Here is a 112,497-nt window from a genome sequence, read left to right on the forward strand (position 1 = left end):
TCTCGTTCTCCTCCTTTTTTTTTGCTCGCTTTCAGCTTCCATTGTGTTTCTACTGGACAAACGCAGCTATTATGTATAGGCAATGGTTTTTCATATCCTCCTATAAAAAGAGCGATTGAAAAAGCGGAACGAATGAAAAGAATGACGAAGATGAAAGAGAAAAAAGTTGCATATTGTATTGTAGTGGCGACGAAAATGTCGTCGTCGTCGTCGTCATCGTCATCGGCTACGACTCCGTCGACCGCCGACGACATTTCCGTGTACGATCGACCGAAGAAGTGAAAACTAATGAAGCATTAGTCATATTTTGTAGTTCCCATAAGCGGATTTGTAGGGAATTCGGGGATTTACATAGATCCATCATCCCGCGCGTAGTCACCTCGTGTGACGAGAAAATTCCCTCTCATCAAGCTAGCTGTCGTCCTATTTATGACTCTAATTTTCCATCGGTTTTTTTCTCCGCACTACGCATACTACCGCAACTCAATCGAAGCACTTCCGTAGCTGTTTTTAGCTCAGGCCAAAAGCTGCTCAGCCCTCATTATTCGTCACAAGGCTAAAATGAGGTACTGACTGTGTAGTAATTGTACCTGTATGAAAAAGTTCGAAGTCTCTTATGTGTTTTTTTCCCTGGGGGTTTCCTTGAATCTTAGAATTTTGACTCAAAAATAGGTTAGGACATAGACAAGAATTCGTAATCATTCTTTTTTTCACTACTAAAATTATTATTATTAAAATTCTAAGATTCAAAGAAAACTCTAGGAAAAAGAGACATAAGAGACTTCGAACTTTTCCATAAAGGTACAGTTTCTACTCAGTCAGCATCTCGTTTCCGTTAGACTTCGCTCATACTCTTCTTTTGTTTGCGCGCAGTTTCTTCTTTGTTTTTTCCCTTTTCTTTTGTTTCTTTTCCTTCACCTCTTCTTTATTTTCCTTCTTTCTTCTTCTTCCTTTATCTCACTCCGCTTGAATCAACAGAAAGAGTAATATTTTCCCATCAAACTTGATCTCACCACCTGCACATATTCTTTCTTTCGAGATATTGATCCACACCGATATGTCCCATAGACCTTAATGTTACTTTTCTGGAAGTATTACCTTAGTAACGAAGGTGTGGAAAATGTCATCGCAGGATTTCATCCTGAAATGTTCCTGAAATCCTGAAATGCAGGGGAGCATTTATTTTCATTTATTATCTATTTATCTATTTATTTCCTCACATTTTATTCCCGAGCAGCAAATAAAAGAAATGTTAAATAATGAGCGATTACAACCATTCTTGTCTTCTTAATTACTCTTTCATCTTCTAAAATTCGTATCTTTATTTAAAGAACCATTTTTAAGGCAGTTACTCAATATTGTACCTTCTTATTTCTATTTTTTTAAAAAATATTTTATGGGATGTCCAAGGAAAATAACGAGTTGATGAAGATTAGTCTTGAAATATGCATACCGACAGCCAAGGCAACTTTAATTTTTCCACTTTCACATTTATCGGCAACAAATGTTATTTGTTCGTTTTTTTTCTGTCTGAATTTTTCTTTTTTTCTTTTTTTCTTGAGGAAAGATCACAACTCCAGAGATTTGTCCTTTCGCGAATCTTCACCGCAGTTTTCGCATATCGAATTTAATTGACTGTTTTTTTTTCAAGCGGGCATAAATCTGGCACCTTTTTTGCAATCTTCAGCGCATTTCTACTATAGTATTCCTCATTTATATGGATTTTTTCTCTTTTTTTTTTGTGGTATATTTCTTTAAGAAGAGCAAAATAGACAGATTTAAAGTCTAAATCAATGAGTAGCTCCCGAAATCCCATTATTTTTTGTATTATTCCGGTTATTTTTCCATTCATAGTTGCGTCTCGGCGATAAACTTAATTAACTCAATTCTATCGTGAATAAACAGCCTTAGGTTTTCGAAGAAATAAAATATTACTCATAGAAAAACTTGATGAAGCTTGGATATGTGAATAGCCGCTAATACGAGAAATTAGCGAAAGAATCACGGCAAATTCAAAATACCTAAGATTTCGTAGGGGAGCATTTATTTCCATTTATTATCTATTTATCTATTTATTTCCTTTATCTTTTAAGGATTGGTGATCTATTCATATTCGTTACGGCTAAATTCGGGCTCTATATTTATATATCCGAATTAGTTCCGGATGTTTTCGTGGGAGTGATTGCGCACATGAATTCTAATCCGATTTCAATTCATCAGTAATTTTTATCGTCGTTTAAACAGCTTTAGTAGCTATATACAGGTGTTCCTGAGTAACTACGTGGGTTGCTGGTTCCATCCGCTCAAAAATAATGCTATAAATAATTATTTAATAATTTGCACAGTAATGTACTGTAACCATTTGCAATAATATACATACATGATGCAATAATATTGATATGCATTGCATTGCATTTAAAGTCCGAGCTAAATAAACGGAACAAAAACGATCGATGCCAGGTTTTCGTGTCGAGACCGGTCCCTTAAACTACAACGTGAATGTGGCCAGAGAATACCATTTTTCTCAAGTTATACTATTACTTACCATTACTATTACTTATCAAGAACGTTTTTGGTAAAATTTTTGTCAACGATATGCTAAAAAAAGTAATTCCTAGTGAAAAATATCCGAGCCGACGGTTCTCTGGAACACCTCCTCATTTATTTCTAGGAAATGAGTTTCGAACAACGTTTCCGAGCTTATTTCCTTTAGAGTTTCACGCATTGAGAGGAAAAAACATGGGTTCAGTCTGAAATTGCCTGGAATTTTTGGATGTAGTTTTTTTTCCTCCTGAAATTTTCTTTTTCAATCAAGAAAAAGGATTTTTTTTCCAACATTCGCACGTTCTTTCCATCCTATTTCACGATTTGACTGTGGGCGGAATTTTTGACTCAAAAAGGAAGCCAGTCCGCCGAAAAAAACTCATGTGGAATGTTTGAGTCCGCTCAGGGTTTCTTGATACGAAATGCGAAAAAAAAACCTGCAAAGGATTCGATGTCATCCTGCATCGAATCAGATTTCAATTCTAGCTATTTCTTTGCTTTTTCGCTGCGGAAAATTCTACATACTGAACGGGATAGTTTAATTCGAAAATGTTTATTTATTTTGAAATTTTTAAAAAGTCTTCATGATACGAATAGCTGTAGCACTTGAAATTTTTTTATTTATGCAAAAATCTGAGAGGTCCCGTTGTGATTATGCCCCTTCCATTCATATTGACTTTTTTTTCGTTGCTACCCGAAGTATTTCTGTTGAAAAATTAATTCCCGGTTTCCTAAGACTTTTTTTTGAGATTTCTCTCCTAATATTGAGTTTCACGTCTTTTTTTCTCTATCCAGAACCGGCGCGCTTTTCTTCGTATCAAATCCTCTGAGATTGAACTCCTAAGGGTATAATTTCTTTCTTCTTTTTTTCCCCTTAGAAATCTCCGGAATGATTTAATTTTTTTTTGGCCCAAGTTTTTTTTGTTGCGCTTTCATAGGTGGAAAATATTTTTTCTTTGTTTTCTCTGCTCCATCAACTGTATGCGTTCCTGGAATAGACCTTGGAATTTTTAACGTTTCATTCTAAAGAAGCTGTCTGGAAGGAATTTCGAAAAGGAAGAAAAAAAACCTCATCTTGCACTTTCTCTTTTCAAAAGCAGAAAATGACAAGCTTTCCTCAGGCGTTGGAAAAAAATTTCACAAAGCATCGATTTGGAATCCAAAGTTTTCGCCAAGTAAAATTATAGTAATGCTGCCAGCCACGCCTACTTTTCAGCATCTCTAGGAACAGCGACTGAAACCGGTTACATTCGAGAACGAGTGAAATCTACTGTGATCCGTTTATGAATTATAATCATTTCATGGATTCATCAAGAAAATTATTGTGTTTAGGGAAAATGTTGTAAATAACCTCCACTTCCTCCTTTCCTCTTCCGTCATCAGTGCTTGAAAAAAAAAACAAATAGAATGGAATGAGTTATTTTTGTACGATAGATTCTCATTTTTCAAATGAGTGGACAATTTGAGGGGAAAAAACATCCACCTTGGGAATTCATTGCCTGAAACCGTCTACTAATTGACTTTGCAGATGTTTTCCAATTAATTCGCATAGTGGTGAATGAAATTAGGGGATTATTTTCAGAAAAATTCTGAAAATGAAAAAGAAATGAGGAAAATTCATTGATATTTCCCTTAAAAAACACCAGAAGACACTTTTCACCTATGTCTCGTTCATGAAGGGAATTTTTTCCAGGATAATTTTCTATTACTGCGCATATCGTGGTCATTCAGAATCCATTTTTTTACACAAATCTTCTGCTTCAAAAGCAATTCGTTTTAGGCTTAAGATCTAATTTTCGTGATGATTGAAGACGAAAAAAAAGGAACTTGCACTTTTCAGCATTTCACACCATCGGTGCTTCAATTTCAATTCGTACGTACTAATTTCTTCCACCCTAGCTAACTTGTATTTTTATCCGATATTCATTGAATCGTACTTAATTTTCTGGCACACATTCGCCCTCTTTGGCGCTGTCATTCCTCTATTGTTAGCATTCGTTTCCGCCTCTAAATTTCCATATTTTACATAACAATTTCCCATGAGAAATAAGCAAATTCCATTAAATATTTGTTGAAATTACCCGCACGTTGTTTTTAGGAGTATTAAGTATAATTAGAGGATATATTCGAAATCATGTCACGATACGAATTCAACGTGGTGAATACCAATTTTATGGAAAAATCCATGAAAACAAAATACGTCATTTTCGTCAAACGGGACTTCCTTCCACCTTTGTTTGTGCTGAGAAAGTTCTAAGTTCTTATGGACATTATTTACCAATGGGAAAATCCTCTCAGAAATCAATCCTGAAAAGAAAATGGAACCTCAAAATAGGCAATTTATAATGACATTATTTCATTATTATTATTATAACTGTTATTTTTATTATTGTTGTTATTATTATTATTGTTATTATTATTATTATTTCCGATGATATTATTTCATTATTATTATTATAACTGTTATTATTATTATTATTGTTACTACTATTATTATTTCCGATTATGCCTACTTCAAAATATAGATACGTACATAAATACACACAAAAATACAAAATTCATACAAAGTTTTATTTTATTTAATTTTTACTGACTTTTTATTTTTTTATTTTTTATTTTATTTTTTATCGAACACCACATGAGAAATACTGCCTGAATTTTCGGGCAGGACATCATATTGCAGCTAGGTCCCAATACGAAACAAAATGGTGCTTTACGTCAGGTTTCGGCTTGAAATTTTTTCGAAGAATAGGACTTCAGTGAGGAGAAGGAGGGAAATCCTAATCACATAATCGTCCCTTTCTATCCTTTTTTTAAGAAAACAAAACATTCCTCGAAAAAATTTTCACAGCGGCAACTCATCTATTATTGGAAATTGATGTCGTTCTTCTGCGGATTTTCTTCGATTAAAAATCAGTGAATTTTGTGTTTTTGATTGGATTTTCGATGAATAGTACATGTCTGTGGGATGGGACTAGCGATGAACTCCGCCCCTGCGTAGGAAGACTGCCATTGGTTGCATTACGCTACGATCGATATCGTAGGAAGTTTGCGAGGAGCTGATGAAAATCGATCGATTCATACGCAGCCGCTCACGTCATACTGCACCACAAATAAAATCGGATTAGGTGCTAGATTGTGTTTAAAGCACATGTACACTTTCAATGGGACCCACAATTTGGCAAAAGTGCGTATTATTTGTTTGAAAAAAACAATGATTGAACCTTAACCCTAGTTGTTAATTTAAATCTATTGAAATTCATTTGAAGTCGGGTTTATCAATCTTCTTAACAATTATTTGAAGCAGCAACGCTTGTTTGGAAGGTAAGCAGGTAGTGCAGGTGAAATATCCATGAGAAACAATATTCGGAAAATTTAAAAGGAATTTTCTAGAAATTTTATGCGCTTAATGTCCTTTATCTCCTTTTCTTCTTAAAATACACTTTTTTCGTCCATTTCTTCTTGCAGTAAATAGCCTTACTGTTTATGGGATGACATTATATGCAATATTTTATCCATAACAACCCTATCAAGCATTAAATGGCTAATTTTTCTCCTAAAAGAAAACGAATAACCATCGGAAATCGTTAAAAGCAGAGTTAGTGCTATGTGCACACATCCGGGAGAAGCGATCACATCCAATTTCAGCGCTCGATCACCCCCACCTCCGCTCCCCCTCCGTAAAAGTATACGTAAATTTCATGGAACTCACTTGCACCTACAGAGGTTTTCTTCTTTTTTTTCTCACTAGAACGTTAGAGAAATGATAAACAAAACCAACGTCTCAACAGGAAATACGCTCTCCCTTATTTTACGCAAAACATCTTTTTTTTAGAAGAAAATAAATATTGCAACCTACTTCGAAATTTCTTAGGTGTTCTTGTTTTAGGGTCAGTATTTCTAAATTCACTTTATCATAATCAAGTGTAATTTTTTTATTTCATTAGTATAGTCATTTTGTTTATTTTTTATTATTTTTATTCAATATAATTTTTAATTTCGCAACGATTTTAACATACAGATTTTTACCTGGTTATTTCGTCGCCTTTTACCAAGTGTTCGTGAAATGTTTATCTGCGTTTTCGTTTACTTTCTGTTTACTATTCTGGGTACTTCTAAACAATAATTGACGGTATTGAGTGCTTAAGGGATACGCTAATGGGGCGTGTGTAGCGCAGTGAGCAAGAGATTCCGCTGTGATTCCGCACGATTGATCGATATGGTTCGGCACCGCTCTAGTGCCAACCAAGTCTTTCATCGGATAAATTGGTCCCAGACTTGTCTGGAAGGATAAAAGCACTGGCTTGATACACCGGCTATCCCTGGAAGTGATCCCACTGGCCAACATCCGTTCTAAAACCTCAAACAATTTTAAATTGAAGTGAAGGCGTTGACGCATCCGAAGCGGACTGATTAACGCTAGACACTTTATTCTTTTATCCTCTATCGACTGCTCCTTTTAGGTTTAAATGTTTTTGAAGTCACCGGATGAGAATTCAATTTTTTTTGTTCTCACAAACAATTTTTCGAAGAATAAGACTAACAACTATTCTTACAACAAAAATATACTTTCAACTCTACTTTTTGACCCTCAAGCTTGACTCGGATTGGGTACCGAAGAAAAGCTTAAAAGGATGAAGGATAAAGTGTCTGTCGTTGATCAATCCGCTTAGGATGCACCATCTCGTTCACTTCAATTTTCAAATCAATGTTCTTATCCTCCCAGACAAGTCTGGTACTGATTCGTTTACTCCGGAGGGATGAACGGCTTCGTAAGCTCTGGGACGGATCCGAACCTCTGATCGACGCAGATGCAGGCAGCGGAACTTCTTAACGGCTGCGCTATACCCGCCCTAGGAAAGGCTTAAGCTAGGATTATAGGCTTTGGCAGTATTTAGTTCACTTTCGGGGATTTACTTGTCACTCGTTAGACACTTATTTTTTTTCCCGAAAAATCGTCATCTCTCGTTTTTTTTCAATTGCTCATATATTGCCTTTATTGATTTAAATTTTGAGAAGCAAATTACTCTTCTGAAATATACATCCTAAATTTTTTTCTCACAATTCCTTACCGCCCGTCAAATGCGGGCTTCTCTGCAATAGAAGCCGTAAAGGATTTGTTTATCGTTTGACTTAAGTGTTTTCAAGGTAGTATGCTTGAGATTGAATTTCTCAGAGGCCAGGAAATTAGCAGTGGGATAATGGGATTCATTAATGTGCAGAGGTGTGAGTACTTATGCTCACTCGGATCACTGCAACAGACACGGCTCAACTGCAGCAGGACAGGGGACGGAGGCGAACTGCTATGAGTGACTTTTTTATGGCTCCTTTACTTATGGGTTCCGTCGGAAAAAATCAAATTTCTCAATGTTTCTCAATAGTTCTCAATAGTTTTCTGATTTCTCCTTTGATGAGGTTGAGTATTTTTGTTTCCCGTAGAATAGAACTTTTCGTGAAAAGCAGCAGACTTCTTGTTTCCATTCGGTGTTCAGTTTTTTCTCCACTCCTACTCTCTTTTCTTTCTTTGAATTGTCCCTTTTTTCCCTTCTTCCTTTTTTTACTGCCTCTTTTTTCCTGTGATTTTTCTTCAAATGGTGATGATTTACAAAGTCCGTAAATAACTTTGCTAGAAAATCAAATAAAAAGATGAAGGATGAAGTTACTGGTGTTAACCATTTCACTACCATTTTCTGCATTCCAGTTTATTGACCTTGAGAAGATGAAAAGTTTGGTTTGCACTAGGGCAGTTTCGAACCACCGACTGTGTGGCTACGCCGGACCTCTAACCGATTGCGCCACACCCTTCCTGAAAAAGAAATATAAAAATTAAATATGAATATATATATAAATTAAATAAATAAATAAATAAGTAAATAAATGCGCAATCTTCTTGGGAATTTAAAATTGAAATAGTATACGATTTTAAAATCCGCTTAATATGAGATCCTTCCCTACTCTCAATGAAACCCTATAATTCAACGTAGTATAGTACTAAGCAAACATAGCATAGACGACAGATTCCTTAAGGGCGATAGGATTCCACGGCGTCCGTGCATTTGTGTTTGTTCCTGTACTTCTTCTTCTTCTTCCTCCATATATCCGTCCGCTTTTTCGATGCGACGACATTCACTAAAATCCCTATTTTAAATAGACTAGACTACCCATGTTTCACATATGAAGTTCTCCATTTTCGTTCGTTGAGAAACACCCACGTCACAATGTTTAATATTAAATGCGATTGAAGAATGGCGATTCATTGTGGTGTGACACGATCGAAAATATTCCATGCAAATTTGATTCCTATTGTTGAGTGACGGTTCGCCGTTGTTGTCAATTTTGTTGAATTTGAAATGATAGAATAAACGAATGGACTTATTTTAAATTGAAAACAAATGCATAAATAACATGATGTATCTGTAGCGAGTTCTCAAATATGTATATGTAGACGGAAAAGAGAACGACCATTTTTAGATTTTTCTTCCAGAAAAAACATAGTTTTTAGGATTTGCGTGGTTTTCACAGAGAGTGGTTAAGTCGTTAACCAGGAGAAAAATATATCATAGGTTAATAATAAGTTCAGAAACGTGGAATAAAAATTTTACTTCCGGATATATCCAGAAAATTTGAAATATATGTATATAATATGCATATAAAATGTCAATATAATATGCGAAACATAAATATATAATACGCTTGTATTCAGTGTGTATATAAAATATAAATGTAATGTATAAAATATAAATATATAATTTGCTTTTTTTCCAGCGTTTTTAGCCCGTCCAGCCGACAAGAAACCTGTGAACTCCTTCTCCTGTGAATTTTCAGGCCTGAAATTCTCGATCATTACCTCAATTTCATTTCTTATTATCTGATTTCATTTTATTTTTTTTTTTTTGCTACTAAAAAAAATTTTTCCTCATCAATCAGGCCGGAATTAACTAAGATAAATGTTGAAAAGAAACGCTCGAACTTCCAGTTTGATTCGATTTGGCGAACAGACATGACATATCCGTTGTGATCTGCCGAGTTGGCCTAGGAGATTATCTTGGAGAAACATCCAATCCATAGCTGGAAATTTATCAGGAAAACATGTGTAGACCACCTTCACTTGCTCAAACAAAGTCTTCTTTTCAAATTTTACGTATCATTCTCAAAAATCGTTTTTCTAGCTTTGTCTTTCTTTCAATTCATCTCATTCATTCCCTTATTCTTTATTCATTCACTAACTTGCTCACTTATCAGCTCACTTTTGCTCATTCATTCCTTAGTTTCAAACTAACTTCGTTTCCTTTCATCCAAACCTTCAAATATTAACTGGGCGCTGCTTTCTTTTCTTTTCTTTTTTTCTTCTATCTTCGCAAAAGCGGAATTTTGCCTCCCAAATGGGAAGATTTTTATGCTTCCAAACATTTAATTTCCTTGTAATATTGCTTTTGAAATCCATGTTCATGATTGAAAGCCAAAAATTCCATGATAAATCAAAAACAGAAACAAGGTAAAGGATAGGGGATGGTGAATAAAAGGACGGTTCCCATGTCCCATAAAAGTATATTTAGGACTTCGAACTTGATTTTCACTCTTTATTCTTAGGTGACCGAGTGATCGACTCTTCCCTGCAGGGTCTTAGAAGGAAACTTGCAGAAGATTGACTGAGATAAAAAAGCTGAAAATAAAGAACATTAAGCAAAAAACTGAGTATTTGCAAGATGTCCAATTTTAACACCTTAACCCACCAACCACCTATCCTAACGGTGAAAAAATTACTGTTCATTTAAAATAACTCGAGTCTACCTTTACAGTTTCTGAACTCCTTTAGATATTGCTACTGTGACTTGAATTCTGAAAGCTGTCCCTAGTATCGTTAATTGAAGGCATAAGCAAATTATTCCGGAACGCATACTTCTCAAAATAAATCTTATTTTGAAGGAACGTATCAATAACTGCTTTTACCAACTGCATAATAGGCAGCCCACTCGTGGTACGTGTTTTATTTACTGCAATCCTACGTTTCAAGTCTTCGCATGTACTGCTCGGTCTGCTTTTTTGGTGTCGTTAACTAATGCACTTTAGAATACTTATATTGACATGTTAGTACTGCTGCTTACATCTAATTACTTTATATGTACAATAATGGGCGGATGTAGGGCAGTCGGTTAGTGGTTCCGCTGCCTGCACGATCGATCGGAGGTTCGAGTCCGCTCTTGTGATCACCAAGCCATTCATCCCTCCAGGACCGATAAATGTGTACCAAACTTGTCTGTGAGGATGGAAACACTGACTTGACACATTGTTTAGCCCCGCAAGTGATTGTGTAGGCCAGATACACGTTCAAAAGTGAACCTCAAAAGGATTTTGAATTGAGGTGAACGTGGTGGCGCGAGCGGAAGCGTAGCGGAAGAAGCAGATTGATTAATGCCGGCCGTCTTATTCTTTATCCTTCACTTTATGTAAAATGACCTGTCTTATAGTGAAGATTTATTCTAGTCCAAGGTTTTTTTTTTAACGAAATTTATGTGTTATGTTAAAAATTGCGCAGCTCTTCACATGTGCCATTCCACATCCGCTCACGAGGGAGCAGCGGTCACATCAGTGGCTGGGCTTCGCTTGCTCGAATCCGTAGAGACTGCGCTCGGCTAAGCTGCCGTTTTGGTCTAGTCTTCTGTACTCACACAGATGTGTGGGCAATTGGGTTGGTTCAGTCTGACAAGGTTCCTTCTTGCAGGCCTCAATGCCACCTCTGCTTCCTGCTCTCCTTCCGTGAGTGTCGAGCCTTTCGGGTTCTGTATATTATGACTTATGCCATGACACATACAGGGTTTATACAAAGGTATCATTACAATATAACAGGGCTAAACAGAGACACGGAGCTAATAACTACGCACAAATAAATGGTAAATAACTGGACACATTGAATGACTAACAAATGGCATAAATATGTGTAAATGCTTAACGTGGAAAATTGCTACAAACGGTTTAGTAAATAGCTATGAAGGCGGAAGTGATAGATCAACGTGGTGCTGTCTCGAGATCCCGCTCATAATCTGGTTCAAATCAATTTAGTGGCAGAAATACTACTGTTGCCGATTCGCAGGGCGCCCCGATACCAATACTAGCCACAATTCTTTATATATCGTGGGAAACACAGCAAGAGGAGACGCGCAGCGGGACCACCTTGAACCGAGACAGACGGCAGGGGCAGTGCGGAAGCCTAGCGATATTCTTCAACTCTTGTCTTCCCATGCTTAGGGGCCTTCCACAGCGGTAAATGGTTTTGGATTCTTAGCTTTCTCTCGAATATACATCGTAGTCAGAAAATTGTACGCACAAACTCTGCACTAGAAATGGTAGCAGTGCACAGTCAGACAGACAACTGTGTCATTATTTGAATATTTTCGCTAATATCCTGATGGCATTGCAGAGAAACCATAGGTCAGTTTGGGCCAGCATGCATTCCGCAAAACCTCGAACATGTCAGTCTGCTTGGGATGCACCTACACTATCAACTTCAAGTAATCTCAAGCAAATTGGCATGTCAGATACCTTTTTTCTCAAAAGCAGCGTTTCACGGAACTGATGTTTTTGAGAAACCTGTTGGGAAATATTGAGTTTAGGGTGTCAGGAGTATGGGTGTGGAACTGGTCAATCCCTCCTAATCATTAGACGGCGTGGGAACTGAGTTTGTTTCTCCGAGGTACGTTAAGACGCGCCCCTTTGTACATGCTTCGCTTCCCTCAGTAGCTTATTCATTGGAATAATTGGCTGGTGAGGAGAGTCCAGTGATTCTCGACCGCTCGCTCGTGAATGCAGCGTGTGCACGACGGTGGTAAGTTCTCACGTGTCTCGTAGGGAAAATTACCGTTTCTCACGCCGTTTTTCAAGGCGGTCAAAGCAAATTAGCAGAGATTTCACTTTTACTCATAGTCTTGATTCCTATATTTTCCCGTTCACCTCATGTTTCCGGACCGTATTCGGTTTCTGTATGATATGCAGATAGCTGGAATCCGTAACGATCTGCATCGTTACTGCAGTTTCCTCGTTCTTTTTCACAAAACAAAGAACTTCTAAGACATAAGTAGTACCACTACGGGATTTTACATAAATGCGCAAGTCCAGCACACTATCTGTAATTTTTGTTCACTTTTCAAGAATTTCTTGGGTCAAAAAAAGACTATGCACAGACGCACGAATAGATTTCTCTTCTAACATTTTATATTCAATTTTTTTCCTCTTAAATGTTGTGGTATTTACATTATTTAGGCTCATTTCTGTTGATGAGACGATATTTAGAGAACAGTTAGTACCTATTTGCCGTGTCCTTCAATGTTCTCATTGTCTGATGAGGAGACCTTCCTGTGTCTATTCAGCTGCGTACACTTTACGTCGTCACAACATTCAACAAATCTATTCAACGATCGTCTATCGTTCATTATCTATTATTCTCTTTTCCTACTATGTTATTTCCTCTCTGCAAACGCGCTACGGATGGTGAATATGATCGGATTTTTGTTCGATGTTCGTGTAATTCCCCCAACACGTGTAATCTGTATTAATGTCAACGCTTAATCCGATATAACATAAGAGAAGTGCTGTATCAATACGTGGAAGCCAATTAATGAGAGTGTCGAAAGTTCAGCCATGGATTAACGGCTTAGAACTTCACAACTCTTGTCACTTTGGCCGGTGATCCGCTTACGTTTTTTTTTTTCTCGAATGTTGCCGATCTACACTCATTCGGCCAGGGTACCTACCTGCAATTGTTTTTCTGTGTTCCGTGACGTGAGGTAGCTGTTGACGATCGGTTGGTAAATAGCTGCACATTCTGTGCACAACGACAGCCTTCTGATTCAACATCCATTCTGGTTCCCATATCCCATTATAGTTTTCATGGCTTTAAATAGTTTTATGATAGCTTATTCGCTTAATATTCTCCTCAGTTCGTATAACAAAAAAAAAACGAGACGGTTTCTAATTTTAGCAAAATTTTCCTTAATTTCATAAGAGCACAACAAGAAACGCTTTTCTTCTTCTCATGATAACAACAATAGTGTAGACGTTTCTGCGACGTAACAACCCAGTTTAGACGTTTCTGCCTTTTGTTGTGTGTTAAGAACTTCGGCGAGGACTGGTCCTCACTTCTATTTTCTTCGCAACAGTGTAAGCAATTACTTGTGTTAGTCCTTTTTTCAAATCCTAGAAACCTCATTAGGATCACATTTACCTCAGGTTTTCTTCTGTGTTGAATTCATTTTTTAAATAAATAAATAAATGGGCTGAATACCACTGGGACTAGTTCTCACGTGAGCCAATAAATTGCAAAAAAAGAGTGCACGAGAATTTTTGACACTGTCAACTTACGGATAAAAAAGTCAAAACCTTTAAAACCTTAGTGAGTTTTGATCTACAAAGATTATTTACTTGTGGTCTCGTTATTACCATTTTTGGTGTGGCTACACGAGGACACGGCTACGAAGGTAGGTGCAGCTATACGAGGTCCCTTTTAATTTTTGCAAGGACCATTCTTATGAGATAATGGCTTCCAGATGGGACCTTAAAGTGAACACATTAAAATTGTTCGATTTTTCGGTCGTAAAAATCATCATCAACAAGTTGAATTCGTGCTAAAATTTGAGCGTAACCGAATTCCCATGCAATATCAGCATAGTTCGAATCTTTTTTCTTTATTCAAAAATTCGAACATCCATCGAACCCTGAAGCCATATGACTTTTGTAGAATATCTAAACGTGAACGATCAGATAAAAATGAAAATTTGATGCCATAAATTACTTTCTACGATTGCGCATCTACGCAGCTTTTAATAAATCCATGTAAATGTAATTGAATATTCATGTAAATGCACTTGTTCAATGCACATTTAATGTACTTTTTTTTGGAAAAAAACATTCACTCACATTTCTGATGATTTTCCCAGTAAGATTATCATAATTCCTTCATTTATAGAATTTTAATTTCATTTTGAATGAATTAGTTTAAAAAAAAGATGATTTAATTCTAACTTTTGCTATTGCCATTCTCTGAATGATGCCTCAATGATGAATGAAAGAAATCAATGATAGACATATTTTGAATTATGTTCTTCCTTTTTTTCTTTTATATAAACAAAAAGAGCGGGTGTAGCGCAGTCAGTGGTTCCGCTGTGTCTGCAAGATCGTACAATGGTTCGATACCGCGCTAGTGCCAACCAGGCCTTTCAACCCTCCGGAGTGGGGCAAATTGGTACCAGGCTTGTCTGGGTGGATAAGAACTGTGACTTGATCCTCCTCTTCTCTTCCCTTACCCTCCCCTCCACTCCCCGCAGACCATTCTATCGGCTAGACAAGCGTTCGCAAACCTCAAATGATCTGTTTTACTGAGCGATCGATTTTTACCGTTTTTTTTTCCTGCGTCTAAGAGTCAGTTTCCAGATTTATTTACCGAAGAACCAATAATTCGGTTTCTGCAAGGGTTACTGTCGCTTGCTGGCACCCACAGAACACCAATTCAGCGCAATGGGACCCAACTCACCCGATTTTTGCTGGTTCTTGGTACCCGAAGCATGTCTATTCAGAGCCTTCGGGCCCGTTTCAGGTGATCTTGCTGCTTTCTGGTGCCAACATCACACCAATCCATGATGAATACGGTTCAAATCGTTCCTATAATAGAGTTCTAAGAGTTCAGATTCAAAAATTTCCTGACATATGTTCGATTTTCCTTTAAAAAAACTGATCTGGTGCTGTAGATTTATTTGAGCATGCGCTTCAGTAAAAAATTCTTATATTGTGAGCCGCGTTTGGTTCCAGCTACCTTCCGGAGCATCGGATATTTACTTAATTGGATGGGAAATATTATAATGTAATATTAGGAAGAAGCCAAAATAATGTAAAATTTAACATAATCAATATATTTTTTTTTGTTTTCGAATGCGTTATCTAAAGAATCTCCGAATCCTTGAGAGTTTAGTAAGGAATTTCTCTTTCGTTGAAACCTCCGATGCGATTTAATGCCAGAATTAATTTTTTTTTTGAAAAGATGATGATGATGATTTTGAAGGATTAAAACCACGGAGTACAATCGCATTATTTCGAAGATTGAAGTGGTTTTTTTTTGTAAATGTTCATATTTTTGACGGAAATATTGTCATTTCCTTCAATTCCTTGAAAAACCAGAATTAAATAGATTTTTTCCGTTATTTCTACGGTAGTGTTATGAATAAACAAATTTGATTTCGTGAGCGATACTTGTACCAAAGTTGTATCTTGTGACGAAGAAACTTCGGTGTTGAAGAAAATTGAGAAGCGAACATTGTAGGAAAAAAGCGCGGTATCCTTCCTGAAGGACTCGACTTTAACAAGAGATCCGTTGAATGATTCACTTAAAAGCAGCATACCACAATCTGGTATGGTACAGATTTTAGGTGGGTAGTTCTTACGCGGGGTCGTAGATTATAGAGAAGAGGATGATTCTATTTATTTCTTCCTAATCACTGTGAAAACGGCCCGGAAGGGGGGCTTTGAGCGTTCCGGGGCGCTGATGTTTACGAAGAGTTGTATTGGAGCGCGCCAGCCTCAAGCACGCGCCGCATCTTCCGGGCCGGTTTTCACGGCGGTAAGGAAGAAATGGACGGAATCACCATCCTCTCTACAATCTACGACCCCGCATAAGAACTCTCCACCTGAAATTCGTACCACTCCAGATTCCTGGTATGCTGCCTTTAAGTCGTGTCCGAAAAGTGCTGCAACATAAAGAGGAACCATCCACTTGCAGAAAATAAACACAATGGAAGTACGTAATAATACGCAGCGGTTGCATTCATCAAGACAACCATGTAGAGAAAAATATCACTAGTGATAACCTTATTTCTGCGCTGAACGTTTCGACAACTTTCGTCTTTATCAAAGGACTGAAAACAGTTCTAGGTCTTTGATGTCATGCGTATCCCATCGAACTTCTCCTCTCTGCCCCTGCCAAGCCTCGATATCGTTCTAAGCACATTACGCAAGAATTCCAAAAGGAAAACATACTGACCAATCTCACCGACTAGCGAGGATGGTGAACCACCGCGTTCTTACAGATTGTTACCCAAGGCAAATGAGATCTACACACTGTGTTGAGTACTGTTGTCTGGATAGTGTTAGAAAACTCCACCTTGGACAATTTTATTACTTACAGAGTGTTACGAATGGCATAAAGTAATTGGTAGTAGATAAGCACCCATTTTTGCTATTCATAGATGGTTTTTTGGCGGGAATTCAGAATGCTTATAATGCCTCCCTGGTAGATATTTCTTTCTCAGAAAGTAACATTGAACACTTTTTTTAATGGAAATGAATTTGAAATAAAGTGTACGATATTAGCCCACGAGAAGGAAATATCTGCTAGAAAGGCATTGGAAACGTTCTGGATTTCCGCCAGGAATCCATCTTTGGATAATGGAACTGAGTGCCTATCAGTTACCAAAGATTTTATGCCATCCGTATCACTCCGTGAGCTGTAAGATTGTCCCATATGCAGTTCTCTAGCACTATCCAGTCATCAGCACTTAAGGATACTGCACAGTGTGTAGATCTCATCCGCCTTAGGTGACAATCTTTAAGAACGCGGTGGTTCACCAGCCCCGCTAGTCAGTGAGACTTGTTTTCCTTTTTAAGGTCTTGCGTGGCGTACTTGGAACAATATTGAACCTTAGTAGGAGAGAGGAGGAGTTTGATGGGATATGCATAATAGCAAAAGCCTCCAGTCATTTTCAGACCTTTGAGGAGATAGCTCTCGGAAGTTAGAGATTGCCTTCCTGGAGATTGCGGGGCCATCGACACGAATACTGTTATGGAAAAAGATGCAAAAATGAGCGAACAAATGGATATCAGCTGTAGGTAAAAGGACGCTATAAGGCGTCTGGCGTTATTCAGTCCGCTGGGGTTGCTCCACCACGTTCAGTTCAGAACCCTTCGAGGTTTATGCGACGTGTATCTAGTTTATAAAATGACTTGCGGGGCTAGCCGTCCTGTCAGATCACAGTTTTTATCCTCCTAGACACGTCTGGGAACAATTTATCGACCCAAGAAGGATAAAAGTGGTGGTTGGCATTGGTGCGGTTTGAACCATCAATCGACCGTGTGGTCACAACGTAACCCCTTACCAATTGCGCCACACCCGCCCCAGTCGCGGATGGTTGATGGAAACTAACCATTACACAACTCTCATTTCTGCAGCGGCAATCTGATACTTTTTCAAAGCTCTGCTGTTGTCCCAAGGGGAACGGTAAACAAGAAATTTATCTCTTTTACGTGCACCCAGGCTCTTCTGTAAGTGATGCACTAAAAGGATGGTCCTCGTCACACAGAGCTCTGCTCTGGGTCCGTCGAAAACGCAATGAAAATTTGTTCCTGAATTTCTCAACACACTGTTTCGATCATTATGACGCTTTTTTTTAAAGAAAAATATTGTTGTTGTTCACGTGAATTTAAAGTGATTCGAACATAACGATATAAACGCCCGATCCTACTGTACATATTTTTCATGTTTTGGACCGTTTCAACCTTTTTTCCTCGATTTTTCTTTCTTAATCGTCCCAAATTAACTGCAAAAGTGCGCATTCGTGTTAATAACATTCTATCTGTCATTAATCTATGATTAAGTGGGCTGTTCTTGCAAGCGATCACTAGTGAAGTGCGACGTAAAAAAAACAAAACAGCTGAGCCGCAGCTGAATGGGCGGAGCGATTGCGCAATTTGCGGCCGACTAATCTAGACACAAACTGGGACCTCTGCAAAAATTTAGCATTCATGTGGAATTAATCCTCTACTAAATCTAAATCTAACCTAAATAATTCTGCAGAATTCACTAATCTCTATCGATGATTTGTGCTTTGCCTCTAATCCGGGCACAAATCCCATCGCCAATCAGGAGAAGACAAAAAACAAACGAGAAGTGTTACCTTCTTTAACCGTTAATGCATTGGCCGATAAATCGTACAACCTTTGGACGTGAATGCCTGTGAAATTTACGGAAAATCTATGGGAAATCTCATAAATTCAGCTATTTAGAAACGTTTCAACTTGTAATCTCAAGCGCACAAGTTATACAACTATAAATATGGCGATTTTATGGGATATATATTCTTCGCTTCTCATATTAATATTTTATTGTTGAGCTTAACATCACCAGCAAATCGCTGCGATTATAGAATTTTCTCGAGAATCATGACATCAGAGTAGCGATTTTGACGATTTTAACTAACCAATTTTATCCGTGTTTTTCCCATTCGTTTTTTTTCCGTAATATGAAAAGCTCCTGCGATCAAAAACAACAACAAACAACAAACAACAACAAACCTTCTTTCATTTAACTCCGAATATGCCATTCCAATTTAGTGATCACAGTGTTCGGTTCAATTAGATTTCCACATAAATCAGGATTAGGAATCGGATAAATACCGTATTCTAGGGGATTCCAAGGATTACCTGCAACATTTGTACTGCTTCAGTCATTTTCAACAACGCTGAACGCTACGGGTACGGTATTCCTGGCCAGGTACGCATTATGTTGCACTTGTTCCAAAATTTTTAAGCTTTCTTAGCATTTTCACATGTAAATCCATAGAATCCGTTCGAATTTTCAATTGGATTCAGGCGCAATAATAAAAAAAGACATTTATGTGTGAAGCGAATATTACTTTCGTTATAAAATCGCTGCGTTTATGATCGTATAATTTTCGGATTTGAACGGGTTTTTTTTGCTTGGCATAAAATCATCATATACTGATTGTTTCTTGGATTAAATTCACGGTTTCGTTCGCGGTTTCTCGTAGCTTCAAAGTGAAAATTTTCCAGTGGAATATTTTATTTCGTAGATTTCAATGATATTTTTGTTTTTTTTTCTCTAATTTGTAGCTTACGATCTCTATGTACAGTACGAATATCAGAAATATAATGTGGTTATTGAAATTTTCGTACATAATCAGCAGCTAACATAGCAATGAACGTCAGATTCTTTCGAAAAAAATCGAATAAGGAGGATCGAATTTGATCAGTGACTCTCTGCAGCCGTGCATATTTCGAATAGAACTACAAAAATATGCGTTTTTTTTCATTCCAGCAGCTGAATATCTATGATGTCATCAATGCATGCTCCATTCAGAATTTCGTCTGTTAGGGAGGTTGATAAGCAGAGTTTTTGTTTCTGGTACAGCAGTTCATTCCGTAGAATTTTCTAATTTTTTGATTTTTCTTACGATTCTTTAATCCGATAGATGATAGATGATGATAGATGCGATCTTACCGCAGAAAAAAAAAACTTCCCTGATGTCCTCCTCGTCATTTCCTCTTTTCTATTCATCCGCTGGCGCTCCTCGCCGTACTTCCCGTACGCCTAATAGTAACTACTAGATAAGTATGTCAATATTTTCTGCTCATTTCTTTGTCTGCTGTTCATTTCTGCGTTTATCGAGTGCTCATTTAAAATTGTATTGCTTTTCGTAAAGCTCATTACACATCCTTATTTTCGATCTCCATATAATAATGGCAATAATCCGAAGCTAAGCGCCTTCACATTGCCGCATTTACGTGGCTACTGCCACACATAAACACCGGCTGAGCCGTCCCTATCCGCTCACAAATCCACCACTCATCGGTTATTGCTTGATTGAAATGTCTCCTACCATTAATTTATTCTGCTATCTCATCCCGCACGTTCTCCTGGTTTCTCCTGTTCGAAAAAATCCAATGGAGAATCGAATTTGATCAGTGTTTCTCACTTCACTCACACTTCATTTCAAAAAAAAAGTTAAAATTAAGTTAAATTATCAAAGGTCCGCGTCTGCTTCCCGGATCATCACTAAAAGAGAAAAGACAATTTTACTCTGAATTTTAATGCATATTAATAATTTTATATTTGATTTATTATTACTATTGATAATTGCATTAAATAATCGATAATTTGGATTAATTCCTCTTCGCTACACAAACAATTTAAAGGGTGACTTCTATAAACGAAATGTCAGATAAAATAAAGTTTTCGCTTTTTATTTTCAATTTTCTGTTTTGAATTTTCATTAACAGTGAGTAAATGATAGAAAAAAGTCTTTCTGAGACGATGAATGGGTGATTTTTCAAAGGGATGTGAAAACTTGTGACTATCAAAAAGGAGGCGGGGTTAAGATCTTATGATTGGCTCCATTTAAACAGTCCCAGCCAATCAGCAGCAAATCAGCAACTCTTTCTGCTTTCTCGGCGGCTCAAAATTCTCTTATGTTTATTATATATAAAATTTACTTAAATCATGTATATATTTATATATTTATACTATACTTACCTTATATTTACGTTTGTGATAAACTAATTAATGATAAATTTGGTGGGTCAATACTACTTATTATAGGGAGGAGTTTATATCAGCCAATCATGAGCGTGTTTACCCACCCCCTCCATCTTTCAAAATTCTTCATGCACACAGCACCAAATAACCGAGTTAGCAGGTTAATTCTAGCGTTCTAGCGTTCTCTCAGCTCTTCACATATCCCGTGTTTAAATAGCATAGGGAATATTTTTATGTTCAGGGATCATAACGGGGGGAATTTTTCATGTATATTTATTCAAATGCACCGAAAATGCACTCCGTTCCGAGCAGAAAAAGTGAAATAGCTTTTTTTTTTCTTTCATATTCCATGTGTTCATAAAAAAAAACCCAGATGCAAACATAACCATTTCCACTCAGCTGTGTTCTCATTACAAATCATTCCGATCCGATTTCCACAATTCAACCTCATTGGATCCGTGTTTTCTGCGAATTTTCGTCGTGCAGTTGAAAAATCTAATTATATTGGTATTTCATTAGTGTATTAATGCAGCAATTTAGCGCTAATTAAATCCCTATCAATCCTAATTATAAGATTTTTTGTATGATTAATTTTCATGATTGAAATCAAAAATCCCACCATGAATGATCAACACGAGAAAATGGATAAATGATCGAGGATAGTGATTAGAGGGACGGGTCCCTCTAATCATTTTTCATTTTTCGCAACGTGATTTATTATGAGGTGGAAATATCTCGTCACATAATAGCTATGTATTTACTTTTTTGTAAAAGTTATTTTTTGTTATTTTGTTATTTTCGTTACTTTACACTTGTTATTATAATATATATATTAGTATTTATTTTTTTTTTTGTAAAAGCCACGTGGATACGCTGAAAACTCTAAAAATGTATACTGTATGTGTAAATTTTTAGAGTTTTCTGTTTTTTTGTACTCTTTCCAATGTATTTCTCTTTTATGATCCGTTACAATAGTATCAGAACACAATTGTACACTATAAAAAAGTGAAATATTTCTATCTCTATTACGAAATACGGTGGGAAAAAAAACTGTGAATTTCGGTTGAGATCGAAATGAGGAATACAAATATTGCGGCTTTGAACGGATTAAAAAAATTCTAATTTGAAATTTTAGTTCTTGGGGATCCTAACTTCTTGAAATAAAATTTCAAAGCAGTAATAACCTGAGAAAACTGATGAAGTGCTGACGAAAACCGTGAGAAAATTAAACATCTCCGCTCAGGACGATGTCCCCTTAGATCAAAAGCAAAAGAATAATTATTATTGCAATCTTTAAGTGATATGTAATTTATTTGATGTTTTGGGAGGATTTTTTTCTCAATATATTCAGAAATCAGGAAAATCTACTAGAATTTTCCATAGCTCAGCATAGGAAATTTAAAAAAAGGCAGAAAAAGAAAAAAGAAATCACTAAACATAATTTTTGAACATCCTTCAGTCTAAATGAAAGAAATTCAAAATTCCCACCATTCTTCGCATCGAAAAATCTTGTCGATTTTGATGTTCTTTATGATTTCTATAACTATAAATATATATCTTTTATTTTTTTTATCTATGATTTTGTTGTGGTCCGCACATATCCTGCCTTCTCTCGAAAATATTCGTCACAAATATTAAAATACAACGAATTTCGACCTCACCCTTGTACACCACAAATCGTAGAAAAAAAACAAATTCGTAACACTATGCGCGATGAATTCTCGCATAATGTTACGAATATGTTCTTTTTTTCCCCCTTTCGTGGATTTCTCAACAAGAATTTCTCAACACCAATATACGTAGTTTTTTGTGATTAATTTTCTCGGTTGGAAATTGTCATCAGCAACATCTTGCTGTAACTTATTGCACTTTTTTCACACCGTATATCCAGGATTTATTGGCGATGCTAAGGTGGCTGCGTTTCGGGATCTCGTTGTTATTTTGGCCCGAGCGGCCACGAGCCGTAGCCATGTAGCATGGCATTGTGTGTGCGCGTGTGTGTGTGGATTTCCTCTCCGGAACAATAACCAATGTTATAAGTATTGAAATACACGAATAGTCTCGAACCGATATGATGAATTTAATATAAAATTCGTATTCAACGTGACCATCTATTATTCAACGTTGCACTTTATCAATCAAAGCCTCTATTATATTATTATTATTATTGTTATTAATATTAATAAGTTGACAGTGCCGATTTCGATGAATTAAGGAGAAGGAACGGGAATGAAAACAACTTTACGATTAATTTATTTAGAATTAGCGTGTTCCCGATGTTTAATAGAATTTATTTCGCTAAATTCTCCTGCTATAAAAGGACAAGGAAAAGTATGCAAAAAAGGATAATTTTCCCACCACATGTATGCATTTAATTTATTATTAAATATTTTCAAATATTATTTATTTCATTTTAATGCATGTTCGCGACATTTCCGTGCAACGCTCAAAAACCTCCAGGATACAAATGTTACACGGAAACACTAACAATGTATTATTAGAGTATTTTTTTTTGTTGTAACTGCATCCGCACCGGATCCGCTTTAAAATCCCTGATTATCTCCTTTTATATTTTTGTACTTCTTCTTGAAATTTTCAAACCACACACTATGATTGGTTGTTTCAGCGACATTGCCCCGCCCATCACAGAAGAAAAGAAAAACTCGTCCACCCGCGTGTCGTCCCATCAACTGCTACTTCGAAACCAAAAATTCGTCGATTGGATAATTTATGGGCGGAGCGGTAGAATTCGCAATAAACCAGCCGGTCAGTTTGTCCTCTACCATCCAGGCGCGTCCATCACCTCATTCCGTCTATCTACGAACGTTCTCCTCACAAATGTGGTCCACCCGGGGTCAAAGATACATTATTGATTTATTTGCCACTTTAAAGCTAATGATACCAGGCTGTTCACTGCAAATTGGAGGATTTAACGTCCAAGAAGCGGCCTACTCAGGGTACAGGTCCCATGCATACTCGATTTAGTCTCATAACATATTTTTTTCAAAATAAAATAGTACAGGAAAATTGACAATAATATAATACTAACCAGTAATTCACTGATTAATTTTATGTTATTGTTAATTTTACTTAATTTCACCTAATCGGCGGGCTAGTATTATCCCCTGATACGCCTTCCTCGGATCTGCGCCGACGCCTATTGTACTTTGACTATAGCTCTGCACAAGCTTCTTAATCCAGAGCAAGAGCTGCGCCAGAATCCACCTTCATTCCTCATTCCTCCATATTCTGGGGCAAGAACTACCTATCAAGACCGAGCGAGCCCGGCTCCGTCACACTGAAAATTTTCGGCAGTTCAAAGGCAGCGCACCGCGAATCTGAGGTGGTGCGGATTTCAGGTGGAGTATCCGTATACGGGGTCGTAGATGATGGAGACGGGGGTGAATCCGCTCATCTCTCGCTGCATCAATGCAAACAGCCGCCTGCAGAATTTTGTTTTGTGTGATGCCATCTATTGCAACGCTCCACACCTTGCGCCGCCTACGCCCTGCGATTCGTCGAAAATCAATTCGGACTTCGTTGGATCATTCCGCTTCGAACGCGTCAACACTTTTCACAGCAGCTCGGAATCGTGGATACGAGCGCATGTTTAACCTAGACAATGAATTGCCCTTCAAACGTTCTCGAAAATCAACATATTTCTGTTTTTGTTTTCTATTGCTGTGCCAACGGTTGCCGTTTGTCTAACGCACTAAGATATAACCTTTATTAACCTGACCTTTCAGTTTTTTCGCTGTCTTTAGAGTCCTAAATAAAGGTTGAAGGTTGGAAATAAGGCCGAAAAGTCAGGATAATGAAGGTTCTGCCTAGAAACCAGGCACACCTACAGAAAACAAATCATTTCAGTGCATTTACTCTCGCAAACAAGTCCTGGACCAATTCAGCGATTCTCGGACTTGTGAAACCTTTGGTTAGCTCTAAGGAGGTTTCGAACCATCAATTGTGTAGCTACACTAGTGCTTCGATGGGTTTTTTTTTTTTTTTTGAGATTTCTGGTACTGAGAAATTTGGATCAATTGCGATTTCACGCGCTAACGTCAAATTGTCCATTGCAATGGAGATTTTTAGCAGACTTTCTGAGCTCATGAAATGAATCCCTGCAACTCCGGGAGGAAGCTGACTGTTGGTTTCCGATCCTGATATGGTAGGTAGGAACCTAAAATGGTGTTGATTCCCAGACTCTTCTCTTTTTTGAGTCCGTCGCTACATTTTTCACTTCTACATCATTTCTATCTGAAGATATTTCATCGTTACGAGATGGAGCTTCCGAATCGTTTGGAAGATCATTCGATTTGTTTTCATTCTGGTCCATTTTTGCACAACGATTGAACCTCAAACCTGGGAAATGAGGCCAAATTAAACCCTAAGTTAAACCTGTGTAGGTTACAGTCCAGGCCTCTTATCGACTGCGCTACAGAAGCCCTCTATGGAGGCAAAGAAATGATACGGCAATTTGAGCAGAACAAATTTGTTAGAAATCATTGAAAGGGAATAAATAAGCTATTAATACATATACTTTATAGTTTCAATATGTTTCCAAAAATTTGCAGAAATAATTTTTTCAAATAAAATTATGTTTTTTTTTTCCTCGCAATTCCTAGTAAAATTCTGCTCTATTAATATGAGTATGCTGAACAAATGCTACACTAAAAAAAATATCTTTAGTTTTTTCACCCTCTTTCTGCCTTGTTTACTTGCGTTAGGAAAATCTCTAACGATTTCGAAAAGCGGCTAATACTGATTATCCTGAGGCTAAGCCCCTTCCCGTTGACGTACTATGCTAAAACATTGTTTATTCGCCTTTGGATAAGTCGATCTACGGGATTTTCAGGATTTTCCATGGAAAACACGATGTTTTCATTCCTTGATGCATCACATTGCAACATTGTATGCGTATCGTATTTATATTGAAGGACTCTGTCTTTCTATCTTCTCATTATTCACAAATTTCCTATATTTACATATGTACACATATGGAATCGTTCGTATAGATGAAAATTCGTGAAGCCGGCGTCGGCGTACGTACGCACATACGTGTGTGTGTGGACGTTCTCGCTTGTGTGATGTGAGAAAACCTTGTTTGACGACGTCCATTACTTTCGAATTCTATTTTTATATCAGCGCGTGTAACGACGGGAGGGGGACCGTCCAGCAGGACGACGACGATGACGATGAAAGGAGCCACCAGCCATCACCACACCACACTACACACACACACACACTCACCGTACTCTCGCCTGACTCATCCTGAATTGTGTGTTCTCCTATTCAGATGTTAGTAACGCGGTGTTTCAGTTCCGACAACAATATCACGGATTTCTGCGCCCCTCCTCCCTAGAAAAACAAGAAAAGAAAATTTTTCACCATCTGATTTTACCTATTACCTTAACTTCTTATTCAATCCGCCATCTTTCACCCGGCCATATCAGCAAGCATCATTTGAAGCAGATGAATACCGTCGTTGATTGGAAATTCATATCCACGCTTTTTATTTGATGTTGAATCAGACACTAATTGCAAATATATAATTGCTGTATATTCAAAGTCAATTATAAAATATTTATTCAGATCTACTGTGTTCAGTCTGTATTGTATGAAGAGAAATGTGCATTTATCTGTGTCTGTGTGTCAGTTTTCATCATCTATTCACCTGCTGTCGTTGTTCAACACAGCAAACACCTGCCTCCGCGTTCATTTTGTCATCGCCGCCGTCGTCGTCGTCGTCGACGACGACGTTCGTCTACGTTCGTTGCAATTTGAACGTTAATGAGCAGCTACACGGTGAATAGCAGAACTTCGAAAGCGATCACTAAGCACTGGTGGAGTCGCCGTCGGATCCCGGATCCGTTCACTGTCACAGCCTGCCTTTCCTCCGCCGCCACCTACTTCCGTCCGTTTCCTAAAAATTTTCTCTATTCCTAGATGTTTCAACCGTTACACGGCATATTCATATGCTCATACTTTTCCCCTCGTCTATTCATCCTTCCCGAAGCTTTATCACCGCTTATCTCTCTTCCTTTCCTCCTTGTTCATTCTAATTTCACATCTTTTTCCTCCGTAAAGAAATTCTGCTACAACTCTAACTTACACAAACTCATGATTTCATCAATTTTCGTGAAATATTGCGGGAATTCCATGGAATCAAATTTTCACCACCTTCTGCATCATTTTTCCTCTCTAATTTTTGTCACATATATGAGATTCATTTAATTTTTTCAGAAAATTTCAGGAATTTCGGAGTCTAGGCACTCCGAAGGATGTTCTAGAGAAGACCAATCATGGATTTCTGTTTGGTGGACACACTCATCCACTTTTCTTCGGTCTCAGCGGTAAGACATTCCAACTAACGACAGAAGTAACGGGAATCTTCTTCCGAAAGATGAGAAATTACTTTTTTTCTCATTTTCCATATCTCTTTGTCCAGGAGAAGACGTTCGGATTTTACCACTTTTTTACCACGCAGCAAAAAGGAACCGTTGCACTCTTTATCTCCGCGACATTATGTTTTTCACATGTTTCATTTTTCAGTGCGGATTAATTCCAAAGAAACATAATTTTACGTAATATTTCAAATAATGTCGGATGCTATAAACGACATATCCGCTATATCGTATTTTTTTGCATTGCTATTACCCTTCTGCAGAAGTAAATATGCGTAGTCCGCAATTGCAGACGCGGCGATTACCGTTGCAACCAGAGATAAAAGGTTATTTTCATCGGAGAGGAGCTCGCGAAGAGATATCTATACTCTACGCGTGCGGAAAAGGACGAAACATAAACGAAGGGGCGGGGCTCGTGGGCGGAGCGTGTGAGACAATAACCAGTAGGAAGCGCCGCTGGAGACCTGACCTACATGAAATACACCAAAGTACCAGAATTTGAGTAGATATTGGAGGGAATTGTAATCTTTTAGATAATACTACATAAATTATTCAATTTGTATCAAAAGTGCGCAGTAATAAAAATGTATTAGAACGAATACGAATATTTCTAGCATATTTTTTTAATATTTTTAGAATAATTTTAGAATTTTAGAATCATAAGATAAGGTCATAATTTACCAGTTTTTTTAATGCTCGACCTTACACCATAACCATTTAAAACGCTGGTCTTGTAGACTCCTTCACTCCATAGAAAGGAGTTTGTTGTTTGTCGGATTCGATTTCACCGGAGAGGAGGAAACTATCAAATTTCCTTGTAGAGGACGTATTTTCAGCGTCAAGATGACCGAGTAATATAGCTATACCATGGAAACAAACAATTTACATTCAAGTTGACAATTTCTTAACAGCTTTAACAATTTTACCATTCAATTTTAAAATGTGCAGCTATTTTTGCAACAAAAAACGAGGTAGGAGAAGTCGCTATCGATCTCTGGAACTTTTTCCGTAAATATAAGTTGCCTGAAGAAAAACTAACCTTCTTCGGTTATTTTGATATCAACCACACGTAAATTCCTATCGGTTTCCGCTCATTTTAGGAGAATTAGTGAATCCGGGAGCAGCGATGGGATCAGTCAGCGTTTTTAAGAAATCGTCTTCCAAAACTTTTTGTAAACAAAGCTCTAAACATTCAGTAAAAACAAATTTTAGTATGTAGTACTTGTTGAGATCACCTTTCATAAGAACAGTACAAAACTGAATACGAATAATATTTTCTAAAGACAATTTTTGTTTGCCCAAAAAAATGGTGGCTCCCTTCTTGGGTTCGCTCCAATACCATCTGACCCCTGAATGAAGAGCTGCGCTCCTTTCTGGATTAAAGGCAGCATACCATGAAATTGGCGATACTGGGATCTCTCAAGACGAAACGATTGGGTTAGAGGTGTAGGCCACGGATATAAGAGCGGTCATACTTGATTCTCCCTGATTGTCCTAAAAATCAGGCTCCGTAGACTGCCCTGGCAATAAAATTCCATAAATAAAATTTGAAAAATTAAAAAAAAATTAAAAAAATTAAAGTCTCCATGTGCGACTTTCGATAAACCTCGGCATGTTAGTGCTTCAATAATTGTTTTCTTTAATAGAGCCGTACACGAGGTTGTTATAGTCCTTTATTCGTGGCTAACGTTTCGGATGCCACTGCGTCTGTCAGTGAATGAGGGAAAGAGTGGAATATGGGACGTCACTAGGTGCCTTGTAGGAAAATTCTATCGCAAAGGGCACTTAAAGCGTCATTTTTCAGGATATTTAGAGGAAAGAGCGTGATTAGAGCGTGATCACTCTCATATTCATGATCGTGACTCTCCTACCTTTCACGTTTCGTGGAGAAACCCCAACATCGTCAATTTCTTGGCATTCTGCCTTTATATTAGTTAGACGGTCTTAGCTACGACTGCCCTTTAGAGAATTCAAAATTCAGGCAAAAAGAAGGATCTATTAAAGGACTGTTTTTATCTCCAGACTTATCTCCAGACTAAAAAAAACAACCTGTTGGGCTTAAACAATATAAATATAATTTGATGCACTTTAAATGTACTTTCAATACTTTCAAACTGCGGAATTTCATTTTCAGTTCTATTCATGTACTTTTTGTATATTTAAAGAAATTAAAAAGGAAAAAAATTAATTACTAAATGTAATAAATTTTTAGTCGTCCCATGGGGAGGTTTTCGTTTCCGTTGGTGGCGGGAATTCACAGTTGTTGTTGCCTACCTCGCCGACTATTCTTTATTGCACCATTTCGCTGAAACGTTATGACAGTCATAAATTTCGCAATGAGTCCTTTTTTTCCAATTTCGCTACTTTCTGTGGAAAAAAATATGATTAAATAAGCAACATAGAATCGCATCCAGATGATAAGAGTAGTCCAAATAAAAATAACCTTAATGCGGATACTTTTGACAAGGAAAGCAAAATAAGGTTAGGTACCGGTCACCGGTCGTGTGCTGTAACGAGAATCGTTGGACCAGAGACGATGAGCGACTGGGTCCCACGCGATATTTGGCGCGTCACAGGAAATCGCGATTGTCAGACTTTTTCACAAAGTTCTACAAAGAAAAATTTTGATGATCTTCGTGCTCGACGCGAAAGGAGAAACCTCTGGGAGACTATCCAAGGTGAACTTTGACGTGATTGTTCCTATAATCGAGTGAAAACCACCTAACGTCTGGTTCCCTTACGTTACGCAGTTGGCGGCAGCGGTGCTCGAAGTGACGGAAGTGAGGCTAGCGATTACGATCCGCTGATTTTGGTGGTGGTGGTGGTGGTGGTGACAGCGCTTGTACTGTACAGGTACGAGAGGGTCCCATATCGATCACACCGCTGACGCAATAGCATCCGGCTTCAGGTTTCCCGACAATAAATGACAGAATATATATGCAAAGATTTAAATACTGTACTGATTACGGAGATAGAAGGTAAACGGCTGAAAGAACTAGATGAGGATAAATTATCACGGATTAGAAAAGGTTTTCTATATTTCCAGTATTTCGAACTTTAATTTTTATTTTCACTAGCTTTCATTTCTTTTTTTTTTCATTTCATTATTCATTGAATTTCTCCCTATTTCTTATAATCTCCTTAAAGTAGTCATTAACCACCCCCATTATTTTGACTGATTACCTTTATATAATTTAATCCTATCGCATTTTTTCGCATTGTCAACGGCGGGATCCGCCCCCACATCCTAAGCGGATTCATTAACGCTAGACTCATTTTCACTCTTACCTCTTAATGTACGTTTTCGATGACGTTCATTCAAACTCGCCTTACATCACTCTTTTTCACTTCGACTTTAAGGTAAGCGAAATCCGGCCGTTCTTTCGTTCAAAATATCTTCCTAATTTTAAGGAAATTTCCATACAATCATCGTTATTTAGTAATTTTGGCTTATTATCGATTTGTTGCTTTCTATGAAATTAAAAACTGAAAAATTAATTAATTAAAATCAAAAAATAAAATTGTGTAGAAGTAAAGTATTGAAACAAAGTGAAAGAAACACAAAAACAAAAGAAGCAAATAGCGAACATCATCTTCAATACGCACTGGTGTGCAAAATCCATGGATGGGATAAATGAAGTAAAATAACATTTTATTAACGACTTGGTGGAAATGAATGGAAAGGAAAAATATTTTGTCAGGGGTCTTCTAGTCGTGTCCAGAAATCTTCGACGTCACATGACGTGAAGTCAGTGTGACTGTAACGAGACTGTAGGCTATAGTGCCCTACCATAAAAATTCCCTACCAACGTTATGGTCAGCATGAGACCACGTTACAGAACGTATTTTGTGTCCTTGATGATCGCAAACCCGATTAGGAACCATATCCCAGCTTTTGTAATGTCGAGGGGACCATCACGAACAGCGATGACTTCAGCGGAATTACTGTATCTAAATAATGTAGTTATTTTCATCCTACTTGTTGTAAATAGCACTTTTGTTCTTCAATCGCTTTTACAAAAGTATTTAAAAGCATCACACCACGAATCTGAGGTGATATGGATTTCAGGTGGAGTATACGGGATCGTAGGTTATGGAGAGAGGGGTGATTCTGTCCATTTCTTTCTAGTTGCCGTAAAAAACGGCCCGGAAGATACGACTTCGAGCGTTCCGGCGCGCTATTTTCTACAAAGAGTTCGATTGGAGCGCGCCAGCCTTGCACGGCGCAGCATCTTCTTGGCCGTTTTTTACGGCAATTGAGAAGAAATGGACGGAATCACTCACCTCTCCATAATATACTACGCCGTATGCGAATAATCCACCTGAAATTCGTACCACCTCAGATTCGTGAGCTGATGCCTTCAAGTTTTACACACCAATGTAATCAGCTGTAATAGAGTAAATTTACAAGTCCTAAAATCCATTTTCTTTGAATCTTGGCATTCTACAGTAAATTTGCCTACCTTATAAATAAGTAAATTTACATCTTATAACATAGTAACATTTCTATGATGCACCAATGGGTCAAACATTTATGGATGATGTCGCATGATTGATGATCGGTGAGTCACCGTTTTTTTTTTTACTTGAACGTGATTGTTATTCTAAAAATATGTGCAGCGTATCGTCAATTTCTTTCGCTAATCTCCTAACAAAAGACGTTATTATACACTGACACAAATGACAGCTAAATACATTCATTACCGCTAATCGCTTTGCTGTGTACAATTTATTTTATTTCTTTTTTTTTCTAGTTAATAAAACATGTATTAACCGCTTATTCTTTCCTATAATAGAGAATGAAATTCAATAAAAGCAATGAAGTGAGCGGGTTTTTTTTTTCTTCTTCGCTTAACGATGTTCAAATTAAACTAATATATATTTGATTACTACGGAACGGACTTTGTTAGCAATCATTCAAGCATTAATGCGATGATTTTTAGTGGATCACTCATGTGCACATTTCATATTAATGCAAATATTATTTCCTTCTCCATTGCGCCTGCTGTCTCTCATAAAAGTAAAAAAAAAGTTGTGTATTTTTAGTTAGGTGTTTTCAGTTTTCTTATTTAAATTTTTTTTTAAATCAATTTATTTATCTAAAGAATTTTTATCTAAATTATCTTTTCGATAGGAGAAAGAAGAGGAGTCTCAGAGTATAACACCACAAAAATTATATGTATACATACGGAAGCTTAATTACATTGATTAATTAAAAACTTTGATTAAAAATTACATGAATTTTTAATGTATGCATTTTTAATGTTTATATTTATGTATTATATTATTTATATTATTTATAATACATATTATATCATTTACATTATATCACTTGTATTATACTACTTATATTTATATTATATTATTTATATTTGTTGTGTATCATCAATATTATATTATTTTATGTTGTACTTTTTGTGTTCTATTGAAGTACCTCGGCCTAGTTTTTGATCTCGCAAGTCTTACGCTCGTGTGAATGTTGCTTCGACTAACGTGCTAATTTGTTATAATATTTCTGCTCGCGTGAAGAAAAAAGAAAAACATTTGAGCATTGAAATTTTCCAGAAATTTGCCTTTCGCAAAAAAAAAATGAGGAACATTGGAAGTCAACCTTTAAAATGTCCTTATTTGTAAGTATATAACCTCAAGTATATTTTAGTTATTAACAAACTAATCTCCCTTCAAATAAGGACTTCGTTTTGTTTTTTTAAATGGAACTTTCGCCCCAGAAATTCCCTTATGGATTTTATTTCATGGAACTTTATCGAACCTAATTAGATATTTCAACGACAGAAAAAAAATAATGCGCTAACTAATATTTCTGCTGGAAAACGTAACAGTATAGTAGACAGACGTAAAGAAACACGTAGTTTTTTTTTTTTGCTTTCTATTTAGAAATACGAGGTTTTAAGATAATCTAATATTACCGTGGTGCAATATTTCCGTGCAATATGATTTATTCATAAAACGAACTTAATTATTAAAAAAAGTAGTGCCAATAGCGCCTTGATTTTCCTTCTTATTTGCGTAGTTCCCTCCAGAATATTGGAATTTTCCATTGCTTTAATCATAATCGTGACAGGATTCCTATCAAAATCCTTTTCAGACATCTTTTGTATTGTCCAGAGGATGAAGATGAGGAAATTATCAAGAATTCCAGGGCCAACCATCGTTTTCCAGAAACCGGAAGTAACGACTTTGGCATCTCTCCAGAGAAAGATAGGGCTACGGTTGTACAGTATGAGTATGAACGCGTTCACTGTCAATTTGCCTTAATCGTCGCGAAAAACCGCATGGGACCGCACGGTGCCGAATTTCCCTACGAGACACCTTATAACGCTCCACCACCTATACGTGCCGCGTCTACGAGCGAGCGCAGAAAGATCGATGCGGTTTAGGTAGTCAATTCAAGTAAAACGAATTAACAGACTGGTGAGGAAATGGACGATTGCGCAGGGATGACGCGTTGCTAGGTGCCTCGTAGCAAAATTCGTGCAGGAGCGCTGTTTCCCACGCTGTTTTTCACGACGATTAGGGCGAATCGATCGTGAACACGGCGCATACTCGTGATCTACACCTCTAATCCTATCGTTCTGCAGAAGGATCCTAACCTAATCGTTAATTTCGTTATGTACTGCCTTATGAAGTACTGCACAACTTAGGAAACGGGTCCTAAGGTAAAAACTTTCTCAGAAAAGTTGGGAAATCTAGGAATCTTTTGTTTTTTTTCACTCTTCAACGTAGATCCTGAGGAAAGGTAGTAACGAAACAAAAGGTGGTAACAAATTAAAGTCTATGGTATCCACTGTTTAGAACACGTGCGAAATTCATTTTCGTGTGGTTTGTTTTCTTTTTTTTTCTGTTTTTTCTTCTTTTTTTTTGTTGCCTTTTTCGTCCTATACATATTTTTAGTGTCCCTAGGCGTCCTCTCGTTTCTTTTTCAGCTCATCATGTTCTATTCGACACAAAACACAGACATTGAATCGTTCGCGGATGATTCGATGAAAACTGTGGGGACCGACCGGCTGGCACGATGCCAACTACACCATACGTGGTCGGTGTACGTTTCATGTGTGCTGTGCGGCCGATCCAGAAAGAGACGGAGAGAGAGAACGAGCACATATCAGTCGTTGATAGCTGTAATGACCGGTGTTTATCAGCGAAGTAATGCTGCGCCCGAAAAACAGTGTCATCAGCCGGTTATCGCCGTGATGTTGCAGAGCAGATACGGTCGGTCGTTGCGTTGTGTTTCTCGTACGTAGATAAAAGCGAATAGAATCCAAATCAGTTTCTATGGGGATTTCCTGGATTTCTCCATCCACAACGACTTCTAATCGAAGGACTGGCTGACTGACTAACTGACTGCCCTCCTCGGAGAGAACGAAGCGGGGCAATTGCAGGGGCTTCGCGCTTGACAACGAGTGCTCCGCCTTCGCCGCATTGTTGCCTACCTAACGTTTAACTGCGACTGCTTGTGTTTTTCCAATCCTGGAAATTCTGCACTTACCCATCAAGAAATCTTTTCTTTTTTCTCGTTTTTTTTTTTCAATCAACTAAATATTGGTTTTTTCTTCCTCATCTATCTATCATCTGTAAATATCACTATAAATACTTCGTCCTGCGACCGATTAGAACCGCCGCCGCGCCGATAACGACGTCAGACAGCGCAGGTGATAAGATAACACTCAACTATTTCTCATTATCTGTTTCCTTCCGAGGTGCTGAGGTCGTCAATCGAATGAACTTCTCCAACCCGTATGAATATACACACAACCATGCTATTTTCCTCCTCCTCCTCCTCATTCGATTTAATGGAATAATGAGATCCGCCATATTGTTTTTCATCCTGAATCTAACACTCCACACGGCCGCCACCGTCATCCGCTTTTCGCCGCATATAATTGCACTTCATCATAATTCATTTCCCACCACGTCCATCGTCTGTGTACAATCAAATATCGCCTACGGGGGAAAAAGCTATGGTCAACTACTCGTAACGTTGAGCCCGTTCTATTCAATTGACATTCTGATGATTGTCGTCGTCCTCGTCATCTCCGTACCTCTATTCAGCCGAACAATAGACGTTTAATACGTTTGTTTGCATTCATATGTGTCTTTCACACGAGGAGACCAGCTTTACCTTTTTTTTGCCGATGGTGGTGTTGACGAACTGGAAGTGGAAGATCCAGAAATGGTGATGAACAATTCCTAGAATGGAAATTTACTTTGGGCTTTTTTCTTCTTCTTGACAGATGAACAACTTTCTTCGACTTTTTTTCAGCGCAAACAATGTTTCTAAAGATTTTCTAACAACTTCAACAATTTCTGGATATTTTATTAAATATTGATTTAATATTACAAATAATACTACTTTTTTAATTAAATTAAACAAATTACAGTTTAAATATTACACAGTCATTTTATTATACTATTATTATATTATATTGTTATTTTATTATATTAGAGTATTACCACATTATCATGCTACTATATTATTATGCTATTATATTATAATATTATTAGTTGTTATATATTATTGTTATACTATTATTATACATCACAAGTATATTAATGAGTCTTTTCAACTTAATTTCCTCACTCTAAACATAATTGTTCTCTTTGTATATGTTATTTTTTTCAAAAGGAAAAGTTCTTTCTGGTTTTTTTACTCCAATTTTCTTCTCAATTAAAAATCCCCTCATCCTCACACTATGTGCATAGGGAATTAGATCTGGAGGGGCATCGCTTTTTCCTCGGACTGTTTCTTCTTCTCCTGAATTTTTCCAGCTTTCAATGCTAACATTCCCACTTAACCACGTATAGTCGTCGATAAATAATTCATAACGAGTTCAAATTAGTCGCGCACACTAAGATATTTATTCGTTGTCCTTTTAGTGTTGCCTATTACATCGTCAATTTTTAAATATTGCACGGGGGGAAATGTTTAATTGTCACGAAAATGTGCAATTACAGTCGAAATTGCGCTCGCTCGTTTAGCCTTCAGGAACATGGCGCAGCAGCATAGCGTTAGCATTTATTATAAGATCATTTACGAATGTCGGTAGCACACATACACACCACAACATCCATGGTATCGCCAGGAATCTCCAGCCAGGAAATGTCCGTATAAATCTTGCGCTTAAGAATAGATGACAGGTTTCCCGGATGGCAGCACGAGGGTATTCTTCACGGTCTTCAACAATTTCACCTTTCTCACATTCGGATTTGAATCCTGAAATAAGACCGATCAATCGATTGATTGGCTGACTAACTCAGAGTTGTGCTTTTATAAATAAGAGTGCATTTGCACAGAGAACAACTGAAATTTCGTAAGTGGTGTCTGGCGGTTTTTTTTCTCTTTCGCTCCGTCGTTTTCCGTTCTGATTCATAGTAATGCGGCCTGTTTTTACTTCTCATCACACAGTTACATTTATAGGACGAAGAGTCGTTTCGTCGTTTCCGTTTTTTTTTTCTTCTCGGGGATCAGCGCTTATCCTCCATATTCATGGATGACCAATCAGCTTTGGGTCAAAGTCAATCCACAAAAAAAAAATCTTTCCCCAAATTTTGAATGCTTCATTGTTCCTTTGAAATATTATAGCTTTTTATATTGTTATTCCTTACATTTACCTTTTTCTATTGTTATTTACTATGTTTATTATTGCTTGATTAGATGTTTTTGTTACTTTTCAACTTGATAAGCACCTACTTTTTAAAGGAGTTTTTGCATCGTATCGTTTTTTCATTCTCCAATCTTCTTATCTGAACTTTTTTCCCGATTGAAAACTTTACCGTACGTGAGCTGCTCGAAGATTTTATCAAAGTCCTTGACATTTAGACGAAATTCAACAGCGGAGTGCATAAAGTCCACTACGAAGCTACATAGCACACAAAACCTCGAAATCTGCTACGTCCCAGAATCTCCTGACATCCGGAGATGGGGACGAGTTTTCGTCCGAAATTTCGACGAAAATTCTTACTGTGTTGAATAACACATATGACTCATGACATCTTTTTTTTTCTTGTTTGATAAACTGAAGGTGTGGGTGGAGGGCTGAGAATAGGTATTATTTCAGATTCTACATTTTAGAAAAAACAGCCATTCTGATATATTTCAAATCAATAATCCTTTGAAATTCAAACCTAAATCAGAATGTTTTTTTTCCAAATCATCAACCTGCTTCCGTGAAACTTCCGAGAACTGCAAACAGGAAAAATCTTTGCTCCAAAATTTCTAAATTTCTCTAAGAAGTTCAAAAACTAGAAATATTTATCAGATTTTTAATCAATCATTTTTTCAAATTCTTGGCGAGAATTGCCTTGTTCACAAAGTTGAAGCCGATATTTTAAGAAAAAAAAATTGGTCCGTGGAATTAAACGGAACTTTTCTCTTGAAATCCGATTTTCTTTTCGTTGACCTCCTCAATTGAGGACTTTTTATGTAGGAAACGATTTTTCGTGTACTCATAAGAGTTATCATAAGAGTTATTCATGGAAATTTCTAGCTGATAACGTTTTTTGCCAGAAATTTCTATAAATTATACTCCCTCAAGAAATCTATAAACGTTTAATAAGCTCATTTCTTCAAATACTTTTATCTTTTAGATAGATTTTCTACTTTGTCAACAAAATTAATCGAGATAATGGGATTTTCCAATTTTTTGCATAAACTCGTTACACGTTACAAAAACTTTCACCATAAATGGAACAATTAGACCGATATCACTGAGAACATCTTAAAGGCATCACCCCACGAATCTGAGCTGGTGCAGATTTCAGGTGGAGTATTCGTATACAGAATGGGAGACTACGGAGAGGGGAGTGATCCCGTCCACTTCTTCCTAATTGCCGTAAAAAACGGCCCGGAATATACGGCTTCATTCGTTTTGGCGCACCATTTTGTACAAGCGGTTCGATTGGAGCGCGCCAGTCTTGTGCGGCGCCGCATCTTCCGGTCCGTTTTTTACGGCAATCAGCAAGAAATGGACGAAATCACCTCCCTCTCCGTAGTCTCTCATCCCGTATACGAATACTCCACCTGAAATGTGCACCACCTCAGATTCGTGGGGTGATGCCTTTAAATTATATTCCATCATGGATCAGGCTAATGGGAAAATGCTGGGAAACGCCAAATTATGCGTTATAAACATAGAAAATTAGTTGTACTGAGAAAATTGTAACAAAAAACAGAAAAAAAAACGAAACTCTACTCCCGTCCTTGCTAATCACTAACATGATCAAAAAATTTCCGTCCGCAATTACAGACATTAGGACAAAAAAAGCAAAAAAAAACTAATGTTAATTGTTAGGGAATTGGATGTTTCATAACTCGTCTACCGTAGGAATCTCTTCAATTTTTTTTTCTCATACAAACAAATGAAATCGGTTCCGAATAGTGTGCCCATTAGGAATCGAAAGCTGACAAATCATTTCCGCTGTGGGAAATTATTTCTATTAGGTTTAGTTATTATTTTTCCCATCATATTTCCATGTAATTAGGTGAAATTCAAAATAATAAGAAAATATCCGGAAAACATTGAAATGAAAAGTCCCCAAGTACTTTTTTTTCAAGATTAAAAATGAAAAATCAGGACTTTCATCTGTGATTAAAAGAAAAAAAGACAGGAAGATGAAGTCTGATTCTATATTAATCACTGCCATTATTGGAATTATAGCCTTGTGTCGCAATTACGGACTGAGACATGCATAGGGCACTAACTACAAAATATTATTGTTATTATTTTTATTTTATTATGATTGTCATTATTATTATTGTTGTTAAAGTTGTTTTTATTATTATCGTTACTATTATCACATATTTGTAAAACAAACAGGAAGCGGCAGTTATCTCTGCCTCGGTGAGCCCCGTTCCCGCTCGAATGTGGCGAAGCAGCGAGCGGAAGGAGCGAATGTTAGACGAAAACTGGGAATTACTGCGGATGCGTCGCGGTTGCCACCGTAAACATAAGTACAGTACAGCCATCTCATGCATTGTAAATACTTATTATCCACGAAATATTTATATCATTGGAAGTGCTTATACAAAATTAATGTTCGTAGCATGGTAACTAGTCATTTTGCTGTTAAATTATTTTACATTAAGAATTCCTATAAAATTATTACTTTTTTTGCTAATTCTCCCCGATACACTCAACAAGTTTCATTTTTGTCAACGAAATGTGCTGTAGCAAAGGTAAACGCTTAATTTCAATTTAATTTTAATTTTTTAGTTCTTACTGCAGAATTTTGCCGCTAAGAACGCAAGTTACACAAGCCATTTCAATGCTTTGATAGCCACATTTTTCAAGAAGAATTTTTTTTTTAAATTTTTCATTGCTTCACTCAAAGAATCCTTCTAAAGATCTCTGCGGTTTGACTTTCTTCCTAAGGTGGACATTCTTTCCAGGGTGATGATTTATCCGGACTCATGCGATTAATAGCGTATGATACGTTAAATGCGTCATATTTCTCCTAGGCGGATCCGTATGCAGAAATGTTAAGGACATCTACTGTACACTAAAGTCTTTTTCTAATGCCTATTTTTATTTTAATTAGAAAAAACTCCAATTGTCGTTAACAACCTCATATTTGACGCCAACAATCAACAATTTTTTTGTAGTAGTTATTCCTGGTATCCGACAATTTCCTGAAATATCCGTTAATTGAACCAAAAAAAAAGACACGGGAAAGAATTAAACGGCAGAATTCAGGAATATTCTTTTGAGCATGATGCTTAGTTATGCGAATCTCAGATGCGCAGGGAGAAGGAACATTGAAAAGGAATTCTCTCACATTCGCCGATTATTCTGACCCACTATTATCTTTTATTATTGATTATTTTGAATCAATACACATAGTACAATGTGTACAATACAAAGTACTCTCTTACTACATATATGATTGAAAAAATATGATCATCATCTGAAATTACTGTATGTACGATAATGCCAGGTAAAGAAGCCACAGTACTTTCAACTTGAAAAGGAAATAACGAAAATGCATAACAACACATTTTTTTGTGATTTTAACGAGTAACTCCTAAAAAGTTTTATAAAAGAGTTACTTTCTGAAATTTCTTCTTTTATAACATTCTTCTCAAATGTATTTCAATTGATTATTTGTTATCTCTATTACCTCAATTATTTGTATCTTTGTATTTCAGTTTGTGTTCTATTTTCCCACACACACAAGGAACTCTTCTGCTAGAACTAATCGTTTTCTGTCCTTCTGGATTCATTACTTGCCTCTATTCATAAGTGATACAAAAAAGTGTACACTAAGAGGAGGAAGAGCAGCAAAAATGGGTCAAAAAGAAAGGATATTTTCTGGTAAATATTTCGAAAAATTTGTTCCATGGCTACGGAACTGTGGTTTTTTAAACCAGATTAGCTAGATTTGCTGTTGAGTAGACGATCTCGCAACTTTTCCCACCATTTGGGATTTCACTTTTTCTCTTGAAAGCTATGGTTGGTCAAAAAAAATTCAACCAATCAGTGTTAGCGGAAAAAATGTCGATCGATAACAATATTTAGGGTTTTGGTTACCCACTCTTTTGATTCGTAACAGCTCATCGTTAGTGTGGTTACATTTTTTCTTTGAAATGTACCGAAAACACTACTAGTAAAATATACTTAAATCGTTGAGGTTTTTCAAACCCGATTACCTCAAACGATTACGAATTTCAGTAAAACGCGTTGGCGCATCCCGAGTGGATTGATACGGCAATGACTTTATCCTTTATCCTTCTGCACTTAAATAAAGATACAAGACCATTGGACTTTAGTGGGGGTTTTTTTCCACCTTCATCCACGCCAACTGTTTTTCGACGCACATACGAGCAGAGCTCATAGTGCGGCTCATTTCACAACTGCACACATTCCCAGAGAGAAGAACGTGCGTCGTCGGAACGTTCTCACGTTGCGAATATTTTCGAGTTCATCGTGTGAGCAGCTCACATTCGTTTCACGTATTCTTGATGTCGGTGCTGGCTTTGTGCTGGGAATACGTGAGTAACGAATACTCACACACGACCACCACCATCAGTAACGCTAGTGATACAACGTGTGTGTGTGTTTTTTTTTCCTCGACGTGAACCACCCAGCTACAGTCAGTCAGAATAATCGGGACTCGATTAATCATTAACCGATGAGTAAACTTTCGCGACCAAATGACTCTACGATGTTGAGGTTTTTTTTCTCTTGGAATTCGGATATTCTCTCAAATTTTCAAACTTAACTTACTCCTACATCCTTAAATGTTTGAGGACTGCGCGACTCAACGGTGAGCAGCTCTTTTCTTTTTTTTTTTCTTTACTGGTGTGAGAAAATCCTCAAGGAAAATGAAAATCTGCCCACTTTCAACTTTCAGCGGTTATTTTTCATGATTTCCTGGATTTTTTTCTATAAGTTTTTTGTACGTAATGGGTTCATTGCTATTTATTATTATTATTATTATTATTACTTCCTTGTTCAAAGTTACCTCATAAAAATTTATTGGCGCCAGATACGCTGAAAAAAAGGACGTTGCCATCGCGGGTAATGAAAAAATCTTACGCCGAAATCATTCACCAGTGATTTGATTCTGAAAACAGATTTCTGGTTTTACGATGGATTTCCTGAATTTGAAAAAAGGATCAAGAAAGAAAAGAAAAACCGTTTGATATTCGTTCTTCTGCCTTATTCCAGGAATTAATCTTCTCAAACCCACACCCCTATTTTAGTAAGGATTTATCGATTTTTTCCCTTAGCGATATATGTAGGATGGATGGCTAGTTTGGTCAATTTCAGATGTATCTCCGTAGCATCTTTTCGTGAGGTTCTGGATCAGTTACAAATAGGAATCGACAAACGTAGCTACATTGATTATATTTATCGGTGACGATCCTGCTTGACAAAGGATTCCGCAATTGCACACGTTAGTATTAACAGAATGACAATAAAAAAACTCTTGAATCTACTGGTATGCTGATTTCACAGAAAAAAATCTCTTTTTTCCTGAATTTAGGAACAGATCGATTGCGATTCACTGCTCTTTCATATCGTTTACATAGCTACATGTGAAGCATAGGTATTGATTGTTGCGGCTAGACAGTACGTAAATATATTATACTTTGCTGAATGCACTTTACGGCACGCTGCTCAGAGAACAGTGAAAATTTGTTTTCTAATCACATTTTCTAAAATTCGGCCTTTGCATGTGTCCATATAGCTGTGATCCTGGACACATTTATGAATAGGTGCGAGTTTTCTCAGCTGTCACTAAAATCACCTTTTCGTAGTCGTTGTTGATTCATTTCTATTTAAATAAACTTTGAGAGAATGAAAAGATGATCGATAGAGCAAGAATAAAAAAAGCTCGTCCATTACACAAACATGTCGTACGGAATATAAATTAGGCGTAGTTGCCGACGAATTTGATGAATATGCAAAGTGTAGGGACATTCTGCGTCTCTGCCATTTCTCTGCATCTCTGTCTCTCTTGCCGATTTTATAATATATTCATATATGAATTTAGTTAGTTGCTTATTATTGTTATTGCTTATAGCGTGTAAAATAGCCTGTTGGCGTTTAGTCACATCCAACAAATCGATCAATAACTTCGCTTCAACAACCAAGTTATTGAGTGCTTAACGTTTGGATTCGCTAGTAGCCGAACACCTCTCTGATTATTTGTGATCAATTATTTACTGACGATGTGCTTACGGACACCGGAACGGACGTTTACTGGCGATCTTGGCACAGTTTTGAGTCAAGGGCAAGGGCGACGAAAAGTTGACCGAGCAAGTTCGTGAGTTTTGGCGGACGCGTCGCGGTCGGCCACATCAACACACGTCCGGTACGAATATTTTTGCCACGTCTGTACACTTGCGCGCTAGTAGTTCTGCTATTACCAAAAAAAACTTAACAACACATATTCATTACGATAGGAGGCTGTTTATCCATATTTTCGATCCGGTTTCCGAATTCCAAAAGTTATCGCTAGAGTGATCGTGTGAAACTCGTACAACATTTAGTCGTCACGATCCTATCCCCACAGTTCGTCCAGCAGTCAGTCCTATCGCGTCGCGTTGTGTCGCCGCGACGATCGCATACGTCGCTAAGTCGCGGTCCTTTCTCTTAACCTTTCATATATGGAACGGGATCACGCGAAGGAGTATGAAAACACCTTACTGCTGTGTTTTTTACACTATGACCTGATCATTGATGCGATGTGTGGACGAGTTCCCCCGTATGTTTCATCAATTCCAGGAATTCACTGATAGATGTTGACTTCGGAAAGAATTCTGGTAGTGGTTGGGCGTGGCTTTAAAGTACAACACTCGTACAGCCATAACGATCGCTGTTATTCATACAAATGTTTTTTCTCTTCTCTCGCAGCGCACAAATTTTCACACATAATTAATTTTTGATGACGTCATCGCTCTCAGTTGTTGAGAGCTGACATTCTTGTAATATCTGTGAAACGGTGATTTGTTATTCTATCCACGTTTTCTTTCCCCCTTTTTCCTTCCTTTTTTCTTCTTCCTTTTTTTTTTGCTTTTTTTTTTCCGAATCCGATCAATCTCCTCACTATATTGCCATTCAAATCTTGTGCTTTAAATTATTTTATTTCCATGAATTTCAATGTCTCTTCGGAATTGGACAAATAACTCTTATTTCGTCGATGTTTTCGCGCAATTTCGTGACGTTTATACTCTCGCCGTTCGCTCGCTCGCTTTTTTCACCTCGTCATCTAGCACACACACACACACACACATATGTTAAATAATGTGAATTTTCAGATTGATTTCTTACATATGGCCACACATCTTCTCGGCCAACCACAACAGCTCACACCGCAGCAGATCATGTAAGCCGTAGTTCCTCAACGTATATACGTTTAAATTTCGTTTATATTTCGCTTTCAGGATTTTTTTCTCTCTCTTGCACTGCAAAATATCACTTTTTTTCGTTATTACTAATTCTTTTCTAATTAATGGCTCTGTAGCATAACATATGCATCACAAAAGCATTGACATATATTAAAAATTACAATAACCAATTTTTCCAGCTACTTTTTAGCTACTTTTTATAAAATAAATAATAATAAATATAATAGCAAATAATAATATTAAAAAAATTAATAATAAAAACAACAAAATAAATAGTAATCAATAATAATAATTAAACGAAAATTTAATAATAATAATGATTTAATAATAAAAATACGACAATTTAATCTTTCATTAAGTCATCCGGATTTTTTACCTTTGGTTTTCAGCTGGACATTAGAAGTGTACTAAATTTCTCAAAATTTCTCTTAAAATTTCTGTTCTATTGACTGAATTTCTCCCAAAAACACCGTAAAATGAATAATTTTCCATGTAGAGGTTTTTTCTTCTCAATTAGATGGGCAAACTAAATTATTCTGGTGGATAGATGTGGATTTTGCTCGGTTTATTAAGGATAAAGTGTCTGGCGTCACTTCAATTTTCGCCTAAAATCCTATAGATCGTAACCATTGTATTATTACACTATTTAGTTGTAAAATGGACTATTTTGTCTCTTCTCGTGAAATCAAAAATTTCAGGAACGTTTTTCTATTTTCAATCGAGGAACAAAGGATAAAGTCAGTTTATTAGATCTCGATTATTTTTGTTTCTGACCTGGAACCATTTGCCATTGATTTCAGTAACATATAGCATAATTCCTATTCCATTTTCGTAAAAATATTACAAAGTTGATCTTGTTTTAAACGAAGGTTGAAACGCTGGTTCCGGCCCTAAGGAATCAAAAATTAGAAATACATGACAAATCAAAATCTCTCATATCTAATAATATGCCTATATTATAACATGTTAATATTGAATAAAATGGAAATATGAATCAAAAGACATTATTTGGACTGATCAAAAGACATTAGTTGGTTTGAACCAAAAAAATGTAAAAGAAAACAACTAGTAAATGTTATATAAATTATGTAAATTAAATAAAAGTAAAATGAACAGTACAGCTCGAGAATGCTAATTTCCCATACCATAAACTCATGTTTAGAATAGTATTTCCTTTTTATTACTTTAGAGCCTAAATTAAAGACTTAAGCAAATAAAATCAGAAAATATCCTCATTATTTCGAGGGTCTGAGAATTGATCGTGTGGAAAGTTTCGTGAACATAGAGAATTCGCCATTATCCATGATTAAGTGGTTTTTGTATCGGAAACACAAAGTCCGAGTTTTCAGAGAATGACAAATCGTTGGATATTTTCATTTTGTGTTTTTTTTTCATTCTTTCGCTACACACAGGAAAATTTGATAGTCTATGAGAATTTCAACAATTAGTTTAATTCGGACTTCTACTTTACGGAATAATTCCATTAATCAAATTTCTCAATTTATTCAATGAAACACATCGTAATGCGATTGACATTTTTAATGGAAAAATATCTCTTCCGCCTGGGAAAAAGAACAAGGAAATATCACTTTTAGGGCTGAATAATTTCCGCATTCTTCTCACATCACAAAATGAATGTTACGATTTGATTTTTCTCTGTGATTCAGGGGAAATTTCCAGAATCACATTATTTTTCGATCCGTCTCTTTTCACTGTAACGTAACAACGGTGCGATCTCCTTTTGTGGTCTCGTAACATCGTAACATTCGTATATTCAAATACTGTAGCGCGTTTTTATTTTAGCTGTGAATACTGATGGACTCTTTAAAAGTGCTTTTGAAGAATTAAATCTGACACTCCGTTCACAACGATGTAAATCAAATGTTTTATTCCTTAAACAAGCGTTCGACGATCGTCTTCAAATTGTCGCAGTCGAACGCTACAGCATAATTCTCATTGTAACGACGGTGCCGTCGTCTCGTCGTCGTCCTCGTCGTCGCCCTGAATCCCACTGATTTTCGGAAATCATCACATTTACGTCTAGGATTCCCGAGAATAAAAAAGTGGTGCACTTTGTAAGATGTTAACAATTTCTACCACCACATGTAGATTTTTTTTCACAACGATCAACGATTCCATCCTCATCATTAACGCCACCACCTACACCATCGATCCTCATTATCGTTCTTCTTATTACGGTTATTGCTCATATATGTATGTAGAAATGCGTCAAAAATATCCGCAATTACGTGCGCAATGTTTTGTCTTCGTGAGGGCCCGGCGGACGTGTTCCAGCGATTCGTTTTGATTACATACTTTTCAACGAAGTACATTTCAACAAATCATCATCATCTAACCAGAAAGAAGTAACTATTAACTACCACGATTTTCTCGATTATCTCAAAATTACAGTGATTACCTTGAAAAGAAGGAATATCACCATTTTCCGCTGAAAAAGAAGACATATCACCATTTTCCACTGGCAAAAAAACAATCCCGTTAAGTAGACCTGGTATCTCATTAGACAAAAATAAAAAAATAATAAATATATTAATGAGATAAAATATTAAAATATAAATAAAACTGATGAAAATTCTAATAAATCGCTATATAGCCAAAAAAAGAAAATCGGCTAGCCTTGTATAGGTTGTCCAAAAATTTACGGAAGAAATTTGAATAAGATAGAGAGCACAGTTTTTTTTTCATTTTTATTTTTTATAGTTGAAACATGAACGGCAAAGGATAGGCTTATGTGTGGAAAAGCATCCACAACAATCAATAAATAAAAATAATAAATAATAAAACTGCCAATAGAATAAAATACTAAAACATAATCAAAAAAATGGTAAAAATTAATGGTAAATGTCACTTGTTTGGTGCGGATTTTTGCCTGGAAACGTCATTGGACAATATTTTTCTTCTCTTTCTATGAAATTTTTTGAGGAATATTTTTTGACGCGACCACCTTGTTTATACTTCGCTTTTTCCACTTTTTTTTTAAATAAGGCTAATCAGTCAGTTACTGTAACCGGATATCGCGACACGATAATCGTGTCCTTAGTGCCTAAATTCGATGAAATCGATGTAGAAGACATGTGATCTTAACAAAATCCTGCGAAATGTGTGTATTACCCGTCAAAACAATCAAATTACTGCATGAGAGATTTCCTGGCGATCCATGTACTTTCTTGTTTCGGTAATCGACAAAAATGTGCGTATTTGCCAACAAGGCGGCAGAGGTCATCTCACCGATGTCCTTCTTCATACATAACCTCATCCTATGTACTTTATGTTTCAATAAAAAAGTACAATTAAGAGAAAGGAATCTATGTTTTCTATTTAATTTAAATTTTACGTAAATTTTGTGACACTTCAATCAAAACTCGCCGATTTTCTTTTCTTTGTTGCATAGCGAGTCATTAAAACTTTAATGATCATTTTTTATCTTACCGTATATTTTTTTATTTTACCCTATATAAGTACTGTATAAGTACTGTGTAGTACAGAACAATTAGTGCATTTGTGAATAGTTAATTAACATTATTTCATCATTAGTAAGAATAAAACTATGAAAACGACAGCAAAGTGCACAGGGAAATCTGTGAAACTCCGGTTTCCTACTGTATCTGGTCCTCTTTAAGATTGTTATAAGCTTTAAATTTAGACTGTTATAACTTTCCTCTCCCAGAAAAGAGGGGGGGGGAGGGCAGAACTTGCTGCGCAACCGCGGGCGCGTCGCGTACCCCCTCATAAAAAAATCAAAACTAAAATTGAGAATGACTTCTAAAAGATAAATTTTAAGTTCTGATTTGTGACCTTTAATTGATTTGTTTTTACTAAAAAAAATTGTAAACTAAATTAACTAAATTAGTAATATATAAATAACGATAAAGTGCAATAATTTCAATTGTTCGACAGAGCACGAGTTCTTGCCACGTGACTATGAATTGGCATTAAATTTAAATTATTATCAATTGTTTGTAGAAATAAAAAGCGGTAATTCTGTCGATTCTTTTTTTGTTTTCATTTAAGGTCAACACTAACAATTATTTGCTTTCAATTGTGATTATTTGTAGGCTATAATTTCTTCACACATATACAATTATTTTAAATTCACATTGTCATTAATTCTTGGTCGGCATTAATTCTTGGTCGGTTTATAGATGTAATGTTTCATGCAATTATGCAAAAAAAAAACCTCAATTATATATTTTTTTAAAGCGTTGAAGTGTAGTTCGTCTAGCCTTTAATCAACAAAAACTAAGGTTGTACTTAAGCTTTCTTTTTTCCTAATAAGACCGACAGTTTTTTGCGTCACATATAATTCCATATATTTATGAGTAGTTTAATTATTGTGATTATAACGCGCTTATTATAGTTTTTAGATCGTCAGAGGTGTAATTAGATTTTTTTTTGTTCATTTCCCTTTAAAGAAATAAACAACCACTTTGAACAGTTATCATTTCGGATATACTTTACGGATAAGGTACAGTTTCAAATTAGAAAAAAATAAAAGTAAAAATAGAAAATAATTGTTCCATTCCTAGAGAATTGTAGATCTTCTGTAATTTATTGAAATTTTTGAAATTTATCCATGGCGAGAAATGGTCCCCAAGAAAATGGTCACACTTACCGATCAAATATAGCAGCATTATTATGTTACCATGATTTTTTGCTCTTTAAAAATTCATATTTGCATCTCTGTTCTTTCCAAGAATTGCGAATTTTCCGATTACTCCCACAAAAGACAGTAAAATATTTGAAATTCGTTCCGTAACTTTCAAAATGAATCCACCAAATGATCATGGCCACATGACTACTTTGTTTTAATAAAAACCGTTATTAAATTTAATTTCTCCTCTTTTTTTCGCTTCAACTGTTGATTTTCGATCATTACGCCCTCGATATATTTGAAAATGAATCATAAACTTATTTTCATTCCTAGCATACCATGCCGTTCGCGCGAACGAATATCACTTAATCATTTCTTATTGGAGTTCGGTCCTTCCTCAGGACTTTTCGATTCCACACTTCTTCGCACTCGCATGTTACATCGTCCACTGCCTGTAGCTGGAAGGAAATTCACATTTTCCTCTCCGGTCGTTTACGGATGCATTTTTATTTAAAAACTTGAATATTATATGTTAGTCACCGAATTGTTCTTTTCCTCCATGGATTTTTTTTATCTTTCAGTGATCAAATCCATCTTAGTGGAAGTAAAAACTAGGTATATACAAAATTTTCCCTTTTGAAAATTCTCTGTCGATTCTTTTTTTGTTTTCATTTAAGGTCAACACTAACAATTATTTGCTTTCAATTGTGATTATTTGTAGGCTATAATTTCTTCACACATATACAATTATTCATAGATTGTAGTTATTATTTTGTGTAATTCAATATTACCAAGCAATAATTATTGCTTAGGAAGAGGATGAAAATTAACGCTTTGCATAATTTTAATTGTGTATGCGTAAGAAAAAATTCATGCACTTGTCATGAAATAACTAGAATGTTCTCTATAAGAACAGATATAGAACGCAAAAATTTTCCAATCTTTTATCATACATTCTGTTTTACGTAGAGAAAAAAAAAGAAACCTAAGCCGTGTAAAGGAAAAGTAGGGAAAGTTTTCTTTTGGGGAATTTTCAATCTGCTAATCATTATTTTTTCCAGTGCTCACGAAGATTTCATGAAATTGTTCGATCGTGGTGCTCTATCAGTAGACGCGGATAAAGACTCATTAAAACGACCTCTACCAGCAGCTTTCACACAATTCGTGAGTTCTTTTCCCGAATTTTCCATGGTAATGAATACTTACGAGCAGCATTAGCGCGGCAGGATCCGAAAGTCTATGGAACGGGCTTAAGCAACGCATCTGCTGCGAATTGAGCGTTCTCATTCTACGAGCGGCCAAAAAAACCACCGAGACTGCACAAAGCGTTAGCGAAGGTATCGGAGACGCAAAGCATCAGTGCGCGCCTGCGTCGCGTCACGCCGGTTGAACACATATGTCGACGACTGAGGTCACAGGAAGTATAGGCGAGGATTTTTGAGGAGTTAATGGAAATGGGATATCAAATATAGGACTTTTTCATGTACCCCTGTTCTGCCATTATTTCAATGAGTTACTCAGAAAAAAATTTGATTCGTTAATAAGGTTGAAGGTAAGGTTAGATTAATTTTAAATTAAAACGTTCACTAATTATTTAGAATCGATTTACATCACCTTTAAAGCACAAACACCTTAGATCCCTAACAGATTTTATAAAATGACTGTAATTTGTCACTGAAACGCAAATGATGGGCAGAAACTTGGATTACTGTAATTTGAGGTGGTTTAGACGCCCGAAGATCACTGGATACTGCAGAAAAGAACTTTTGCGTTATTTCTTAAGTTCTGATATAGATCTATGATGAATTTCGCCACTATTTTGTGCATTTTCATATAAATGATCGGAACCTATAAACATGTTATCAGTGTGCTACAGTTCTAAACAAATAACGTAGGCCTTATCTGCTTTTGGTCTAATCTAACGCTCTTAAATGTTATCGTTATCAGTAATAGCACTAAATAGTCGTCTTCCGTCATGTTTACATTGCTCGTATCACATTGAATGTTTTCATAATGGGACCCGACAAAGTTATCAGGGAAAAATTAGCGACTTTATTTTTAGCCTCAATTAGTTCGTTGCCTTTGCGAACAGTGCACGAAATTCCGCTCTGAAAACGAACTACAAGAGTACGTTTCTCGTCTACGCCCTAAAAAGTGACGCTCTCTTCGTTCACGCAGGTGGCTACCCGTTGAAAGACACCGAAAGTTGCTGGGAACTCGTATTTGAGGTCCCTCATCGGTTCGCTGCCATGACACCTGACGTACTCGTCCGTTCTGGGTTAAGCTTGTCACCCAAACCCTGGTAACCGTTGATCTGCAGTAGTCTTCTTGGGTTTGGGAAGAGGAGGAGGAAAAAAGGAAAAGAAAAGCATAAGGAATATTTACCTTCTGTAACAGGAGAATCATCCACCACACAGTTTTCTGTGTGGGCCCAATCTTGCTATTTAAAACTCAGGCGAAGCTCTAGTGAGCTATGTTCTTTCTTGTTTCTGTTTTATGACACACCTATAGGTGTTTTCAAATAAATAAACAAATAGATAACTAAGTAAATACTAGCTGCTAATCTATTTCATATAAGCGAAAGAAACCATCGAGAACTGGCGAGCGAAAAAAAAATGCGGCGATAATATTTTTCGATCTGAGGCAATTTTTTGTGATATTCCTCTCTACGCCAAAATTTTACGAATATTCACAAAACGATAAGATATTATAGGTGTTTTTTTTTGCTGAAGTAAACATTCATAACCAATTTTCTCACTACGGCTGAGATTTTTTTCTGAAGGATTCACAATTTACTGAGGAAGTGTGCCCCTTAGCCTATATTAGCTGCTATGCTCGATTTTGCACTGAACACTTTGCTCTCCTTGATCTACTCCTAAGATTTATTGAGTTTGAAGAAACGCACATGTTCTAAGCTCGCAATTTATTACTTTTTCAAGGATTTCATCTCCTGATCGGTTTTTGTTTTTGACAGAGAATGAAACGTCTAATGACTATCAATCCGCTTAGGATACGCCTACGTGTTCGATTTCATTTAGAAAGTGTTAAATTTTCCGTAGGAAAAAAGAAAAGGAAACAAAAAATAGGAAAAAGAAAAAAGACGAAGGAAAAAAGGGTTTTACGACCCACACAATAGTTCAGGGGTCAATGTAATTTTAATTTTTAATTTTTTTTTAATTTTTTTTAATTTTAGTTTAATTTCCTCGGCGTTTTTATGCTTCATAAAAAATCTGGCTCGAATTCATCGAGGCCGAATGAATGAAGTGCTCGGTTGGCTCCGAGAAGGCTTTGAACCGTTGACCGTAAGAGGCATAACCTCTTTCCACCTGCGCTATTCTTTATCCTTTAATCTTTGAATATTTTTGGATCCTGAAAAGCAACACTTTAATGTTGACGAATCGTTGTGCCTTACTGTGCAAATTTTCGACGAACACAATGGATTTGAAAGATTTGGATTTCCCCGGATTGAAAAAAGTTTGGAATGTGACGGCAGAATCCTACGGAATCCCTAACATCATACATTTTGTAACTAAAACATAGAAGAAAGCATTGCTGAACCAATATCGTGGAGGATGGGACCCTGACCTTGCAGCTATGAGACCTGCACCTTTTCGTATACATAGCCACCGTCTCTCAGGATACTAGTAAACAAATTTTCCCATGCACAAATTTGCATATCGAGAATATTTCCTGCGCCCCGCCCATTTTTATTTTAATGTGGTCATGGATGGGCCGCATGTAGATCTAATAGCGAAAAATGTGTTGTTTTTAATTTTAAATATTGCTGAATTAATTTAATTAGGACTACTTTTTATTTTTTTTCTCAACAATTTTACTATTGCTTACTACTTTCCTGACGTAAAATTGAAAACACATTTTTATTTCGAGACGTGGATAAATTTGAATCTCTGGGGAAATTTTCGTACAAAGGTTTCCAAATTACATTTATTGCATTAATTAATTACATTACTTACATCACTATTTGTACAATTAATTCTATTCTTTCGATTACGACTTTTCTATATGGGAATCGATTATGTTTTCAGTTTTTCTTGTTTCCTTTCCGCACTTTTCCTGATCATTTCCTGCTAGAGATCCAGAGTTTTGGTAAATTCACTCTTCGATCTTTTCCACATTTTTTTTTCGAAATAGCATTCACATGACTTCTTTTGCTCACAGATTTCTTAGACATCTGAAACATTTAGTGTGAACGTTGATAAAAGGAACTGAATGGAAAAAATCATATGATAATCGCTTGGGTTATCATTGTTTTGGGTCTTCTTTGTGGGGTACAGGGGAAAAAAAGGCCTTTACTTCTTTTTACAAATTCCTGTCATTTCGATAAGATGATTGTTACAGTTTATTCGAATAGCACATCTAAAAATTATACAGTCGTCTTTCATGCGCTCCTCTTATCTCATTCCTTTGGGTTGTTTTCTAGAGATAATCGCTTTTTTTTCCTGCTTCGCATTATCGCACGAAAGGTCATGACGAAAGGCAGATAGTGCAATCGGAGGGGAAAAAAAGCGACATCTTAGGATTTTTTCCTAAGATGTCACTTTTTTTCCAATCACCATAAAGCAGGAAAACAGACTACTTATCAGGTGCTTAACGAATCTCTAATTCTGAAAATCAATTAGGATGGAGATTTTTCTTTGCCGTTGCCGGGGAGAGAAAAAAAAAGGAATCTCTCCAGAGAATAACATTTTGCAGCAAGCTGCAGCAGCTTTACTGCACTCTTATAATAGTAGAGAATGAGGAATTTTCATTTTCATTTGAAATTTCAATTTATTATAATTTCTCTATTTCTATTCTTTATCCATTGTAGTCAATGTTTTCTGTGATGTTTTTTTTTTATTAAACATTTTAAACATTCAGTCATACTCATAAAAGAATTATTTCCCTTTTTTTCGCCTGTAATTTCCATGAAACACGTGTCTTCTGGCTATTGAAACAATAAAAACACAATTTCAGGAGAATTTTAGAGGAGCTTTCATGAAATAGTTACCATTAGGACCTGCATAATTGAAAAATACCATTAATAACACAGTTTCGAGGGCTTTTTAACAATTTAAGGGCAAAAATTTGAATTGATGTTGTTCAGACATGAAATGACAGTCATAAAAACGTTGAGTGAGCGGCCATGATGCAAGAAATAGGGGGCGTGGTTTACTTGAAACCTGTTTCTATGTGGACTTGTTGTTGTTCTTTTTATTCTCTCAGTTTTCCTTCATTTTTCATATTTTCTCATTAGTTACATCCTTCCGTTAACTACCTTCTTTCCTCATTTTTATACAAACTTATCAGAAAACTCTCTCCTGCTCTATTTCTTGGAAGGAAAAAAAAATTTTGAATTGAACCTGTGAGGCACATTTTTTGAATGTGTTTTCTCTTCTTCACAAGAATCAAAGAAGTTGAGATCATTATTTAAAAAAGGAAAAAGAAAAAGGAAACGAAAGAAGAAAGAAAATTTTTAGAATAGATTAAATGGGGGACATGTTTTGTTTTAAAAATTCACATGTCCTCAGAGATTTTTTTAGCAGCTCCCCAAGCGACTTCTGTCCTGAAAAATACTTTCTTTAGGATTATTTCACAAATCCGTGGCCATATTCATCGGCTGAAATAAGGCTGACAACGATTTCTGCCAATTTGATCCCATTTGATCTCTCATGCATCCCACTCCTTGAATTTTTTTTCTTTCTGTAATTAACTTTAAACCTTAAGTCGATTGAAAAGGAATTTCTTAGAAATGCGGTCACCTTTTCTCCTGTTTTGATAATTTCATCCAGGATAATCATTCTATAATTAATTTCTCTTTCGAAGAGAAAAAAAGGAAAAAGAAAAATTTTTGGATCGAAAATGTGAGGGACATTTTTTGAATGTTTTTCTCCGTTACGTTACGCTATGCATCCTGCTGGAAAATAGCAAATTTTTCTTATCTGCTAATTTTATTATTTTGTTTTTTTATTAACTCATAGAGTTTTCATTTGTAAAGCTGTAACTTACATATGTATGTTGTTATTAATTTGTGACAGAAGTTCTGGAAACACCTGCCATTTCACGAAATTCTAGTTGCGTTTATATAACTTGCTGATGAAAATTTTTTTTGTTCAATTTTTCACCGGGGAACAACTAAATATCTAAGCAGGGTGGTGATTAATTTCCTGGAAGTATTCGTCCTCAAAGAGTTTTTTCCCCCTTCGCTTCATCATCTTTTTTTATAGGTGGAACTTCTAATGAAATGATTAACGGGAGTGCACCGTTTTCAACATTCAAATAATCCAGAGCTGTATTTCGGCCTCACATGGAATTGAAAACATCATTAGTATGAATAGCTGTCAGGCAATATTAGCGCTCGTTTCGAAATCTATCGATTGATCAGGCTATTATGAACAGATTTTGTGTAGTTTTCTCAATGCAACCTCTCTTTCAAACGAATTCATCGTTATTTTTGTTGTTTATCCACATCGAGCAGCGGTTACTGACCCTGATCCTGATTGTTACGGACAAAATCCACAAAATTCGAAACATGTTTTTTTTTTCGAACGACTGTAATTCGTTCAACAATTTGCGTTCCTAATTGACGTGGATTTGATGACATGATACTTTCGATAATCCTTACAGTAATGCTCACATCTTTTTTTCTGTGGCTAAAAAATTTATGTGGAGCAAAAATCCGAATTTGTGGACCGGGGCACCGTGTCTCAGGCACATACAATCAGCCTTATTGCTTGAGATCTCATCTTACTTTCCATTTTTTTCCGTCGAATTACGGTAATTTTAATTGAATTCCATATAACTATTCGCACATCGCAATCCTTTTGTACTTTTGTCGATGAAAGATTAATTTGAATCAAAATCGAACACAAATCTCTCTAATCCGCCATATCTCATCATTGTACATGGATTTTCTGGCTTTCGATCGCTTCATTTTCAGAACTATAATACAAATTTTCAAAATTTCAATAGGAAATTGTGAAACTTTATTTCTTTAGTGAAAAACAACACTTACACCTTCTTAATCCTTAACTTTTTAATCCTTGTGTTGATAGGATCTAAGGTTAAGGAATCTGTCGCCATCTTTGTGGAATATTAGTCCGAATATATTCACCCGTCTGACCGTTACGTGTCTGCCGCAAAACAAACTTCTCTTCTATTTGACAGAAAAACAAACAAACAAACAAAAGCAAACAAACAAAAGCAGACACACGTGACAGAATATGCCCGTTATTATATAGAGAAATGATTAACGGAATGCTCGACTTATGACGCATCACGTAGTGATGAGATCATTTATGGATTTATCGATTTTTGCAGAGAACTACCCAAGGTCATTGATTAACGTTTCGGCATATCGCCTCGTTTCTTTAGATGGTAAAATGATTCCATGTTACGTGTCGTATGTTTACACGAGTGACCGCGACGCGTTTGCCGTAAATCGCACTCGTCCTCTTTTTAACGGACCCGGTTGAACATTCGATCTCCATTTTATTTTTTAAGAGTCATTTTTGCATTTGAAACAAATACAAATTTTTAAAAAATAAAAATAAAGTGTAAGTGCTTTCAGAAAAAAAAACCCGCTGTTTGAGAATAGGTTTTTAAGCACAATTTTGTGATTTTCTGCTGGAAATTTACGTAGATTTATCATCTCTGCCCCTCTTATTTAGTTTACAGATTCTTTTTTTTTTGCCATGAATTATCCTGAAAATAAGAACGATATAAAAAATTGAAAATAAGCTTGATTTTATCAATTACGTCATTACTTGTGATCTTCGCAAGCCTCATAAAATCTCCCAGTGTTTCCACAGTGTCGGCACATCTCCAAAGACTTATTTATTGATTTATTTATTTGAAACCACCCATAAAACGAAAAAAAAAAACAGGAAGGAACAGTGCTCACTAAAGTTTATTGTTCGTAATTTAATTTTTCCCCATAATTTTCTAGTTTTCATAGAGCGAGGTCAGCCCTTTTTAGCACTTTGTTTTGTAGGTGGCAGGCCATCCTCTCTCTGAAAAAGGTGAAGAATCCCCGTGTGAGAACATTCATCCAGGCCGGAATTAGTGGATGCTGCTCCTTTTTTTCACTAATGTTTCACAGCGCATTTTTTCTGATACTTTGAAGGCAAAAAAAACAACGAAAAATCAAAATCCTTATGGAAATTTCAGGACCCAGCCAGCAAACGTCCGCTGCCGATCATACCTCAACAAATGCAGAACAATATGCTCACACATCAACAATTAATGCAGCAAGCGGCTATTCAAGGTAAGTAACTGGGACGGAAAGGAATATTCCTTCCGGATACACAAACGATCCACAAAATATTCTCATTTATTTGCAGCAGCGATGCAAGCACGTACAATGCCATCCACAGCGCAAAACTCCTACCTCTCCGCGCCTCCGCATTTACGAACTCTTGACGGAACCACCCAACAACAGTTACGTACGCTAGACGCAGCGCAACAGTTACGACCTCTCGATACGACCGCCGCCGCGCAACAAATGCGACAGATGGAGAATCAAGCGGCGGCAGCGGCCGCTGCACAACAATATCGAGCGCATGATCCAGCCGTAGCGCAACAACTGCAAAGGCAATTACCGCCACATATGCTACAAAATCAGGTGCAACCATTGCGTTCGATGCTTTTTTTCTGGATGTCCGAGGATGTCATGGAGACGTTTTAGGCTGCTCTACAGATGCGAAATCAACAGATGACCGTACAAGAATACCATAATCTATTACGACTTGCACAACCGACTGCAATTCCACAACGACGGCAGACCATTCCAGGAAGCGCCATTAGTCCACAGGTACGGCGGAATCGCTTGATCGTGTCCGTTGTCCTTAATCCATTGGTGACAACGCATTTTTTTGCGTATTTACCGCGTCTGAGAAGACAAATGGCTCTTAGGAGCTATATTTGTATTGTATTCGATGATGTGAAACCCGTTAAAGCCGTTACTCCACGGATCTGGCGTGATATGGATTTTCGTTGCGGTATACCTAAATCGGGTCGTAAATTATAAATACAGGAATGGCTCCGCCCATCTCTCTCTGCATCGCCCCACGAATGTAAACAAACGGCCTTTGGGATGCGGTTCCTTACGACGTCCTCTATTGCGAAGCGCCACCTTTGCGCCACGCCCCCGTCTGCAATTCGTCGAAAATAGATTCGGACGCCACCATACGCAGTTCGTTTCATTCGACGAATTGCAGCCGGGGGCGGAGCGCTTGGTTGTCGTGTTGCAATAGAGGATCTCGTGAGCAACAGCATTCCGACGCCGTCTATTTACAGTGATTCAAGGGGAGATGAGCGGAATCACCCCTGTATTCATAATCTGCGACTTGACGTAGGAATACGGCAACGAAAATCCATACCATACCAGATTTGAGGGGTGATGCCTTTAAGTACAAAAACGCTTTAAAAATTACACAAATATCAGAAATAACAGTTGAAAAGTGTGCTGCTTACCTGTGGGCCGTATTGTCCCATGCGACCAACAAAAAAAAAGCGCGGCTCACCGTTGACTCCGTGATATCGTCAAATGGTTAAAATGTATTTGAGCTTTTCTTCTCCAGTAAAATATCCTTTTTCCAATTCGATAAACTGGTGAATTCCTTTAGTTCCAGATGACCTCCTCAGTGCCTCGTCTTCAACGTCCAGCGGCGACGATGGCTCCGTCTTTGCCGTCACCGCTACAATTCTCGCATCAAATGGCTCAGCCTCTTTCCTCGCTAGCACCGCCGATGTCACTCGCCGCCCCGATTCCATTGGCACAATCGAACCTACTGGCACAACAATTAATGTCAAACGCTATGCGTGCCACCGCTCCCACTATGGTCCCACCAAATATCAGCGTGACCGCGGTCAGTCAACCGCAAAACGCATCAGCGGCGATGAACGCCCAAGCGCCGCCCACCTCCACAAATCTGTCATCATCCACTGGAGGCATGGATGATGCCGAATTCCTTGCATTCCTCGAAAATGTACGTCAAATTGAAGCGCATCTTACGCGTACGTTGGCTGAAAGCATACAGCGCTCAACGTCGACTGCGCAACAACAAACCCAATAAGTAGGGGGCGAGGGGGGAGTGGGGACGTGATGGTCCCAATCCTACGTTCCCCCTTCCATCTCGTTCTCAATGAACCACACTGTACACGAACCAATCGATAATTGCTGTCGACGCTTTGATCTCTGCTGTGATCTCAGCCAAACGGTTACATATCTTTTTGGTTATTTAGCTTTTTGTTGTTTCGGATAACCTTCATCTTTTTTTTGTTTTCTAAGTGAGTTTTTTTTTCTCTTCTTCTTCTTCCTTCTGGATGGATTTATTTGTTTACTACTTTAAATCCCGCGTTCCCACCCGTCTACACCCACATCGTTCGCCTCGTCCCTTCGTTTTTTGACCTCTGTGAGTGACTTTCCGGTTGACACGTGATTTCTTTTTTTATATATATTTTTTGGACCCATGCCCTTTGGATGAATTGACTATGTATATACATTTAAGCGTTTTCTTTATATGATAATTTTCGTTGTTTTGACATCATGAAGGGTTTATAAATAATATTTTGTTGTTGTTTTTTCTAAGAAATTGAAAGGCCCGATACCTATGAAGCTAGCGCTATCTAAGTTTGTTTTAGGTTTCAGTGGTCCTCGCTAGCAAGCGCGAAAAAACAGGACTACTTGCCAGTGCTCGACCCCTGGCAACCAACATCTCAATGATGCCGTCCATTTCTTCCTAACTGCCGTTAAAAAACGGCGTTAGGAAGAAATGGACGTTTTTTTCGTTTTTTTCGTTTTTTCGTTTTTTTTTGCGGCGATTGGGAAGAAATAAGCGAGATCACACTCGTTTCTGCAATCTACGGCCCCATTTAGTCTTTGACCATTAGAAATCCATACCACCCCAGTTTCGTGGAGTGATGCGTTTAAGAAAACCTCATCAACTAGGTGTAAACAGTGTCAGTGATGAGCAGAAAATCACTTTAAACGTCCCACATCTCACTGAGACCACTACGGGACCATCGCCTCTTAGATCTGAACCGTTGAACAGCCCAGCAGTATCTCTAGTATCACTCACGCTGTCATCAGACTCATTCGTGGCTCCATTTCCATTTGATTTAGATATTTTCGTTCACCACCCCTGAAAAAGGAGAACTCCAAAAAAGAATGGAAGAAAAGAAAAGAAACTACATCAGCTTTGAAGAGTCCAAACATCGTCACCTCGTCAGGAGTAAATATTTAAATAAAACCAAAATTGCCTCTGATTCACAAGATCTAATGAAAAAACTGAAAAAGAGGATTTGCGCAGAAATCGCTGAAGAGAAGAAAAAATGAAAAGAAAAGAAAGAGGTGCATGATCCAGGCGAAACCCTCTCCTTTGTTCCACAACACCAACACCAACAGTTGTCTGGTTTCTTTTTTTTTTTGATCTGCAAACTCACATATTTGTAAAATTTGAGATTCTCTCAGCAGCATGTCTCTATATAACCCAGGAAAATAATAAATGAATAAAAATAACCATGGAGAAATTCACCCCGAAATTACTCCGCTTAAATTAAATTATTTTTTATTAAAAGTCATTTCTTCAAAAGTCAATCCTCAACGTTTCTCATAAGAGGCAAAGCGAAAAAATTTAATTTAGGGATCATGAATCACTAGAAAGGAACGGAGATGATGTAGAGTTTCCACTGTTCCACAAACTCATCTAGAATGCGCAGACCTCAGTGGGAGATTCTCCCATGATGAGGAGAAGAAAGGATTCTCAAGCGCAGGGTCAGAGGTTAAAAAGAAACTTACATGACATTGTACTAAAAGCGGGAATTAAACGTTTATTATTTCTCCGAAAATCAATAATATCCAATAAAAATAGTTTGACATTCTTAAAATCAAATGAATAAAAAAATAGCGAAGTGAAAATATCTCAGCACTAAAACACTTTAATTACTCCTAGATATTGGAATAGATGTTGTTTGAGAATCAATGGTGTCTAGATCAGGAAGACGATATCCGAGCAGTTTATAGTCGTAGTAGAACAAGCGTACAATCAATTCCATCAGGTAGGGACTGTTTCTGAGACGTTCTTCGAGAAACGCTCGTGACGACGAGGTTACGGTACTGTGTATGGTTCGGCCGGCTTTCAACGACTCGGCAATGTAGTTGATCGACGCTTCCGTTACCTTAACGAGCCGGATGAGGTTCGACGAAGTCGTAAATTATTATCAACCACTTTACATTCTACGAATTTATTGATTTCTCGGCGAAAAACCCTAATATTTACAAATTTCTTGCGAACATTCACATTTTCCAAATAACATAAATAAATAGGATAATCAAATATGATAAAATAAGAGAATAAGTAAAAATGTTACGAGAATCGCATTTTAAGAAACCTACGTTTTGCATTCGAAGCACTCTACTCAAATCCGTCAGCAATGTTTCGCTTGGATCACTTGAATATCGAATAAATTCGTAGTTCTTATAGTAATCCTGCATATTACACCGCCTAAATAATTATGTGAAAAAGGAATAAAGGAGGAAGGCCTCAGAAGAAATAAGAAAATAAACGAAAGAACTCAGCTACGGTAGGCCAAAGAAATTAAAATTCCCAGAACATTAATTTAAAGAAGAAAATCTGAGCGATATTCAAATCAAACAATAATTTTTCTCTGCTCACGCAGTTCCGAAATGGTTCAGAAAAACTTCCTATACTGTGTATCCTATGTTTTTTTTACTTATCTTGAAGGCATCACCCAAAAAATCTAACGTGGTATGGATTTTGGAGGGCCAGAGACTATACAGAGGCGTAGATTGCAAAAACAGGTGGGATATCGCTCATCTCTCTCTGTATCACTGTAAACAGACGGCTTCGGATTTTCAGTTCTCTATAGCAACACGCCACCCTTGTGCCCCGCCCTCCGCTGCGATTCGTCAAAAATTCATTCAGACGCCCCGATGAGCAATTCATTTCATTTCACGAATCACAGGCGGGGGCGGGGCGCGAGCGTGTCGCTTTGCAATAGAGGACGCCGCAGGGAACTGCATTCCGAAGCCGTCTGTTTACAGTGAGGTGCGGGGAGACATGAGCGAGATCCCAAGCGCTCTTGCAATCTACGCCTCCGTATAGTATTTGGCCCTCGGAAATCCATACCACGTCAGATTCGTGGAGTGATGCCTTTAAAAAAGAGGGAAGATTTTTACAGTGGAAAACACTCCCTGCTGAAAAAAGAAGAAACGTACCAGTTTTGAGGAAAAATATGGATATCTTCAATTGTTAAGTATGGTTTTCTCGTATTCAACCTCTCCGCAAGCGCGTATTCGCCTGCCCTAAATTATTTAAGTGATAACTGCCGTCTTTTTTGCTCATGGAAAGAAACGAGAAATGTTCCCGAAGAGAGTTTTCTGATATGATGACTCGCCGGCGATATTCAGCTTCTAAGAAACATGTCATGTTGTTTCCACAACCAAAACATTCGTCGCCAAGTCTAAAGACAAACATAACTCAGATCGGATAACTGATAACTCACTGCGGTTTGGGACCAAACAACAAAATTCCATGACTTACCGTAAACATCTGTCAATATAACCAGAGAGAAATCGATCAACCGGATCACGTGTGACCATTGTGAACTTCCAGTCGGATGCATTTGAAATATTCAAAATTTGTAACATACCATCAACAGTTTTATAAGTGTTCTCTCCTTGACACAACCTAAAATAAAACAGGAATGTATAGAGGGAGAACAAGACACTAATATCAATAAAATTAAAGGCATCACCTCACGAATCTGAGGTGGTGCAGATTTCAGGTGGAGTATTCGTATACAGGATGGGAGACTACGGAGAGGGGGGTGATTCCGTCCATTTCTTCCTAATTGCCGTAAAAAACGGCTCGGAAGATACGGCTTCAGGCGTTCTGGCGCACTATTTTCTACAACGAGTTCGATTGGAGCGCGCCAGCCTTGTGCACACGCCGCATCTTCCAGGCCGTTTTTTACGCCAGTTATCAAGAAATGAACGGAATCACTCATCTCTTCATAGTCTCCCATCCCGTATACGAATACTCCACCTGAAATCAGCACCAGATCCACCTCAGATTCGTGGAGTGATGCCTTTAAGAAAATAAACTAGAAAAAATAGGAATTCCCAAAGTTTTTAGGTGTATCTGGCAATTTTTTCCTTCTACACAAAACAAAACCGAAAAACTTACACAATATCGGACAATTCCCTGAGAATATTCCTGCCGCCACTAATAAATTCCTTCTCTTTGTACAGGTAGCAAAATATTCCTGACATTACTGTGGACATACTTTTCTGGTTGATGCAGGACATGAGGCGATAATTTGGAGCGGTCTAAAAAGGTCCTACTCATTAAAAAGGCAAAAAGGAAAGTAGAGAAGAGTGTACTTTTGAATAAGACGGAGCTCCGGAACTCAGGAAATAGTCAGAACGAAAAAATCGCGCAAAAATTATGGGATTATGTTGCGTATTAATATAGATATAGAGCCTGATTGCACGAAAATAATAAAACTAAAGCAAAGTAAAGCACCAAAATAATAAAGCAGTATTTCAACAAAAAATAAATAAAGATTCGTTAAAATAATAGAACACCACCATTTTTTGCTAATTATTCTCCTTTGTTAGAGGAGAATAACTAGCAAAATTAGGTTTTGTTTTTTACGGTTGTACTTAGAAAAGAAGGAGATCTCGTTGCTATATTTACCATGTTTCGTTTATTTTTTTTTCATTTTTCATTTTTTTTTCGTTTTTACAAACAGATATTAATTAATTCCATTTCTTGTGATTTCCCGAATCCTAAAATCGTTCTGATCGCCACCATGCGCTTATTCCGTAACTCAGTAGCTCCCTCTGTGTAACACCTCCCCTCTCCGTCTTCCGCGTTCCCCCACCTCTTCGTCAGCGATACTCAAATGCTTCTTTTTTTTTACACTTTTGTTAAATGTTGTGATTGAAGTGAAGAATTCAAAAATCACACCCACCACAATAAGAGGACGAATCCTGGCAAAAGCCTGTACACATTCGGCTTCGGTATTGGATTCACACATTTGTTCAGCCGTGCGTCCAGCGAATTGTCGTGAAGGGAGCTGCTGAAAAGTTTCGCAAATATCCTGACACTACTAAAAATTTTGAAATGAAGTCATGGTAGGTTTCTTGAGTGCATTTTCTGTCCTCATAACTGAAATGACGTTTGGAGAATGATTAGAGTGTGTGAAATTGTAATGAGAAGGAGGAAAAAATTCTTCAAAGATGTTAGATGATGATGAAGATGATCCTAAGGTTTACTGTAACCAATCGCTTTACAATCTCTGATGTCAAAAAAATATAAAAAAATATTCTCAATTAAAAAAAAACCAATTTTTTAATCAAACAAACAACTAAACAAATACTTTGTCCTCGAAGAAATAACACTCTGTTTTTTTTATGTTTTCTGAAAGTAAAATAACATTGAAACGGAAGACAGATAATAATGTTATTATTAAAAAAAACAAGAACAAAATAAAAGAATGAAAAGAAATGGGGAGACGACAGTAAAAAAAGGAAAATAAAGATTGAAAGCTTATCTTACATGAGAGTTGTTAGCTTTAACACTGTTCAAATGATCGAATGTATTTCCAAGTTGAATGCTCAGCTCTTGTTTCATGTAGTTCTCTTTGACTTTCTCGATCTCCTCACCTAATGATGGCTAAAATATGACTCTTTGCATTTGATTATTACATAATTAATGACGATTTTTAAAGTTTAAACTTACGCACAGGAAAAAAAGAGTTTAGCGTAATGTAACATGTCGTATGATAGAGCATTTCTTTCTCTACAACACATCGTTTTTGGTTTTTTATTCTGATTTGATTTTTGGTGATTTTTAAATCTATGTCAGCATTCTCAAGTAGATATTGGAATAGATGTTGTTTGACAAGGATCTAAGCATTTTTCTCAGGGCGATGTCCAATTCTTACGATAAAAAACGAGCTGCGCTGGATTTTTTCCTTTATTTTCTTCTCTCCAGAAAGGAATCGAGAAATAGTGATGGAGGAACAAGGTGTAACAAAACGGGTGTAGTGATTTCTTGGAACTTGAATATTGTGAACGTACTAAACACCAGAGCAGGTTCTGATTTCGACACTTTTTCTGTTTGTTTTTCTGGTAAAAACAAACAACAAAAAACAATCACATCGAAAGAACAATTCTTGCTAAGATGAGCACAACAATTTTAACTTAGTGATGTTTACGATTGAACATAATGGATAATTACCTCAGTTAAATCGTAAACTCACATAAACTGTCTCATTTTTTTCTCTATGAACAATTTAATGACATTTTTGTTAAAAAAAATAATTTACCGTAGAAGTAAATAAGTTCACGTCTTCTTCATCGTATCCGTTACTGTACATCCATGAGACAATCAACCAGGAGGCAACAAGCGCTAGCAGGCAAACAAATCTAAATATGTCCAATACGCCTGGATTAGAGCTATAATAGTAAAAAAAATAATTTTTTACCGTACCTCCTCATATTCGGCACCTATGGAATAGTGAACGTTTCAAAAACTGCATAAATTACCGTGGTTAACCTCCTTTTCTTGGCGTGAACAATGAGATTCGCGCATGGATATCGCACGGATAGAGGAAAAAAATCGAAAACCCATCCAGACCGTAAATGTTCATAGTTTTTTTTTGTGTTAAAAACTCGTTGAAATCCTGACAATAAGTTTGTCTACGATATTTTAAGAGAATACTAGGAAAATAGAACGGAAAGAAATAGGTTAAAGTAGAATTGAAATTGTAAGTTCTTTTCAGGGTACAAGATAAATTTGCTGGTTAGTACCATGGTATTAAGCAGTGTTAGGTCTACGGTGAGCCGCGGAAGACGGATACTCCAAACGCAAGGAAACGGTTTTATGCGTAATGCATAACATTCAACAATTCTGGCTATGAGATCTCCATAAGTTAGCCATAAATTCAAAAATGTCCACTTCTACAGACTTCATCGCGAAAATAAGTGATGTGAACTCCGAAGTAGAGGTTGCTGTTGGGGTTTCACCCTACGAGCCCGAAATCACAACACGAAGAACACTAGAAGCGTTTTGGATAGCTGTCAAAAGTCAAAAAAAGAACAGAAAACGATGAGTGCAATCACAAACGAACTAAGTTACTAGTCGCAGATCAAGACCTCTGCGGGGTTTTGATCTACGGGGCTGGGTCCCCTTCAAAAAAACTTTTTGACTCACAGTTGTGGTACGAGGTGATCTGCTACGCTACCATCTCATCATCTGAGGTAACCACTAGCGTAGAGCTTGTTCATTAATTTTACGAACTCTCTAGATGGCTCCTGTAAGATGATGAGGTATTTGAGAGGAGAAGTCACCTAGCTTTGAGTTTCCAGATTCCAACGAAGGCAATAAGGCGGAAAAGTCAGCTGTTATTGAAGATCAATACCAAACTTGGCTACGGTTCGAGACAAATCAATAAAAGCTATATAACAGTTGAGTTTCTGGACAAATGATCGAATGACAAACAAAAACCTTTCTGATTATTGGATTTGAAATTAGATTGCTGAGTTTGGAAAAGATCCAAAAAAAAGATTGTCAACACGTCAAAAAAGTGGTTCTATTCTCCAAAAGCGCCTTGTTCTCGGCGTCCCCTTCTTGACTATTTTTTCAGCTCTTTCTTCTTTTAGACAAGAGACAAAAAAAAAACTTTGAGAGTTAAGCCTGACAATTATAAACAGCGATTTTTACATTACAAAGGAAACCACGTTGTACCCATTATGCAAAATTAAGGATAAATTGCGGGATTTTGACTAACTCCTTTAGGATGCACCAAGTTCAATTCAGAATCTGATTTTGAGATTTATGAGCGAATTTTCGGCCCATAGAATGACTTGTGGTGGCCAGCCGTTGGTATTTTCCACATATTACACATTTATTCCGCATAGAGTGCTGAGCGACTCTCTGACAACGCTACAATGGGTTATTAACGTAAGAAAACCAGATAATCGTACGGTTTCAACGGGTTTTTCGCCTTATCTACTCCTTCTAACCGTGCGCCATTATCCATGCACGAATCTCGTAGTCCTCGAAAAAAAGATCGATCACGATAATCTATGCAGTGCTTGGCTATTCCATGAATCTTTAATACGGACTAAAGTAAAGCTCTAATTCACGATAATTTTGACTAATTATTGATTTTGTCTATATTTTGACACTAATGTATGCAGGAACGTTTCTGAATTCTACGAATGCTTAAAACCTAGTGACGCCCTGTGTAAGTCCTTTACATATGTTATTCTGATACTATTAGTCTTGTGGATTCTCGTAAATTCCCTCCATTTAGGTATTTTTACCTCCTCGTTAAGTTATGTACCATGTACCAGAATTCGTCGTTTTTAATTCTGATCAACCAGTAGCATCCACAAATAGCAGAGGATCAATCGCTTAATTAATTCAACAAAAAAACTAAACTATTAGATCAACCTACATTTTCTTAAGTTTGACTTTTAGTTTAGAATTTTTTAATTTTTTAAACTACGCATTTGAATTCTTAGTTTTATCAATGTTTTTGAAGCACATATTTCTGGATGGATTTTCTCATCTCTGTATTTTTGTCGCTGGATTTTTTCATGGTCACTGTTTTGTTGCACACCTTTTTCAGGAAGAATCTATGTTACAGCAATTCCAAGCAACTAATTCAAGGTTGTGAAGCAAGTTGAAATCCATCGGAATTTCCTCCCTACATTATGTAAGTGTCTTGTTAGGAAGTTTCAAGAAATATCTGTCGGAACTTCAAAAATCCATTTTTCTAAAAACAACTAGGACTTTGAAATTTCTAACACTGTTTTAGATTCATGCAAAAAAAGGATTTACTTTTATCAAAACATTCCGTTCCACGTTTTGAAGGGAAATAGGTGTACTGTATATATTACAGAAATCTCATTTCTTTTCTATAGCATAAAGAATTTTTTTGCTCAGAAAAGGCTGTTCAGCAGTTCGCTGAATAAATTCGCCGTGAATTTCATGTATCTTTCTTTTGGCTTTATATATATATATATATATATATATATATATATATAATGTGTATTTTCTTTTATTTTCTTATATATTTTTTCTATAGGGCTATTACCATGACTTGTAAATAAATCAGACGTTTCTTGCAAATCTCTTATAAAAAATGATCTCTTCAAAGGTATGTAACGATTCCGCTTGGCGGCGAAGATGGAAATGACCGGGTGGCTAAATCTGAAGCAGCTACCTTGACTCAGCCAATCCTTAAGAGGTCAGTCTTAAATGATTCTGAGGATGGTATTTCATTTTAAGAGCAATTTTCATTTAAATTGTTTTTTTTACGATCTTACTCGATAGCTATGGGTATCCCCGGCTACTTTCAACCGAGTATACGCGACGCACGCTCCTTCTCGAAGCGCATTCCTTTTGTCATGCTCCAACTGCTCTAACGCAGACTATATTTGACTCTCTGAGATTGTTTCGTACATTATCAAGTAGCAGAAATTCCAATCCAATTAACTGCACGTCGAATAAGTTGAATCCGTAGCTGTCATAATCTATTAGTAGGAATAAACAGGTAGGTCCTCCATATATAGTTCTGATTTTTTTTTCGCATTTTTTTGTAAAATCTTCAAAAGCGTGCTAATCTTGTAGACAGACTGATTCCTGTAGTTGTTCTTTACGCGCATAATAAAAATTTTTTAGCGAAAGGGAAGCGGAAAAAAAGCGATATCAGCCTGTTTTCCTCGCCGGTATGGTGGTTTTCGTTGTACTCATCGTCATATTCATGTACAACACTGGCGATGCTAGAGGAAAGGATGACATACTTGATTTTGCGGTGAACTGCTTTATTCTATGAATATACTATTCAACTTTCAGAAGCGTAAAACTACGACCTTCCTTAAATTTTGACATAATAACTGCAACTTATCAATTGTCAAGGTGAAACAAGAGCTAAGATTGTTCACAGACTTTATTACGGCTAATGTTCGGCGCTGTCCCCTTCGTCAGAGCATGGAAAGTCAGAACATTTCCAACTCTATCCTCTCTCTCCCATATCCTCTCAAGTGTCTCATCCATAACAAATCATCATCCCCTAAGATATGACGCCTTGCAACAGGAGCCAAAAGAGCCCATATAAAAACCCCATGTGACTCATAGTTGTGGTACGTGGTGGTCTGTTGCGTAACCAGAACTAATGTAGGTAAGCTCTAGCTGATGTGTTGGTGCTTTAGTTTACCTATCGTTTGAATGCTTTCTGTAGGGTGATGAGGCGCTTGAGAGGATAAATCACTGTTGACTTTGATTTTTTCCAGGCTCTGACGAAGGCGATAACGCCGAAACGTTAGCTTTTGTTTAATAAAGGAAGATCAATACCAATCAGGGCCACAGCTCAAGAAAATAAATTAAAAACTAGAGCCCATATCGTTTTGGCTACCTTAGTAGCCGCGTTACAGTGATGCTAGTGGAATTGCTTCGCTAATACTAATTTGGATACAACTCGCATATCACTCCGTGGATCAAAACCCGCAAAGGTCCTGATGCAGAGCCAACTCGATGGTCACGGCTTCCTTTCTATTCATTTTTGAACCGTTGGCGTTTATTTAAAACTCCTCCAAAGTTCTGCGAGCCACAATATCGGGTTCGTACGATAGAAGCATGGCAGCTAAGCAGAAAGGAAGGTTCTCATGACATTGTCTGCGGTGAGCTTTGAAAGAGGTTGTTGCATTCGATTGTTCCATCCCATTAAGATGTTCTTTAACAGGAGCACAAAGCGGTCGCCCTATTTCGCCGATACATTAGTCCCCACATGTTTTGCGCGAAATTAGATAAACTACACCAAAGACCATGCAGTCGCCTTTCTTGCCGAAAGGGCAGTTTACATAGTCTGGAGCAAGACAGAAGAGATCGTACATTCTGAAAACCGATGTGGTAACTAGACAGAACATAGCATCGACTCTAGGATAAGGATCCTCCGATTTGAATATCATTGCGGGGAATGGCACCGAAGGGAAAGTAGAATTAATAGCACTTCCTCTACCCGTTTCTTCCTAACCTATCATTGCTCTATATCGCAGGCGGTCATGGACGCATTGCAGGCTGCCCACTATCTTTCGTACCACCCAATGTTTAACCGTAATAAAGACTTAGCAATCTTGGCTCTTGTTTCACATTGGCAATCTACTATACAACTCTTTAAAAAGGTGAAAAACAGACAAATTATGTTACGGTGCTGACAGTGGTGTGATCGACAAGTTCATCTATCGACAAGTTCTCACAAGCGTAGTCATTTAAGAGCTGTAACAGATTTGCGTTCCACGAGGAAAAACATAGTAAGGCTTATTCTCGAAGATAGTACATTTCCGTGGTCTTCTGGAATGAATACAACCCACTGCTTACATTCTGTATATTTATTTTTTGTTTATCATTTCACTCTGAAGAAGAAAAACCTAACACAGCTGAGTTTTCATCAAAGAGTTTATAAGTATCTTGAGAACGTGTTTGTACACTTCGTGCAAACGATTGTACTCGTCCCAGAAGACTCCTGAAATCTAATAAGCACCAAAATAAACCTTATTAAGTATTTCCTCTCGTTCAGTTGAACACAAATCTGTTACAGCTCTTAGACGAATTCGCTTGCGCTAAGGACTGTGTATGAGAGTAGTGTTGAAAGTGAAATTGTATGGTAATTTACGAGTAATTTAGCCATTATCGGAAGAAAAAATAGCTAAAGCAGCTGAAAGCTATCGAGCACAGGAAAGAACCATTCAATCTGGTATGCAAGGACTGAATAATCTTCAGCTGTTTACCGAGAAAAACTCAGATGTATGTGTGGATATCACTGTATAATAACAGTTTTTTTGAATAGCTACAGTAATTTTCCTTCTTCTGAAGCTTCTCAAATGGTCTTGGTGGTTACTGTGTAGTTTAGCCTCTGCCACAGCGAAAATTCGTCGGACTCTCCGCTGCAGAAATGTGCGAAACAGGAAAAGCAGACTGTGTGGCCCCATTTGCGAGAATTCGACCGTTGATAGTTGTAGGTTCTGCATCCTTCAGAAATTTGTTCTAAAGACTTCAGGAATGAAAAGATTGATTTTAGACATTGAATGGGAGGAGAAATTAGATGTGGAATGAAATTTAGAGCATATGTGCTATACACTTAGCTAGATGAGAAAACTTGAGGGAAAATCAAAAAATATATGAGTGGCGACGGATGCGGTGCGGTTGCCATGCTCGTACGGGTTAGATTTACCAGTCGGATACTCTTGACTCCATCAAAATCGTTACGGTAGCGATGTTGGTTTTTTTTTGTATTTGTTAAACAAACCTTCTTCCACCTCTTAATCTATTTTTTTCATAAAAATTTTATGTATTCGATGAGATAGCACGTAATACCAGCTAAAACGAAAACCTCAAATTTGATACAAGTGTATTGTAAGGTCTGCTAGTTTTCCCAGTTCAAATCCCTATAATTTCGAACAGTTCGAATATTTGTACGTTCGGTACTCATCCATTCGGTATTTATGTATATGTTCTATTCACTACGTATTATGTATGTGAAGCATGGTTAGCGTGATTATATTCGTTTTAACTATCCTCAGTCCTTACAGACCGCTCCTAATTACCATATGATGTCGTGTATAACACAGAAGAGCATGTCTACAGTAATGTCGGCCATATTTTGTTTCCTCATTCGTGAAAAGGAGTTCATCGATGCTGGTCGCAGTATTCTGCGTGAATATTCGGACATAAGGTATGCGATGTATCAAGTCAGTGTTTCTATCCTCTCAAACAAGTCTAATAAGAATTTACCGACTAGGTGGTTTTTTTGCCGACGGAGTTGTTTGGCACCAGGACGGTCCGATCAATCAATCAATTGATTGATCATCCATTCACAGTTAAACCCTTACCAACTTCGCCACACATTTCCCTTTAGAAACTGTTTCGAATATTTATTTTCGCATTTTTTTTTTGCAATCCTCAATGTTTATGGAAAACAGAATACAGACGTTGCGAGTTTGATTGGAACATGAAGCAAAAATTCGCTATTCCGTCAAGTTGGATTGTACGAATAATGCATCGAAAATCGATGGGAACACGATAAATGACCGCTGTATTATGGGAATACTTTAGTACTTCGAGGAGTCCCATAATTCGCTTAAAATCTACAAACTTAAATTCTACTTCAGTATATAATTAATCTTTTCAAAATGGTATAACAGAATCTCTTTTTCGACAAATATACTGGAAGTGTGCACTTTCATTAGGCTATGCGAAGGTCGGAACGAGTTTCAAAGTATAAACGCTATGCAACGTGAGTTGCACCTAAGCGATCAGGACATGGATCGGTGGCGTTTCACTGTCGTCACTCGTGAACCGGTCGATCGATTTCTATCGGGATTTATTGACAGATGTATAAGGTACAAATTTTATAGCCTTTTTTATGTTTTTTCTTTTATTGATTCTCCTTTTTGATTCAAGATATAGGACGGATGGGAAATGTTTGGATAGAGAAGTGAATCGATGTTTTTTGCGTTTATGGTTTGCACAAAACTGCCACAAATAGACTTCGCCCCTTCGCCGTTGAATCCGTCCGTTCATCCAAGCTGATGCGACGCAGACAGGCACAGTTGCTCCAACATCGTCTGCCAACAAATCAATCGATGACGCAGTTGGTCATCCGGAATCGTTGTACCCGCCTTCCTTATGCCCGCGTCGCGTCAACTCGGTTGAACGCGACTGACAACGGCTACAACTTCCGACATCCACCTATCCTTTTTAGCTAATTTTGGGTTATTTTCAAACACATACCACACGCTTAAAAGCTCTTCCTGTCTCGAGGTAGCGCACTTTTGTTTGAGTTTTTACAAAAAGGAACATCCTTTATTGTAGAATAGAAATCACCATCGTGCCTCTACCTATTCGCTTTAAAACTAAAGTAACCTGTAATTTTAAGGACGATTACTCAGGACCTCCAACATTTTCAAAGAAATATCTTTGCAGAGTAAGCGACTCATGTTTTGGTTGTGGGACAAACATGACATGTTTTCTGGAAGAAGAGTATAAGAGGCAAGGAAATTTTAAAGAAACTTTTCTACATTCCAACATTCTGTCTGACTGGAACACTAGAAAAAGTTTTTTCTCAGAGACATGATTTTTTTTTTCCAGAGCTTTGGAATATGCATTTGATGATAAGTTCAGTTTGTTGAAGCCATCGTTAACACTCGAGGATTTGCACATTTTCCCACTGAACTGGTACTGTACTGAGACGGCGACCATATCGGCAAAATCAAAAAATTAAATTTAGGCGATGTAATATGGAAGAGTTCTATGGGAAGTATGAATTCATAAGATATTCGAATGATCCCGGCGGAACATTGTTGGCGGATTTGAAACCGTTGTTGCAAAGGCAGAATGTGAGTTACTTCATGTTTTTTTTACCTCTTTACGGTCAAAATATTTAAAAGTGGTAGTAGTACGAGCATAGAAGGAGAATTTGGTTAAGATAAATGAAGGAGACATCAGGACAGTAGCTGTTTCTTGAACTGTTATTTGTTTGCTTACTCTTTTATTCCTTTGAATTATCTTAAAGATGTGAAATAAAAAAGGAAAAAATGGCAGTCTTTGTCACAATTCCATTTATGCCTCATAAAAAATGAATAAGTTTGTTTCCACACATCTTGATGATGGGCTGTCAAATTGTTCTACGAAAAGTGCGAATAAACAGGAAGCAGAAATAAATAATTCCGAAGAAACAGAGAAAAATGCTAAGATAGGAAAGAAAATACTACTATTTCTTTTCCTACGACAGAGTTCACGAAAATAGTTGCTGCAGTGGCTAAAAACTTTCAATTTAGATTTCCTCTTTCAACAGCCTATATTTAGAAGCGTAAAAACCTACATTCAGGTTACGGAATCCTCGATCAACTACATCGCTGAATCGTTGCAATCAGGCCGAACTGCGCATAGTACGGTAGCGTCGGCCGCTCGAACATATTTTGAAAAACGAATAAGGAGCAGCCCTTACTTGATGGAACTGATAGTTCGACTGTTCTATAACGATTACAAACTGTTTAAGTACGATCTGCCAGACCTCGACATGCTTCCAGTGCGGTTACCTCAGGATTGATTTGTACTCATAACTCACATGTGTTTTTAGTTACACTAGGGCTTTCGTATTTTTGTTGTTGTAGAATTTATTGTTCAAACAGACAAAATTTATTTATTTCTTCACCAATTTAATTTTAAAAATTGTGTTTTAAATAGTATTGGTTACTACCTACAGTTTATCACAGAGGTGGTCTCCGATCTCAAAATCATTTGGGGCTTAACAAAGCTTCATTTGGAACCACAGGACCCCGCTGACATTGTCGAGGTGGCTGAATGGTGAAATAAGTTGCAAAGATCTTTCGAGTTCGAAAATGTAAAAGTAACATGCTCAGATAAAAAGAGAGTGTCAACGCTGCTTTTAATAAGTGAAGCAGAGTCAACACTTTTTTAATCAGTTTTCTTTGGAAATGCCGCCGGAGATGATCACTAGATCCACCTACCGCTTTGCAATATCGATTGTGGGTCATCTTGGACATAGACATCAAAAAATTTGGGAAATAGCCCATCATTAAAGGCATCACCCCACGAATCTGAGAAGGTGTAGATTTCAGGTGGTTATGGAGAGGGGGGTGGTTCCGTCCATTTCTTCCTAATTACCGTAAAAAACGGCCCGGAAGATGCGGCGCGCTCCAGAGGAACTCGTGTAGAAAATAACGCCCCGGAACGCTTGAACCCGCATCTTTCGGGCCGTTTTTTATTACTGTTACAAAGAAATGAGCAAGATCCCACCTCTTTCTGCAATCTACGATCCCGCATTGTCCTTGATCCATCGGGAATCCATATCATGTCAGATTCGTTGGGTGATGCCCTTAAAAAGCATATCTTTTATCTGTCGATGACTTATTTTCTTATCTTTCCCGAAAAAAAAACGGTGCTGTTGGCGAGGGAAAAAGGCATCTACAGCCAGTTTTAGCTATAGAAAGTTAGTACAAAGTAGGCTCCAAAAGTTTCTGAATAACGACACTCAAAGTGAATTTCATGCAATAAAACTATTGCGGAGTTGTAGATAGAGATATTGTCTATATTCGTGCAAAGTTTAGTGCTTCTACATTCCCTTTTCTAAAAACTAACCAAGAAAATTTCTAGATTTTTTCCCAAATTTTCAAGTTTTTCTCAACTAGCTTTTGAAAGAACCATAACATCTGCAGAGATAAAAATTTGCAGTCATGAGTTTTCCTTGACGCTCTACCAAAGTATAGCACCGAGTTCATCAACCACGCTACCGTAATCTCGCAAAGAGAACAAGTGCACACTTCAGATGTTAGGCTGCGTGCGAAAATCTGCATGACTTCGAGCAAAGTCCGGATTTTGATTTTGATTTGAGCATTGACAAGCCTCTCCCCATCCACTAAGGTCAATACTGCGTAAAGGTTGATGCTTTCGGATAAACGACTGCGATCGAACCGATCAGGATCGAGGAGGGACCTCTGCTACTGTGGTATCAGTGCCCACAAATTTACAGTGTTTCTGTCATTAATGAAATGGGCTGTTTCCGAAATTATTTTTATGTCTATATCCATGATGACCCGCAATCGATATCATTAAAGGCATCACCCCACGAATCTGATGTAGTACGGATTTCAGGTGGAGTATTCTTATACGGGATCGTAGATTATGGAGAGAGAGGTGATTCCGTCCATTTCTTCCTAATTGCCGTAAAAAAAACGGCTCGGAGGATGTGGTGCCGCACAAGGCTGGCGCGCTCCAACCGAACTCCTTGCAGAAAATAGCGCGCCGTATCGCCCAAAGCCGTATCCTTTTCCGTTTTTCACGGCAATTAGGAAGAAATGGACGGGATCACCCTTCTCTCCATAGTCTACGATCCCGTATACGAATGTTCCACCTAAAATCCGTACCACCTCAGACTTAATTGCTTATTAACACACGAAAAAAAAACTGCATTGTTGCTGTTACTGAGGGGAAAAAAGGCATCTACAGCCAGTTTTAGCTATAGAAAATTAGTACAAAGTAGGCTCCAAAAGTTTCTGAATAACGACGCTCAAAGTGAATTTCATGCAATAAAACTATTGCGGAATTGTAGATAGAGATATTGTCTATATTCGCACAAAGTTAAGTGTTTCTACCTTCCCTACTTTTTGGAATCTCACTTAGAAAATCTCTAGATTTTTCCTCAAATTTTCAAGTTTTTCTCAACTAGCTTTTGAGAGAATCATAACGTCTGCAGAGATAGATTCATGGGGTGATGCCTTTAAAACACGAGAGCGGTAGGTGTATGACCGGATCACCATCGCCAGCGGCGTTTCCAATTCCCATCCATATTGTTGTTGTTTTTAAACCAATTTCCAGAGGACCTTCACTCATTTGAAACAGCGTTAACTTTCTCATGTTTTTTCTTCTGAGTAAATAACTTTTGTATGGTCAAACTCCAGAGATCTTCGAAATTTCCCTCAATATTAAGCCTCATCAACAATGCCAGCCAAGTCCTGTGGTTCCGAATGAAGCTTTATTAAGCCTCAGGTGATTTTGAGATCAGAGACTGTGACCTCAAAATCTATTGATCTTAGATCTGTGATAATTTATAGGTAGTAACCAATACTATTTAAAAATACAATTTTTAAAATTAAATTAGAGAAAAAATAAATAATTTCCATCACTGTGAACAACAAGTTCTATAATAACAACACGTATGAGCTATGAGTACAAATCAATCCTGAGGTAATCGCACTGGAAGCATGTCGAGGTCCGGCAGATCGTACTTAAACAGTTTGTAATCGTTGTAGAACAGTCGAACTATCAGTTCCATCAAGTACGGGCTGCTCCTTATTCGTTTTTCAAGATATGTTCGAGCCGCTGACGCTACCGTACTATGCGCAGTTCGGCCTGATTGCAACGATTCAGCGATGTAGTTGATCGAGGATTCCGGAATCTGAATGTAGGTTTTTACTCCTCTACGGCAACGATTTTTGTGAATTCTGTCGTAAAAAAAAAGAAATAGTAGAATTTTCTTTCCTTTCTTAGCATTTTTCTCGGTTTCTTCGGAATTATTTATTCCTGCTTCCTTCCTATTCTCACTTTTCGTAGAACAACTTGACAGCCAATCATGAAGAAGTGCGAAAGCAGAGTTATTCACCTTTTATGACGCATAAGTGGAATCGTGACGAGGGCAGACTTCTTTTTAACGTCTTAAAAATAATTCAAAGGAATAAACGAGTAAGTTCAAGAAACAGCTACTGTCATCCTGATGTCTCCTTCATTTATCCTAACCAAATTTTCTTTCTATGCTCGTACTACTACCACTTTTAAATATTTTGACCGTAAAGAGGTAAAAACAAACATGAAGTAACTCACATTCTGCCTTTGCAACAACGGTTTCAAATCCGCCAACAATGTTCCGCCGGGATCATTCGAATATCTTATGAATTCATACTTCCCATAGAACTCTTCCATATTACATCGCCTAAATTTAATTTTTCGATTTTGCCGATATGGTCGCCGTCTCAGTACAGTACCAGTTCAGTGGGAAAATGTGCAAATCCTCAAGTGTTAACGATGGCTTCAACAAACCGTATTTATCAGCAAATGCATATTCCAAAGCTCTGAAGAAAAAAAAACATGTCTCGGGGAGAAAAACTTTTCCTAGCGTTCCCGTCAGACGGAATGTTGGGATGTAGAAAACTTTCTCTAAAATTTCCTTACCTTTTGTACTCTTCTTCCAGAAAACATGTCATGTTTGTCTTACAACCGAAACATGAGTCGCCTACTCTGCAAAGATATTTCTTTGGAAATATTGCTTATTAGGTGATTCGGTGGTGGTTTTTTTTTTCAAAATAATGGAAGTTAATTTTTGACAGTTACTCGAACAAGAGGACACTTCTTCCGACCTTATAAGTGTGTAGTTTGTGCCCGTGAACAAGTTATCTATCGTACGAAATAACCCGAAATTAGCTAAAAAGGATGGATGGATGTCGGAAATGATAGTCGTCGCCAATCGCGTTCAACCAAGCTAACGCGACGCGGGCACGACGATTTCGACTGATCAACTGAGTCATCGATGATTTCTTAAAGAGGCGGAGCAACTGTGATCATCTGCGTCGCAAAAGCTCGGAAGAACGCATGCATTCAGCGGCGAAAGTGCGAAATCTGTACATTTTCATTTTCTTTTCATCTTATAATTTCAATCAAAACGGAGAAGAACTCAACAAAAAATACGGAAAAGCTCTAAAATTTGTACCTTATACATCTGTCAATAAATCCCGATAGAAATCGATCGACCGGTTCACGAGTGACGACAGTGAAACGCCACTGATCCATGTCCTGATCGCTTAGGTGGAACCCACGTCGCATAGCGTTTATACTTTGAAACTCGTTCCGACCTTCGCATAGCCTAATAAAAGTGCATGTTTCCAGTATATTCATCCAAAAAGAGATTATACTTTTCGAAACGGTATCTGTTATACCATTTTGAAAAGATTAATTGAAAAGTTTATGGATTTCAGGTGTGTTATGGGGTTGCTCCCGAAGCAATCGAGATTCCCCAATAATACAACAATCGTTTATCGTGCTCCCATCGGTTTTTGGCCAGGCTCAAGCGTGGTGATGGGACACGACCCTCTCGAGTATGCCCCCTTCCCCTCTATTCTTCTTCTTCTCCTCCCACGTTCTCAGTTGGACCAATTCAATTTATTGGAAATTCCATGTGTTCCAAAAAAGCAAAGTTGGAAATTAGCTGAAAGCCAAATGGCAAATGAGAAAAACGACAACCGACAGAACCGAAGAAACATCAAGTAGAAAAAGAATCAAATTTCCCGAAATGTGGGTAGGAATATTGGTATTGAAATATTTTAATTTTCGTTCTATTCTATTTTTATTCCAAAATCCATAAAATATCTTCAAATACTGATTGGAACACATAATACAACAAATAAAGAAGAATCAGGTGCACATTTCCAGCCCCAGAACAACGACGAAAAAAAAAGGAAAAAAATCAACATTTAGTGATAACGAGGCGACACAGGTTCTACACTCTGCTGTGCCAAAATTTTTGCAAAAGACTTAGAAACTTGAAACCACTTTTAAAAGATGAAGAATTCAATAGCACGTAGTATTAAGGAGTTTAAAAGTGGATTCAGTGGAATTTAACCACCAAAATGCTACGGATTCGCATTGTTCGGTCTGGAAGATTGCGAATAACATCATGATAAGAGGATCAAAAGAAAAATTTCAAGTAGTTTTTCAGAGAAGAAAGTTTGCCTGACAAAATGTATCGATATTTCTTCCCACCACCTAGCTTTTTTGGAATTTATATGGGACAGAGATGGGAAAATGGCAATTTTCTATTTAACTGTTTTGTAGTGGAAATCTTCCTCGACTAAAGTCGCTCAAAGTATTTTTCTTCGTTCTCGTATCACGAAATTAATTGCGATCTTCCAGATCTAGCGAAGTGTGCAGAATCTGAGCTTTTTTGACCATTAAATTCCAATAAATAAACTTTTAAACTGCTGAACACTACGTAAAAAAAACAAATCCTTTATCTTTTAGTGTAGTCTCAAGTTTCCACCTCTTTTGCGAAAATTTGGCTCGGCGAGGTGTTCAACCTGAGTGGTCCCATTGTAACATTGTGAACATGATAGTACATCTTCAGAAAAAAAAATATTGATGCTTTATGTTACTCTCCTACGTCTGAAACTTAATATAATATTTTGTAAAGTAAGCAGCAATTAGTCAATATTATTCGGTGTAATATCTTGTAATATGCATAATTATTTAATACTACGTAATGTTTGTCCTGGTTATGCTATTCTCCATTCATTCCAGCCCACCGCACACTCCCTTACGACACTGTTCCCTTGCAACTCCCTCCCATTATGACCTAGATGGGAAAATCTCATCACACGCTTGACTCTGGTCACAACGCCGCCATTCTGGTCAACATAAGCATTGAACATTATGGAAATGCAGAAATAAATACTCGAAACGGTTTCTAATAGAGCGATTGTAGCACAATTGCCAAGAGGTTTGACTGTGATTGCACGTTCCGTCGATTGATCGAAACCGTCCTGGTGCTAACCAACTCCGTCATTCCTATGTAGTCGGTAGATAGGTATCAGACTTGTTTGAGAGGATAGAAACACTGACTTGATACATCGCTTACCTTATGTCCGAATATTCACGCAGAATACTGCGACCAGCATCGATGAACTCTTTTTCACGAATGAGGAAACAAAATATGGCCGACATTACTGTAGACATGCTCTTCTGTGTTATACACGACATCATATGGTAATTAGGAGCAGTCTGTAAGGACTGAGGATAGTTAAAACGAATATAATCACACTAACCATACTTCACATACATAATACCTAATGAATAGAACATATACATAAATACCGAATGGATGATTACGTACAAACATTCGAACTGTTCGAAATTATAGGGATTTGAACTGGGAAAACTAGCAGACCTTACAATACACTTGTATCAAATTTGAGGTTTTCGTTTTAGCCGGTATTACGTGCTATCTCATCGAATACATAAAATAACATAAAATAGCTGTGAAAAAATAGACTAAGAGGTGGAAGGAGGTTTGTTTAACAAATACAAAACCTCAATATCACTACCGTAATGATTTCTATGGAGTCTAGAGTGCCTAACCAGTAGATCTAACCCGAACGAGAGCGGGCACTTGTGTTGAGCCTGACAACCGCACCGCATCCGTCGCAACTCATACATTTCTTAATTTTCCCTCAAGTTTTCTCATCTCGCTAAATTTACGGCAAATCTGACTTTTGATATTTGATACTGTACTATTCTGTCTGAGTAAGTAAAGAAACCTTATAATATGCTCTAAATTTCATTCCACAACGAATTTCTTCTCCTGTTCAATGTCTAAAATCAATCTCTTCATTCCTGAAGCATTTGGAACAAATTTTTAAACGATACAGAACCTACAACTATCAACGGTCGAATTCTCGCAAATGGCGTCACACAGTCTGCTTTTCCTGTTTCGCACATTTCTGTAGCGGAGAGTCCGACGAATTTTCGCTGTGGCAGAGGCTAAATTACACAATAACAAGCAAGACCATTTCAAAATCCTCAGAGGAAGGAAAATTACAAAAATATTTAAAAAAAACTGTTACTATACAGATAATGATATCCACACATACATCTGAGTTTTTCTCGGTAAACAGCTGAAGATTATTCAGTCCTTGCATACCAGATTGAATTGTTCTTTCCTGTGCTCGATAGCTTTCAGCTGCTTTAGCTATTTTTTCTTCGGATAATGGCTAAATAACTCGTAAATTACTGTACAGTTTCAGTTTCAGGACTATTCTCATGTACATTCCAGTAGTTTGCACTATATATTTGTAATAGTAATAAGAATCTAAGTAACGAACCTCAAAAGTTAAGTCGATCTTTATAGGTTCATCAGGAACTGCGGTGAATTGTCGGAATGAGAATGCTATCATTACTAATACCACTAACAATAGTATCGGCAGAAAAATTTTGTTATCAACTGAGCAGACGACTCTGAAATGTATGAACTTTTTTAGGGTTAATGTTAACTATTTACGATTCATAAATGAAAAAAATCAATAAAACAGCTGTTTCTTCTTTTTTACAAGAAAATACAAACAAACTGTCAATCGACTTTAAAATCTCTTTCCATCTTTTATCAAGAATAGAAATCGTCCAAAAAAGTTTGTTATCCATTATTCAAGGATTCGATATCTATTGCACATTTTTTTTTTCAGGAAAGAGAAGGAAATGTTCTAATCAAAGTGTAAAGCTGACTACATTTCATAAAATAACCGAACTGAACAACACAAACAAATCCATGAAATGCACAAAATCAACAGCCGAGAACCAACTTTTTTTCTCTAGTAAATCCTTAACTTAAATTTTAAAATATTGGAAAGTCGAAGACAGAATAGCTAACGCATTTCTGTCATTTTTTTTTCCTCAGAGAAAACGGAAATTTAATCGAAGCATTTGTTATCCTTTCAATATAACTGCAATTTCGTATACACAAAGATAGAATAATGAAACTTAAATATTCGAATTATGAAATATCTGGAACTTACTTCATGGTGCTCGTAAGCCACCGGGAATGGTTATCCTTATCGAGCACATCTTCTAGTTTCAGGCAGCGGCTAGATTCTTGCGAGATAACATGGACCCGTGAAAAAAACTGCATTAAAGATCATTCGGTGTCTCTAGCTATCTTCGATTTAGCACTTTTTTTCCGTGTACACCATGCAACATCACAGGAGGGACCCGCTGACCTTTGCGATAGCCCTTCTTTTCGCGGTCACTATGCAAAATAAGACAAGACGACATGCGATCTTTGGCTAGTTTTCATTTTCGCGGACACTTTTTAAGAACAAACACTTCTTTGTTCATCTTTCAGCATGTGGAAAATTCACGTTTTTAAAACTCTAATCTAGAAGCTGAAGATAAGATTTGGATGTCCACGTTAGAGAAAAATCACAAGTATTTGGTATTATTTTCAAGCTTGATATATATGGTATACATGGAACAATCCGAGCTGTTAGTTCGAGTGGTGGTTTAAAAAAAAACTAAAGAGCACGTGTGAAATTACTCCTACTCGGAAATTGAAATTTTGAAGTGAAATTTCCCAATGAAGCATCCATTCATATCCAAAGGCGGGTTTAGTCTTAGTCTTTTAGCCTTCGAAGACTCGTCGTTTCGCAAGCAGTCCCTGAAGATGCAATGAGAATATCCACACCCTTCTAATAAGAATGAAGGTTTGATATAAATAGATAAGAAAGCTCTGGGTCTGCGTATACAAGTCCGAATGCTACCTACTCGTGGTAGCCCTGATTTCACCAGACGCAGTCAGGCATTCAATTGTACGCTTTAGAAACACGCGAGCTATTTTGTCTGCACACTTATGTGGCGCAAACTCAAATACATTTGCAAATAGGTGCTGTCGTCCAGCACGTCGCTAAAGCCCACGACCTGAAAGATCAACTGCCTGCAGGGAGCATGGAATCTGCGGCAGCAACCACTCGTTTCGCCGAACTGCCGAACACTGCGGACTGAAGTCCAACAAGCCGCTTTGTTTAGGATTTTACAATATCTTTGTGTGCTGTTTGCTGTGATATGGGGAACACGCATCAGAGACCGCCCCGAGACTACGCTATCTACTGCGGCGATAGTGATGAGAAGAAAATAGGAGGCTGCGCCATAGCTGTGAGGAACGACTACAACAACCTGGTAAAGGAATTTTGCTCAGTGTCATGTAGATGCGACTGCGTGATCGTTGGGGACGTATTCTCTCAATCGTAAGTGTCAGTGCATGTACGAAAACTGCTGAGGACAACATTAAGCACGTTTTCTATGATGGACCCGATGCGTCGATGTCTATATTCCATATGAGGTGTGACGTGCTATGGAAAATCCATTTTCGTTTTTTTTTTTTGCTTTTTTTGTGCTTTGCAGAGCTGTTGGCATTCATCTTCCCATATTCTAGTCCTATTTAGGCTAGATCTTGTTTCTAGATGAAGACGGTATCGCTTGAGTGTCGTTCAGCAATAGTCGCTATGAACTACCGCGGGTTATTAGTTTCCTAGATTTCAAAGACGCTCAAACTGCATCGAAAGCAAGTACATCGAGTTATAAAGCGCTATATCGAGACTGAAGGGTTGAAAATTGCGACGAAACTTCGCCGGAAATGATCGGGAGCATCTTCAACTTTTGGAAGAGATTAGATGCTTGCATTGAAGCTAAAAGTAGCCGTTTTGAATGTGATGGGTGAGACCTTCTGTAGAACTGTGTGACTATTGGGTAGAAAACAAAATATTTTTCATTTTGATTGATGGTGCAAACTGTTGGTAGTTTTCTGCATCACACTTCATGCGGAGCACTATGTAGAATACGCAACCAACAGGCGTTGTTTGGATAGATGGGAATGCAAAGAAGGGAGCTGAACAACAATCCGATGTGCTAGGAAAATTCTATTACCCAGCGAAGCACAGTCAGATAACGTGTGGTAGATCTGAAGTACGATGAATGCAGAACGAAATTTCACCAACGCGTATCTATTCATGTTGGAGTACAGGCCAGGAAGCTTTGCGATGTAGATTCCTTCACAAACTGCATCGGCGCTGCAAGGAAAACGCTCCCGGTTCCAATGTTGCGGAGGCGGAAACAAAATTCACTTCTAATTCTGTATGTTCTGCCCGCGGCACTAGCGATTTCAGTCAGGAAAAGCGCCTGAGAAGGATGTTGTGTATGTCAACTGCAAAAAGAAAGCGAAAACGAATAGATATCGAAGGAGTCGTGGAAGGACAAGAACCAGAAGAAAGCTTAAAGATAAAGGATAAAGGAGTCTGTCTCAATAATTGGTTTCTTTAATTGAGCCGGGCACGAGGTTGTTATTATCCTTTATTCCTGGCTAACGTTTTGACAATATAGCCTTCTTGAGAGCATGAAAGGATGAAATCGAAGCCAAAGATCAAACGCCCTATCCGCCTAACAAAAAAAAAGTTCTACATTTCCTATTGGGTCTCTTAGCTACAAGCATTAGAGAACATCGTACCTTAGGATTAGATGACTATGCTGCCACTGCTAGATACCTGTTGTGACTAGTGCAATCAAAAATCAGCCTTGAATGGGCGTGAGTTAAAGTGCAATGCAGAAGCATTCTTCTTTGCGATTCATCTTTGGGCCCTTGGAGTGGACGCAAAAAGCCTCCAGAGCATTGCGCGCCGCAATACCAGGTGACTGCGCCAATATCGTGATTTTTACTTCAAAATGTTCCCCGTTATGACGCCGCACCCTGTGACCACCTAAGTGGAGTCACATGATTTCCATCTGCCGTCCAGCTATTCTTGACACGAATCATAGTAGTCTAGCTGTTTCTTCTAGGTATTCGTCACCACACCGCACACAGGAAATCAGATTTAAAAAAACATAAACTCATGCAAACATACTCATTGTTCATATTTTGCACTACGGTGCAGTGCAAATGCGACTACATAGGCGATTCCGTACCAGCTTTTGCTCAAGATTACTAAAGGAAGTTCCATGATGCCAGCAAATGCCATCGAAAGTTGCCACAGGAAATTCTTTGGTCACATAGTGAAGAAACTATCAGACCGCCTTGTCTACGTGTTTCGAGGAATATGTCGGGTTAAACTGGAAACGGCCACCTGGCCGAAAACGAAAGTTCTGGAGTGAGGTGGTGATGTAGGACCTGAGGACACTCGGCGACAATAGGCAGTTTCAGGCGAGACGTAAGGTTTGCTAGGATAAGGGATAGCGACGAATGGATTGAATCAGTGCAAACTCTTGCTGGAGATCTACTAGGTTGCATAGAGCTATGCTCAAGGGCGACAAATCTCGGCTAAAAGGAGGGCAATCGCTTCAAGTGACAATATCAGCCCACCGATTAAGTTAAGACAAAAATAAATAAACCTCAAAGTATGGACCACAGCATACAGGTCACGAACTGTAAGTTAAGTGAGGCGTTATCCCTATTTTTTTCATATTTCGTTATCGACTAGATCTCATTCCCTTTCCCCGTACTTTCTGTTGTGAAGGAAATGTCTGAACACTACAAGAAGTATGAAGACATATATCCCACATCATTGTACTAGTACAGGAGCGTAAGAGAAATTCGCAAGAAGAAATCCAAAAATCTTTTTTCGTCGTTCCGTTTTTCTCGGACATAAAAAAATGTTCTCTATCATGTTCCTTGCATAATATGTCCTCGTCTTCCATGGCGAGTGTAGCGCTGCGGCCTAGAGGTCCCGCTGCCAGCACGATCGGTCAGAGGTTCCAATCCGCCCTAGTGCTCACCAAGCCTTTCATCCCTCCGGGGTCGATAAATTGGTACCAGACTTCTCTGGCAGTATAAAACACTCACTTGACACATCGATTCATTCCAAGCAGACTGATTAACGCCAGAATCTTCATCCTTTTATCCTCATCTCCCATCTAGGGGAATATGAAGGGAATAGGAGGGGAGGGAAGAAAAAAAAGTTCCGCGCAGAAGAATGCACTTAACTTAAGTTCTTTGAGAATGAGTTTCAGAATGAAAAAAATTAAAATGCCCCAAATCACTTTCGCGCAAAATTAAACACAGTTCTATTTGCTACTACACCATGACAGCCACAGAAGAGAAGTGCATATTGAACAAATCATACCTACCTACGAAATTCACTAACAACTAAAAAAATATTCGACCAAAGCCTTTCCTTTTTTTCTACAAAATAAAAGTGAATGGTTTCCCGCCATACATTCGTAATAGTTCGTACCGAACCCCTGCTTACAAGAAAAAATTATACGATTAAATGAGAAATAAATGGTTGAAATATGCTGAACAAAGATGCTAGATGATAAAGACATAGAGTCCTTTAATAATAATATTGATAGAACCAATAGAAACCACATACACGATCAAAGATTGTACATAGATCAAGAGTCAAAAGTTCAAGAATACTAGTCTGGATGCATAATTACAGCTTATTCGATGAACTAACAATTAGACGCATTCTTGGAAATATGAATTTAAACGAACATGGAAATTGTTTTAAAAACCAGCCGTATATCAAGAACCGGAGAACAAAACTTATTCCACAAACAGATGACAACCAGAGCAACCAACTACAAATGAAAATAAAGATAAGTCGATTAATTGGCAAATCAAAATTGCATCTATACAATATACAAGGTAAATTCATCAGCCCTTTGAAAGAAAACAACCTTCGCCGAAAACGCGTAAAATACTAGTTGTTGGCAAACACAAGAATTTTTGGTAATTTTTGAAAGTAGCCACCTATGGTTGCATATTAATTTAAACGATCTAACAAATCGATAATACGCTCAATCGATCGACATCCGCCACTTTTCTTGCTCTGAAATGATCAAATTTTACAAATTTATATAAAAGATGCAAAAAAAAATGTTGTAATTTAAAAAAACTTCATATTTGCGGAGAACTAATACCGCCATATTAATAAGATGAAAAAATGTGAAAATTATGAGAATACTTTGTTTCTAGTGAAAAATAAGCTCGATTACATATTTTGTACATATTACATATTAGAGATATCGAAAAGTACTGTCGTTTGTTCGCATACAACTATAAAAACCTTTTAAGATCAAAAATTATCACTAGACCACGGATGCAGAACTGAAAATTCGCCCTTTCACATGGTATAAGGCCACTGAAAATGAGAAAAAAAGCATCACTGATTGAGAATAAAAATACTTAAAAACTGGTTCATTTTACTATAGCATCACTTTCCAGTGCATCCAATACTCCAATCAATGCACATAACAAAGAGCAGATATTTAGAAGAAAAACAATTTCGGCGAACTAGATTGACGAGAAATTGACGTTCCTCTATTCTGTTCAGAGAAATAAAATTTTATTCGCGTTGCATCCGGCGACATTATTCGTTCATATATTGTCCCGCAATCAGGTTACGCGACTTAAATAAGACAATCACGGTTACATGTCACACTTCCCTCTGGCTGTGAATATTTTCGCCAAAATGCTGACCTATGCACAAAGAGAAGAGCGGTACTTTTAAAGGAACGGAGAAGGAGAAAAAAAGATTACGTAAGGTTACGGTTCCGCTGCAGAACGGATTAAGTGCGAAAGGCAACGATGGTTGAATATATTAGTATGCATTTATTAGTCACGTATACTACATCAATAATACAATTTCTCTCAAAAGAAAGAAAATTCAATTTCTAGTGTCAAATAGCATTCAAGACTTGCTTCTTTCTGCGTCAAATAATTTTTTCAAAAAAAAATCGACTAAAAGTAAAAAAAAAAACCAGAGAATTAGCTAGTTTTCGGCACCAAATGCAAGCAAAAGAACCGTTATAATTGTAAAGGTCACTGGAAAGTAAAGGAAGAAATGAAATTCCTTGTCTGAAAAGTTGTCCTCTCCTGTGAACTCCTGCACTGCTAAAACAGAGCTGGACAAGAAGTGGCCTACGATAGGCGATTCATAATGGAAATGAAAAGAGCCTGAGAAATAATTTAGGAGATTTATGATGGCTCGAAGAAAGAGGGATGTGCGCGGAAGATAATATGACAATAACACCATTAGTATGTAGCTCTGATGTAAATGAAAAAAAGCAATATTCATGAAAACGGAACGATAAAATCCGTAGACAATAAGATCTACGATGTGATTCAATGCACAGATTCCAATTTCGTTACGCAATGTTTGCAGATTCAATGCAATAAAATGGAACTGCACAGCGAATATTCTAGCGAATATTATTATTAATATAATATATATAATATGCATAGCGAAAAACACCCTCCTAGAGATGTATTTTCCTCGTAAAAATGATTGTACAAGTGAGGGAAAGGTGAAAGAGTGGATCGATATAAGAAAGCATTGCGAAAAAGACTAAAAATAGAAATAAACAGAATTTTACAACATCTAAGCAAAACTCACCGCAATCTTCATAAAATCAAGGAAACGCTGCAACTGATCAATCATAGGAGACAGTGAACCATCTTGTAAATGTGATCGAACGGCAGACACATGTCCCTAGAATATTTTTGAGAGTAACTATTTTGTCAATAAATATTGAGAAGAATAAAAAAGGCAAAAGGCCTCAATAAGAATACCTCATTCTGCTGTAGCAGACAACCAATAAGAAGAGCAACATAAGACGCAACAACACTATCCTCCATATGAGCTGATGCCTGGAAATTGCAAAGCATTGGCTGGAGAATGAACTCTACAATGTTAACCGCAAGGAAATCGCCGAGACTGAACTGACTTTGCTCATGGCGCTTTGAACCGCCTGCAGCATTTCACTCTCGCTCATCTCATTCAATTTTGCTCTATCCAACCTTCCGTCGTCCCTAGTTTCCTCATCGGTGTCATTGTTGTCTTCGTCGGCTGGCTCCTGTATTAAAGCACAATCTTACGCGATATGACTAACATTACTTTAAAACAATGAATCGAATAACACCAACACAACAAATCAAACTGAAAACGATACCTCAAATGCTAAATCCTTGTCTAAATCTTCATCGATATTTCGTGCCTTTGCTTCATGGATGGTAAACAACTGAAATAAAAAGTAAGAATTCGAAACTCTCGAAACCAAAAAGGTCCAAAGCGTACTATAGCAAGAGCATCCAAAGCTTTGTGTTCGGTGGACTCGCCAGTTTCTGAGTACACTTTCACTGATGTATCAATTAATTTTCGACGATTAGAGTTACACCTTTCGACCAAATTCACGCATAACGATGTCATCTGTAAGAAAGCATTGAAACATAATTAAAATTAACCGTAAAGGAAATGTGTAAGTAATACACCTTACCATCACGTAAAGATCGAACTTCTTATCCTCTGGTGCAAATTTGGGGGCTAGGAACGTATACGACGACAGACATAACGGCAAGAAGCCCGGCACTTGACCAAGTTTGGTGCAACATAGTTCTGCAACAAAGCGTGAAAGCAAATCAATACTTCAAAATCGTCTACTAAAAAAAGGGGGTGTAGGAAAAGTCAGACACTCATGCACAAGAACCAAAAAAGTGAAAAAAAGTGTCAAAATTCTTACCGTTTTCATGAGAAAGGTTCATGAGAACACGTGCCATTAAGGACAGACAAGCTATGTGAGATCGCGCCAGCTCTGAGCCTACAGCACAGTTGCTTATTGTATCATGAATGACTGCCATCAATCTAGAATACATACGTTGGGAATAATACAGGTAAAAAATAATAATATAGGTGAACGAAATAACAGATTACTAGCTGCTTCTCTGGCCGCATAGGCATTTTTTAACCTGCTTGTTCCTACTCTGCCAAAAAAAAAGATTCAAAATGTTTTCATATTAGTTTTGTCAACCCATTGCGTGCGTGGAACGTGGGACAAGGACGTTTTAGATCATCATATTACCGCGGCTCAACGTTGAGCCGCGTTGTCCAATGGTTACCACATTTTTTCTCGTGTACAAATATTTACAATTTTACGTGATTTAACTTGTATTTGTTGCAAATGGGATTGGTAAAAGGATTTTTTTACCTTCATTCATTGTGCTTATGTAGGTATCGGAGTCTTAGGAACCAAATGCGAACTTCAGTTAGACAATTTGGAGAATGGTTACGAAAGTTAACTCGTTGAATCTGATGAAGGTATAATGGGAACCACAGAAAATAATTATATCCTATTTTAAGCGCTGCCTGTGGATAAGGAGGCTGATTCGAGAAGTGATGAGACATTGTCGGTGTCAGATAGTGAAAATGAAAACGAATGGTCAAAAGACGCAGAAACTCATGATGACCGGGAATTTCCTCAACAATTTGGTCCACAAAGTCAACCACGCAGTTGTCACTAACGAATCGACTTTCACGAAATATATTTGAACAAAACGAAAGAAAATGTTGTCACTAGAACGAAATGTTATCGAAAAAACTAATACGCAGGGCAAGGCAAAAGATCCCAAATCTCATGACACATATGCCGCTCAAATCAAAACATCGGATTATTCCACTAATTTATTGGAAAATTGGAACGAGTGAATCTTTCCAAAAAAGCATAGAAAGTCTGATCTGCAATATGAGACTCGAATTTTTTGGTTGCTTTTAAAAAATAGAAACGACTTTCGTGGTCCATATTCTGTGAAATATTACATAATAAAACAGTTGGGTGGAAAAAAAAACGTTTTTATAAAAATTGGGAAAATATGAAAAACAACCGTTAGAAAGGGTGCGGCTCAACGTTAGACTGCACAAAATAAAAAAAAAAACACAAAATAAAAAGTAAAACACAAGTTCTGAAAATGAACGCACTTTCCACACATTTGGATAAGTAGGCTCCCTCGATGTGATATGAGGAAGGCTTGATTCTTCTTGTGGAACAATGTGCACTGAAATACGACATTAGCGTCTATGATAAAAATGAATTATTTTTCTTTTAAAAAAATCAAGACGAAAACTTACAGATTCAAGAATTCGGAAACATCTTTCCAGGATGACGAGCTGTTTTATTATTTCAGATTCCGTTAACTTGTCATGTATTAGTCTCAGCACAATCTTTTCCACTGAAAACAGTCAATTCTGATTTATGTACGAGTAGTAAGAACTCTTCGGAGAAACATATAAAGATTTCGAGCGTTTTCTAAGGTAAATTTAGTAGAATTATGGAATTAATTTCGGTTTCAAAAGGAAATGTGATTACCTTTGCCCACAATGTACTGCAGAATACCAAGATTTAGCAGCTCCGTTTTCACATTTTCATCTGTTGATCGGGCGAGAATGAAAACTAATGATTCGAGAATAAGCGCAGATGGCTAAAACAAAAAAAGTATTCAGGGAGCTGAATGCTGGCTCAAAAAATGAGAAAATAAAAAACAACTCACGAATAGAACTTACTGTCAACTGCTCTTTCGTGAGCTCGAAAACAATCTTCTTCCCGACAGACTCCATACGTTCAACGTAGCTTGTGAACACTTCCCACACCTAAAAGATATGAGAAGATATTCCTAGTAACAAGAAGTCACATTGAAACTAACAACTTTATGAACTATTTTACAATAAAAACAACAAAACAAATCGGTGCTAATTTCAGAAAAGTTTGTACTTTTGGAAATTTTATGACGTGAAACATTCAAGTCGAATAAGAGAACAAAAAGAAAAAGTTGGAAAAAAACAATAAAGTCCATATGCAGCAGACTTTTAATAAGTATTAAAACAGCTGTATCAAAGGAGCCAGAAAAAAAACTTGAAAAGAATAATTGCAAACTTTCTGAAAACATACCAATGAAGCGTATTTCTTCTGCTCTTCATTTTGCTCTAATTTTTCGATGCGCAACAGTTGTGAAAGCAGCTTCAACGAGTGTGGATCGACAGGCAAAGAAAGAAAATCACGAGACATCAAATATACCACTGTAGCAACACAAATAGCCAAATTCTGCAAATACATACCGTTTCAGCACAAGAGCTTCGAGAGAGGAATAGTTATATAAATTCAAAAAATTAATTGCCTGGTCATTAGCTGCCTCTGCTAGACCCTTGAAAACGTTTGACACTACACCTTCACTTCGGACAAACTGACGAAACTCAGGAGAGACGCATTTTCGAGCAAGAGATAATGCACTAAAAACGCAAAGATGAATAAACACACCACCAATACATTATAAGTAGAGTAAAACAACTCATAGGTGCGATAGGGGGAGTCGGACACTCCCAGGTGACGGTGGTCTAACTCATGGGTGCAGCTCAAGTGATGAGGATCCTTTCGTCAACCCTCCAAAAATGAAGGATTCTCCACGCCAACCGTCCAAAAGTGAAGGAGGTCGCAGCACCGGCTCCGACTATCGCATCTATGAACCATTGTGTTCTTGTTTCATTCTTACCTCAGACATTTCATATTTGTCGACGCATTTCCTTTCATGGTGCTAAGAATGTATTCAATATCTTGTTTAAAGTCGTCATGTTCTCCTGATTCCAGACATTGGTGGGCTTCTTTAACTCGATGAATCCTCGCTCCCTCGTTGCTTCTGTAGATAGGACGACGCTAAAAAGATAAAACCTCTTGGCCTGAATAACCTTCGCGAAAGAACCACTGATACAAATTGAAGCTGCAAGTGCTCCTTTTCGAGTGATACGACACTGAAAATGAGAAAATTTGCTCGCGCTCTCCTTCCCCTATAGATTTTCGCATCAGATTATGCATGAACGAAAAACGGGGTTCTTATTGCCAGCCATCAGCAAATTATGATCACGCGCGTCTATAAAGTACAGCAAAACACCCTTTTGAAAGAGTAGAGAAAGGCAGACAATTGCTACCACCCAGCAAAATCACCAAAATCGACAAAAAAAAAGAGTATCTAAGAAACACATTTGTTAACCTGCTGCGTTGAGGATGCTGCAGCTGCTGATCCCGGTAGAGGTCGACCGTCTCCTAACTCTTCATTTCCACTTTCGTTTTCTTCATCGTCATTTTCTGTCCATTTGTGTTGATAAACTGGACGGCGTTCTTTAGGTGGCACGAATTTAGACGAAGCTGAAACTGGTACAAACTGGATGCAAGAATGTGAGGGCGATATAAATTAGCAGCACTCTACATCAAGTGTATTAATACTTGTCCTCCTGTCGATCTGATATGATTAAAATACAACTCAAAATATTGCTTACACGAAGATGGCGGCGACATTTTACTTCTTTTTACAGACGGGGGAGGTGTGTCTTCTTTGTCCTCGAAATCAAAAGCCGTCGAAGAGGTGCGAACAGTGCCCATCTGAGGAGACTTGGATGAGCGTATAGCAGTAGCTCTGAGCGCACTAAAGCAGTTAAAGTACTATTATTACATTGCACAAACATGCAAATAATAGCTTTATGTCAATAACTCTGCAAAAGAAATATAGAACACGATCAGTTTTTTTTTTTAGATGTAACGGACAATTATGTATGAAAATCCTTCCTTGCAACAAGTAATTTACTTGGAAGAGGAATAATTGGGAGAAGCCCTAGAAGATTGGAATTGAAACAAAAAAAAAACCAAACAGAAAAAAAAACGACGAAACTTCTGGAAAACTTTCGAATTTCTTACAAGATTTGTTAAGGTAATGTTGTTCTCGAATCTGCAAACAATAATAATTCTTTACATTTGCTAAATTAACTAGCAATAACTAGTAACATCACAGTTAATGGGTCCTTGTATTAGGAATAGCTCACGGTTCTTAATTCAAGTAAAGTCAAGATCAATTTCGAACCACGTCAATGATTTGAACGACCCTCATTCTATCCTCAAACAACACACTCAGCAATATTTAGGGTATTTCTGTGTAGAATGAGAACAATCTCTAAATTTGCAATGGGCACATATTAAGGCAAGCAAAGCTCCTGTAGTGGAAAAAATGAAGAAAACAAAAGCACAAAAATGGTAAATTAAGAATCGTCATGAAATAGATTCCTAAGCATGAAATACCTATCGAGAGAAGTTGTCGATGAAGAATTACTAGCTCTGTCCACGTTCGGAACCGGTTGACTATCTTCATCACTGCTACTGTTGCTTGACAAACCCTTCAACACAACAGATAAGTAAAGCAATGCAGGGACATGGCAAAATAATATTTATCGTTGGACATACATGATCATTTTCCGTAGTTCCATCAGTTGATGTACTTTCTGGCAAACTTATCGGAGGAGAAAAGACTTGCTTAGGTGAACCATGAACAGCTTCTCCTTCCGAAACTAAATAAGGTCAGTATCAAAAACGCATTCCATGACCAAAAGGGCTAGCTTCAATTATGGATTAAAAATTAAGCAATAGGAGCTCTAACCAGATGGTAGGGAGTCCACCACTGGCGAGTCATTCGTACTTCCAGACGATTTCTGCGACTGGCGCTTTTTTGGCAAACTGAGATGGAAAAATTCGGAAAATCATAGGAAAAAGCAAAGTAGGGTCAAATCAACATGAAGCACGGTGCAGTTGCGTAAACGACCGCGGTCGAGGCGGTGTGGTGTATCGTAGCGGTCGGGATCGAAGGAGGATCTTTGCTAGCATCATTCTTCGCTGCAGTTAGCGATGGATCCCACCTCAGCTCCAACCGCATTCTCCACAGCGCCGCTTCGAGCGCAGCCGCTTACGCAACTGCACCTTGCTTCGCGTCAATTTGACCCGATTATATGTAAAATGTTTTTAAAGGTGACCAACAAGTGAACTTACGGCTTCGAGAACGCTGCATCGAAGAGTGCTGCTGCCTTAGAATTTGGTCCAAAACTACCATAAGCCCTGTGGCTAGAATTAATACTTTTCGAGTAGGACATGGTCCCAAGCAAGATATTCCCAATTTGGGACCTGAATATAGAATGTACGGTGTCACGTGTGGTCCGGAAAAATCCCCATTGACAGCAGGAGTACAGAAAAGGCCACGAATGAGTCCACTCTTCGAAAGATCCAAAGAAAATCATCATCAAATAACTATTCAAAGGAAAAGCACAAATATACGATCTTTATGAAATAATTTCTCAAATGCAGGAACGGAAAATGTTTAGAATTCTCCAAAATTCAATTCCCAATTCGGCTCTATGCATGGAAAATGAGGATAACTCCAACATCTTGAAAACGAAGGAACTCCCAAGAGATATGCATTATTCTTTTAATGATGAATGCTTTACTTCCCCTTGAAAACACCCAATCCTATAAAATATGGTCAGCTGGGAAATTTTATGGTTGATTCTCTTCGAATAATGAGAACAGATTGATTGTCAAGCGACCGGAAAGGAATCGAACGAAATTATAAATCAATTCATGATTAGAATATGTCTTTGGCATTTTAACTACGCCATTTCTAAGCAGCTCCCCTTCTGAAATTATATGCGAGCCTGCAAATAGCACATATATTCACTGTACTTCTAAAAAAAGCGTCGACAAAAGGTCCTGGTGCGTACAACTGACATCAGATGTCAAAATAAATAATTCTACAAGTCAAAAACGCAGCGCCCTTCGCGAATTCCTTCCCATCGATTTGTAGTCTTCTGCAAATACTTATCTAAGGTCGAACACACACCTACTTCCCGAGAAAATCTGTACAAAAGAGAATGAATTCTGGAGCCGAACGGCATCCTCGTCGCAACATTCCCGTGCCTGGAGCCGATCAACTGGATCAGTGCCAATTTCGCCAGCTACCGTTCCCACGTGACAGGACCCACATGCGTGTTTGAATGGGACTGGCACCGCGCCAAGGGGGCGTGGCGGCGTCATTGATTCCCGCGCGTCCGCGGGTCGCGGTGTGCTCCAGATGCTTTTGGCTGTGATGTGTGCGTTCCAGCCATGTGTTTTATGTGTTACGAGGGGTGTTTTCTGGCTTCTATGTGGTCAAAGGCGTCCTGAACACGGTGATCTGTCGTTACCTCATCTTATTTGCCTCTCTGATCCGTTATTTCCGCAATTTCATTGATTTGAGTATCCTGATATAATCTCTTTTGGTAGCCGGTATTGCCTTCCTCTCGCTAAACGCAGTCGACTGATTCATTCTTGCTCTAATCTAACTCTTTGTTTTCAGAAAAAATGGCTGGAGGTAAAGGAAAAGCTGGCAAGGATTCCGGAAAGTCCAAGTCAAAAGTGATCTCGCGTAGTGCTCGAGCTGGTCTGCAGTTCCCCGTCGGTAGAATTCATCGTTTCCTAAAGCAAAGAACGACATCTACCGGTCGAGTCGGTGCTACTGCTGCTGTTTATAGGTATGTAAGTGTTTCACTCCTCTTCAGATAAATACCCATGTTTCCGATTTGCAGTGCTGCTATCCTCGAGTATTTGACCGCTGAAGTTCTTGAATTGGCTGGAAATGCATCAAAAGATCTGAAGGTGAAAAGGATCACTCCTCGGCATCTACATCTTGCCATTAGAGGTGACGAAGAGTTGGATACGTTGATCAAAGCCACAATCGCTGGAGGAGGTCAGTCACGATTTGGGTTTTACTCGGATTGAACAGACAAATTATTGTTATTTCCAGGAGTAATCCCTCACATCCACCGCTACCTGATGAACAAAAAGGGCCAGCCTCAACCCGGTCAGAAGGTGGTTCCTCCGCCTCCCTAGAACGTCCGGCCGTCCGTACGTTGAGCAATCGTTGTATATTGGATTGTACTGGATTGCTTTTTTGATGCCTTCTGCAATGTTTCTTTTTCCACATATTGATACATCTTATGTAAAGCAATCTTGTGTGTCGTTAATATTTCGAATAAAGGGAATTTACACTCACTTGATGCTACATTACCTGCCGTTCTCCATTTAATCGATCACATTCTGTTGTACATTTTGCAATTATCATCATGTTATGTTGTACTTTATCACATTTCGTCCGATGGAAGTAAAGATCTCTCGTTGTGGATTTGTAAAGGGTTCGAGCAGAACAATTGAGGTGGGAAACGAATCGAACAGTCATTCAGAGTGTTGTGAATCCAAGGGTTTCATTGAGTTCCTCTTTGGGAGGGAGCTTGGCTCAAAACAGGTCTGTCTGGTTTGCAACAGGTCTGAAAATCTCCATTATTCAACTGTGGATTCATTCGTGATGTGTTAGCAGAGGTTTTCCATCTATTCTATATCCCGAGAGAGGATCCGCCTACAAAAAGAGTAGAATTCATCAGGTCTCCCTGCAGTCCTGGTGACTATGGGGTCAATGACAATGTTCAATGCCGGGGCGGATTTCTTTGCAACCTGATACGATTGTCAACTGGTCCACAATATTTTTTCCACGGTCGTCCATTTACCTCAGCGAACGAGGTTCCAATAGGTAAAGCATTGCGAATGAACGTTCCGGACCGACATGGCGGCGGCCCGATCGATTGCCTGAGTCTCACGTGGAGGCGCACTCCGTAACGTGACGACGTCATCGTTTTCTCTGTTTTCCATATTTTTATGTGGGACGTATTTAACGTATTTTATGAGTTTTTCTTTTGATTTTCTTCTACCATGGGGCGCATTGGCTGCTCTTATGTTCCTTCGATATCGATTGTTTTTATCGTTTTTCATGAGTCATTTTTCTCTGGGGCATTACTCATACTCTGGATGTGTGTCTTAACTTCTTCAAGCAAGTTTTTCTTTTAAATATATGGAATTTATTCGTGTATCTGTACAACACGTATTCTCAGGAGAATTCTATTTCTAAGACTTTCTTTTTTATGTAGTGAAAATTACGTTTATGTCTCAGTAACTTCATATATTTGCTTCAAACAGGCAGCAAAAGAAAAAATCGAATATTTGAATGCAAAAATTTTTTGGATGTGCTAATCAACGTGAACGTGATGTATACATAATTTTCTTCCTCTTGGTCAATCACTTTATTGATTTCTTTCCACATTTATTCGTCAATCTCATCTCTCGTGAAAAATGGAAATACGAAAGTTTTTGTGGGTTAGCAATGAAACAGGTCTGGCTGTTTGAAATTTCCAGTTTATACTTATTTCCTATGAATATTCTAAGCGAGGATTTAGATTAAATTGCCAGCATTAATCAGCACAATTTGCCCATATCAAAAAAAAGAGAAATAATGAAAGACCTCCGTAACTCTAGATCTAGAGATTTTTTTCTAATATTCAGATTTTGTACACAGTATTCATTTTGTATTACATCCGTATACTTTAGAATTAGAATTAAAATTGAGAACTAGAATAATTAAGAATTATAATTAGAAAAATTAGAATTAGATCTTAGAACATATTTTGCTTAGTCATAAGTGCTTATAGTCATAAGATTAGAATGTTACAGCGTATGTGTACTTATTAAAGACAAATAAATGCTTTGACCTGTGCGTAGTTATAAATAAGTCATGTTTAATAGCAGAGAAACACATTGAAATCCCAATTCTCTTCCATTTTTTCGAAAGGATCTGTTTGAAGCTTCTGGGTATGGATCTAGAAGCAACTGGATAAGGCGAAATTACGTAAATATAGGTGGAACTTTATGAGATGCCAGTTCTTCACTTTCAAAAACATTTTCGAGTACTAATATTTGTGTGTTGAGGATATCTTCTGATTCATTTAAGTTCTCTTTCCTATGAAACATCCCTAAAAGTTCCTTTTCTTTTAATTTCTTCCGTTCTTTTAATGTGATGTTCTTCTTCATTGCAAAGAAAAACACACATTCCTGTCCCCTTTTTTGTTTTTATCAGATGGTATTCCATCGTCGTATGTTATTTACTTGCCAAATCCGAAAGTGAGTCTAAAGTTTCTGCTAAAATTCTTGCGAAAAGATCGAAAATTTCTACTCCAAATTCTCTAGAATTGATTTCTTCGGCTTTATCGATAATCTCAGACATTTATCCTAACCTTTTGAATACGCAATCAATTTTGTTCATAAACTTTATCTGTTGCAGCTCTTTCTATTCTCCACTGACCTTTTTTCCTGTGTAGCGTCTTTTTCAAAGAAAAATCATTGTATTTAAATCACACCAACGGTTGCCGATGATTGAAAAAACCACTTCTACCAAAGAAACACTATATCAGCCCGAACCTGATCGAAAAGCTAAGATACTCATTATTTGGTTCACTTTCCTATAGAAAGGTTCAGTCTTCGAATGGGTTTTGTTGCAACGCTTGGTTTATGGATCGTATCTGCTCTCTGGCCATTTTCTACACCAATCGGTCTCGAAAATTGGTTTCCATGTTCGATTTCGTACTATACTCTTTTAGCTGATTCACAGCGGATGCCGCCGCAGGACGTGGTCGGCCAAGATCGGGTGGCTGGAGATCTGTCAGAAGAAAAGATCTTGAAGAATAAACCAAAAGGTTCAGCTGATAAGTATTGTTTTGAAGGGGTTTGACCTCTGTGATCCTTTTATTTTTCTACTCATTCGAGTGAGTATAGGTCAGTTCCTAATCGTTACTCGTTCGTACGCGCATGCGTATTGTCGCTGTCGTTTCGGAATCAAGTTAATCTCACTTCAGACTATTGCGTTGTGCTTGGTAGCTACTTTTCATACGTAATGGATTATTACTTGAAAATTTTCAGCTAGTAAACTACGACAACAGCAGTTGCCAGCATGGCAGCCTATTCTCACCGCATCTACTGTCATACCAACAGTAATCGGCGTGGGTGTCATCTTTATCCCCATAGGTGTTGCTCTGTTTCTCGCTTCTGAATCAGGTATGCTTACTTTATCGTTCGTTTGTTAAGCTTTTCTGTTAGTCTTTGGAAATGTGTTGCTTCTCCTTTTTCGGTCTTCTACTCTTTAGAATTTCCGCATTCTGATGACTAGGAAACAGAAAATTTGAGACAAGTGCTGTATTGTTATCTCTGAAGATATCTTATTTCCCACAAATGAATTTTCGTCCAAATTTTCGTAAAATCGACAGGCTCTATAACTTTGATCGTTAGTGGTAGACCTAATTACTTTCCACAACATAGGAAAAAATGCGTGTTGTCGTTGTCGCTCGACGATGCGACTTCGGCGACTAAATATATCTCAGATACGTTTCTTAGGCAATAACTTTCTCCAGAATAAACAACAATTAAGGTGTTATTTGTTACCGTTTTACATGGCACTTGCGTTTTCAGTCTAATTTTTATGAATGTCATTATTTTTAGTGAAAGAATTCACACTTGATTACACGAATTGCGCCATAAATACACAATGTTCATTAGCATTTAATGTTACCGAAGATATGAAGGTGATCTTTATTGTTCCCGAAGATGGTAGAACTACATGTAAATGCTTAATTTCAGGGTGATGTGTATATTTATTATTATTTGGAAAATTACTTCCAAAATCACCGACGTTACGTGAAAAGTAGGAACGACAAACAGTTCCTTGGAAATGTTTTGGTGAGTTTTCATGAACTACTGATGATTTCGGAAGTTTTTCGCTTAAACGCGATTAAGCAACGCCATTTCATCAATCTTACCCCCGAGACCAATGCCTTTAGGAGTCCTCTAAGAGCGTTTATCTGTTCCCACCTCTTTGCGCTACTCTCTATTCGCATGGTTTTAAAGTTGATCACAACTTCCTAAAAACCAACAGATGATTCTGTTCAAAACGGCGAAGAAGTCCATACACCTGAAAATCTTGCATGGAAGTTTAGTGAAGGTGTTCTGGTGGCTTAGATTGATAGTTGGTCAGATATTGCGAAGATGCTAATCGACGAACAAACTGAGATAAAACTGAGCAAATCTTCTGGGATTTTTTAGAACGAAAACAAAAGTCTTTCTAAAGGCGTGAAAGGTAGTAGTCTTTCCGAGCTGTAGCCAAAAATTGGAATTTTGGAACTTCTGCAGAATAACCAGAGTTTATTACAGTCATTATCAACTCTTCTGAACATAAAACCGATTCCATGAGTTCACATAACCGTCAAATACAAGGTCATTCCAAGTTCTCTTACGCACCATTTTATTGAAATTTTATCTTTGTTATGTTGACTTAGCGAATTCTGAATAAATTCCCTTATGAGTGGAGCAATATAAAACAAAAAAGACCAGGGGAAAGAGCATTGTGATCGATGCGTAATGATTATCGTTTATCCCCCTCCCCCTCATTTTGAGCACACAGTTTTGGGTGCCATTTAAAAGAGGTTAGACGATGTTAGACGATTTCTTCAGACTTCTTCGTATTGTCTTTGCCAAGCGTTTACTGATCAGTATCGAGAATTGTTGAGCTTCTACGTTGATGATTCTTCGAATGACAGTTATGAGTAGGTCAACTAATCAAGAACAATTACAGGAAGTTTCCGATTGTGAACCTTTCGCTTACAATGAGAACAAAATCCCTATTGCACCTTGCGGAGCTATCGCCAATTCCAAGTTTAACGGTACGTTTTTCCGATTACTTATATGTTATGATATAGCTATATTTTAAGGTAGTGCTATTTGATCAACGTTTCAGATACTTATCAACTGTTCTACTTGCAAAATGGAGGTCTAGGAAGAGTAGAAGTACCAGTCACTAAGAATGGGGTATGTTATTGAAGCTGTTTGACCTTGTCACTCCTAGCGAGTAGTGTATCATCAGAAACGATAGCTTTAGTTTCATCAATAATCCATCCATGTTTCTCAATACTATTAACTTTTACCGGGTTTATATCGCTTCAGCAAAGGGGTTTGCTGCACGATAGCGGTATTGATTATTGATTTTTTAACTTAATAGATTTGTTATTTTAAGAAAAATGGATGTAGATATGGCAGAGGTCTAGATCTCAGGAACAGTTTTTTTTATTGAAAAAAACTAATGTAATACTTAACGCATGACTTCGAATTCAAACTGCTATTTTAGGTTCTATGGGATGTCGACAAGGACCGAAAATTCAAGAATCCACCTATTCCTCCCGGTGGAACACTTTGCGATGCATTCAAGGTAATACTGCCTGAAGGCAATATTTGTGTGAACCTTTTCAGGCAATCTAGGTTTGGTGAAATTGGTGTTAAGTTTTAAATGGGATTTTCACTGTTTCTTATGTTATGTGGAGGTTTACATTTCTCAATATCGTTAGCAAAACATAATGAAGAAAAACAAATGCCGAAAGGAACTATTTTCATAGAAAGGCTCAATGAGAGGATTTTGTTAGAAGCAAAAAAACAACCTCCCACTAAATTTCTGTTGTTTTGAAGTATAACATTCTCAGGGAACTGTTAAACCCCCGAACTGGCGTGTCGAGCCATGCTTAGATGACGGCTTCGAAAATGTGGACCTGATTGTATGGATGCGCACAGCTGCCCTTCCAAACTTCCGAAAGCTATGGAGACTTGTAGACCGAACGACAGACACTCCTATTGCGCCTGGTCTTTTCCGTGATGGTTTACCAGCCGGTCACTACGAGATGATCGTTCATTCCAGTGAGTGGAAGGAGTCAATTTTTCGCTTATGTGTTCGTCTATCGCTATGTTTTGCTTTTTTTGTTGTGGTTTTTGGTTGTGATGTCTTGTACCAGAGAACAGAACCGCAGGTATTGACAATATTTGAAAGAACTTCGAAAACGTACAATGCGATACAATCTAGACGTCTACGTGTGTACTCGACACCAGACGATGTATACAAGGAAAAATCGATTGATTCCCTATTTGACGCACGAATTAATTTTAGATAGTGTTTATCTCATTGTTGTACTAGAATAACAACAACAAACTTAACTAATACGCTTCAACAATGCCATGTGGAAATCATCGGGATGGTGGTTACGGGTATCAATCGTACAATTGGCGGTCGGAACGTATATTCACATTTCTTCTGGGTGATTAACTATACATCTAACTGTCGAAGTATGCAGTATGAGCAGACGTTATATGAGAGTTTCTCCGTCTGTTGTGCATCAACCTGCACTGCGGCCGTTGGTACGAATAGCAACGATGATGCGTCATCAATATGTACGATAATATTATACACATCTTCGATGCGGCGTCGTGTGTACAAGTACGGTTTTGATAGTGATGGTGATCCATATTTGACGAAGCTTCTGAGGTCATTATTGCTTGCCATAAGCTCTACTCGAAGTTCTAGAGCGAAGATTGTCCAGGACTTATGATTGGCATGAAATACAGCGATAAACTAAATTCGTCTATTCGATGAATAAACGTAGTCTCCGCTTCTATGCTGCACATGATCCTATGCATTTGCTTCTTGTTCATCTATTCCGTACACGAACTTATCTTTGCCGATTTAGATTTCTTTTGTCGCGAATTTTTGTATTGTATATACGACAGTGTTTGATCACAGTTCGCTATGAAAAATACATATCCCAGCGATGTCACAAATGAACTGCAGCGCTGTTTCATCATAGTACTAGTTTTGATCCTGTCTTCTTTTTTCTTCCCAGTCTCCTTTTTCTCTAATGACTTCTATTAGAGTGTTCGGAAAGTATCTGCCGAAATACGGCAAAATTTCAAAACAACACAACTTTTTAACAACATTTTATTATTTGACGAAATAATCTCCATCAACATCGACAACTTTCTGCCCACGTCTCACAAGATCACGGATTCCTTTCGCGTAGAACTCCGGCGACTTGGAGGCGAAGAAACCCTGAAGGTCATTTTTGAGGTGGTCGCGATCATCGTAACGCTTCTCTTCCAGGTGATACTGAAGCGATCGGAAGAGGTGGTAGTCGCTCGGGGCCAGGTCTGGGCTGTACGGCCTGGCCTGGTGGTGCGGTAGAACTTCTCAGAGCTCCACAATTTTCTGGGAAGTCTTCTTCGCGATGTGAGGGCGCGCGTCATCGTGCAGCAGGCGAACGTTATCGAGCTTTGCTCCTTGCGGATCTTGTCGGCCAATCTTTGCAGTTGAGCGCAGTAGACCTCGGAAGTAACTGTCGTGTTGTCCGGCAGCAGTTCGAAACGGTAGATTCCATGAACTCCCCACCTGACGCTCAGCATGACCTTCTCATGGATTTCACCTTTCACGAAAGGATCCGGTATTTCATCGCCAGCGCACCACCCACGATTGTGAGTGTGGTTGACGTGGAGGACTCATTTTTCATCTCCAGTGACAATGGTGTCCAGCCAGTCGAATCTGCGGCTTCTGGAGAGCAGCTGGGTGCACATGTCCAGGCGTCTTTGGCGGTTGCGGTCGCTTAGTGTATGAGGGAGACCGAGCTTTTTCACCATTCCGAGAGATCGCAGTCCACTGCTCACGGTGGACAGCGAACAGCCAAGACTGGCACCAAAATACTGCACACCATATGAATGCTGCTCCGCCAGATTCTTCAGTTCGTCGAATGATATTGCAGTCGGTCGACCGGAGCAAGACTCATCTTCGAGTTTCTTATTTCCGGCTTTGAAGCGCTGAAACCAGGCGCGCACAGACCGCTACGAGGGAGCTTCAGTACCGAATACTTGGCTTAAGTTTCGATGGGCTTCGGCAGCGGGGTGGCCAGATTCGAACTCGTAAAGGAGTACGTACGTGTCGAATCTGGGAGGAATGTTCGGCCATTATAGGATGAAGTAGGCAAGGAAGAGGGAGCCAGATATGTTATTTGTATACAAGCGGTAGTGTCCTTATGTAATATATTTAAAACGGGAACTTCCAGGACATCTCAAGAAATCTGCACTACTGGGAAATTTTCGGCAGATACTTTCCTAATAGCTTATGCTTCTGGTTACTACAAATCTCGTCATCTCAAAAAAGGGAGTTACGCATAGGGTAAGAGAGAAACACTCAGTTCAAAACGGTCGGAAACTCGATGCAATTATGTAAGCGCAGGCAACATACCACGAATCTGACGTGGTGAGGGAAGCCGCAGAAAAAGCTAGACGTGGGATCCGGGATGGTTCCGCTCATCCCTCCCTAATCTCTCTTCCGTCGTAAAAAAAATGGAGTCTTCCACGCGTTTTTTTTTAACCTATACCTAGCTTTTCTCTCACCACGTCAGATTCGCGATATGAAGCCTTTGAAGAATCGGTTGCGAGCTAATTGGACTGCAGAGAAAAGCTGATCTAGCGATCTCCTCGATCACAACCACCAGCTTCACTGCTTCATGTCGTTTCGACTCGCTATAGGCTATAGCTGTGATTTGAGTGGTAAATATATGTATTTCCATATAACTTTCTGAGAAACATTCATAAATTAGTGTTTAGCTTTTCAGCTTTTTTTTTCTTTGTTTTCAGTTTTTTTTTTAAATTATAACCCTGATTCCAGACTACCCAGTGACTGCTTTTGGTGGACGGAAATCCTTTGTTGTAAGTACTACTAGTTGGGCAGGAGGCAAGAACTCATTTTTAGGCGAGTAACTCCAATTCATTAATACATTTCGATTAATTCTCAGGTTTGATTTCTTTCTTTTTTCAGGAATTGCCTACCTTGTTGTGGGATCTCTGGCAATCGTACTTGGAATTGTATTCATTGTGATTCACATCAAATTTGGACATTCGTGAGTTTCAAGACAACTTAAGAGATATTTCGTAGAATCATAGGTCAAAATTCGTCTTCTTGGACATTCGAAAGGATTTTTTTTTAGCGTTAACGAGCTGAGTGATGTTGGAGCTGGTCATTAACGGTAAACCATGGGTAGTTTGTATAGCGCTTCATGATAGTTCTGTATAATGCAGCTAACAAAATCTACATGCGACGCTAGCATTTCTTCTTGCAAAGTGCTCACAACATGAAAATGTCACATTCTCCATTTCCTACCCTTCTTTTTTTAAATTCCCTTTATCTGAAGTTTTTCTTTACATCATCCCTATTCGTATTTACGTCATTCGGTTTTGTAGATGAACTCCAGTGTACCCTTGATGGTGTTATGCCTTTTCACTCCTTGTTTCTCATTCAAAACCAGTTGTTTTTACAATGGTAACTTTCGGTTTAGCAACTCGATTCATTCCATGTTTTATCTGAAGAATTAAGACTTATTCTACTCATGTGCTGTGATATTCTTAACGTCTTTTGTAACATTCGTTTAACATGTTGAAATGCCTTACAACTTGTGATCTTAAAATATCGTGTTAAACGACGACGATCCATCTATTTAATCGACTGCTTTATCGATAAAATTTTACGATTTATGTGTATGAACAGCGATATAAGTGCGTATAATCATACAATTGGCGAGGACTCGCATAATTGCGAGAGTACTATGGCGACTACTGAAGATGGCAGCCAGTAAAAATAATGATTTATATTTAGATAAAATAAAGAGTAATAAAGAGTTCAATGTGGGAAGTAATACACCTGCATTCTATTAGCTCTTTTGGATCCTTCAGTACGCCAAGAAGGTGGAAGTGAACATGTTATCTATTGAAAGTCTGATTAAATGAGCTTTCCGATGATAGAAAAACGGCACTTCGATGTCAAATGAAAACAAAACAACAAAGAATGGATCCATACATGAGAACAAATTTGAAAAATGAAAGAAGAGGAAAATTTTCCTGGGTTAACGGCAGCATACCAGGAATCCGAAGTAGTGTGGGAATGCGCTGGAAAAGCTGGAGATGGGATCGTAAAATGTAGGACCAGGGGTGGTGCTCATCTCCCCCTAATCGCCGTAAACGACGCGTGGGAGCCGCTTTTTTTTACTACGAAGCACATTAGAGACAAAGCATTAGAGACACACCAAAACAAACGAAAGAACTCATAAAAAAGTGCTTTGCAAAGACTATGTGACTTAAAGGCATCACCCTACGAATCTGACGTGGTCTGGATTTCCGATAGACAAACTCTATACGGGGTCGTAGACTGCGGGGTCAGGGGTGGTTCCGCTCATCTCTACCTGATCGTAGTGAAAAAAACGGTGTGAAAGACTCCGTTTTTCAAGAAAAACGAAAAAATAGGTTGCTGAAGGGACCAGAACGTGTACATAGAGCAGCGTTCTAACGTAGCTCGTAGGAACTAAAGCGGTTCCCTCGCCATTTTAGGGAGATTAGAGAAAGGTGAGCGGTACCGCCCCGGATCCCGCAATCTACAACCTCACCTCTAGCTTTTTCCGCGGATTCTCTCGCCACGTTAGATTCTTGGTACGCCGCGTTTGGATGACTTGACTGTATGAAGATCGGCAATGAACTAATACGGGGATTTTTAACCAATTAACTTGGGAACTGCACAAAGAAATAAGAAAACAGCAATTCGCAGCAATCACAATAATATTAGTTAGCTCTTAGAGATTAAGAAATAGGATAGAACAGCCACAATAGATCCTTAGGTGGTACGACGAGGACGTCGGCAGCCGTGCAGACTTAATGAAAAGTTACACTTATTACGAAGAAAGACGAAGGCCCAACTAATACAAGGGTCGATGTAACCCACTCGATTAGAAGTTCGACTGTGACTGCACGATCGATGGCACCAACCGTACTAGTGCAAGCCCAAGCCAAGCCTCTCACCCCTCTGGAGTCAATAAATTGCTACCAAACTTGTCTGAGGGGATAAAATCACTGACTTGGCACATCGGCTCGTCATGAGTCATTGCCATACACGTTCATGAACCTCAAACGATTCTGAATCGAACTCGTAGGCACAAACCCATAGGGGTCGTTGATCAACGGCGTGCACTTTATTTTACTCTAACTGGCACGAAATGGAGCGAATGCGCAAAAATAGAACTGCATGATCACCACAAACCGTCCATTCACATTAATAGCTGGTCTTTTTCAGCTCACATTGGTCCTGCAAGGGGGACCCGTGAGAATATGTTTTCTCATTTTCCGCTAGTAGTACGCATTGTGGTTCTCAATCCCAAGCCTATGATCTACGAAAGTCACAGATCCGAAAACCTGCGCTACTAAATCAGTTCGTAATTAATTTAAGCAGACACATTAAAGTTGTAGAGGACAGGAAGTCCAACACAAAAGTCCCGCTGAATAGTAAAAAAAAATGAATTTTTTCTAAAATTGATTCCAGCTGCGACCAAGCTCCAAGGCGGCACAGGCATAACGCAAAATGTACCTCTGAATATTGATTTTGAATGCTTCTAGAGTTTCCTAGTGAATTGTCTCATGTATTTATGATTCTAGTAGTTCTACTTTTAGGCGTACAATCGCCGTTGCTAGGGTAAAGTAGTATTTAGTTGAAGGGAGGAGGAGGAAGATGAGAAGGAGGAAGAAAACAAGGAGGAAGATGAGGTAGAAGGGAGAGGTTTTACCGTGCTCCTATTTCTAGAAGTAAATAACTAATTTAGTCGGCACCCTAAAACCTAAACATTAGTCTTAGAATATTTACGACATGTAGGCTAAAGCTACCAAGAGAAAAAAGGAAGATAGAGATAGCTGGTTTAATTTTCTCCTTTTTTCGCATTATCTTTTGGTGCTTTGTATTTGTATTATTTTAATGGTTTTTAAATCGATGCTCGACTTTTCATCGAAGTTCAGATATCTAAAAAAAACCGTCAAAACATATGATGTGGAGGTACCTACTCCACCTAGATAAGCATCAATTCTTTAAGCTGAGAATTTGCTCACAATCGTTTCAGAGGAGCGCGACTACGCGGTGGAATTACTCAAATTATTACATTTTTTGCTCTTTTATGCCTTCAAAGGCTCCCCTATGTAGACACGAGGTCTCCTTTCTTTTTCATCTCAGCGATTTTCTTTCTGAATAAGTTCCGACTAAGTACTATCAAGTTACTGAGCACTCGACCCTCTGAGAAAACCCATATGACTTGGTTGGTAATCCGTAGTGCAAACGGACGCGATGGGCACAAGATTTACCACCGACAGCGGTCAAGCCGAAGATTGACATCGAGGCAGACGGATTCACGTCCGAAAATAAACCGCACCCGGCTGCCGCTGTTTACCGAGGGTTACTGTAGAATCAGTGGTGAGGAAGCGCTCCTTGGAGATTTTCACCGCTTTCTTTGTTCAGGAATTTTTTTTTGAAGAACTCCCTCTTTCTCTTCGTTTCTTTCAGAAAAAAAGCAATCTAGACCGTTTAACGGAACAGATAATACTTCGAGGATTTAACGTGAAGAGCATCTAGCACTTGACATGGGCCCCCAAAGAGAGGACGAGTACAAACAATGGCACTCGGCCAGCGGCAGGTTGTTGACGGCCAACACAGTTATTTTTGTCACGTCCCACTTCAGTTGGTTGACATTTCTACACTACAGGAAACTACAGTACTCTTCCTGGATGAATCCATTTAGTTAAAGGAACGAGCAATGAAAACAACAATAGTGTGCATTTCTTGAGATGTCCGCTACCATTTAACCGAAAATCTTGGGAGAAAATCTTAGCAGCGAAAAATACTCGGTGACGGAGCGCAAGGTTTTCCCTTCTACGTATTTTAAGTGGAAATCGTTTGAGAAAAGAACGAAAAAAGAGAAATTATAAACAAAAAATGTAAAAAGTCTCATACGCTTTTATGGCAAAACTTTAGAAGCTTTAGAAGTATAAAAGCTTATAATATGGTCAGACAGCATTCTCATTTATTCTTTTAATTTTTGTTTAAATTTTAAAGCACTGTTGTTTCGGTTGTTTCGTCGTGAATGAGTTGAATGTTTTTTGGATTTTTTGTTTATTTTTCGGATGAATTCCTCTCTAAATACCAAAAAGGAGAAATCTCATTAAACCCTACGATATTTCTCTATGTTTCTGTCTGGAAGTCATCAGATGACGGAATAAAAGTATTTTGATTGTCTGCTTCGTTCACTTATCCTGAAATAATCCAATTTCTACCATTTTTCATGTATGAGTACCCAAAAAAATGAGCACAGTAGGAGGTCAATGATGATTATTAAAGTGAACTAATTAAATAGCTAATAATAATAAATTAATAATTAATAATAATAAATTAATAGTTAATAAATTAATTGTATTAAATAACAAATAATCAATTGATGAATAAAATATTTATGAAAACATAACTATAAAATAAAATGACACTTTTTCGTTAACAGGCCTGGCTCGGATAACTCAACGATGTCCAAAAAAATATCCACATCCGTCAAACTTTCAATATTGAAGAAAGCTGTTGACAGAATCCTTAAGCAAGCAAGCAATTAGAAAATAATTAATTAATTTTTTATTATTAAAGGCATCACCCCACGAATCTGAGGTGGTGCAGATTTCAGGTGGAGTATTCGTATACGGGATGGGAGACTACGGAGAGGGGAGTGATTCCGTCCATTTCTTCCTAATTGCCGTAAAAAACGGCCCGGAAGATACGGCTTCATTCGTTTTGGCGCACCATTTTGTATCAGAGGTTCGATTGGAGCGCGCCAGTCTTGTGCGGCGCCGCATCTTCCGGGCCGTTTTTTACGGCAATTAGGAAGAAATGGACGGAATTACCCCCTCTCCGCAGTCTCCCATCCCGTGTACGAATACTCCGCCTGAAATCTGCACCACCTCAGATTCGTAGGGCGATGCCTTTAAGTAATTTCTCGAGTTGTATTCAGTAACCTACGTATGTACTTACCGCTATTATTTTGCTGGTGTTATTTGTGCTATTCGTTCATTGTATACTCCATTTGTAAACACATGGATTGTCATGTAAAGAATAAATAAATAAATAAATAAATACAATGATATAATAACAATATAGTAGGATGGTGAATATGATTTTCGTAATATTTTTTAGATGTATTCCATATAGGAACTATAGTTATAGTTCTTCTAGTAAACATATAGTTCTGACAGGATGTGCTTTCTGCGATTTTCTCTTTGTACGACTAATAATTATTAATAACTGAACTTCTCCTACGATAAGCCGTGCCTGATAAGGATTCGTCCGCATATGTTGCGTTATCTGACCGACGACGTGCGACTTCTGTCATCGTGTGCCAGATTTATGATCGTAAACATTGGTTCTGGTCGAGTTTCTTTATCGTGAGCATGATGTGAGAAGTTGACCGCCTTTGTCGGTACGGCACGTTCACCGATGAGGTCATGCATGCATGAATTACTCAAATAAGATTACTGCTAAGCGGAATGGTCTGCTAAGTTAAGAGTTACATGGTTACCCGAAATCTTAGCGCTGACTCTAGCATCCGGTCGAAGCTTCCTAAAATGTCAGGAAAGTGACAAATAATAGGAACGCTCCATAGTTTAATTTCAGAGAAATTAGGCAATATTCGCTTAATTTTGTTAATGGCTGCCACATTTCTTTTTAATTTTTAATTCCACATTTCTATTTTGCAGTTGAAAACAACTTCAAATACACTAAAAACATAGGAATTTGATTTTATTCTTCAGAAGAGCATAAGAAGCCCCAGTTTCGGTACGGATGACGAAAATAATATTGTTACCGATTAGAATTTATATACATAAACAGGGATTGGGGAAAATGAAAAGAGAAACTCTTAGAACTATAGAATTATTCGGAATAAATAAAGTAATTCACGGAGAAATATGCTTTGATCCAGGGGCAATTTTATTCTTTCGATGTTTTTGCTGTAAACAGAAAACAGTTTCCCGGTAACTGGTTGTTGATAAACAAACAGAATAATAAACATCCAAGATAAACAGATAGTCAGTGAACAAACGAAAAAAAACCTTTAGAACTGTAGAATTAGCCGACATGAAAGAAAAATCCACGTGGAAGCAGATTTTGGCCCCGTAGGGATTTCTATTTTTGTGTTTTTTTAACGCTTACTCCCTGAGCGATTAAGAAGTGGGGACAAGAACATCACCAAAAAAAATCCTAAATAACCACTGCAAAATAATAATAATGAATAAAATTAATAATAATAGAAAATAGAGTGTATTATAATAATTATAATAGAGTAAAAATCCCTAATTTTAGTTACCTAAAAATTAAAAACGTCTACTTTTCTTTTTTTCCATGTTTCACCTTCCACCTGTAAATATTTCCCTTGGTCTACGCAGTGGAGCTAAAGTGGCTCGTAAGGAACAGCACAGCGCTGTGAACGTGTCCTGGAGTATACATAAATAATTATTGAATAGAATGGGACATAATTCTCAGATGAAGTATAGCTAGATGATATAATAATCGTGAAAGGACAGCCATCCTCCTAGTCCAAGTGACCCAGACCTCCTACGAAGGATCGGTTCGATCCCAACGTCCGTACTATTAGGAAAACCCCTGAATCTCCAGAATGAATCGACGCAAAGGATTCGTCAGCTTCATTTCTGCTTCCGTACGACCTTTGACGATGGAAACATATTTCACGTTCACCTTGACACCAACTTTTAATAAGGAACCACCGAAAGGCTAGCGCACTATGACGCATCGTAACTGGTTCCAGCTTGAACTCCGTTACTGTAGTTGTATGGCGAAATGTCACAATTCCCCGCATGAAAGACGGTTTTTCTTTCTTGTGAGGAATTTTTAAACAACAGTACGATTTTCTACAGTAAGAAAGTTTTTACAGGTTTTTTTTTTACAGCAACAACAACAGATCCGGCATTTACTGTCAAAGAAACACTGTGAACTTTTGTAGGCGGTTACCTGACCTACCCGTTTAGAATATCGACAGAAGCTGGTCCTCTGGTGCACGTAGAACAAAATATTTTTTAAAAGTGACATTAAATTTGAATAACATTAATATATGAATAAATAATAGCTATAATAATATATTTAATAATTGCAACAGACATTGCACATATGTAGATCAAAGTAATTTTTGAGAGTTGACCTGAAATTTCTCGCACTCGATTTTTCCTAAACATTAGTGCTTCCTCTGTATTTTTACAGAGCCGTAGCCGTTTTTTTTCAATATTTTTCTGTACAGTAATCTCCGGAACTAAGTCGTAAAATCGGTATTATTTCCTCAGAAACGGGGCGAACAAACGTCTGGGAATCAAATATTTGACGAGAATTACATTTTTTGTTGCTGGATTTTACATAACTA

At 37.8% G+C, this 112,497-nt stretch overlaps 8 protein-coding genes across 17 annotated transcripts; 5 read left to right on the plus strand and 3 right to left on the minus strand.

Annotated features, from left to right (window-relative positions):
* Nucleotides 1-29,791: 29,791 nt before the first annotated feature.
* On the plus strand, nt 29,792-33,653 carry RB195_003474 (uncharacterized protein; the record flags this gene model as incomplete). The annotated part of the gene is made up of 3 exons (XM_064201136.1): nt 29,792-29,933; nt 30,006-30,108; nt 33,362-33,653. The coding sequence occupies 3 exons, from the start codon at nt 29,792-29,794 to the stop codon at nt 33,651-33,653; spliced, it is 537 nt and encodes a 178-aa protein (XP_064057017.1).
* A 10,397-nt stretch (nt 33,654-44,050) lies between these two features.
* On the plus strand, nt 44,051-58,810 carry RB195_003475 (uncharacterized protein; the record flags this gene model as incomplete). 3 transcript variants are annotated; one of them, XM_064201137.1, is made up of 7 exons in its annotated part: nt 44,051-44,103; nt 44,824-44,862; nt 49,799-49,901; nt 56,904-57,000; nt 57,077-57,357; nt 57,421-57,546; nt 58,361-58,810. In XM_064201137.1, 7 exons carry the CDS (start codon nt 44,051-44,053, stop codon nt 58,808-58,810), a joined length of 1,149 nt encoding a protein of 382 aa, XP_064057018.1. The 3 variants fall into 3 exon arrangements, with proteins under 3 accessions (XP_064057018.1, XP_064057019.1, XP_064057020.1); XM_064201139.1 differs by lacking the exon at nt 44,824-44,862; XM_064201138.1 differs by lacking the exon at nt 44,824-44,862 and having other exon boundaries at nt 58,367-58,810.
* A 1,864-nt stretch (nt 58,811-60,674) lies between these two features.
* Nucleotides 60,675-66,809, minus strand: RB195_003476 (uncharacterized protein; the record flags this gene model as incomplete). 2 transcript variants are annotated; one of them, XM_064201140.1, is made up of 8 exons in its annotated part: nt 60,675-60,914; nt 61,132-61,240; nt 62,300-62,446; nt 62,945-63,087; nt 63,735-63,842; nt 64,322-64,438; nt 65,094-65,212; nt 65,314-65,359. In XM_064201140.1, 8 exons carry the CDS (start codon nt 65,357-65,359, stop codon nt 60,675-60,677), a joined length of 1,029 nt encoding a protein of 342 aa, XP_064057022.1. The 2 variants fall into 2 exon arrangements, with proteins under 2 accessions (XP_064057022.1, XP_064057021.1); XM_064201141.1 differs by lacking the exons at nt 65,094-65,212; nt 65,314-65,359 and adding an exon at nt 66,741-66,809.
* Nucleotides 66,810-68,507: 1,698 nt separating this feature from the next.
* RB195_003477 (uncharacterized protein) lies at nt 68,508-73,883 on the plus strand (the record flags this gene model as incomplete). Of its 2 annotated transcripts, XM_064201142.1 has the most annotated exons (9): nt 68,508-68,591; nt 70,460-70,579; nt 70,686-70,790; nt 71,365-71,507; nt 72,022-72,174; nt 72,758-72,823; nt 72,923-73,009; nt 73,062-73,170; nt 73,662-73,883. In XM_064201142.1, the coding sequence occupies 9 exons, from the start codon at nt 68,508-68,510 to the stop codon at nt 73,881-73,883; spliced, it is 1,089 nt and encodes a 362-aa protein (XP_064057023.1). The 2 variants fall into 2 exon arrangements, with proteins under 2 accessions (XP_064057023.1, XP_064057024.1); XM_064201143.1 differs by lacking the exons at nt 68,508-68,591; nt 70,460-70,579; nt 70,686-70,790 and having other exon boundaries at nt 71,410-71,507.
* A 2,646-nt stretch (nt 73,884-76,529) lies between these two features.
* On the minus strand, nt 76,530-82,019 carry RB195_003478 (uncharacterized protein; the record flags this gene model as incomplete). Of its 4 annotated transcripts, XM_064201144.1 has the most annotated exons (11): nt 76,720-76,751; nt 76,956-77,007; nt 77,174-77,282; nt 77,335-77,421; nt 77,522-77,587; nt 78,057-78,209; nt 79,977-80,119; nt 80,774-80,878; nt 80,989-81,108; nt 81,220-81,352; nt 81,907-82,019. In XM_064201144.1, the coding sequence occupies 11 exons, from the start codon at nt 82,017-82,019 to the stop codon at nt 76,720-76,722; spliced, it is 1,113 nt and encodes a 370-aa protein (XP_064057026.1). The 4 variants fall into 4 exon arrangements, with proteins under 4 accessions (XP_064057025.1, XP_064057026.1, XP_064057027.1 ...); XM_064201147.1 differs by lacking the exons at nt 76,720-76,751; nt 76,956-77,007; nt 77,174-77,282; nt 77,335-77,421; nt 77,522-77,587 and adding exons at nt 79,794-79,844; nt 79,893-79,906 and having other exon boundaries at nt 78,175-78,209; nt 81,907-81,911; XM_064201145.1 differs by lacking the exons at nt 79,977-80,119; nt 80,774-80,878; nt 80,989-81,108; nt 81,220-81,352; nt 81,907-82,019 and having other exon boundaries at nt 78,057-78,136.
* A 4,621-nt stretch (nt 82,020-86,640) lies between these two features.
* RB195_003479 (uncharacterized protein) lies at nt 86,641-95,545 on the minus strand (the record flags this gene model as incomplete). Of its 2 annotated transcripts, XM_064201148.1 has the most annotated exons (22): nt 86,641-86,706; nt 88,273-88,368; nt 88,449-88,526; nt 88,604-88,732; nt 88,829-88,897; nt 88,954-89,085; nt 89,153-89,271; nt 89,396-89,517; nt 90,628-90,704; nt 90,778-90,878; nt 91,016-91,127; nt 91,210-91,296; nt 91,595-91,747; nt 91,821-91,932; nt 92,193-92,353; nt 92,688-92,842; nt 92,974-93,119; nt 93,767-93,861; nt 93,929-94,032; nt 94,122-94,198; nt 94,508-94,639; nt 95,352-95,545. In XM_064201148.1, the coding sequence occupies 22 exons, from the start codon at nt 95,543-95,545 to the stop codon at nt 86,641-86,643; spliced, it is 2,517 nt and encodes an 838-aa protein (XP_064057029.1). The 2 variants fall into 2 exon arrangements, with proteins under 2 accessions (XP_064057029.1, XP_064057030.1); XM_064201149.1 differs by lacking the exon at nt 95,352-95,545 and having other exon boundaries at nt 94,508-94,608.
* Nucleotides 95,383-96,379, plus strand: RB195_003480 (uncharacterized protein; the record flags this gene model as incomplete). 2 transcript variants are annotated; one of them, XM_064201150.1, is made up of 4 exons in its annotated part: nt 95,383-95,479; nt 95,847-96,021; nt 96,076-96,236; nt 96,294-96,379. In XM_064201150.1, 4 exons carry the CDS (start codon nt 95,383-95,385, stop codon nt 96,377-96,379), a joined length of 519 nt encoding a protein of 172 aa, XP_064057031.1. The 2 variants fall into 2 exon arrangements, with proteins under 2 accessions (XP_064057031.1, XP_013306451.1); XM_013450997.1 differs by lacking the exon at nt 95,383-95,479 and having other exon boundaries at nt 95,852-96,021.
* Nucleotides 96,380-98,855: 2,476 nt separating this feature from the next.
* On the plus strand, nt 98,856-105,253 carry RB195_003481 (uncharacterized protein; the record flags this gene model as incomplete). Its single annotated transcript, XM_064201151.1, has 12 exons — nt 98,856-98,922; nt 98,971-99,066; nt 99,290-99,424; nt 99,866-99,948; nt 100,004-100,102; nt 100,995-101,082; nt 101,157-101,227; nt 101,544-101,624; nt 101,893-102,103; nt 104,898-104,981; nt 105,048-105,129; nt 105,217-105,253. 12 exons carry the CDS (start codon nt 98,856-98,858, stop codon nt 105,251-105,253), a joined length of 1,134 nt encoding a protein of 377 aa, XP_064057032.1.
* Between the last annotated feature and the right edge of the window lie 7,244 nt (nt 105,254-112,497).

The sequence above is a fragment of the Necator americanus genome, chromosome IV (assembly GCF_031761385.1).
Source record: "Necator americanus strain Aroian chromosome IV, whole genome shotgun sequence".
Classification (NCBI taxonomy): Eukaryota; Metazoa; Nematoda; class Chromadorea; order Rhabditida; family Ancylostomatidae; genus Necator; species Necator americanus.